Source organism: Diachasmimorpha longicaudata, chromosome 14 (genome assembly GCF_034640455.1).
Source record: "Diachasmimorpha longicaudata isolate KC_UGA_2023 chromosome 14, iyDiaLong2, whole genome shotgun sequence".
NCBI lineage: Eukaryota > Metazoa > Arthropoda > Insecta > Hymenoptera > Braconidae > Diachasmimorpha > Diachasmimorpha longicaudata.
In genome coordinates this window covers 1,966,255-2,110,433 of record NC_087238.1, presented here as the reverse complement: position 1 = coordinate 2,110,433, position 144,179 = coordinate 1,966,255, and the positions used below count along the sequence as shown (strand labels likewise).

At 44.0% G+C, this 144,179-nt stretch overlaps 5 protein-coding genes across 5 annotated transcripts; 3 read left to right on the top strand and 2 right to left on the bottom strand.

Annotated features, from left to right (window-relative positions):
- Positions 1-50,532: 50,532 nt before the first annotated feature.
- Positions 50,533-51,585, bottom strand: LOC135169160 (uncharacterized). The gene is made up of 3 exons (XM_064133897.1): positions 51,410-51,585; positions 50,975-51,345; positions 50,533-50,588 (listed from the first exon to the last, which is right to left on the bottom strand). The coding sequence occupies exons 1-3, from the start codon at positions 51,583-51,585 to the stop codon at positions 50,533-50,535; spliced, it is 603 nt and encodes a 200-aa protein (XP_063989967.1).
- Positions 51,586-64,160: 12,575 nt separating this feature from the next.
- LOC135169159 (uncharacterized) lies at positions 64,161-65,102 on the bottom strand. The gene has a single exon (XM_064133896.1). The coding sequence runs from the start codon at positions 65,100-65,102 to the stop codon at positions 64,161-64,163; it is 942 nt and encodes a 313-aa protein (XP_063989966.1).
- On the top strand, positions 64,891-93,081 carry LOC135169157 (uncharacterized). The gene is made up of 2 exons (XM_064133893.1): positions 64,891-64,907; positions 92,124-93,081. The coding sequence occupies exon 2, from the start codon at positions 92,140-92,142 to the stop codon at positions 93,079-93,081; it is 942 nt and encodes a 313-aa protein (XP_063989963.1). The 5' UTR covers positions 64,891-64,907; positions 92,124-92,139.
- On the top strand, positions 82,020-83,825 carry LOC135169158 (uncharacterized). Its single transcript, XM_064133894.1, has 4 exons — positions 82,020-82,057; positions 82,474-82,522; positions 82,702-82,745; positions 82,808-83,825. The coding sequence occupies exons 1-4, from the start codon at positions 82,020-82,022 to the stop codon at positions 83,823-83,825; spliced, it is 1,149 nt and encodes a 382-aa protein (XP_063989964.1).
- A 7,167-nt stretch (positions 93,082-100,248) lies between the features above and the next one.
- LOC135169156 (uncharacterized) lies at positions 100,249-118,095 on the top strand. Its single transcript, XM_064133891.1, has 2 exons — positions 100,249-100,504; positions 117,835-118,095. Exons 1-2 carry the CDS (start codon positions 100,249-100,251, stop codon positions 118,083-118,085), a joined length of 507 nt encoding a protein of 168 aa, XP_063989961.1. The 3' UTR covers positions 118,086-118,095.
- The last annotated feature ends 26,084 nt before the right edge of the window (positions 118,096-144,179 follow it).

The following is a 144,179-nucleotide window of genomic DNA, read 5'->3' as shown; positions in this document are numbered from 1 at the left end:
TCCTAAAGTAGATTTTTTCATTTTTCGCGATTTTCTCGGCTCCTGGGCCTCCTAGAGCAAAACGGGCCCGGATTTGGAACACACCGTTTTTCGCCCATATCTTGGGAAATATCATAACTAGGACAATTTGGCTGGCGCCATTGGATTCGTGAGACGATTTTCGATTTTTCTAGGGGTCAGGGAATTTTCTAAAGTCGATTTTCTCGTTTTTCGCGATTTTCTCGGCTCCTGGGCCTCCTAGAGCAAAACGGGCCCGCATTTGGGATCACACCGTTTTTCGCCCATATCTTGGGAAATATCATAGCTAGGACAATTTGGCTGGCGCCATTGGATTCGTGAGACGATTTCCGATTTTTCTAGGGGGCCGGGAATTTTCTAAAGTCGATTTTTTCGTTTTTCGCGTTTTTCTCGGCTCCTGGGCCTCCTAGGGCATAACGGGCCCGGATTTGGGATCACACCGTTTTTCGCCCATATCTTTGGAAATATCATAGCTAGGACAATTTGGCTGGCGCCATTGGATTCGTGAGACGATTTCCGATTTTTCTAGGGGGCCGGGAATTTTCTAAAGTCGATTTTTTCGATTTTCGCGTTTTTCTCGGCTCCTGGGCCTCCTAGAGCAAAACGTGCCCTGATTTGGGATCACACCGTTTTTCGCCCATATCTTGGGAAATATCCTAGCTCGGACAATTTGGCTGGCGCCATTGGATTCGTGAGACGATTTCCGATTTTTCTATTGGTCCGGGAATTTTCTAAAGTAGATTTTTTCGTTTTTCGCGATTTTCTCGGCTCCTGGGCCTCCTAGAGCAAAACGGGCCCGGATTTGGAACACACCGTTTTTCGCCCATATCTTGGGAAATATCATAGCTAGGACAATTTGGCTGGCGCCATTGGATTCGTGAGACGATTTTCGATTTTTCTAGGGGTCAGGGAATTTTCTAAAGTCGATTTTCTCGTTTTTCGCGTCTTTCTCGGCTCCTGGGCCTCCTAGAGCAAACCGGGCCCTCATTTGGGATCACACCATTTTTCGCCCATATCTTTGGAAATATCATACTTGAAACACTTTGGCTAGCGCCATTGGATTCGTGAGACGATTTCCGATTTTTCTAGGGGTCCGGGAATTTTCTAAATTCAATTTTTTCGTTTTTCGCGTTTTTCTCGGCTCCTGGGCCTCCTAGAGCAAAACGGGCCCTCATTTGGGATCACACCGTTTTTCGCCCATATCTTTGGAAATATCATACTTAGAACACTTTGGCTAGCGCCATTGGATTCGTGAGATGATTGCCGATTTTTCTAGGGGTCCGGGAATTTTCTAAAGTAGATTTTTTCGTTTTTCGCGATTTTCTCGGCTCCTGGGCCTCCTAGAGCAAAACGGGCCCGGATTTGGAAAACACCGTTTTTCGCCCATATCTTGGGAAATATCATAGCTAGGACAATTTGGCTGGCGCCCTTGGATTCGTGAGATGATTTCCAATTTTTCTAGGGGTCCAGGAATTTCCTAAAGTAGATTTTTTCATTTTTCGCGATTTTCTCGGCTCCTGGGCCTCCTAGAGCAAAACGGGCCCGGATTTGGAACACACCGTTTTTCGCCCATATCTTGGGAAATATCATAGCTAGGACAATTTGGCTGGCGCCATTGGATTCGTGAGACGATTTCCGATTTCTCTAGGGGTCCGGGAATTTCCTAAAGTAGATTTTTTCATTTTTCGCGATTTTCTCGGCTCCTGGGCCTCCTAGAGCAAAACGGGCCCGGATTTGGACCACACCGTTTTTCGCCCATATCTTGGGAAATATCATAACTAGGACAATTTGTCTGGCGCCATTGGATTCGTGAGACGATTTCCGATTTTTCTAGGGGGCCGGGAATTTTCTAAAGTAGATTTTTTCGTTTTTCGCGATTTTCTCGGCTCCTGGGCCTCCTAGAGCAAAACGGGCCCGGATTTGGGATCACACCATTTTTCGCCCATATCTTTGGAAATATCATTGCTACGACAATCTGGCTGGCGCCATTGGATTCGTGAGACGATTTCCGATTTTTCTAGGGGTCCGGGAATTTTCTAAAGTAGATTTTTTCGTTTTTCGCGATTTTCTCGGCTCCTGGGCCTCCTAGAGCAAAACGGGCCCTCATTTGGGATCACACCGTTTTTCGCCCATATCTTTGGAAATATCAAAGTTAGAACACTTTGGCTAGCGCCATTGGATTCGTGAGACGATTTCCGTTTTTTCTAGGGGTCCGGGAATTTTCTAAATTCGATTTTTTCGTTTTTCGCGTTTTTCTCGGCTCCTGGGCCTCCTAGAGCAAAACGGGCCCTCATTTGGGATCACACCATTTTTCGTTCATATCTTTGGAAATATCATAGTTAGAACACTTGGGCTAGCGCCATTGGATTCGTGAGATGATTTCCGATTTGTCTAGGGGTCCGGGAATTTTCTAAAGTAGATTTTTTCATGTTTCGCGATTTTCTCGGCTCCCGGGCCTCCTAGAGCAAAACGGGCCCGGATTTGGAACACACCGTTTTTCGCCCATATCTTGGGAAATATCATAGCTAGGACAATTTGGCAGGCGCCATTGGATTCGTGAGACGATTTTCGATTTTTCTAGGGGTCAGGGAATTTTCTAAAGTCGATTTTCTCGTGTTTCGCGTTTTTCTCGGCTCCTGGGCCTCCTAGAGCAAAACGGGCCCTCATTTGGGATCACACCATTTTTCGCCCATATCTTTGGAAATATCATACTTGGAACATTTTGGCTAGCGCCATTGGATTCGTGAGATGATTGCCGATTTTTCCAGGGGTCCGGGAATTTTCTAAAGTAGATTTTTTCATTTTTCGCGATTTTCTCGGCTCCCGGGCCTCCTAGAGCAAAACGGGCACGGATTTGGAACACACCGTTTTTCGCCCATATCTTGGGAAATATCATAGCTAGGACAATTTGGCTGGCGCCATTGGATTCGTGAGACGATTTTCGATTTTTCTAGGGGTCAGGGAATTTTCTAAAGTCGATTTTCTCGTGTTTCGCGTTTATCTCGGCTCCTGGGCCTCCTAGAGCAAAACGGGCCCTCATTTGGGATCACACCATTTTTCGCCCATATCTTTGGAAATATCATACTTAGAACACTTTGGCTAGCGCCATTGGATTCGTGAGACGATTTCCGATTTTTCTAGGGGGCCGGGAATTTTCTAAATTCAATTTTTTCGTTTTTCGCGTTTATCTCGGCTCCTGGGCCTCCTAGAGCAAAACGGGCCCGGATTTGGAAAACACCGTTTTTCGCCCATATCTTGGGAAATATCATAGCTAGGACAATTTGGCTGGCGCCATTGGATTCGTGAGATGATTTCCAATTTTTCTAGGGGTCCAGGAATTTCCTAAAGTAGATTTTTTCATTTTTCGCGATTTTCTCGGCTCCTGGGCCTCCTAGAGCAAAACGGGCCCGGATTTGGAACACACCGTTTTTCGCCCATATCTTGGGAAATATCATAGCTAGGACAATTTGGCTGGCGCCATTGGATTCGTGAGACGATTTCCGATTTCTCTAGGGGTCCGGGAATTTCCTAAAGTAGATTTTTTCATTTTTCGCGATTTTCTCGGCTCCTGGGCCTCCTAGAGCAAAACGGGCCCGGATTTGGACCACACCGTTTTTCGCCCATATCTTGGGAAATATCATAACTAGGACAATTTGTCTGGCGCCATTGGATTCGTGAGACGATTTCCGATTTTTCTAGGGGGCCGGGAATTTTCTAAAGTAGATTTTTTCGTTTTTCGCGATTTTCTCGGCTCCTGGGCCTCCTAGAGCAAAACGGGCCCGGATTTGGGATCACACCATTTTTCGCCCATATCTTTGGAAATATCATTGCTACGACAATCTGGCTGGCGCCATTGGATTCGTGAGACGATTTCCGATTTTTCTAGGGGTCCGGGAATTTTCTAAAGTAGATTTTTTCGTTTTTCGCGATTTTCTCGGCTCCTGGGCCTCCTAGAGCAAAACGGGCCCTCATTTGGGATCACACCGTTTTTCGCCCATATCTTTGGAAATATCAAAGTTAGAACACTTTGGCTAGCGCCATTGGATTCGTGAGACGATTTCCGTTTTTTCTAGGGGTCCGGGAATTTTCTAAATTCGATTTTTTCGTTTTTCGCGTTTTTCTCGGCTCCTGGGCCTCCTAGAGCAAAACGGGCCCTCATTTGGGATCACACCATTTTTCGTTCATATCTTTGGAAATATCATAGTTAGAACACTTGGGCTAGCGCCATTGGATTCGTGAGAGGATTTCCGATTTGTCTAGGGGTCCGGGAATTTTCTAAAGTAGATTTTGTCATGTTTCGCGATTTTCTCGGCTCCCGGGCCTCCTAGAGCAAAACGGGCCCGGATTTGGAACACACCGTTTTTCGCCCATATCTTGGGAAATATCATAGCTAGGACAATTTGGCAGGCGCCATTGGATTCGTGAGACGATTTTCGATTTTTCTAGGGGTCAGGGAATTTTCTAAAGTCGATTTTCTCGTGTTTCGCGTTTTTCTCGGCTCCTGGGCCTCCTAGAGCAAAACGGGCCCTCATTTGGGATCACACCATTTTTCGCCCATATCTTTGGAAATATCATACTTGGAACATTTTGGCTAGCGCCATTGGATTCGTGAGATGATTGCCGATTTTTCTAGGGGTCCGGGAATTTTCTAAAGTAGATTTTTTCGTTTTTCGCGATTTTCTCGGCTCCTGGGCCTCCTAGAGCAAAACGGGCCCGCATTTGGGATCACACCGTTTTTCGCCCATATCTTGGGAAATATCATAGCTAGGACAATTTGGCTGGCGCCATTGGATTCGTGAGACGATTTCCGATTTTTCTAGGGGGCCGGGAATTTTCTAAAGTCGATTTTTTCGTTTTTCGCGTTTTTCTCGGCTTCTGGGCCTCCTAGGGCATAACGGGCCCGGATTTGGGATCACATCGTTTTTCGCCCATATCTTTGGAAATATCATAGCTAGGACAATTTGGCTGGCGCCATTGGATTCGTGAGACGATTTCCGATTTTTCTAGGGGGCCGGGAATTTTCTAAAGTAGATTTTTTCGTTTTTCGCGATTTTCTCGGCTCCTGGGCCCCCTAGAGCAAAACGGGCCCGGATTTGGGATCACACCATTTTTCGCCCATATCTTTGGAAATATCATTGCTACGACAATCTGGCTGGCGCCATTGGATTCGTGAGACGATTTCCGATTTTTCTAGGGGTCCGGGAATTTTCTAAAGTAGTTTTTTTCGTTTTTCGCGATTTTCTCGGCTCCTGGGCCTCCTAGAGCAAAACGGGCCCTCATTTGGGATCACACCGTTTTTCGCCCATATCTTTGGAAATATCAAAGTTAGAACACTTTGGCTAGCGCCATTGGATTCGTGAGACGATTTCCGTTTTTTCTAGGGGTCCGGGAATTTTCTAAATTCGATTTTTTCGTTTTTCGCGTTTTTCTCGGCTCCTGGGCCTCCTAGAGCAAAACGGGCCCTCATTTGGGATCACACCATTTTTCGCCCATATCTTTGGAAATATCATACTTGGAACATTTTGGCTAGCGCCATTGGATTCGTGAGATGATTGCCGATTTTTCTAGGGGTCCGGGAATTTTCTAAAGTAGATTTTTTCATTTTTCGCGATTTTCTCGCCTCCCGGGCCTCCTAGAGCAAAACGGGCACGGATTTGGAACACACCGTTTTTCGCCCATATCTTGGGAAATATCATAGCTAGGACAATTTGGCTGGCGCCATTGGATTCGTGAGACGATTTTCGATTTTTCTAGGGGTCAGGGAATTTTCTAAAGTCGATTTTCTCGTGTTTCGCGTTTTTCTCGGCTCCTGGGCCTCCTAGAGCAAAACGGGCCCTCATTTGGGATCACACAATTTTTCGCCCATATCTTTGGAAATATCATACTTAGAACACTTTGGCTAGCGCCATTGGATTCGTGAGATGATTGCCGATTTTTCTAGGGGTCCGGGAATTTTCTAAAGTAGATTTTTTCGTTGTTCGCGATTTTCTCGGCTCCTGGGCCTCCTAGAGCAAAACGGGCCCGCATTTGGGATCACACCGTTTTTCGCCCATATCTTGGGAAATATCATAGCTAGGACAATTTGGCTGGCGCCATTGGATTCGTGAGACGATTTCCGATTTTTCTAGGGGGCCGGGAATTTTCTAAAGTAGATTTTTTCATTTTTCGCGATTTTCTCGGCTCCTGGGCCTCCTAGAGCAAAACGGGCCCGGATTTGGGATCACACCGTTTTTCGCCCATATCTTGGGAAATATCATAGCTAGGACAATTTGGCTGGCGCCATTGGATTCGTGAGACGATTTGCGATTTTTCTAGGGGGCCGGGAATTTTCTAAAGTCGATTTTTTCGTTTTTCGCGTTTTTCTCGGCTCCTGGGCCTCCTAGAGCAAAACGGGCCCTCATTTGGGATCACACCATTTTTCGCCCATATCTTTGGAAATATCATAGTTAGAACACTTGGGCTAGCGCCATTGGATTCGTGAGATGATTTCCGATTTTTCTAAGGGTCCGGGAATTTCCTAAAGTAGATTTTTTCATTTTTCGCGATTTTCTCGGCTCCTGGGCCTCCTAGAGCAAAACGGGCCCGGATTTGGACCACACCGTTTTTCGCCCATATCTTGGGAAATATCATAACTAGGACAATTTGGCTGGCGCCATTGGATTCGTGAGACGATTTTCGATTTTTCTAGGGGTCAGGGAATTTTCTAAAGTCGATTTTTTCGTTTTTCGCGTTTTTCTCGGCTTCTGGACCTCCTAGGGCATAACGGGCCCGGATTTGGGATCACATCGTTTTTCGCCCATATCTTTGGAAATATCATAGCTAGGACAATTTGGCTGGCGCCATTGGATTCGTGAGACGATTTCCGATTTTTCTAGGGGGCCGGGAATTTTCTAAAGTAGATTTTTTCGTTTTTCGCGATTTTCTCGGCTCCTGGGCCTCCTAGAGCAAAACGGGCCCGGATTTGGGATCACACCATTTTTCGCCCATATCTTTGGAAATATCATTGCTACGACAATCTGGCTGGCGCCATTGGATTCGTGAGACGATTTCCGATTTTTCTAGGGGTCCGGGAATTTTCTAAAGTAGATTTTTTCGTTTTTCGCGATTTTCTCGGCTCCTGGGCCTCCTAGAGCAAAACGGGCCCTCATTTGGGATCACACCGTTTTTCGCCCATATCTTTGGAAATATCAAAGTTAGAACACTTTGGCTAGCGCCATTGGATTCGTGAGACGATTTCCGTTTTTTCTAGGGGTCCGGGAATTTTCTAAATTCGATTTTTTCGTTTTTCGCGTTTTTCTCGGCTCCTGGGCCTCCTAGAGCAAAACGGGCCCTCATTTGGGATCACACCATTTTTCGTTCATATCTTTGGAAATATCATAGTTAGAACACTTGGGCTAGCGCCATTGGATTCGTGAGAGGATTTCCGATTTGTCTAGGGGTCCGGGAATTTTCTAAAGTAGATTTTGTCATGTTTCGCGATTTTCTCGGCTCCCGGGCCTCCTAGAGCAAAACGGGCCCGGATTTGGAACACACCGTTTTTCGCCCATATCTTGGGAAATATCATAGCTAGGACAATTTGGCTGGCGCCATTGGATTCGTGAGACGATTTTCGATTTTTCTAGGGGTCAGGGAATTTTCTAAAGTCGATTTTCTCGTGTTTCGCGTTTTTCTCGGCTCCTGGGCCTCCTAGAGCAAAACGGGCCCGCATATGGGATCACACCGTTTTTCGCCCATATCTTTGGAAATATCATACTTGGAACATTTTGGCTAGCGCCATTGGATTCGTGAGATGATTGCCGATTTTTCTAGGGGTCCGGGAATTTTCTAAAGTAGATTTTTTCATTTTTCGCGATTTTCTCGGCTCCCGGGCCTCCTAGAGCAAAACGGGCACGGATTTGGAACACACCGTTTTTCGCCCATATCTTGGGAAATATCATAGCTAGGACAATTTGGCTGGCGCCATTGGATTCGTGAGACGATTTTCGATTTTTCTAGGGGTCAGGGAATTTTCTAAAGTCGATTTTCTCGTGTTTCGCGTTTTTCTCGGCTCCTGGGCCTCCTAGAGCAAAACGGGCCCTCATTTGGGATCACACAATTTTTCGCCCATATCTTTGGAAATATCATACTTAGAACACTTTGGCTAGCGCCATTGGATTCGTGAGATGATTGCCGATTTTTCTAGGGGTCCGGGAATTTTCTAAAGTAGATTTTTTCGTTTTTCGCGATTTTCTCGGCTCCTGGGCCTCCTAGAGCAAAACGGGCCCGCATTTGGGATCACACCGTTTTTCGCCCATATCTTGGGAAATATCATAGCTAGGACAATTTGGCTGGCGCCATTGGATTCGTGAGACGATTTTCGATTTTTCTAGGGGTCAGGGAATTTTCTAAAGTCGATTTTCTCGTGTTTCGCGTTTTTCTCGGCTCCTGGGCCTCCTAGAGCAAAACGGGCCCTCATTTGGGATCACACCATTTTTCGCCCATATCTTTGGAAATATCATACTTAGAACACTTTGGCTAGCGCCATTGGATTCGTGAGATGATTGCCGATTTTTCTAGGGGTCCGGGAATTTTCTAAAGTAGATTTTTTCGTTTTTCGCGATTTTCTCGGCTCCTGGGCCTCCTAGAGCAAAACGGGCCCGCATTTGGGATCACACCGTTTTTCGCCCATATCTTGGGAAATATCATAGCTAGGACAATTTGGCTGGCGCCATTGGATTCGTGAGACGATTTCCGATTTTTCTAGGGGGCCGGGAATTTTCTAAAGTAGATTTTTTCATTTTTCGCGATTTTCTCGGCTCCTGGGCCTCCTAGAGCAAAACGGGCCCGGATTTGGGATCACACCGTTTTTCGCCCATATCTTGGGAAATATCATAGCTAGGACAATTTGGCTGGCGCCATTGGATTCGTGAGACGATTTCCGATTTTTCTAGGGGGCCGGGAATTTTCTAAAGTAGATTTTTTCGTTTTTCGCGATTTTCTCGGCTCCTGGGCCTCCTAGAGCAAAACGGGCCCGGATTTGGGATCACACCGTTTTTCGCCTATATCTTGGGAAATATCATAGCTAGGACAATTTGGCTGGCGCCATTGGATTCGCGAGACGATTATCGATTTTTCTAGGGGTCAGGGAATTTTCCAAAGTCGATTTTCTCGTTTTTCGCGTTTTTCTCGGCTCCTGGGCCTCCTAGAGCAAAACGGGCCCTCATTTGGGATCACACCATTTTTCGCCCATATCTTTGGAAATATCATACTTGGAACATTTTGGCTAGCGCCATTGGATTCGTGAGATGATTGCCGATTTTTCTAGGGGTCCGGGAATTTTCTAAAGTAGATTTTTTCATTTTTCGCGATTTTCTCGGCTCCCGGGCCTCCTAGAGCAAAACGGGCACGGATTTGGAACACACCGTTTTTCGCCCATATCTTGGGAAATATCATAGCTAGGAAAATTTGGCCGGCGCCATTGGATTCGTGAGACGATTTTCGATTTTTCTAGGGGTCAGGGAATTTTCTAAAGTCGATTTTCTCGTGTTTCGCGTTTTTCTCGGCTCCTGGGCCTCCTAGAGCAAAACGGGCCCTCATTTGGGATCACACAATTTTTCGCCCATATCTTTGGAAATATCATACTTAGAACACTTTGGCTAGCGCCATTGGATTCGTGAGATGATTGCCGATTTTTCTAGGGGTTCGGGAATTTTCTAAAGTAGATTTTTTCGTTTTTCGCGATTTTCTCGGCTCCTGGGCCTCCTAGAGCAAAACGGGCCCGCATTTGGGATCACACCGTTTTTCGCCCATATCTTGGGAAATATCATAGCTAGGACAATTTGGCTGGCGCCATTGGATTCGTGAGACGATTTCCGATTTTTCTAGGGGGCCGGGAATTTTCTAAAGTAGATTTTTTCATTTTTCGCGATTTTCTCGGCTCCTGGGCCTCCTAGATCAAAACGGGCCCGGATTTGGGATCACACCGTTTTTCGCCCATATCTTGGGAAATATCGTAGCTAGGACAATTTGGCTGGCGCCATTGGATTCGTGAGACGATTTGCGATTTTTCTAGGGGGCCGGGAATTTTCTAAAGTCGATTTTTTCGTTTTTCGCGTTTTTCTCGGCTCCTGGGCCTCCTAGAGCAAAACGGGCCCTCATTTGGGATCACACCATTTTTCGCCCATATCTTTGGAAATATCATAGTTAGAACACTTGGGCTAGCGCCATTGGATTCGTGAGATGATTTCCGATTTTTCTAGGGGTCCGGGAATTTCCTAAAGTAGATTTTTTCATTTTTCGCGATTTTCTCGGCTCCTGGGCCTCCTAGAGCAAAACGGGCCCGGATTTGGACCACACCGTTTTTCGCCCATATCTTGGCAAATATCATAACTAGGACAATTTGGCTGGCGCCATTGGATTCGTGAGACGATTTTCGATTTTTCTAGGGGTCAGGGAATTTTCTAAAGTCGATTTTTTCGTTTTTCGCGTTTTTCTCGGCTTCTGGACCTCCTAGGGCATAACGGGCCCGGATTTGGGATCACATCGTTTTTCGCCCATATCTTTGGAAATATCATAGCTAGGACAATTTGGCTGGCGCCATTGGATTCGTGAGACGATTTCCGATTTTTCTAGGGGTCCGGGAATTTTCTAAAGTAGATTTTTTCGTTTTTCGCGATTTTCTCGGCTCCTGGGCCTCCTAGAGCAAAACGGGCACGGATTTGGAACACACCGTTTTTCGCCCATATCTTGGGAAATATCATAGCTAGGACAATTTGGCTGGCGCCATTGGATTCGTGAGACGATTTTCGATTTTTCTAGGGGTCAGGGAATTTTCTAAAGTCGATTTTCTCGTGTTTCGCGTTTTTCTCGGCTCCTGGGCCTCCTAGAGCAAAACGGGCCCTCATTTGGGATCACACAATTTTTCGCCCATATCTTTGGAAATATCATACTTAGAACACTTTGGCTAGCGCCATTGGATTCGTGAGATGATTGCCGATTTTTCTAGGGGTCCGGGAATTTTCTAAAGTAGATTTTTTCGTTGTTCGCGATTTTCTCGGCTCCTGGGCCTCCTAGAGCAAAACGGGCCCGCATTTGGGATCACACCGTTTTTCGCCCATATCTTGGGAAATATCATAGCTAGGACAATTTGGCTGGCGCCATTGGATTCGTGAGACGATTTCCGATTTTTCTAGGGGGCCGGGAATTTTCTAAAGTAGATTTTTTCATTTTTCGCGATTTTCTCGGCTCCTGGGCCTCCTAGAGCAAAACGGGCCCGGATTTGGGATCACACCGTTTTTCGCCCATATCTTGGGAAATATCATAGCTAGGACAATTTGGCTGGCGCCATTGGATTCGTGAGACGATTTGCGATTTTTCTAGGGGGCCGGGAATTTTCTAAAGTCGATTTTTTCGTTTTTCGCGTTTTTCTCGGCTCCTGGGCCTCCTAGAGCAAAACGGGCCCTCATTTGGGATCACACCATTTTTCGCCCATATCTTTGGAAATATCATAGTTAGAACACTTGGGCTAGCGCCATTGGATTCGTGAGATGATTTCCGATTTTTCTAAGGGTCCGGGAATTTCCTAAAGTAGATTTTTTCATTTTTCGCGATTTTCTCGGCTCCTGGGCCTCCTAGAGCAAAACGGGCCCGGATTTGGACCACACCGTTTTTCGCCCATATCTTGGGAAATATCATAACTAGGACAATTTGGCTGGCGCCATTGGATTCGTGAGACGATTTTCGATTTTTCTAGGGGTCAGGGAATTTTCTAAAGTCGATTTTTTCGTTTTTCGCGTTTTTCTCGGCTTCTGGACCTCCTAGGGCATAACGGGCCCGGATTTGGGATCACATCGTTTTTCGCCCATATCTTTGGAAATATCATAGCTAGGACAATTTGGCTGGCGCCATTGGATTCGTGAGACGATTTCCGATTTTTCTAGGGGGCCGGGAATTTTCTAAAGTAGATTTTTTCGTTTTTCGCGATTTTCTCGGCTCCTGGGCCTCCTAGAGCAAAACGGGCCCGGATTTGGGATCACACCATTTTTCGCCCATATCTTTGGAAATATCATTGCTACGACAATCTGGCTGGCGCCATTGGATTCGTGAGACGATTTCCGATTTTTCTAGGGGTCCGGGAATTTTCTAAAGTAGATTTTTTCGTTTTTCGCGATTTTCTCGGCTCCTGGGCCTCCTAGAGCAAAACGGGCCCTCATTTGGGATCACACCGTTTTTCGCCCATATCTTTGGAAATATCAAAGTTAGAACACTTTGGCTAGCGCCATTGGATTCGTGAGACGATTTCCGTTTTTTCTAGGGGTCCGGGAATTTTCTAAATTCGATTTTTTCGTTTTTCGCGTTTTTCTCGGCTCCTGGGCCTCCTAGAGCAAAACGGGCCCTCATTTGGGATCACACCATTTTTCGTTCATATCTTTGGAAATATCATAGTTAGAACACTTGGGCTAGCGCCATTGGATTCGTGAGAGGATTTCCGATTTGTCTAGGGGTCCGGGAATTTTCTAAAGTAGATTTTGTCATGTTTCGCGATTTTCTCGGCTCCCGGGCCTCCTAGAGCAAAACGGGCCCGGATTTGGAACACACCGTTTTTCGCCCATATCTTGGGAAATATCATAGCTAGGACAATTTGGCAGGCGCCATTGGATTCGTGAGACGATTTCCGATTTTTCTAGGGGTCAGGGAATTTTCTAAAGTCGATTTTCTCGTGTTTCGCGTTTTTCTCGGCTCCTGGGCCTCCTAGAGCAAAACGGGCCCTCATTTGGGATCACACCATTTTTCGCCCATATCTTTGGAAATATCATACTTGGAACATTTTGGCTAGCGCCATTGGATTCGTGAGATGATTGCCGATTTTTCTAGGGGTCCGGGAATTTTCTAAAGTAGATTTTTTCATTTTTCGCGATTTTCTCGGCTCCCGGGCCTCCTAGAGCAAAACGGGCACGGATTTGGAACACACCGTTTTTCGCCCATATCTTGGGAAATATCATAGCTAGGACAATTTGGCTGGCGCCATTGGATTCGTGAGACGATTTTCGATTTTTCTAGGGGTCAGGGAATTTTCTAAAGTCGATTTTCTCGTGTTTCGCGTTTTTCTCGGCTCCTGGGCCTCCTAGAGCAAAACGGGCCCGCATATGGGATCACACCGTTTTTCGCCCATATCTTTGGAAATATCATACTTGGAACATTTTGGCTAGCGCCATTGGATTCGTGAGATGATTGCCGATTTTTCTAGGGGTCCGGGAATTTTCTAAAGTAGATTTTTTCATTTTTCGCGATTTTCTCGGCTCCCGGGCCTCCTAGAGCAAAACGGGCACGGATTTGGAACACACCGTTTTTCGCCCATATCTTGGGAAATATCATAGCTAGGACAATTTGGCTGGCGCCATTGGATTCGTGAGACGATTTTCGATTTTTCTAGGGGTCAGGGAATTTTCTAAAGTCGATTTTCTCGTGTTTCGCGTTTTTCTCGGCTCCTGGGCCTCCTAGAGCAAAACGGGCCCTCATTTGGGATCACACAATTTTTCGCCCATATCTTTGGAAATATCATACTTAGAACACTTTGGCTAGCGCCATTGGATTCGTGAGATGATTGCCGATTTTTCTAGGGGTCCGGGAATTTTCTAAAGTAGATTTTTTCGTTTTTCGCGATTTTCTCGGCTCCTGGGCCTCCTAGAGCAAAACGGGCCCGCATTTGGGATCACACCGTTTTTCGCCCATATCTTGGGAAATATCATAGCTAGGACAATTTGGCTGGCGCCATTGGATTCGTGAGACGATTTTCGATTTTTCTAGGGGTCAGGGAATTTTCTAAAGTCGATTTTCTCGTGTTTCGCGTTTTTCTCGGCTCCTGGGCCTCCTAGAGCAAAACGGGCCCTCATTTGGGATCACACCATTTTTCGCCCATATCTTTGGAAATATCATACTTAGAACACTTTGGCTAGCGCCATTGGATTCGTGAGATGATTGCCGATTTTTCTAGGGGTCCGGGAATTTTCTAAAGTAGATTTTTTCGTTTTTCGCGATTTTCTCGGCTCCTGGGCCTCCTAGAGCAAAACGGGCCCGCATTTGGGATCACACCGTTTTTCGCCCATATCTTGGGAAATATCATAGCTAGGACAATTTGGCTGGCGCCATTGGATTCGTGAGACGATTTCCGATTTTTCTAGGGGGCCGGGAATTTTCTAAAGTAGATTTTTTCATTTTTCGCGATTTTCTCGGCTCCTGGGCCTCCTAGAGCAAAACGGGCCCGGATTTGGGATCACACCGTTTTTCGCCCATATCTTGGGAAATATCATAGCTAGGACAATTTGGCTGGCGCCATTGGATTCGTGAGACGATTTCCGATTTTTCTAGGGGGCCGGGAATTTTCTAAAGTAGATTTTTTCGTTTTTCGCGATTTTCTCGGCTCCTGGGCCTCCTAGAGCAAAACGGGCCCGGATTTGGGATCACACCGTTTTTCGCCTATATCTTGGGAAATATCATAGCTAGGACAATTTGGCTGGCGCCATTGGATTCGCGAGACGATTATCGATTTTTCTAGGGGTCAGGGAATTTTCCAAAGTCGATTTTCTCGTTTTTCGCGTTTTTCTCGGCTCCTGGGCCTCCTAGAGCAAAACGGGCCCTCATTTGGGATCACACCATTTTTCGCCCATATCTTTGGAAATATCATACTTGGAACATTTTGGCTAGCGCCATTGGATTCGTGAGATGATTGCCGATTTTTCTAGGGGTCCGGGAATTTTCTAAAGTAGATTTTTTCATTTTTCGCGATTTTCTCGGCTCCCGGGCCTCCTAGAGCAAAACGGGCACGGATTTGGAACACACCGTTTTTCGCCCATATCTTGGGAAATATCATAGCTAGGAAAATTTGGCCGGCGCCATTGGATTCGTGAGACGATTTTCGATTTTTCTAGGGGTCAGGGAATTTTCTAAAGTCGATTTTCTCGTGTTTCGCGTTTTTCTCGGCTCCTGGGCCTCCTAGAGCAAAACGGGCCCTCATTTGGGATCACACAATTTTTCGCCCATATCTTTGGAAATATCATACTTAGAACACTTTGGCTAGCGCCATTGGATTCGTGAGATGATTGCCGATTTTTCTAGGGGTTCGGGAATTTTCTAAAGTAGATTTTTTCGTTTTTCGCGATTTTCTCGGCTCCTGGGCCTCCTAGAGCAAAACGGGCCCGCATTTGGGATCACACCGTTTTTCGCCCATATCTTGGGAAATATCATAGCTAGGACAATTTGGCTGGCGCCATTGGATTCGTGAGACGATTTCCGATTTTTCTAGGGGGCCGGGAATTTTCTAAAGTAGATTTTTTCATTTTTCGCGATTTTCTCGGCTCCTGGGCCTCCTAGATCAAAACGGGCCCGGATTTGGGATCACACCGTTTTTCGCCCATATCTTGGGAAATATCGTAGCTAGGACAATTTGGCTGGCGCCATTGGATTCGTGAGACGATTTGCGATTTTTCTAGGGGGCCGGGAATTTTCTAAAGTCGATTTTTTCGTTTTTCGCGTTTTTCTCGGCTCCTGGGCCTCCTAGAGCAAAACGGGCCCTCATTTGGGATCACACCATTTTTCGCCCATATCTTTGGAAATATCATAGTTAGAACACTTGGGCTAGCGCCATTGGATTCGTGAGATGATTTCCGATTTTTCTAGGGGTCCGGGAATTTCCTAAAGTAGATTTTTTCATTTTTCGCGATTTTCTCGGCTCCTGGGCCTCCTAGAGCAAAACGGGCCCGGATTTGGACCACACCGTTTTTCGCCCATATCTTGGCAAATATCATAACTAGGACAATTTGGCTGGCGCCATTGGATTCGTGAGACGATTTTCGATTTTTCTAGGGGTCAGGGAATTTTCTAAAGTCGATTTTTTCGTTTTTCGCGTTTTTCTCGGCTTCTGGACCTCCTAGGGCATAACGGGCCCGGATTTGGGATCACATCGTTTTTCGCCCATATCTTTGGAAATATCATAGCTAGGACAATTTGGCTGGCGCCATTGGATTCGTGAGACGATTTCCGATTTTTCTAGGGGGCCAGGAATTTTCTAAAGTAGATTTTTTCGTTTTTCGCGATTTTCTCGGCTCCTGGGATTCCTAGAGCAAAACGGGCCCGGATTTGGGATCACACCATTTTTCGCCCATATCTTTGGAAATATCATTGCTACGACAATCTGGCTGGCGCCATTGGATTCGTGAGACGATTTCCGATTTTTCTAGGGGTCCGGGAATTTTCTAAAGTAGATTTTTTCGTTTTTCGCGATTTTCTCGGCTCCTGGGCCTCCTAGAGCAAAACGGGCCCTCATTTGGGATCACACCGTTTTTCGCCCATATCTTTGGAAATATCAAAGTTAGAACACTTTGGCTAGCGCCATTGGATTCGTGAGACGATTTCCGTTTTTTCTAGGGGTCCGGGAATTTTCTAAATTCGATTTTTTCGTTTTTCGCGTTTTTCTCGGCTCCTGGGCCTCCTAGAGCAAAACGGGCCCTCATTTGGGATCACACCATTTTTCGCCCATATCGTTGGAAATATCATACTTGGAACATTTTGGCTAGCGCCATTGGATTCGTGAGATGATTGCCGATTTTTCTAGGGGTCCGGGAATTTTCTAAAGTAGATTTTTTCATTTTTCGCGATTTTCTCGGCTCCCGGGCCTCCTAGAGCAAAACGGGCCCGGATTTGGAACACACCGTTTTTCGCCCATATCTTGGGAAATATCATAGCTAGGACAATTTGGCAGGCGCCATTGGATTCGTGAGACGATTTTCGATTTTTCTAGGGGTCAGGGAATTTTCTAAAGTAGATTTTTTCATTTTTCGCGATTTTCTCGGCTCCTGGGCCTCCTAGAGCAAAACGGGCCCGGATTTGGGATCACACCGTTTTTCGCCCATATCTTGGGAAATATCATAGCTAGGACAATTTGGCTGGCGCCATTGGATTCGTGAGACGATTTCCGATTTTTCTAGGGGGCCGGGAATTTTCTAAAGTAGATTTTTTCGTTTTTCGCGATTTTCTCGGCTCCTGGGCCTCCTAGAGCAAAACGGGCCCGGATTTGGGATCACACCGTTTTTCGCCTATATCTTGGGAAATATCATAGCTAGGACAATTTGGCTGGCGCCATTGGATTCGCGAGACGATTATCGATTTTTCTAGGGGTCAGGGAATTTTCCAAAGTCGATTTTCTCGTTTTTCGCGTTTTTCTCGGCTCCTGGGCCTCCTAGAGCAAAACGGGCCCTCATTTGGGATCACACCATTTTTCGCCCATATCTTTGGAAATATCATACTTGGAACATTTTGGCTAGCGCCATTGGATTCGTGAGATGATTGCCGATTTTTCTAGGGGTCCGGGAATTTTCTAAAGTAGATTTTTTCATTTTTCGCGATTTTCTCGGCTCCCGGGCCTCCTAGAGCAAAACGGGCACGGATTTGGAACACACCGTTTTTCGCCCATATCTTGGGAAATATCATAGCTAGGAAAATTTGGCCGGCGCCATTGGATTCGTGAGACGATTTTCGATTTTTCTAGGGGTCAGGGAATTTTCTAAAGTCGATTTTCTCGTGTTTCGCGTTTTTCTCGGCTCCTGGGCCTCCTAGAGCAAAACGGGCCCTCATTTGGGATCACACAATTTTTCGCCCATATCTTTGGAAATATCATACTTAGAACACTTTGGCTAGCGCCATTGGATTCGTGAGATGATTGCCGATTTTTCTAGGGGTTCGGGAATTTTCTAAAGTAGATTTTTTCGTTTTTCGCGATTTTCTCGGCTCCTGGGCCTCCTAGAGCAAAACGGGCCCGCATTTGGGATCACACCGTTTTTCGCCCATATCTTGGGAAATATCATAGCTAGGACAATTTGGCTGGCGCCATTGGATTCGTGAGACGATTTCCGATTTTTCTAGGGGGCCGGGAATTTTCTAAAGTAGATTTTTTCATTTTTCGCGATTTTCTCGGCTCCTGGGCCTCCTAGATCAAAACGGGCCCGGATTTGGGATCACACCGTTTTTCGCCCATATCTTGGGAAATATCGTAGCTAGGACAATTTGGCTGGCGCCATTGGATTCGTGAGACGATTTGCGATTTTTCTAGGGGGCCGGGAATTTTCTAAAGTCGATTTTTTCGTTTTTCGCGTTTTTCTCGGCTCCTGGGCCTCCTAGAGCAAAACGGGCCCTCATTTGGGATCACACCATTTTTCGCCCATATCTTTGGAAATATCATAGTTAGAACACTTGGGCTAGCGCCATTGGATTCGTGAGATGATTTCCGATTTTTCTAGGGGTCCGGGAATTTCCTAAAGTAGATTTTTTCATTTTTCGCGATTTTCTCGGCTCCTGGGCCTCCTAGAGCAAAACGGGCCCGGATTTGGACCACACCGTTTTTCGCCCATATCTTGGCAAATATCATAACTAGGACAATTTGGCTGGCGCCATTGGATTCGTGAGACGATTTTCGATTTTTCTAGGGGTCAGGGAATTTTCTAAAGTCGATTTTTTCGTTTTTCGCGTTTTTCTCGGCTTCTGGACCTCCTAGGGCATAACGGGCCCGGATTTGGGATCACATCGTTTTTCGCCCATATCTTTGGAAATATCATAGCTAGGACAATTTGGCTGGCGCCATTGGATTCGTGAGACGATTTCCGATTTTTCTAGGGGGCCAGGAATTTTCTAAAGTAGATTTTTTCGTTTTTCGCGATTTTCTCGGCTCCTGGGATTCCTAGAGCAAAACGGGCCCGGATTTGGGATCACACCATTTTTCGCCCATATCTTTGGAAATATCATTGCTACGACAATCTGGCTGGCGCCATTGGATTCGTGAGACGATTTCCGATTTTTCTAGGGGTCCGGGAATTTTCTAAAGTAGATTTTTTCGTTTTTCGCGATTTTCTCGGCTCCTGGGCCTCCTAGAGCAAAACGGGCCCTCATTTGGGATCACACCGTTTTTCGCCCATATCTTTGGAAATATCAAAGTTAGAACACTTTGGCTAGCGCCATTGGATTCGTGAGACGATTTCCGTTTTTTCTAGGGGTCCGGGAATTTTCTAAATTCGATTTTTTCGTTTTTCGCGTTTTTCTCGGCTCCTGGGCCTCCTAGAGCAAAACGGGCCCTCATTTGGGATCACACCATTTTTCGCCCATATCGTTGGAAATATCATACTTGGAACATTTTGGCTAGCGCCATTGGATTCGTGAGATGATTGCCGATTTTTCTAGGGGTCCGGGAATTTTCTAAAGTAGATTTTTTCATTTTTCGCGATTTTCTCGGCTCCCGGGCCTCCTAGAGCAAAACGGGCCCGGATTTGGAACACACCGTTTTTCGCCCATATCTTGGGAAATATCATAGCTAGGACAATTTGGCAGGCGCCATTGGATTCGTGAGACGATTTTCGATTTTTCTAGGGGTCAGGGAATTTTCTAAAGTCGATTTTCTCGTGTTTCGCGTTTTTCTCGGCTCCTGGGCCTCCTAGAGCAAAACGGGCCCTCATTTGGGATCACACCATTTTTCGCCCATATCTTTGGAAATATCATACTTGGAACATTTTGGCTAGCGCCATTGGATTCGTGAGATGATTGCCGATTTTTCTAGGGGTCCGGGAATTTTCTAAAGTAGATTTTTTCATTTTTCGCGATTTTCTCGGCTCCCGGGCCTCCTAGAGCAAAACGGGCACGGATTTGGAACACACCGTTTTTCGCCCATATCTTGGGAAATATCATAGCTAGGACAATTTGGCTGGCGCCATTGGATTCGTGAGACGATTTTCGATTTTTCTAGGGGTCAGGGAATTTTCTAAAGTCGATTTTCTCGTGTTTCGCGTTTTTCTCGGCTCCTGGGCCTCCTAGAGCAAAACGGGCCCTCATTTGGGATCACACCATTTTTCGCCCATATCTTTGGAAATATCATACTTAGAACACTTTGGCTGGCGCCATTGGATTCGTGAGACGATTTCCGATTTTTCTAGGGGGCCGGGAATTTTCTAAAGTCGATTTTTTCGTTTTTCGCGTTTTTCTCGGCTCCTGGGCCTCCTAGGGCATAACGGGCCCGGATTTGGGATCACATCGTTTTTCGCCCATATCTTTGGAAATATCATAGCTAGGACAATTTGGCTGGCGCCATTGGATTCGTGAGACGATTTCCGATTTTTCTAGGGGGCCGGGAATTTTCTAAAGTAGATTTTTTCGTTTTTCGCGATTTTCTCGGCTCCTGGGCCTCCTAGAGCAAAACGGGCCCGGATTTGGGATCACACCGTTTTTCGCCTATATCTTGGGAAATATCATAGCTAGGACAATTTGGCTGGCGCCATTGGATTCGTAAGACGATTTCCGATTTTTCAAGGTGTCCAGGAATTTTCTAAAGTTGATTTTTTCGTTTTTCGCGTTTTTCTCGGCTCCTGGGCCTCCTAGGGCAAAACGGGCCCTCATTTGGGATCACACCATTTTTCGCGCATATCTTTGGAAATATCATAGCTAGGACAATTTGGCTGGCGCCATTGGATTCGTGAGACGATTTGCGATATTTCTAGGGGGCCGGGAATTTTCTAAAGCCGATTTTTTCGTTTTTCGCGTTTTTCTCGGCTCCTGGGCCTCCTAGAGCAAAACGGGCCCTCATTTGGGATCACACCATTTTTCGCCCATATCTTTGGAAATATCATAGTTAGAACACTTGGGCTAGCGCCATTGGATTCGTGAGAGGATTTCCGATTTGTCTAGGGGTCCGGGAATTTTCTAAAGTAGATTTTTTCATGTTTCGCGATTTTCTCGGCTCCCGGGCCTCCTAGAGCAAAACGGGCCCGGATTTGGAACACACCGTTTTTCGCCCATATCTTGGGAAATATCATAGCTAGGACAATTTGGCAGGCGCCATTGGATTCGTGAGACGATTTTCGATTTTTCTAGGGGTCAGGGAATTTTCTAAAGTCGATTTTCTCGTGTTTCGCGTTTTTCTCGGCTCCTGGGCCTCCTAGAGCAAAACGGGCCCTCATTTGGGATCACACCATTTTTCGCCCATATCTTTGGAAATATCATACTTGGAACATTTTGGCTGGCGCCATTGGATTCGTGAGACGATTTCCGATTTTTCTAGGGGGCCGGGAATTTTCTAAAGTAGATTTTTTCGTTTTTCGCGATTTTCTCGGCTCCTGGGCCTCCTAGAGCAAAACGGGCCCGGATTTGGGATCACACCGTTTTTCGCCTATATCTTGGGAAATATCATAGCTAGGACAATTTGGCTGGTGCCATTGGATTCGCGAGACGATTATCGATTTTTCTAGGGGTCAGGGAATTTTCCAAAGTCGATTTTCTCGTTTTTCGCGTTTTTCTCGGCTCCTGGGCCTCCTAGAGCAAAACGGGCCCTCATTTGGGATCACACCATTTTTCGCCCATATCTTTGGAAATATCATACTTGGAACATTTTGGCTAGCGCCATTGGATTCGTGAGATGATTGCCGATTTTTCTAGGGGTCCGGGAATTTTCTAAAGTAGATTTTTTCATTTTTCGCGATTTTCTCGGCTCCCGGGCCTCCTAGAGCAAAACGGGCACGGATTTGGAACACACCGTTTTTCGCCCATATCTTGGGAAATATCATAGCTAGGACAATTTGGCTGGCGCCATTGGATTCGTGAGACGATTTTCGATTTTTCTAGGGGTCAGGGAATTTTCTAAAGTCGATTTTCTCGTGTTTCGCGTTTTTCTCGGCTCCTGGGCCTCCTAGAGCAAAACGGGCCCTCATTTGGGATCACACCATTTTTCGCCCATATCTTTGGAAATATCATACTTAGAACACTTTGCCTAGCGCCATTGGATTCGTGAGATGATTGCCGATTTTTCTAGGGGTCCGGGAATTTTCTAAAGTAGATTTTTTCGTTTTTCGCGATTTTCTCGGCTCCTGGGCCTCCTAGAGCAAAACGGGCCCGCATTTGGGATCACACCGTTTTTCGCCCATATCTTGGGAAATATCATAGCTAGGACAATTTGGCTGGCGCCATTGGATTCGTGAGACGATTTCCGATTTTTCTAGGGGGCCGGGAATTTTCTAAAGTAGATTTTTTCGTTTTTCGCGATTTTCTCGGCTCCTGGGCCTCCTAGAGCAAAACGGGCCCGGATTTGGGATCACACCGTTTTTCGCCTATATCTTGGGAAATATCATAGCTAGGACAATTTGGCTGGCGCCATTGGATTCGCGAGACGATTATCGATTTTTCTAGGGGTCAGGGAATTTTCCAAAGTCGAGTTTCTCGTTTTTCGCGTTTTTCTCGGCTCCTGGGCCTCCTAGGGCATAACGGGCCCGGATTTGGGATCACACCGTTTTTCGCCCATATCTTTGGAAATATCATAGCTAGGACAATTTGGCTGGCGCCATTGGATTCGTAAGACGATTTCCGATTTTTCAAGGTGTCCAGGAATTTTCTAAAGTTGATTTTTTCGTTTTTCGCGTTTTTCTCGGCTCCTGGGCCTCCTAGGGCAAAACGGGCCCGGATTTGGGATCACACCGTTTTTCGCCCATATCTTTGGAAATATCATAGCTAGGACAATTTGGCTGGCGCCATTGGATTCGTGAGACGATTTCCGATTTTTCTTGGGGTCCGGGAATTTTCTAAAGTAGATTTTTTTGTTTTTCGCGATTTTCTCGGCTCCTGGGCCTCCTAGAGCAAAACGGGCCCGGATTTGGGATCACACCGTTTTTCGCCCATATCTTTGGAAATATCATAGCTAGGACAATTTGGCTGGCGCCATTGGATTCGTAAGACGATTTCCGATTTTTCAAGGTGTCCAGGAATTTTCTAAAGTTGATTTTTTCGTTTTTCGCGTTTTTCTCGGCTCCTGGGCCTCCTAGGGCAAAACGGGCCCTCATTTGGGATCACACCATTTTTCGCCCATATCTTTGGAAATATCATAGTTAGAACACTTGGGCTAGCGCCATTGGATTCGTGAGATGATTTCCGATTTGTCTAGGGGTCCGGGAATTTTCTAAAGTAGATTTTTTCATTTTTCGCGATTTTCTCGGCTCCCGGGCCTCCTAGAGCAAAACGGGCCCGGATTTGGAACACACCGTTTTTCGCCCATATCTTGGGAAATATCATAGCTAGGACAATTTGGCTGGCGCCATTGGATTCGTGAGACGATTTTCGATTTTTCTAGGGGTCAGGGAATTTTCTAAAGTCGATTTTCTCGTGTTTCGCGTTTTTCTCGGCTCCTGGGCCTCCTAGAGCAAAACGGGCCCTCATTTGGGATCACACCATTTTTCGCCCATATCTTTGGAAATATCATACTTAGAACATTTTGGCTAGCGCTATTGGATTCGTGAGAAGATTGCCGATTTTTCTAGGGGTCCGGGAATTTTCTAAAGTAGATTTTTTCATTTTTCGCGATTTTCTCGCCTCCCGGGCCTCCTAGAGCAAAACGGGCCCGGATTTGGAACACACCGTTGTTCGCCCATATCTTGGGAAATATCATAGCTAGGACAATTTGGCTGGCGCCATTGGATTCGTGAGACGATTTCCGATTTTTCTAGGGGGCCGGGAATTTTCTAAAGTAGATTTTTTCGTTTTTCGCGATTTTCTCGGCTCCTGGGCCTCCTAGAGCAAAACGGGCCCGGATTTGGGATCACACCGTTTTTCGCCTATATCTTGGGAAATATCATAGCTAGGACAATTTGGCTGGCGCCATTGGATTCGCGAGACGATTATCGATTTTTCTAGGGGTCAGGGAATTTTCCAAAGTCGATTTTCTCGTTTTTCGCGTTTTTCTCGGCTCCTGGGCCTCCTAGGGCATAACGGGCCCGGATTTGGGATCACACCGTTTTTCGCCCATATCTTTGGAAATATCATAGCTAGGACAATTTGGCTGGCGCCATTGGATTCGTAAGACGATTTCCGATTTTTCAAGGTGTCCAGGAATTTTCTAAAGTTGATTTTTTCGTTTTTCGCGTTTTTCTCGGCTCCTGGGCCTCCTAGGGCAAAACGGGCCCTCATTTGGGATCACACCATTTTTCGCCCATATCTTTGGAAATATCATAGTTAGAACACTTGGGCTAGCGCCATTGGATTCGTGAGATGATTTCCGATTTGTCTAGGGGTCCGGGAATTTTCTAAAGTAGATTTTTTCATTTTTCGCGATTTTCTCGGCTCCCGGGCCTCCTAGAGCAAAACGGGCCCGGATTTGGAACACACCGTTGTTCGCCCATATCTTGGGAAATATCATAGCTAGGACAATTTGGCTGGCACCATTGGATTCGTGAGACGATTTTCGATTTTTCTAGGGGTCAGGGAATTTTCTAAAGTCGATTTGCTCGTGTTTCGCGTTTTTCTCGGCTCCTGGGCCTCCTAGAGCAAAACGGGCCCTCATTTGGGATCACACCATTTTTCGCCCATATCTTTGGAAATATCATACTTAGAACATTTTGGCTAGCGCCATTGGATTCGTGAGAAGATTGCCGATTTTTCTAGGGGTCCGGGAATTTTCTAAAGTAGATTTTTTCATTTTTCGCGATTTTCTCGCCTCCCGGGCCTCCTAGAGCAAAACGGGCACGGATTTGGAACACACCGTTTTTCGCCCATATCTTGGGAAATATCATAGCTAGGACAATTTGGCTGGCGCCATTGGATTCGTGAGACGATTTTCGATTTTTCTAGGGGTCAGGGAATTTTCTAAAGTCGATTTTTTCGTTTTTCGCGTTTTTCTCGGCTCCTGGGCCTCCTAGGGCAAAACGGGCCCTCATTTGGGATCACACCATTTTTCTCCCATATCTTTGGAAATATCATACTTAGAACACTTTGGCTAGCGCCATTGGATTCGTGAGATGATTGCCGATTTTTCTAGGGGTCCGGGAATTTTCTAAAGTAGATTTTTTCATTTTTCGCGATTTTCTCGGCTCCCGGGCCTCCTAGAGCAAAACGGGCCCGGATTTGGAACACACCGTTGTTCGCCCATATCTTGGGAAATATCATAGCTAGGACAATTTGGCTGGCGCCATTGGATTCGTGAGACGATTTTCGATTTTTCTAGGGGTCAGGGAATTTTCTAAAGTCGATATTCTCGTGTTTCGCGTTTTTCTCGGCTCTTGGGCCTCCTAGAGCAAAACGGGCCCTCATTTGGGATCACACCATTTTTCGCCCATATCTTTGGAAATATCATACTTAGAACATTTTGGCTAGCGCCATTGGATTCGTGAGATGATTGCCGATTTTTCTAGGGGTCCGGGAATTTTCTAAAGTAGATTTTTTCATTTTTCGCGATTTTCTCGGCTCCCGGGCCTCCTAGAGCAAAACGGGCACGGATTTGGAACACACCGTTTTTCGCCCATATCTTGGGAAATATCATAGCTAGGACAATTTGGCTGGCGCCATTGGATTCGTGAGACGATTTTCGATTTTTCTAGGGGTCAGGGAATTTTCTAAAATCGATTTTCTCGTGTTTCGCGTTTTTCTCGGCTCCTGGGCCTCCTAGAGCAAAACAGGCCCTCATTTGGGATCACACCATTTTTCTCCCATATCTTTGGAAATATCATACTTAGAACACTTTGGCTAGCGCCATTGGATTCGTGAGATGATTGCCGATTTTTCTAGGGGTCCGGGAATTTTCTAAAGTAGATTTTTTCATTTTTCGCGATTTTCTCGGCTCCCGGGCCTCCTAGAGCAAAACGGGCACGGATTTGGAACACACCGTTTTTCGCCCATATCTTGGGAAATATCATAGCTAGGACAATTTGGCTGGCGCCATTGGATTCGTGAGACGATTTTCGATTTTTCTAGGGGTCAGGGAATTTTCTAAAATCGATTTTCTCGTGTTTCGCGTTTTTCTCGGCTCCTGGGCCTCCTAGAGCAAAACGGGCCCTCATTTGGGATCACACCATTTTTCTCCCATATCTTTGGAAATATCATACTTAGAACACTTTGGCTAGCGCCATTGGATTCGTGAGATGATTGCCGATTTTTCTAGGGGTCCGGGAACTTTCTAAAGTAGATTTTTTCGTTTTTCGCGATTTTCTCGGCTCCTGGGCCTCCTAGGGCATAACGGGCCCGGATTTGGGATCACACCGTTTTTCGCCCATATCTTTGGAAATATCATAGCTAGGACAATTTGGCTGGCGCCATTGGATTCGTAAGACGATTTCCGATTTTTCAAGGTGTCCAGGAATTTTCTAAAGTTGATTTTTTCGTTTTTCGCGTTTTTCTCGGCTCCTGGGCCTCCTAGGGCAAAACGGGCCCGGATTTGGGATCACACCGTTTTTCGCCCATATCTTTGGAAATATCATAGCTAGGACAATTTGGCTGGCGCCATTGGATTCGTGAGACGATTTCCGATTTTTCTAGGGGGCCGGGAATTTTCCAAAGTCGATTTTTTCGTTTTTCGCGTTTTTGTCGGCTCCTGGGCCTCCTAGGGCATAACGGGCCCGGATTTGGGATCACACCGTTTTTCGCCCATATCTTTGGAAATATCATAGCTAGGACAATTTGGCTGGCGCCATTGGATTCGTAAGACGATTTCCGATTTTTCAAGGTGTCCAGGAATTTTCTAAAGTTGATTTTTTCGTTTTTCGCGTTTTTCTCGGCTCCTGGGCCTCCTAGGGCAAAACGGGCCCTCATTTGGGATCACACCATTTTTCGCCCATATCTTTGGAAATATCATAGTTAGAACACTTGGGCTAGCGCCATTGGATTCGTGAGATGATTTCCGATTTGTCTAGGGGTCCGGGAATTTTCTAAAGTAGATTTTTTCATTTTTCGCGATTTTCTCGGCTCCCGGGCCTCCTAGAGCAAAACGGGCACGGATTTGGAACACACCGTTTTTCGCCCATATCTTGGGAAATATCATAGCTAGGACAATTTGGCTGGCGCCATTGGATTCGTGAGACGATTTTCGATTTTTCTAGGGGTCAGGGAATTTTCTAAAGTCGATTTTTTCGTTTTTCGCGTTTTTCTCGGCTCCTGGGCCTCCTAGGGCAAAACGGGCCCTCATTTGGGATCACACCATTTTTCTCCCATATCTTTGGAAATATCATACTTAGAACACTTTGGCTAGCGCCATTGGATTCGTGAGATGATTGCCGATTTTTCTAGGGGTCCGGGAATTTTCTAAAGTAGATTTTTTCATTTTTCGCGATTTTCTCGGCTCCCGGGCCTCCTAGAGCAAAACGGGCCCGGATTTGGAACACACCGTTGTTCGCCCATATCTTGGGAAATATCATAGCTAGGACAATTTGGCTGGCGCCATTGGATTCGTGAGACGATTTTCGATTTTTCTAGGGGTCAGGGAATTTTCTAAAGTCGATTTTCTCGTGTTTCGCGTTTTTCTCGGCTCTTGGGCCTCCTAGAGCAAAACGGGCCCTCATTTGGGATCACACCATTTTTCGCCCATATCTTTGGAAATATCATACTTAGAACATTTTGGCTAGCGCCATTGGATTCGTGAGATGATTGCCGACTTTTCTAGGGGTCCGGGAATTTTCTAAAGTAGATTTTTTCATTTTTCGCGATTTTCTCGGCTCCCGGGCCTCCTAGAGCAAAACGGGCACGGATTTGGAACACACCGTTTTTCGCCCATATCTTGGGAAATATCATAGCTAGGACAATTTGGCTGGCGCCATTGGATTCGTGAGACGATTTTCGATTTTTCTAGGGGTCAGGGAATTTTCTAAAATCGATTTTCTCGTGTTTCGCGTTTTTCTCGGCTCCTGGGCCTCCTAGAGCAAAACGGGCCCTCATTTGGGATCACACCATTTTTCTCCCATATCTTTGGAAATATCATACTTAGAACACTTTGGCTAGCGCCATTGGATTCGTGAGATGATTGCCGATTTTTCTAGGGGTCCGGGAATTTTCTAAAGTAGATTTTTTCATTTTTCGCGATTTTCTCGGCTCCCGGGCCTCCTAGAGCAAAACGGGCACGGATTTGGAACACACCGTTTTTCGCCCATATCTTGGGAAATATCATAGCTAGGACAATTTGGCTGGCGCCATTGGATTCGTGAGACGATTTTCGATTTTTCTAGGGGTCAGGGAATTTTCTAAAATCGATTTTCTCGTGTTTCGCGTTTTTCTCGGCTCCTGGGCCTCCTAGAGCAAAACGGGCCCTCATTTGGGATCACACCATTTTTCTCCCATATCTTTGGAAATATCATACTTAGAACACTTTGGCTAGCGCCATTGGATTCGTGAGATGATTGCCGATTTTTCTAGGGGTCCGGGAACTTTCTAAAGTAGATTTTTTCGTTTTTCGCGATTTTCTCGGCTCCTGGGCCTCCTAGAGCAAAACGGGCCCGCATTTGGGATCACACCGTTTTTCGCCCATATCTTGGGAAATATCATAGCTAGGACAATTTGGCTGGCGCCATTGGATTCGTGAGACGATTTCCGATTTTTCTAGGGGGCCGGGAATTTTCTAAAGTAGATTTTTTCATTTTTCGCAATTTTCTCGGCTCCTGGGCCTCCTAGAGCAAAACGGGCCCGGATTTGGAACACACCGTTTTTCGCCCATATCTTGGGAAATATCATAGCTAGGACAATTTGGCTGGCGCCATTGGATTCGTGAGACGATTTTCGATTTTTCTAGGGGTCAGGGAATTTTCTAAAGTCGATTTTCTCGTTTTTCGCGTTTTTCTCGGCTCCTGGGCCTCCTAGAGCAAAACGGGCCCGGATTTGGGATCACACCGTCTTTTGCCCATATCTTTGGAAATATCATAGCTAGGACAATTTGGCTGGCGCCATTGGATTCGTGTGACGATTTCCGATTTTTCTAGGGGTCCGGGAATTTTCTAAATTCGATTTTTTCGTTTTTCGCGGTTTTTCTCGGCTCCTGGGCCTCCTAGAGCAAAACGGGCCCGGATTTGGGATCACAACGTCTTTTGGCCATATCTTTGGAAATATCATAGCTAGGACAATTTGGCTGGAGCCATTGGATTCGTGAGACGATTTGCGATTTTTCTAGGGGTCCGGGAATTTTCTAAAGAGGATTTTTTCGTTTTTCGCGTTTTTCTCGGCTCCTGGGCCTCCTAGGGCATAACGGGCCCGGATTTGGGATGACACCGTTTTTCGCCCATATCTTTGGAAATATCATAGCTAGGACAATTTGGCTGGCGCCATTGGATTCGTGAGACGATTTCCGATTTTTCTAGGGGTCCGGGAAATTTCTAAAGTAGATTTTTTCGTTTTTCGCGTTTTTCTCGGCTCCTGGGCCTCCTAGAGCAAAACGGGCCCGGATTTGGGATCACACCGTTTTTCGCCCATATCTTGGGAAATATCATAGCTAGGACAATTTGGCTGGCGCCATTGGATTCGTGAGACGATTTTCGATTTTTCTAGGGGTCAGGGAATTTTCTAAAGTCGATTTTCTCGTTTGTCGCGTTTTTCTCGGCTCCGGGGCCTCCTAGAGCAAAACGGGCCCGGATTTGGGATCACACCGTCTTTTGGCCATATCTTTGGAAATATCATAGCCAGGACAATTTGGCTGGCGCCATTGGATTCGTGAGACGATTTTCGATTTTTCTAGGGGTCAGGGAATTTTCTAAAGTCGATCTTCTCGTGTTTCGCGTTTTTCTCGGCTCCTGGGCCTCCTAGAGCAAAACGGGCCCGCATTTGGGATCACACCGTTTTTCGCCCATATCTTGGGAAATATCATAGCTAGGACAATTTGGCTGGCGCCATTGGATTCGTGAGACGATTTTCGATTTTTCTAGGGGTCAGGGAATTTTCTAAAGTCGATTTTTTCGTTTTTCGCGTTTTTCTCGGCTCCTGGGCCTCCTAGGGCAAAACGGGCCCTCATTTGGGATCACACCATTTTTCTCCCATATCTTTGGAAATATCATACTTAGAACACTTTGGCTAGCGCCATTGGATTCGTGAGATGATTGCCGATTTTTCTAGGGGTCCGGGAATTTTCTAAAGTAGATTTTTTCATTTTTCGCGATTTTCTCGGCTCCCGGGCCTCCTAGAGCAAAACGGGCCCGGATTTGGAACACACCGTTGTTCGCCCATATCTTGGGAAATATCATAGCTAGGACAATTTGGCTGGCGCCATTGGATTCGTGAGACGATTTTCGATTTTTCTAGGGGTCAGGGAATTTTCTAAAGTCGATATTCTCGTGTTTCGCGTTTTTCTCGGCTCTTGGGCCTCCTAGAGCAAAACGGGCCCTCATTTGGGATCACACCATTTTTCGCCCATATCTTTGGAAATATCATACTTAGAACATTTTGGCTAGCGCCATTGGATTCGTGAGATGATTGCCGATTTTTCTAGGGGTCCGGGAATTTTCTAAAGTAGATTTTTTCATTTTTCGCGATTTTCTCGGCTCCCGGGCCTCCTAGAGCAAAACGGGCACGGATTTGGAACACACCGTTTTTCGCCCATATCTTGGGAAATATCATAGCTAGGACAATTTGGCTGGCGCCATTGGATTCGTGAGACGATTTTCGATTTTTCTAGGGGTCAGGGAATTTTCTAAAATCGATTTTCTCGTGTTTCGCGTTTTTCTCGGCTCCTGGGCCTCCTAGAGCAAAACAGGCCCTCATTTGGGATCACACCATTTTTCTCCCATATCTTTGGAAATATCATACTTAGAACACTTTGGCTAGCGCCATTGGATTCGTGAGATGATTGCCGATTTTTCTAGGGGTCCGGGAATTTTCTAAAGTAGATTTTTTCATTTTTCGCGATTTTCTCGGCTCCCGGGCCTCCTAGAGCAAAACGGGCACGGATTTGGAACACACCGTTTTTCGCCCATATCTTGGGAAATATCATAGCTAGGACAATTTGGCTGGCGCCATTGGATTCGTGAGACGATTTTCGATTTTTCTAGGGGTCAGGGAATTTTCTAAAATCGATTTTCTCGTGTTTCGCGTTTTTCTCGGCTCCTGGGCCTCCTAGAGCAAAACGGGCCCTCATTTGGGATCACACCATTTTTCTCCCATATCTTTGGAAATATCATACTTAGAACACTTTGGCTAGCGCCATTGGATTCGTGAGATGATTGCCGATTTTTCTAGGGGTCCGGGAACTTTCTAAAGTAGATTTTTTCGTTTTTCGCGATTTTCTCGGCTCCTGGGCCTCCTAGGGCATAACGGGCCCGGATTTGGGATCACACCGTTTTTCGCCCATATCTTTGGAAATATCATAGCTAGGACAATTTGGCTGGCGCCATTGGATTCGTAAGACGATTTCCGATTTTTCAAGGTGTCCAGGAATTTTCTAAAGTTGATTTTTTCGTTTTTCGCGTTTTTCTCGGCTCCTGGGCCTCCTAGGGCAAAACGGGCCCGGATTTGGGATCACACCGTTTTTCGCCCATATCTTTGGAAATATCATAGCTAGGACAATTTGGCTGGCGCCATTGGATTCGTGAGACGATTTCCGATTTTTCTAGGGGGCCGGGAATTTTCCAAAGTCGATTTTTTCGTTTTTCGCGTTTTTGTCGGCTCCTGGGCCTCCTAGGGCATAACGGGCCCGGATTTGGGATCACACCGTTTTTCGCCCATATCTTTGGAAATATCATAGCTAGGACAATTTGGCTGGCGCCATTGGATTCGTAAGACGATTTCCGATTTTTCAAGGTGTCCAGGAATTTTCTAAAGTTGATTTTTTCGTTTTTCGCGTTTTTCTCGGCTCCTGGGCCTCCTAGGGCAAAACGGGCCCTCATTTGGGATCACACCATTTTTCGCCCATATCTTTGGAAATATCATAGTTAGAACACTTGGGCTAGCGCCATTGGATTCGTGAGATGATTTCCGATTTGTCTAGGGGTCCGGGAATTTTCTAAAGTAGATTTTTTCATTTTTCGCGATTTTCTCGGCTCCCGGGCCTCCTAGAGCAAAACGGGCACGGATTTGGAACACACCGTTTTTCGCCCATATCTTGGGAAATATCATAGCTAGGACAATTTGGCTGGCGCCATTGGATTCGTGAGACGATTTTCGATTTTTCTAGGGGTCAGGGAATTTTCTAAAGTCGATTTTTTCGTTTTTCGCGTTTTTCTCGGCTCCTGGGCCTCCTAGGGCAAAACGGGCCCTCATTTGGGATCACACCATTTTTCTCCCATATCTTTGGAAATATCATACTTAGAACACTTTGGCTAGCGCCATTGGATTCGTGAGATGATTGCCGATTTTTCTAGGGGTCCGGGAATTTTCTAAAGTAGATTTTTTCATTTTTCGCGATTTTCTCGGCTCCCGGGCCTCCTAGAGCAAAACGGGCCCGGATTTGGAACACACCGTTGTTCGCCCATATCTTGGGAAATATCATAGCTAGGACAATTTGGCTGGCGCCATTGGATTCGTGAGACGATTTTCGATTTTTCTAGGGGTCAGGGAATTTTCTAAAGTCGATTTTCTCGTGTTTCGCGTTTTTCTCGGCTCTTGGGCCTCCTAGAGCAAAACGGGCCCTCATTTGGGATCACACCATTTTTCGCCCATATCTTTGGAAATATCATACTTAGAACATTTTGGCTAGCGCCATTGGATTCGTGAGATGATTGCCGACTTTTCTAGGGGTCCGGGAATTTTCTAAAGTAGATTTTTTCATTTTTCGCGATTTTCTCGGCTCCCGGGCCTCCTAGAGCAAAACGGGCACGGATTTGGAACACACCGTTTTTCGCCCATATCTTGGGAAATATCATAGCTAGGACAATTTGGCTGGCGCCATTGGATTCGTGAGACGATTTTCGATTTTTCTAGGGGTCAGGGAATTTTCTAAAATCGATTTTCTCGTGTTTCGCGTTTTTCTCGGCTCCTGGGCCTCCTAGAGCAAAACGGGCCCTCATTTGGGATCACACCATTTTTCTCCCATATCTTTGGAAATATCATACTTAGAACACTTTGGCTAGCGCCATTGGATTCGTGAGATGATTGCCGATTTTTCTAGGGGTCCGGGAATTTTCTAAAGTAGATTTTTTCATTTTTCGCGATTTTCTCGGCTCCCGGGCCTCCTAGAGCAAAACGGGCACGGATTTGGAACACACCGTTTTTCGCCCATATCTTGGGAAATATCATAGCTAGGACAATTTGGCTGGCGCCATTGGATTCGTGAGACGATTTTCGATTTTTCTAGGGGTCAGGGAATTTTCTAAAATCGATTTTCTCGTGTTTCGCGTTTTTCTCGGCTCCTGGGCCTCCTAGAGCAAAACGGGCCCTCATTTGGGATCACACCATTTTTCTCCCATATCTTTGGAAATATCATACTTAGAACACTTTGGCTAGCGCCATTGGATTCGTGAGATGATTGCCGATTTTTCTAGGGGTCCGGGAACTTTCTAAAGTAGATTTTTTCGTTTTTCGCGATTTTCTCGGCTCCTGGGCCTCCTAGAGCAAAACGGGCCCGCATTTGGGATCACACCGTTTTTCGCCCATATCTTGGGAAATATCATAGCTAGGACAATTTGGCTGGCGCCATTGGATTCGTGAGACGATTTCCGATTTTTCTAGGGGGCCGGGAATTTTCTAAAGTAGATTTTTTCATTTTTCGCAATTTTCTCGGCTCCTGGGCCTCCTAGAGCAAAACGGGCCCGGATTTGGAACACACCGTTTTTCGCCCATATCTTGGGAAATATCATAGCTAGGACAATTTGGCTGGCGCCATTGGATTCGTGAGACGATTTTCGATTTTTCTAGGGGTCAGGGAATTTTCTAAAGTCGATTTTCTCGTTTTTCGCGTTTTTCTCGGCTCCTGGGCCTCCTAGAGCAAAACGGGCCCGGATTTGGGATCACACCGTCTTTTGCCCATATCTTTGGAAATATCATAGCTAGGACAATTTGGCTGGCGCCATTGGATTCGTGTGACGATTTCCGATTTTTCTAGGGGTCCGGGAATTTTCTAAATTCGATTTTTTCGTTTTTCGCGGTTTTTCTCGGCTCCTGGGCCTCCTAGAGCAAAACGGGCCCGGATTTGGGATCACAACGTCTTTTGGCCATATCTTTGGAAATATCATAGCTAGGACAATTTGGCTGGAGCCATTGGATTCGTGAGACGATTTGCGATTTTTCTAGGGGTCCGGGAATTTTCTAAAGAGGATTTTTTCGTTTTTCGCGTTTTTCTCGGCTCCTGGGCCTCCTAGGGCATAACGGGCCCGGATTTGGGATGACACCGTTTTTCGCCCATATCTTTGGAAATATCATAGCTAGGACAATTTGGCTGGCGCCATTGGATTCGTGAGACGATTTCCGATTTTTCTAGGGGTCCGGGAAATTTCTAAAGTAGATTTTTTCGTTTTTCGCGTTTTTCTCGGCTCCTGGGCCTCCTAGAGCAAAACGGGCCCGGATTTGGGATCACACCGTTTTTCGCCCATATCTTGGGAAATATCATAGCTAGGACAATTTGGCTGGCGCCATTGGATTCGTGAGACGATTTTCGATTTTTCTAGGGGTCAGGGAATTTTCTAAAGTCGATTTTCTCGTTTGTCGCGTTTTTCTCGGCTCCGGGGCCTCCTAGAGCAAAACGGGCCCGGATTTGGGATCACACCGTCTTTTGGCCATATCTTTGGAAATATCATAGCCAGGACAATTTGGCTGGCGCCATTGGATTCGTGAGACGATTTTCGATTTTTCTAGGGGTCAGGGAATTTTCTAAAGTCGATCTTCTCGTGTTTCGCGTTTTTCTCGGCTCCTGGGCCTCCTAGAGCAAAACGGGCCCGCATTTGGGATCACACCGTTTTTCGCCCATATCTTGGGAAATATCATAGCTAGGACAATTTGGCTGGCGCCATTGGATTCGTGAGACGATTTCCGATTTCTCTAGAGGGCCGGGAGTTTTCTAAAGTAGATTTTTTCATTTTTCGCGATTTTCTCGGCTCCTGGGCCTCCTAGAGCAAAACGGGCCCTCATTTGGGATCACACCATTTTTCGCCCATATCTTTGGAAATATCATACTTAGAACATTTTGGCTAGCGCCATTGGATTCGTGAGATGATTGCCGATTTTTCTAGGGGTCCGGGAATTTTCTAAAGTAGATTTTTTCATTTTTCGCGATTTTCTCGGCTCCCGGGCCTCCTAGAGCAAAACGGGCACGGATTTGGAACACACCGTTTTTCGCCCATATCTTAGGAAATATCATAGCTAGGACAATTTGGCTGGCGCCATTGGATTCGTGAGACGATTTTCGATTTTTCTAGGGGTCAGGGAATTTTCTAAAGTCGATTTTCTCGTGTTTCGCGTTTTTCTCGGCTCCTGGGCCTCCTAGAGCAAAACGGGCCCTCATTTGGGATCACACCATTTTTCGCCCATATCTTTGGAAATATCATACTTAGAACACTTTGGCTAGCGCCATTGGATTCGTGAGATGATTGCCGATTTTTCTAGGGGTCCGGGAATTCTCTAAAGTAGATTTTTTCGTTTTTCGCGATTTTCTCGGCTCCTGGGCCTCCTAGAGCAAAACGGGCCCGCATTTGGGATCACACCGTTTTTCGCCCATATCTTGGGAAATATCATAGCTAGGACAATTTGGCTGGCGCCATTGGATTCGTGAGACGATTTCCGATTTTTCTAGGGGTCCGGGAATTTTCTAAATTCGATTTTTTCGTTTTTCGCGGTTTTTCTCGGCTCCTGGGCCTCCTAGAGCAAAACGGGCCCGGATTTGGGATCACAACGTCTTTTGGCCATATCTTTGGAAATATCATAGCTAGGACAATTTGGCTGGCGCCATTGGATTCGTGAGACGATTTCCGATTTTTCTAGGGGTCCGGGAATTTTCTAAAGTAGATTTTTTCGTTTTTCGCGTTTTTCTCGGCTCCTGGGCCTCCTAGAGCAAAACGGGCCCGGATTTGGGATCACACCGTTTTTCGCCCATATCTTGGGAAATATCATAGCTAGGACAATTTGGCTGGCGCCATTGGATTCGTGAGACGATTTTCGATTTTTCTAGGGGTCAGGGAATTTTCTAAAGTCGATTTTCTCGTTTGTCGCGTTTTTCTCGGCTCCTGGGCCTCCTAGAGCAAAACGGGCCCGGATTTGGGATCACACCGTCTTTTGGCCATATCTTTGGAAATATCATAGCCAGGACAATTTGGCTGGCGCCATTGGATTCGTGAGACGATTTTCGATTTTTCTAGGGGTCAGGGAATTTTCTAAAGTCGATTTTCTCGTTTTTCGCGTTTTTCGCGGCTCCACGGCCTCCTAGAGCAAAACGGGCCCGGATTTGGTATCACACCGTCTTTTGGCCATATCTTTGAAAATATCATAGCTAGGACAATTTGGCTGGCGCCATTGGATTCGTGAGACGATATCCGATTTTTCTAGGGGTCCGGGAATTTTCTAAAGTAGATTTTTTCGTTTTTCGCGATTTTCTCGGCTCCTGGGCCTCCTAGAGCAAAACGGGCCCTCATTTGGGATCACACCATTTTTCGCCCATATCTTTGGAAATATCATACTTAGAACACTTTGGCTAGCGCCATTGGATTCGTGAGACGATTTTCGATTTTTCTAGGGGTCAGGGAATTTTCTAAAGTCGATTTTCTCGTTTTTCGCGTTTTTCGCGGCTCCACGGCCTCCTAGAGCAAAACGGGCCCGGATTTGGGATCACACCGTCTTTTGGCCATATCTTTGGAAATATCATAGCTAGGACAATTTGGCTGGCGCCATTGGATTCGTGAGACGATATCCGATTTTTCTAGGGGTCCGGGAATTTTCTAAAGTAGATTTTTTCGTTTTTCGCGATTTTCTCGGCTCCTGGGCCTCCTAGAGCAAAACGGGCCCTCATTTGGGATCACACCATTTTTCGCCCATATCTTTGGAAATATCATACTTAGAACACTTTGGCTAGCGCCATTGGATTCGTGAGACGATTTTCGATTTTTCTAGGGCTCAGGGAATTTTCTAAAGTCGATTTTCTCGTTTTTCGCGTTTTTCTCGGCTCCTGGGCCTCCTAGAGCAAAACGGGCCCGGATTTGGGATCACACCGTCTTTTGGCCATATCTTTGGAAATATCATAGCTAGGACAATTTGGCTGGCGCCATTGGATGCGTGAGACGATATCCGATTTTTCTAGGGGTCCGGGAATTTTCTAAAGTAGATTTTTTCGTTTTTCGCGATTTTCTCGGCTCCTGGGCCTCCTAGAGCAAAACGGGCCCGGATTTGGGATCACACCGTCTTTTGGCCATATCTTTGGAAATATCATAGCTAGGACAATTTGGCTGGCGCCATTGGATTCGTGAGACGATTTTCGATTTTTCTAGGGGTCAGGGAATTGTCTAAAGTCGATTTTCTCGTTTTTCGCGTTTTTCGCGGCTCCACGGCCTCCTAGAGCAAAACGGGCCCGGATTTGGGATCACACCGTCTTTTGGCCATATCTTTGAAAATATCATAGCTAGGACAATTTGGCTGGCGCCATTGGATTCGTGAGACGATATCCGATTTTTCTAGGGGTCCGGGAATTTTCTAAAGTAGATTTTTTCGTTTTTCGCGATTTTCTCGGCTCCTGGGCCTCCTAGAGCAAAACGGGCCCTCATTTGGGATCACACCATTTTTCGCCCATATCTTTGGAAATATCATACTTAGAACACTTTGGCTAGCGCCATTGGATTCGTGAGACGATTTTCGATTTTTCTAGGGGTCAGGGAATTTTCTAAAGTCGATTTTCTCGTTTTTCGCGTTTTTCGCGGCTCCACGGCCTCCTAGAGCAAAACGGGCCCGGATTTGGGATCACACCGTCTTTTGGCCATATCTTTGGAAATATCATAGCTAGGACAATTTGGCTGGCGCCATTGGATTCGTGAGACGATATCCGATTTTTCTAGGGGTCCGGGAATTTTCTAAAGTAGATTTTTTCGTTTTTCGCGATTTTCTCGGCTCCTGGGCCTCCTAGAGCAAAACGGGCCCTCATTTGGGATCACACCATTTTTCGCCCATATCTTTGGAAATATCATACTTAGAACACTTTGGCTAGCGCCATTGGATTCGTGAGACGATTTTCGATTTTTCTAGGGCTCAGGGAATTTTCTAAAGTCGATTTTCTCGTTTTTCGCGTTTTTCTCGGCTCCTGGGCCTCCTAGAGCAAAACGGGCCCGGATTTGGGATCACACCGTCTTTTGGCCATATCTTTGGAAATATCATAGCTAGGACAATTTGGCTGGCGCCATTGGATTCGTGAGACGATTTTCGATTTTTCTAGGGGTCAGGGAATTGTCTAAAGTCGATTTTCTCGTTTTTCGCGTTTTTCGCGGCTCCACGGCCTCCTAGAGCAAAACGGGCCCGGATTTGGGATCACACCGTCTTTTGGCCATATCTTGGGAAATATCATAGCTAGGACAATTTGGCTGGCGCCATTGGATTCGTGAGACGATTTTCGATTTTTCTAGGGGTCAGGGAATTTTCTAAAGTCGATTTTCTCGTTTTTCGCGTTTTTCTCGGCTCCTGGGCCTCCTAGAGCAAAACGGGCCCGGATTTGGGATCACACCGTCTTTTGGCCATATCTTTGGAAATATCATAGCTAGGACAATTTGGCTGGCGCCATTGGATGCGTGAGACGATATCCGATTTTTCTAGGGGTCCGGGAATTTTCTAAAGTAGATTTTTTCGTTTTTCGCGATTTTCTCGGCTCCTGGGCCTCCTAGAGCAAAACGGGCCCGGATTTGGGATCACACCGTCTTTTGGCCATATCTTTGGAAATATCATAGCTAGGACAATTTGGCTGGCGCCATTGGATTCGTGAGACGATTTTCGATTTTTCTAGGGGTCAGGGAATTGTCTAAAGTCGATTTTCTCGTTTTTCGCGTTTTTCGCGGCTCCACGGCCTCCTAGAGCAAAACGGGCCCGGATTTGGGATCACACCGTCTTTTGGCCATATCTTTGGAAATATCATAGCTAGGACAATTTGGCTGGCGCCATTGGATTCGTGAGACGATATCCGATTTTTCTAGGGGTCCGGGAATTTTCTAAAGTAGATTTTTTCGTTTTTCGCGATTTTCTCGGCTCCTGGGCCTCCTAGAGCAAAACGGGCCCTCATTTGGGATCACACCATTTTTCGCCCATATCTTTGGAAATATCATACTTAGAACACTTTGGCTAGCGCCATTGGATTCGTGAGACGATTTTCGATTTTTCTAGGGCTCAGGGAATTTTCTAAAGTCGATTTTCTCGTTTTTCGCGTTTTTCTCGGCTCCTGGGCCTCCTAGAGCAAAACCGGCCCGGATTTGGGATCACACCGTCTTTTGGCCATATCTTTGGAAATATCATAGCTAGGACAATTTGGCTGGCGCCATTGGATTCGTGAGACGATTTTCGATTTTTCTAGGGGTCAGGGAATTTTCTAAAGTCGATTTTCTCGTGTTTCGCGTTTTTCTCGGCTCTTGGGCCTCCTAGAGCAAAACGGGCCCTCATTTGGGATCACACCATTTTTCGCCCATATCTTTGGAAATATCATACTTAGAACATTTTGGCTAGCGCCATTGGATTCGTGAGATGATTGCCGATTTTTCTAGGGGTCCGGGAATTTTCTAAAGTAGATTTTTTCATTTTTCGCGATTTTCTCGGCTCCCGGGCCTCCTAGAGCAAAACGGGCACGGATTTGGAACACACCGTTTTTCGCCCATATCTTGGGAAATATCATAGCTAGGACAATTTGGCTGGCGCCATTGGATTCGTGAGACGATTTTCGATTGTTCTAGGGGTCAGGGAATTTTCTAAAATCGATTTTCTCGTGTTTCGCGTTTTTCTCGGCTCCTGGGCCTCCTAGAGCAAAACAGGCCCTCATTTGGGATCACACCATTTTTCTCCCATATCTTTGGAAATATCATACTTAGAACACTTTGGCTAGCGCCATTGGATTCGTGAGATGATTGCCGATTTTTCTAGGGGTCCGGGAATTTTCTAAAGTAGATTTTTTCATTTTTCGCGATTTTCTCGGCTCCCGGGCCTCCTAGAGCAAAACGGGCACGGATTTGGAACACACCGTTTTTCGCCCATATCTTGGGAAATATCATAGCTAGGACAATTTGGCTGGCGCCATTGGATTCGTGAGACGATTTTCGATTTTTCTAGGGGTCAGGGAATTTTCTAAAATCGATTTTCTCGTGTTTCGCGTTTTTCTCGGCTCCTGGGCCTCCTAGAGCAAAACGGGCCCTCATTTGGGATCACACCATTTTTCTCCCATATCTTTGGAAATATCATACTTAGAACACTTTGGCTAGCGCCATTGGATTCGTGAGATGATTGCCGATTTTTCTAGGGGTCCGGGAACTTTCTAAAGTAGATTTTTTCGTTTTTCGCGATTTTCTCGGCTCCTGGGCCTCCTAGGGCATAACGGGCCCGGATTTGGGATCACACCGTTTTTCGCCCATATCTTTGGAAATATCATAGCTAGGACAATTTGGCTGGCGCCATTGGATTCGTAAGACGATTTCCGATTTTTCAAGGTGTCCAGGAATTTTCTAAAGTTGATTTTTTCGTTTTTCGCGTTTTTCTCGGCTCCTGGGCCTCCTAGGGCAAAACGGGCCCGGATTTGGGATCACACCGTTTTTCGCCCATATCTTTGGAAATATCATAGCTAGGACAATTTGGCTGGCGCCATTGGATTCGTGAGACGATTTCCGATTTTTCTAGGGGGCCGGGAATTTTCCAAAGTCGATTTTTTCGTTTTTCGCGTTTTTGTCGGCTCCTGGGCCTCCTAGGGCATAACGGGCCCGGATTTGGGATCACACCGTTTTTCGCCCATATCTTTGGAAATATCATAGCTAGGACAATTTGGCTGGCGCCATTGGATTCGTAAGACGATTTCCGATTTTTCAAGGTGTCCAGGAATTTTCTAAAGTTGATTTTTTCGTTTTTCGCGTTTTTCTCGGCTCCTGGGCCTCCTAGGGCAAAACGGGCCCTCATTTGGGATCACACCATTTTTCGCCCATATCTTTGGAAATATCATAGTTAGAACACTTGGGCTAGCGCCATTGGATTCGTGAGATGATTTCCGATTTGTCTAGGGGTCCGGGAATTTTCTAAAGTAGATTTTTTCATTTTTCGCGATTTTCTCGGCTCCCGGGCCTCCTAGAGCAAAACGGGCACGGATTTGGAACACACCGTTTTTCGCCCATATCTTGGGAAATATCATAGCTAGGACAATTTGGCTGGCGCCATTGGATTCGTGAGACGATTTTCGATTTTTCTAGGGGTCAGGGAATTTTCTAAAGTCGATTTTTTCGTTTTTCGCGTTTTTCTCGGCTCCTGGGCCTCCTAGGGCAAAACGGGCCCTCATTTGGGATCACACCATTTTTCTCCCATATCTTTGGAAATATCATACTTAGAACACTTTGGCTAGCGCCATTGGATTCGTGAGATGATTGCCGATTTTTCTAGGGGTCCGGGAATTTTCTAAAGTAGATTTTTTCATTTTTCGCGATTTTCTCGGCTCCCGGGCCTCCTAGAGCAAAACGGGCCCGGATTTGGAACACACCGTTGTTCGCCCATATCTTGGGAAATATCATAGCTAGGACAATTTGGCTGGCGCCATTGGATTCGTGAGACGATTTTCGATTTTTCTAGGGGTCAGGGAATTTTCTAAAGTCGATTTTCTCGTGTTTCGCGTTTTTCTCGGCTCTTGGGCCTCCTAGAGCAAAACGGGCCCTCATTTGGGATCACACCATTTTTCGCCCATATCTTTGGAAATATCATACTTAGAACATTTTGGCTAGCGCCATTGGATTCGTGAGATGATTGCCGACTTTTCTAGGGGTCCGGGAATTTTCTAAAGTAGATTTTTTCATTTTTCGCGATTTTCTCGGCTCCCGGGCCTCCTAGAGCAAAACGGGCACGGATTTGGAACACACCGTTTTTCGCCCATATCTTGGGAAATATCATAGCTAGGACAATTTGGCTGGCGCCATTGGATTCGTGAGACGATTTTCGATTTTTCTAGGGGTCAGGGAATTTTCTAAAATCGATTTTCTCGTGTTTCGCGTTTTTCTCGGCTCCTGGGCCTCCTAGAGCAAAACGGGCCCTCATTTGGGATCACACCATTTTTCTCCCATATCTTTGGAAATATCATACTTAGAACACTTTGGCTAGCGCCATTGGATTCGTGAGATGATTGCCGATTTTTCTAGGGGTCCGGGAATTTTCTAAAGTAGATTTTTTCATTTTTCGCGATTTTCTCGGCTCCCGGGCCTCCTAGAGCAAAACGGGCACGGATTTGGAACACACCGTTTTTCGCCCATATCTTGGGAAATATCATAGCTAGGACAATTTGGCTGGCGCCATTGGATTCGTGAGACGATTTTCGATTTTTCTAGGGGTCAGGGAATTTTCTAAAATCGATTTTCTCGTGTTTCGCGTTTTTCTCGGCTCCTGGGCCTCCTAGAGCAAAACGGGCCCTCATTTGGGATCACACCATTTTTCTCCCATATCTTTGGAAATATCATACTTAGAACACTTTGGCTAGCGCCATTGGATTCGTGAGATGATTGCCGATTTTTCTAGGGGTCCGGGAACTTTCTAAAGTAGATTTTTTCGTTTTTCGCGATTTTCTCGGCTCCTGGGCCTCCTAGAGCAAAACGGGCCCGCATTTGGGATCACACCGTTTTTCGCCCATATCTTGGGAAATATCATAGCTAGGACAATTTGGCTGGCGCCATTGGATTCGTGAGACGATTTCCGATTTTTCTAGGGGGCCGGGAATTTTCTAAAGTAGATTTTTTCATTTTTCGCAATTTTCTCGGCTCCTGGGCCTCCTAGAGCAAAACGGGCCCGGATTTGGAACACACCGTTTTTCGCCCATATCTTGGGAAATATCATAGCTAGGACAATTTGGCTGGCGCCATTGGATTCGTGAGACGATTTTCGATTTTTCTAGGGGTCAGGGAATTTTCTAAAGTCGATTTTCTCGTTTTTCGCGTTTTTCTCGGCTCCTGGGCCTCCTAGAGCAAAACGGGCCCGGATTTGGGATCACACCGTCTTTTGCCCATATCTTTGGAAATATCATAGCTAGGACAATTTGGCTGGCGCCATTGGATTCGTGTGACGATTTCCGATTTTTCTAGGGGTCCGGGAATTTTCTAAATTCGATTTTTTCGTTTTTCGCGGTTTTTCTCGGCTCCTGGGCCTCCTAGAGCAAAACGGGCCCGGATTTGGGATCACAACGTCTTTTGGCCATATCTTTGGAAATATCATAGCTAGGACAATTTGGCTGGAGCCATTGGATTCGTGAGACGATTTGCGATTTTTCTAGGGGTCCGGGAATTTTCTAAAGTAGATTTTTTCGTTTTTCGCGTTTTTCTCGGCTCCTGGGCCTCCTAGGGCATAACGGGCCCGGATTTGGGATGACACCGTTTTTCGCCCATATCTTTGGAAATATCATAGCTAGGACAATTTGGCTGGCGCCATTGGATTCGTGAGACGATTTCCGATTTTTCTAGGGGTCCGGGAAATTTCTAAAGTAGATTTTTTCGTTTTTCGCGTTTTTCTCGGCTCCTGGGCCTCCTAGAGCAAAACGGGCCCGGATTTGGGATCACACCGTTTTTCGCCCATATCTTTGGAAATATCATAGCCAGGACAATTTGGCTGGCGCCATTGGATTCGTGAGACGATTTTCGATTTTTCTAGGGGTCAGGGAATTTTCTAAAGTCGATCTTCTCGTGTTTCGCGTTTTTCTCGGCTCCTGGGCCTCCTAGAGCAAAACGGGCCCGCATTTGGGATCACACCGTTTTTCGCCCATATCTTGGGAAATATCATAGCTAGGACAATTTGGCTGGCGCCATTGGATTCGTGAGACGATTTCCGATTTCTCTAGAGGGCCGGGAGTTTTCTAAAGTAGATTTTTTCATTTTTCGCGATTTTCTCGGCTCCTGGGCCTCCTAGAGCAAAACGGGCCCTCATTTGGGATCACACCATTTTTCGCCCATATCTTTGGAAATATCATACTTAGAACATTTTGGCTAGCGCCATTGGATTCGTGAGATGATTGCCGATTTTTCTAGGGGTCCGGGAATTTTCTAAAGTAGATTTTTTCATTTTTCGCGATTTTCTCGGCTCCCGGGCCTCCTAGAGCAAAACGGGCACGGATTTGGAACACACCGTTTTTCGCCCATATCTTAGGAAATATCATAGCTAGGACAATTTGGCTGGCGCCATTGGATTCGTGAGACGATTTTCGATTTTTCTAGGGGTCAGGGAATTTTCTAAAGTCGATTTTCTCGTGTTTCGCGTTTTTCTCGGCTCCTGGGCCTCCTAGAGCAAAACGGGCCCTCATTTGGGATCACACCATTTTTCGCCCATATCTTTGGAAATATCATACTTAGAACACTTTGGCTAGCGCCATTGGATTCGTGAGATGATTGCCGATTTTTCTAGGGGTCCGGGAATTCTCTAAAGTAGATTTTTTCGTTTTTCGCGTTTTTCTCGGCTCCTGGGCCTCCTAGAGCAAAACGGGCCCGGATTTGGGATCACACCGTTTTTCGCCCATATCTTGGGAAATATCATAGCTAGGACAATTTGGCTGGCGCCATTGGATTCGTGAGACGATTTTCGATTTTTCTAGGGGTCAGGGAATTTTCTAAAGTCGATTTTCTCGTTTGTCGCGTTTTTCTCGGCTCCTGGGCCTCCTAGAGCAAAACGGGCCCGGATTTGGGATCACACCGTCTTTTGGCCATATCTTTGGAAATATCATAGCCAGGACAATTTGGCTGGCGCCATTGGATTCGTGAGACGATTTTCGATTTTTCTAGGGGTCAGGGAATTTTCTAAAGTCGATTTTCTCGTTTTTCGCGTTTTTCGCGGCTCCACGGCCTCCTAGAGCAAAACGGGCCCGGATTTGGTATCACACCGTCTTTTGGCCATATCTTTGAAAATATCATAGCTAGGACAATTTGGCTGGCGCCATTGGATTCGTGAGACGATATCCGATTTTTCTAGGGGTCCGGGAATTTTCTAAAGTAGATTTTTTCGTTTTTCGCGATTTTCTCGGCTCCTGGGCCTCCTAGAGCAAAACGGGCCCTCATTTGGGATCACACCATTTTTCGCCCATATCTTTGGAAATATCATACTTAGAACACTTTGGCTAGCGCCATTGGATTCGTGAGACGATTTTCGATTTTTCTAGGGGTCAGGGAATTTTCTAAAGTCGATTTTCTCGTTTTTCGCGTTTTTCGCGGCTCCACGGCCTCCTAGAGCAAAACGGGCCCGGATTTGGGATCACACCGTCTTTTGGCCATATCTTTGGAAATATCATAGCTAGGACAATTTGGCTGGCGCCATTGGATTCGTGAGACGATATCCGATTTTTCTAGGGGTCCGGGAATTTTCTAAAGTAGATTTTTTCGTTTTTCGCGATTTTCTCGGCTCCTGGGCCTCCTAGAGCAAAACGGGCCCTCATTTGGGATCACACCATTTTTCGCCCATATCTTTGGAAATATCATACTTAGAACACTTTGGCTAGCGCCATTGGATTCGTGAGACGATTTTCGATTTTTCTAGGGCTCAGGGAATTTTCTAAAGTCGATTTTCTCGTTTTTCGCGTTTTTCTCGGCTCCTGGGCCTCCTAGAGCAAAACGGGCCCGGATTTGGGATCACACCGTCTTTTGGCCATATCTTTGGAAATATCATAGCTAGGACAATTTGGCTGGCGCCATTGGATGCGTGAGACGATATCCGATTTTTCTAGGGGTCCGGGAATTTTCTAAAGTAGATTTTTTCGTTTTTCGCGATTTTCTCGGCTCCTGGGCCTCCTAGAGCAAAACGGGCCCGGATTTGGGATCACACCGTCTTTTGGCCATATCTTTGGAAATATCATAGCTAGGACAATTTGGCTGGCGCCATTGGATTCGTGAGACGATTTTCGATTTTTCTAGGGGTCAGGGAATTGTCTAAAGTCGATTTTCTCGTTTTTCGCGTTTTTCGCGGCTCCACGGCCTCCTAGAGCAAAACGGGCCCGGATTTGGGATCACACCGTCTTTTGGCCATATCTTTGAAAATATCATAGCTAGGACAATTTGGCTGGCGCCATTGGATTCGTGAGACGATATCCGATTTTTCTAGGGGTCCGGGAATTTTCTAAAGTAGATTTTTTCGTTTTTCGCGATTTTCTCGGCTCCTGGGCCTCCTAGAGCAAAACGGGCCCTCATTTGGGATCACACCATTTTTCGCCCATATCTTTGGAAATATCATACTTAGAACACTTTGGCTAGCGCCATTGGATTCGTGAGACGATTTTCGATTTTTCTAGGGGTCAGGGAATTTTCTAAAGTCGATTTTCTCGTTTTTCGCGTTTTTCGCGGCTCCACGGCCTCCTAGAGCAAAACGGGCCCGGATTTGGGATCACACCGTCTTTTGGCCATATCTTTGGAAATATCATAGCTAGGACAATTTGGCTGGCGCCATTGGATTCGTGAGACGATATCCGATTTTTCTAGGGGTCCGGGAATTTTCTAAAGTAGATTTTTTCGTTTTTCGCGATTTTCTCGGCTCCTGGGCCTCCTAGAGCAAAACGGGCCCTCATTTGGGATCACACCATTTTTCGCCCATATCTTTGGAAATATCATACTTAGAACACTTTGGCTAGCGCCATTGGATTCGTGAGACGATTTTCGATTTTTCTAGGGCTCAGGGAATTTTCTAAAGTCGATTTTCTCGTTTTTCGCGTTTTTCTCGGCTCCTGGGCCTCCTAGAGCAAAACGGGCCCGGATTTGGGATCACACCGTCTTTTGGCCATATCTTTGGAAATATCATAGCTAGGACAATTTGGCTGGCGCCATTGGATTCGTGAGACGATTTTCGATTTTTCTAGGGGTCAGGGAATTGTCTAAAGTCGATTTTCTCGTTTTTCGCGTTTTTCGCGGCTCCACGGCCTCCTAGAGCAAAACGGGCCCGGATTTGGGATCACACCGTCTTTTGGCCATATCTTGGGAAATATCATAGCTAGGACAATTTGGCTGGCGCCATTGGATTCGTGAGACGATTTTCGATTTTTCTAGGGGTCAGGGAATTTTCTAAAGTCGATTTTCTCGTTTTTCGCGTTTTTCTCGGCTCCTGGGCCTCCTAGAGCAAAACGGGCCCGGATTTGGGATCACACCGTCTTTTGGCCATATCTTTGGAAATATCATAGCTAGGACAATTTGGCTGGCGCCATTGGATGCGTGAGACGATATCCGATTTTTCTAGGGGTCCGGGAATTTTCTAAAGTAGATTTTTTCGTTTTTCGCGATTTTCTCGGCTCCTGGGCCTCCTAGAGCAAAACGGGCCCGGATTTGGGATCACACCGTCTTTTGGCCATATCTTTGGAAATATCATAGCTAGGACAATTTGGCTGGCGCCATTGGATTCGTGAGACGATTTTCGATTTTTCTAGGGGTCAGGGAATTGTCTAAAGTCGATTTTCTCGTTTTTCGCGTTTTTCGCGGCTCCACGGCCTCCTAGAGCAAAACGGGCCCGGATTTGGGATCACACCGTCTTTTGGCCATATCTTTGGAAATATCATAGCTAGGACAATTTGGCTGGCGCCATTGGATTCGTGAGACGATATCCGATTTTTCTAGGGGTCCGGGAATTTTCTAAAGTAGATTTTTTCGTTTTTCGCGATTTTCTCGGCTCCTGGGCCTCCTAGAGCAAAACGGGCCCTCATTTGGGATCACACCATTTTTCGCCCATATCTTTGGAAATATCATACTTAGAACACTTTGGCTAGCGCCATTGGATTCGTGAGACGATTTTCGATTTTTCTAGGGCTCAGGGAATTTTCTAAAGTCGATTTTCTCGTTTTTCGCGTTTTTCTCGGCTCCTGGGCCTCCTAGAGCAAAACCGGCCCGGATTTGGGATCACACCGTCTTTTGGCCATATCTTTGGAAATATCATAGCTAGGACAATTTGGCTGGCGCCATTGGATTCGTGAGACGATTTCCGATTTTTCTGGGGGTCAGGGAATTTTCTAAAGTCGATTTTCTCGTTTTTCGCGATTTTCTCGGCTCCTGGGCCTCCTAGAGCAAAACGGGCCCGGATTTGGGATCACACCGTCTTTTGGCCATATCTTTGGAAATATCATAGCTAGGACAATTTGGCTGGCGCCATTGGATTCGTGAGACGATTTCCGATTTATCTAGGGATCCGGGAATTTTCTAAAGTCGGTTTTCTCGTTTTTCGCGATTTTCTCGGCTCCTGGGCCTCCTAGAGCAAAACGGGCCCGGATTTGGGATCACACCGTCTTTTGGCTATATCTTTAGAAATATCATATCTAGGACAATTTGGCTGGCGCCATTGGATTCGTGAGACGATTTCCGATTTTTCTAGAGGTCCGGGAATTTTCTAAATTCGATTTTTTCGTTTTTCACGTTTATCTCGGCTCCTGGGCCTCCTATAGAGCAAAACGGGCCCTCATTGGGGATCACACCATTTTTCGCCCATATCTTTGGAAATATCATACTTAGAACACTTTGGCTAGCGCCATTGTATTCCGGATCGGTTGTCTCGGAATGTAAACACTTGCGCACTAATCCGATGAGGAATGCTGGTTGAATTACTGTCCGGAATTTTCGCCCTTAAAACTAAGAAAGTCCGTTACAACAGGCAACTGAATTTTCAAAAACGCACCGTTTTCACTGCACTAATCCCCCGAATCCGGCTCGAAGGACCATTTATGTTTGGAGAGGATACTGAATTTTGGGTGGATTGGGAGGGGTGCGATGATCGGTAATTTTTGAACTGAATTAAATAAAACACTGGGGTAATTATTCTGTCGATTTATTGCTGCTGTGGACAACCACTTGGGTCAATGTAGGTAAAAACACCACGTTGGGTTGAACTTCTTAATCGCGAATAAATTCCCGTGATTTATTGTTAGATTTAATTATACAAGGTGATGGTGATTCAACTAGTTATTTGAAATAGGCGTCCACACTGACGGTGGTGTAGCTGGAGACACTCAGTAGTGGATCGGTGACTGTACCACGAACACTTAATTTAAACAAAACGAAGCGTTAAGGTCCGAATACGACGCTGAACTGAACTGGCCGTTGGGTTTCCGGGTTTGCGATAGGGCCTGACCGTTGACCCGACGATGCCCGAAGTCTGACGGGTTTGATCGATTTGATCGACCGTCCTCCTGGAGGTTAGGCTTAGTTTCAAACAAGGTCTTTTGACAAAATCTTGTAAAAGAGCCTCTTATCAGGATAATTAATAATAAACAATGCATCTCTACATTCCCAGGGGATGGGTCGCGATTTTCGCGGAATCCGGCGCAATAAACGCGTTTTCTTGATTATCAACTAAACAAATGAATTTACGGCCTTTTGTCATAAGAGATTTGTTGCAGAGAATCAAATTGTCTACAACAAATGTCTTATGGCGGGTCCCGTAAATCCATTTTTTTATTTAATTAATCGATTTGAAATTTAAACAAAAAACCGCGATTAATTAATAAAAGAAGATGATTTCGCGATTTTTATCTGAGATAATAAATATTTATAATTGAATTCCTGGCAAAAAAACCGTCTTGACAAAATGTTGTAAACCCATTTGTTTACAAGATAATTGTCAAACCGTTTTTTTTTATGGAAAAATCCCGAAAACCACGGGCATCCCCCTTTGCATTCCGCAGCCAATTGCTTAAATGTTAATTATCTCATGATGCAGGAGGCCTACAGTATTTTGTTAAGAGACCTTTCTTGTTGTAAATTTAATTTGCAATAAAAAAGATCTCGCGCAACTACTGCTGCGGAGTGGGGCATTGGGAGACGTGTGGGTCCCGCATCTGGCATCACTGTAAAATCTCATCTGTTGCGAGTTCACGAGAAAATGCTCACCCACAAAAGTGTGATGTCCTGGAGGTAAATAAAATAGATGGCGCTATTGATCGGCCATTTTAATCCGCGAGTATTTGAGTTATTGTTTCAAGATAAAATTTCAATGCCGTTGGAAAGTTTTAAAATAAAATCCAAAATAAAACCATAAGGACAAACAATGAACAGGGGATGAATACATTGACTGTCGTGAGAAAAACCGTTGGACGAAAACATAAATCTCAAGTTGTTGAGTTTTAATCTAATTTATTACCCTCAAAACTCTGGATAAAGGGCGTTCTTTGTAAAACTGAAACTTGAAGACAAAAAGTCAAGTCAACGGTCACGGTCCCAAGTCATGAAATTTGAGCACTGCTTATTTTAAAGGTTTTCTGGGTTACATCTTCGACACATGTGGGATCCATTGTTCATTGTTTGTTGTACAAGGAGAAATCTAAAACCTTCCAAGAGGAGGATTTGCGTGCGCCACTTTTGGGGACTGGTGGGGGTTACTGGACCCAACCCTTAGAAGTTTAAGTTGAGATAAGTTAGTATTAATACAAATTTCCTGCTAGCAGCTTCTCTCCATTAGCCTGTTCAATTAGTTTTCAAGAGCTTAATTAGGATCAGTTATGAGAATAACTTTTGTATAAGGATCCAATTTACGGTTAGTTTTTACCAAATAAAAGTGTTAGTGTGCTCTTCTAAGCAGTTGTGTTATAGATTTATTATTGAATTACCCAACAATTCAATTGCCCTCAACCTGGAGAAACAGACTTCGATGGAGTCCTCATTATTGGTTTAGCGGCTAACGAACCCACATTCGAAGATTGGCGCTAAAAACTCCTCACCTGGCGCCACCGTTCTCCTAGTTACCTAGGGAGGACATAACAAAAGTGCCCAACGCGCCATAAGAAGTTTTCACTTCAAAAATATGAAAATATTTTCGAAAATGAACAATTCTGGTAGGGACGATAACTATAAATGAGTAGAAGAACATATGTAAATGTTAAAGCAATCGGTTGAATACATTTTCTTGTAGGACCATGACCGTTTCAGAAAATGATGATTCGAGAAAAACGCTTTTAAAGTTTAAAGCCTGGTAAACAGTCGCTTACGACACGTCGGCGACTATGAGCTGTAACTTATCAAATACTATGAATTTCGGTCTGAATTTTTCACAGCATATTTTCAATAGGTTTTACTGTCAAAATATAAAAAAAAACGATTTTTCGAAGTGATCACATGAGAGTAACCCCTTAAGCTAACGAGGCACACGCAAATTCTACCTAATAAATGAGTGGACTTACCGGTTGATGGTTTCGAAGATCCAGGCAATGGCTGGCTTGGCTGCTCAGTCAATTCCTCGTCCTCTGCGTCTTCTTGGACAGCGCGAAGGCTGGAACCTTTCCCTCGTCGGGAGGGCAGTATCCCGGCCCACGGCGGGCTGCTACGAACCCTTGAGGGCACCACCCTCCTTGGGTCCCTCGTTGTAGTCGCTGGAGATGGTTCTTTGGCACGCTGGGAGGCGATGCGTAGACTTCGCCGCATGACGGACGCATTATTGTGCCCCCCGGAGATCCGATTGGGAGCAGCTTGGACTCCGGAATATCTTTGCAATAATGCCCTGCCATGGTTGGAAGAAGACGGTACGGTCGCTGGGCGTGCGAAAAGGCAAGAGCTGAAAAGTAAAAACTAAAAACTAAAAAGGATTAAGGATTAGATGGGGCGGGTCCCCACGGCACCGAGCTGGGTAGCTCGGGACGCTGGGTGCCGTCCCCGGGCGGGGGCCTTCCGGTTCCCGTCGAGCTGGGTAGCTCGGATCGGGGCCCGGTGGAGGCGCTGAGGAAGTGCTCCCCTTGACTCCCCTCGAAAGAGGAGCTGAGAGGGAGCTGACCCACAGGAAGGCTGACCCACCCATTTCACCCCACGACCCACCCCGCGAACCGTCCCTTTCCCGAGGGATACCCACCCACTCCCCCTGAGACCCAGCCCCACGTGTGGCGTCGCGTTTTCGCCGGCCTCCATCGTTGCGGGAGGTTCCGACTACTAACGCGTGGCTGGAACTAGTTGCGAGAACCGCAACGTCCATGCCCTTCGCACTGTGGATCCACCTACCCAACCGCCGATTTCGCCCTCCCTCGCCTCCCCCGAAAGACCACGACCCCTTCCCAAAACTTCCCGAACCCCTTTAGAAGATTCCCAAACGATTCCGCGGGCAGCCCCTCCGAATATTTCCCAAACGGCGCGACCCCTTTCCCAAAACTTCCAAAATATTTGGGAGTCCGGCCCACCCCAGCGCGACCTAATTCACGACCCTCCCTTCCGAAACCCCCTCTGGGCACTGTGCAGGGGTTCACCCTGCACCCGTACCCCCCTTTGGTATAATTATTGAGGCCCCCCCAAAAGGGGGATCTCAATTCTTACACCAAGTTCGACTCAGGGTCCGCGGGGTCGTCACACCCCGTGTGTAAGGGCGCTTTTACCCGCCATTACACCCCCTGCGGGGTGAATCCCTGCACAGTGGTGCTCTGACCGTCTGAAAATTCTGTGTACAGTTGACCATTTGTACAGTTGAACAAGTACAAATGGAGCCCCCCCCGTCTGTCGCTATGCGCCAAACCGTCACCTAGCGACAGGCTCTGCCCAGGCATCGACAGGACAAACACGCGTTGCTTCTGTGTGAATTAAGTTAAGTGTTAAATTAATGAATAGTCGTAAGTTAATCGAGAAGTTGCAATCGACCCGTCACCAAAGGAACATCCGATCATCAGGACACTCCGTTGAGGACCCATCGGGGCCGAATCCACACCTTTCTCGAAATACAGTTAATACTGTCTCAGAGTGCATGTACGCCACAATCGTGAGTTTTTTTTTCATTGTTAATAATGGTTATTAAAAATTAGAATGATTCATCCTGGATTCTCATCTCAGGGTAATATTTATCGTTTCGTTTAAGTTATTGAGATTTTTGCTCTGTGCGGTAGAGCCTAAATAACGCCAAAATCATGCGTTTATGCCGTTTGCGTTTTTTTCGCATGTTTTTTGTTCGGAGAATTATTAACCTTTCCCATGTCCTGCCAGGGTGACGTAATACCCGTGACCTTGGAGATATTTGGTGAATTTGGGTTAATAATTCACTCTTTAAAAATATGTTTTGCGCTAGTCGCCTAACTATTTGGTTTTGCGTTTATCGCCTTCTCAAATTTTCGAATCTTTGTGCCTTTGGCCTTTCGGTTTATTTATATTCCAAAAATAAGTTTTATTACGGATTATCCGTGTATTCCAAATTAACTTAGAATTGTCTGCAAATTTTTGCCTTTTTACCGATATTCCTATGGAATAGTGTGTGCGTGTATCGCCTTTGGATTTATTCCATTTTTGTGCCTTAGGCCATTGCGACTACACTTCGCTATCCAAAAGTGTCGAACGATTCATCGTTTTGCGTACGAACTTAAGTTTTGTCTCCGTTACGCGCCTCCGCGAGAATCTCCCGCGTATTTTCTCTTACCAAGGTTGCGCCTCCGGATATTGTATGTCCCGCGTCTGTCGTTCTAGCTACTAGATGTTATTATGCTCACGGAGCCCGTGTATTTCATAAATTACGTTGCGCTAGGATTTTTTGTTATTAATTGCGTTCAGGACGCCTTGAAATTTGTAGTTCTAATTTATATAATGTACCGATCGTGAATGAGTTGGAATCATAGATCGTTAGGTTATTTTCGAAGAGACACGGCCTTTATTAGTTAAATAAATGTCGCTAAATATTAATTAATAAGTGCTCAAGAATTATTATAACTTGGCTGAAGGCCTACACCTGGCGCGGCCTGGGTCAGGGGCCGCCAGGGCTCAAGGATTCGACAATCAAATCGTCGAATTAATAATCGAATCAATTAAACAGTTTATTTGGGCGTCAGTTGGTTTAACGAGAACCAACAACGATTGACAATACTCAGAGCGTGGAAGTTGGAAGACCCTTAGGATCACAGAAAATAGACAGAGAGAGAGAAAGGAAAACTCAAGGCAAAAATATTAATAATCACTTTACTTACAAAATATGTCGACAGTACCCTGATCGTTTAATTAAGAAAGTCCTCGGAGATCAACTCTTTCCATACAAATACAGAATATGACGAATGACACAAATTAGAATATAATAACAAAATTATGATGCGAATATTGTCGCTGTCGGGCGAAGAGCGCTCGGTGGGCCTCAAGCAACTTGTTGCCCCTCCTCGCATTCGCTGGGCTAGCCAAAATGTGTCCCTTGACGCATGCGCATTAAATGTCGACCACATTGTCGTTATAATTTAATAAATTATGATATTTTACGTTTTATAATATCGATGAGATCCCCAAGAACAGGGAAAAGTTAACAGACGCGAAGGGAAAATAATATCTCCTGTCTCATCGAGTAAAGTAATATTATTTAGCCCGACATTAGGATCATTATATTTTTTGTTTATTCTACGTGGTTTTTTTTTTATGAATAATGAATTAGATTAGACGGATAAAAGTAGTTTGGGTCTCTCTCTGCGTACGATACGCCGCGTTCTTTAAAATAAAAGGAATGACGAATGTTTGTAAGATCTATCTCTCTCATGGAAATTATTGGGATTATATTTGTGTTTTCTCATTAAAATTTGGAATATTGTAGATTGTATTCAGGGTTATTATTATCGGTAGCTAAAGAATATAGTTCCGTAAAGAAATATTAAATATGTGTTGGATTTGAATTTATTGAATTAATAGCCCTGTGACCAACATACCCAGAACCACCCCTCTCTCCTCAACCTACATCCTGAGCAATTACCACCTTTCCCTTGACCCTTTAGTTTAAGTTTATTACGTTTACGTTTTAGATAGAATTTTTAGTCCGTCGTCGTGAGTTATCCGCTTCGGTTAGGTTTTTCGGTTTGATGTTCCCGTCGAGACAAAAAACAACTAGCGCACTTCAGAGCATTCGTTCCGTTTTCGGAACGTCAAGGGAAAAGGGCGGGTTAACTGGTGCATTTTTAGATGAGATACATCTACCACGTTACACTCTTTACTCATTTCATCCATTCCACAGTAATAAGTCAAATTTATCACTCAATGTTTGTAATCTGTCACTCAGACTAGATGTAGTATGGTTCATGCTAGACGGTGTTTGACCACATCCGAAACTTGTTTAAAATCCTCGGGCTCCAGTATAGTATAGAAATAACCTAAAAATGTTTACTGTTGTCCGCTATTATCCTTCTAATGCTTAACTGAGCCTCTACATGTGCGAACCAGAAATGTGAATTTGTTTTCGAGAATGATGGTAATCTAATAATGTCTACCAAAGCCACAACTCCATTGGAATTTGTGCTACCCGGTGAGTTTGATAGATGTGTGCCGGTCTGGGCCAATGTACCTGAAGTCTGTGCGGCCTGTTCTAGCTCGTGCTGTAATTCCTGAAGATATTTTTGGAGTTCTTCAATCTGCTCTCGTTGCTGTTGTTGCAACTCCAAGCTAGCATGCTCGTGCACTCGCTCATGAGTTCGCGTAGGAGAACGGTCAATCGCCATATTGATAGATTACTGAACGATAGCAGATGCAAAATTCCAGGAGTCGATTTGATCAACGCGGTGACGTATAGGTTTTCTACCAAAATCCAATTAGATCACGTCAAGGCCACCGATGTGGGAGCTTGGATTATCCCATTTGACAACTTCACTAATATTTATTGTTATGAACTAGATAAACAATAATTTGATAATATAAAAGAGATCACGATAAAGATATGCTACTGCTGCAACTAGTCCACGAGGTAACGAGGAAAAAGCTTCTGATTTCTCTTCCTAGGTTTTGAGTAAAGTCGCTGAGTGGGTTCAACAGTTGCCTGACTGAATGTAACTCAGTTAATGTCAGTCTCCTTATTTGGCGCCTGACTGGAAAATAAATTTAGGGAAATTCGCGGAAAATCGTTGGACGAAAATATAAATATTAAGTTCTCGAATTTGAATCAAAATTTATTGGCCTCGGAAATTCGTTACACAAAGCCTCTTCTTTGTAAAATCAAAATACAAAGATAAAAGTTAATTCAAACGGTCACGGTCCCAAATCAAAATCTGAGCACTGTTTATTTTAAAGGTGTTCTGTTTTACGTCTTCAACATATGTAGGCTCCCCTTTGTTCATTGTCTTACTGAACAGAGCAATCTAAACCCCTCCAAGAGGAAAAGTTGCGATGCCACATGCTCCTTTTGGTTTCCCAGTTTTTTCTCCATATTTCCTTTTTCTCTTTCGCAGGGCCAGGGTTGCGTGCGCAATGTTTTCATTAGCGGAGGTTATTAGACCTAATCATTGAAAATTGACGTTTAAGATAAGTTCAGTTCTAATACAAGCCTTCTGCTAGCAGTTTCTTCCTTTTGGTCTAAACAGTTAGTCAATTTATCGTAAACTTGTTGATTATACTTTGTAGTGAGGGCTAAACTTTTCAAATCGAATCCAGTTAAAATAAATATGTTAATGCGCTCTCCTAAGCACTTGTGTTATTATGATAGTTTCGTGTTGGATTGTCTAACAATACAATTGACCTCATGCTGAATTAACTAATTTCGACACAGTTTTCATCAGAGGTTCAGCGGCTGACGGAACTAATTCAAAGTTTGGCGCTGAATGTGTGGGATATTTTGTTGTCTCCACTAAATGAGCCACCAATGGTTATTAGTAAATGTTTCGTCTCCAACAACGAAATAATTTCTTCTCTGAATTTAATAATATTAAGTAACTATAATAATAATTGCAGAATATTTATATCATAAGGAGAGGTCGCCGGCTGGAGGCTCAAATTTCCCCATAATCTCAAATTAGAAAAGGGCACCGGCAAGTCACAAGAAGAAAGGACATGGGTTCGGGTTTTCCCTTTTTTTTGGAACGATTTGATATTCTTGGTGTGGTCGGGATGCTGGGACTTTCCCATTAAATTTCTACTTTTCAAGGGTCTGCCATGAATCATACGCGTTCCTGGTTCCTTTTTTTTCTTCTTCTTGTCTCTCATTTTTTCTTCATATGTTAGAAGACAGGGTTTGCTAGTCCTTTCATACATAGAGTTCAGTTTATGACATAATCCTTTGCCAGCCGTGTACTTGCTTCTTTTCCAAGGGTTCATTTTTCCCCATCGGCTAATTCCTAACACATGCAAACGAATTTTCCCTTACATTCCAAATTTCAAATACTCAGCTCGAAGGGTGGGGTTCTATGTTTTGACCAATCAGAATCTTTGAGAGTCGTGACGAAGAAAAGATTTCCTCCTCCAGCCCTCGAACCTCTTAGACAGAAAGGTTTTAGTTTTATGAGCGACATTGTGCGAATAAGAGTAGCCTAAAAACCCTCAATTTTGCAAGCGCGTATGTAGTCAGTGATCTCAGAGTAAAATCAAGACTGTAACCCAAGTTTCGAAATATAAAAACATTGTAACCTCTCGCTTGCTCGTGTAAACTTACCACTTATAAAATAAATGACAATTTAAAAACGGTGTCGGTGTTTATCAGAAGTGATTCATCATTCAAAGAGAAACTAAGAATTAAAGCCCTTATACATCTCGAGTGATATTAAATTGTTAGCTCGAGTGTAACAACCGTGTGTTGTTACAGTAAATACTGTAACGAGATTTTCTCGTTACGGGTTGAAATCCCCTTAAAGAGATATCTCAATGAATAATCATATGAGAAGAGACATCTAACAATGGTTGAATAAACCCGAGACGAAAGAATAGAGAACCACGAACCAATGAAAGACATAGAGGCGTACGGTTGGGTGAAACCGTGCACTCGATAGTCTGGAGGACGTTAATAGACTTTCGCCGTAGTAGAGCTCGCCCAGCTGTGTTTAGGGGAAAATGTAGTACCAGTGTTTAAAGTCTGGTCCCTCCGTGATCCCGTCGAGTTGATTGGTGGGATAGGGTAACGGAATGACCTATCGCCGCTGAGATATTCAGACTAGGAGGCAACCGCCTCGAAGTGAGAGGTTCGGAAAGACTTCTCCCGAGTATGATGTGGCACAATGGCTTGTAAAGGCCTCGGAAAGGGGGCGAGAGTCCCACGTCGTCAGGTGAAGAACCGCTGATGGCGAGCGAAGGGGAATGCCCTGCATTCCCCCCATAAGAAATAAGAGTTTCTCGGAACTCTAAGTGACGGCTTTGTTGTTTCCGGGGTTATCCGGCTCGGCGAAACAAATGCCGAGCATGTGGACCCGTAGGTCTGGAGTCGAAGTAATCCTCCTGTCGACCCGGCCATATGCCGATGTTCGAGTACCCGGAGACGGTGACTCGCGATGACTGAAGCGGTAACTGGTGGTTGAAAGTGTGGGTGATCAGGAGTAGGTAACAGTGTTCTGCTCTGGTTTAGATCAGCCTTTCGACGTCCCAGGCTCTGAGGAGTCCCGGCTGATTCGCAGTGAATTCTTGAATCCTCCAGGACTGAAAAGTCCTGGGGAAGAAGGCTGGAGGAGCTGAGAGGCTTCTCCAGGAAAAGAGGAATTTTCATTCCTAACGGACTGCCGCTGTAAAGTGTGTGACGCCGCCTGAAATACCGGCGGTTGTTAAGTGAAGAGAATACTCCAGGTGGACCTCGCCCACTCTACCGTATCACGCTGACGTTAGCTGGGCAATTCATTGTCCGGCCACAAAAGTCCTCTGGGTAGACGATATTTCCTCAGAGGCCGGTTTTCGTTGAACCTCCCGTGAAGGTTTGGCTGGCGCCCAATAAAAGAGCGATAGAGACGGCTCTAGAACGTTTGGAATTTTCGCTGGGCGAAAGCCCCAGCAAAATCTCCTTACAATACGAATATTTATTCTTGCGACTAAAGGCAAATTACACTAGTCAGATAACTGTTCCTGAGTCTATATACAAATTATCACAGGTTACAGCTATCGCTACTCGAGACAGTTGCGAGGGAGTAGTTTGCTTCCGCTTGTTCGAAGAGATTGGCGCTCGCTGAGACAATAAGTAGGGGGATGTGGCTCCGTCGGTACGGCCGAAATCTGGTATTCTCTGGATAGGTAGACGGGGTGGCCACATGTACCCCCCTGAGCGTCTTGCTGCGAAGAAAGTCTGAAAAAGACGACTCTTTTATTATATGTTTTATATGTTTATACCGCGGTTTTGCAGTATGGAAACTGGTTGAAGGACACTCTCCATTCCTGGAGATGCTGAGATGGTCCTCTTTGACGACATATGCTGGTTTCAATCTTTCTATACATATTGTGTATTTTTTACACCCCTCATCTAGTTTGAACGTCCTCTCATCAATACGCTGGATGATCTGACACGGTCCAACGTATGGTGGCGCTAGGTGTGTCTTCACGTGATCACAACATATGAAAACGTGCGAACATGTGTAAATGTCTTTGAGTAGAAACATCCTGGTTTGCGAGTGGTGTACTGCGGGTCTGGATCGTATGCCACGCATGTACTCCCTGTTTTTTCCAAACATGCTCATAGATTGACCAGAGGATCTTCATGGATGAAAAAGTCTTCTGGGACTCGTAGGGTGGTTCCGAGAAGCAGACCAGCTGGGGTGGCTTGCAGGTCCTGATTGAAACTAATTTTGAATCCACGACGCACTGTCGAAAGGATGTCAGAGCAAGATTTCGGTGAGCACATTAGAGCCGCTTTAAGGGTGCGATGCCAACGCTTGATCATACCGTTGGATGCAGGATGATATGGTGTTGTCCTGACTCTTTTGGCTACAATGAAGTTGGTGATTGCTCGAAAAAGTTCCGATTGAAACTGGGCGCCTTGGTTTGTCATTATGGTAAGAGGTGTACTCAATGTGGAATCTCGTCATGAGAAGTGATTTTCTACTTGGATGTGCCAGACCATGGACACTGTCCAAAGCTTGCCTCGGAAGAGAGTTCGGAATTTATGGTTGAACAGTTCCTGCAGAAATGTCACAATAAATATGTATACCGATTTCAATAGAGAGTTTTTCAAGTTTGAATGATGAATTCTTCATTAGATCAAGCAATTCATCATGAAATCCTTGTTCGCGCTGTATGGTTTCAGAGGTAAGTGGGGTAGGCATGTTGATGGACTTGATGACGTTGATCTTTAAAAGACTATCAGCCACTGCATTATCCTCGCCTATCAAATAAATTATGTCAGTTGAAAATTGAGAAATGTAGTCCAGTTGTCGTAGTTATCGGTCTCATGCTTTTTCTAGTTTTTGTTTAAAAGCATATGTTACTCAGGTGGGGATTCACCATTGGTCCAAGCTTGGACCGATCGACTAGGTTGCTAGGAGGCTAGGTTGGTTCGATTTTAGTTTCCAATCTTGGAACAATCTTGGCTAGCCCTTGGTTTGTAACGCCCGTCCGAGCTTGAATTCCACGGTTGATCCAAGCTTGAATCAGGTTCGGCGTCCAGACTTGGACCAACCTTGATCCAAGGGTCACCCAATTTGAGATCAAGCTTCAGCCTAATCTGGTCATCAGCCCTCACCCGAGCTCGACTTCCAAGTTTGATTCAGGATTCCACACCAAAAGCCAATTCGATCTTGGTTTCCAATCATAGACCAAACTTGATTAGGCTTTGGTTTATAACGGTGATCCGAGCTATAAGTTTCGACATATCCCAGTTAGTCCTTTGTTGATCCTATATTAGCCATCGGTTCGTTACTAATTCGGTGTTTCTTTGAATCAATTTCGCGTTAGCACAATCGTAGTGTAAAAAAAATATGTTCACCGCGCTGGGCAAAAAAACTTACTTTTGGCAGTCGTATTGAAATACATTCTTTCTTTTAATTATAGAGATATGAGGTTCAAATACAACATATTTTTGATCGAAACATTTTATATAAAAACGATAAATTTGAAACAATATAAATGTGGACATTGTCACCAAGGTGTCCAGAACGAAACAAACGAGTTGAAAAATGAATAAGCCAGTTATTCATTGGCTGCCTCTGCGCGAACTCGTTTTCGTTCTGCAGCACCACCTTCATGATCCGTCGAAAGTGCCAAGTACGAGCTTGCTGCTGATGAAAATTTTAATTTTCCAAGCTCACCATCATATTTTTCCTCAATAACTTCTGTAATGGAAAATTCATTAGTAAAAGTGACTTCTTGTGGGGTTGAGCAGGTGGTTGAATAACATGCACGCCAGTGTGATGGTCGAATATTTTATTTCCTCTTCCAAGATACAGCGAGTGGTATGTCCAAGGTAGATCGGGGAGCAGTGTCTCCGAGGTAGGTTAAGGAACGACTGTGGAGTGAGGAAAAGTGTGCGGAAAAGTGTGGGCGTGCGCATGTTGGGAAACAGGAGAGGGGATGCCAGGGTGTAGTGGCGACAGGGTCACCACAGTACCCCCCTGCCAGTGATTTGGATCACGATGAGGATGTGTGTTGATGAGGGTTTACTTGAATCCGGCCTGGTAGCGTTCCGTGAATTTGACGCGTCTTCCTGAGCGCGTTGTCGGTGGTGTCGCTGGTGGTGGTGGTGGCTCAACCCGCTGTGGTTGCTCAGGCTCGGGTGCTGGTGTGCTCGTTTTGGAGTGCTGAACACCTGGCTCGTCATCAGCGATGATGTAAGCCGGTTTCAGCCTGTCTATGGAGACGTACACGTCCTTGCCCCTGATGTGGATGATGAACGTCTTGGCGCTGCGGCGGATGACCCTGTATGGACCTTGATACGGCATCCGGAGAGGTCCTTTGGGGCGTCATGGCGGACGAAGACTTGCTCTGCCGTGGCTAGGTCTTTGAATACAAAGGTTTTATGAGCTCCGTGTCTTTTGACCTTGGCAGGGCGCAAGTCGGCGAAGTGTTGACGAAGTTCCTTGACGTAGTCCGCTGGGTCGTCTTGGTGACTGACGGCTCGGGAGGCGAGGAACTCTCCAGGTAGTCGTAATGGCTCGCCGTACGCCAGTTCGGCTGCTGATGCTTGGAGGTCTTCCTTCCAGGCCGCTCTGATCCCCAAGAGCACCGTAGGGAGTACCTCCGTCCACGTGGTGTTCTCATGGCACTTGATGGCTGCCTTGAGTTGGCGGTGGAACCGCTCGACCATGCCGTTGGCTGCTGGGTGATAGGCAGTTGTCCTCAGGTGAGTCGTGCCTGCCAAGTAATTGAGGTGTTTGAACAGGTACGACTCGAATTGCCGACCTTGGTCTGTGGTAATGCGGAGGGGAACTCCGAAGCGACAAATCCACCCCTCGTAGAAGGCTCTGGCTACCGTCGTTGCCTCCTGGTCCTCCAGGGGAAATGCCTCCGGCCACCTGGAGAATCTGTCGACGCACGTGAGGCAGTATCGGTAGCCCTCGGAGATGGACAGGATGATCAGGTCCATGTGCACGTGCTCGAACCTCGAAGATGGTGGGGCGAATTCTCCCACTGGCGCCGAGACATGCCTGGTGATTTTGGCCTGCTGGCACTGGATGCAGGCGCGAGCCCACTCGCGGCAGTCTGCTTTCACGGACGGCCAAACGTAACGTTGAGTCACGAGTTTGACCGAGGCGTTGATTCCAGGGTGAGCCAGGTTGTGGATGATGTTGAAGGCTGCTCGGCGGTATGGAGGTGTCAGGTATGGTCTTGGTGATGGTGATGACGTGTCGCAGAAGACAGCTACGCCTGCTCCTGGGATCTGCATTTGCTTGAGTTGCAAGCCTGATCCTGAGCGTAGGTATGTTGTCATTGTGTCATCGGCCTGCTGTGATGACGCCAGGGCGGTGTAGTCCAGTGGTGATGAAACTGCGTCGATGCGGGATAGTCCGTCCGCAACGACGTTGTCCTTGCCGGACACGTGTTGGATGTCGGTGGAGAACTGCCCGATGAAATCCAGGTGCCGTGCCTGTCTGGGTGAAGCCTTTTCCAACTTCTGCCGGAATGCGAACGTGATCGGTTTGTGGTCCGTGAAGATCGTGAAGGTCCTGGCCTCTACCATGTGTCTGAAGTGTTTGATGGCAAGGTAGATTGCCAGGAGCTCACGCTCGAATGCGCTCCACCTTGCTTGTGCTGGACTGAGCGTCTTCGAGAAGAAAGCCAATGGTTCCCAGTCCCCGTTGACTCGTTGCTGCAATGCTGCACCGACGGTGTGGTTGGAGGCGTCACAGATGAGCGCGAGGTTGGCGTCGGCCTTGGGGTGAGCCAAGAGCGCTGCGTCTGCTAGTCTGGCCTTGCAGGTGGTGAAAGCCGTGTGGCCTTCTGGGGTCCAGCTGATGGGAGTCCTGCCCTTAGTGTTGCCCACCAGGAGCCCGTTGAGCGGTGCCTGGTCCTGTGCAGTCCTAGGTATAAACCCACGGTAAAAGTTTAACATACCCAAGAACTGTCGGAGCTGCTTCGCCGTTGTTGGAGCTGGATAGTCCAGGATGGCTTGGACTTTTTTCGGCAACGGACGTGTGCCCTCCTTGGACACCAGGTAGCCCAGGAACTCCACCTCCGGCTGGCCGAACACGCACTTCTGTGGGTTGATGAGGAGGCCGTAGGATTGGAGGCGTTCAAATAAGGTTCCCAGGTGCTGTTGGTGTTGTTCTGGTGTTTCGGAGGCTATCAGAATGTCGTCGATGTACGCGTAGCAGAAGTCCAAGTCCCGTAGCACCTCGTCGATGAAGCGTTGAAAGGTCTGGACGGCATTGCGAAGACCGAACGACATGTAGGGAAATTCGTACATACCGAATGGTGTGGTGATTGCCGTCTTCGGGATGTCCGCCTCGGCGACCGGTATTTGGTGGTACGCCCGAACCAGGTCGATCGTCGAGAAGATCTCCTTGCCTCGGAGTGCCTGCGCGAAGTCCTGAATGTGCCGCACTGGGTAGCGGTCTGGAACGGTGCGAGCGTTGAGCGCACGGTAGTCTCCGCATGGTCTCCAGTCATCCGTCTTCTTCTTGGCCATGTGGAGAGGTGAAGACCATGGGCTGTTCGAAGGTCGGGCTGTACCTCGTTGGACCATGGCGCTGAATTCTTTTTTGGCATCGGCCAGGCGGTCTGGGGCCAAACGTCGTGGTTTGCTGGCGACTGGAGGTCCTGGTGTGGTCTGGATGTGATGCTTCGTGTCATGCCGCGGAGATGTCCCGGTTCCATCGGGTCTGGTGAGGTCGGGGAACTGTTGAAGGAGCTCGTGGTACTGCGAACTACCTGTAACTATCTTAATACTTGATAAATTAACTATTTCGACTTGCCCGGGTGAGGTGAGCGAGGTGATGAAGTCCACGAGTCTGCCGTTGCGGAGGTCCACCAAGAGTCCGTAGTGGAACAGGAAGTCTGCTCCGATGATGGGTTTGGAGACGTCGGCGATGACGAAGCTCCACGGGAATGCTCGCCGCAGCTTCAGGTTGAGGTCCAAGGAGACCGTCCCGTACGTCGCAATGGTGCTGCCGTTCGCCGCCGAGAGCTGATAAGTCGACTTGCGTTGCGGCCCACGCACTAACCGTCGTGGGAAAACGCACAAGTCGGCTCCTGTGTCGATCAAAAAACGTACTTTGGGTTCCTGATCGGTGATGAATAGGCGGCGCGTCGTCGAGGCAGAGTCACTAGCCGCCATTAGTGACTGCTCGGTCCGTTTCCCTGAGCGGTGAAATTGCACGGTTGTGTGCACATTTTAGCCTCAGGTCCGAAGCGCCGATGATACCAACAGATGCGGTCGGTTCCGTGCTGCCGGTGTGTGGAGCGCGACCTGGACCTCTCTCGCCTGAAGTTGTGGCCGCGGGGGGATCCTCCGTCTCCTCTGCTCGACCGCTTCAGGCTCTCAATTTCGGAGCGTAAGGCGCCGAATTGTTCCTCGAGGTTGAGGGCCATCTGAGACAGCTTGAGGCTCAGGAGCGCCTCAATGCTGTGCGCCGCTGCCTCAGCGACCTGTGGAGCAGCAGGTGGGATCCTTGGTCTCAGGATCTGGATGGTCTTGTCGGCCAGATCTGCAGCGTCGTCGAGGGAGGCCTTGCGCTGGGTGGCCAATAACACCTGGACGTCGGCCGGAAGGCGCGTGACCCACAGTGTCCGGAGAGCGTCGTCCGGGAAGTTGGGTCCCGCCAGGTTTTTTAGGTGGCGCAGAAACTGAGACGGTTTCATGTCTCCCATTTCTGCGCCTTCTAGGAGCTTCCTCGTCTTCTCCTCCTGGGAGGAGCTCAGGCGCTTTATGAGCTCCGTCTTTAAATATGTGTAGGGGTTGTCCGCCGGAAGGTTCAGGATGATATCCCGCACGTCGGTGGCGTACCTTGACCTGGAGAGCTTCCCGCAGATATGGCCGAATTTTGTTGATTCGGAAGTGATCCCGGCTGCGTGAAAACTGCGGTCGGCGATGCCGAAGAACAGTTCAGGGTCCTCCGGCGTGAACTCTCCTAGCTGCACGGCTACTCGGTTGATTTGGGCCGTACTCTCCATCAGGTACTGCTGCTGCTGTGGAGACCACATGTCCTGCGGTGGTGGTGAGGTGCACTCGTCGGATAGTGCTCGTTGCTGTAGTGGCCGCTCTCGTTCCACGACCATGTGGCGTCTGCTGGTGCTCAGTGTCCACGAACTTCCGCTGAATCACGTCGGGGTCACCAATTTGTGGGGTTGAGCAGGTGGTTGAATAACATGCACGCCAGTGTGATGGTCGAATATTTTATTTTCTCTTCCAAGATACAGCGAGTGGTATGTCCAAGGTAGATCGGGGAGTAGTGTCTCCGAGGTAGGTTAAGGAACGACTGTGGAGTGAGGAAAAGTGTGCGGAAAAGTGTGGGCGTGCGCATGTTGGGAAACAGGAGAGGGATGCCAGGCATCTCGGCTGTGATTGGCTCGGCATCGTATTCTCGACACGTGACGTCGTGATGCCGGCCAAGTGCACAGGAAGGTTGGGTTTTTCCTGGGACAGTTCTGGGGTGTTCCCCGGATTTATATGGTAGGGATGGCGTCGGTCGGGTAGGTAATTTAGGCTAAGTGTTTTTAGGAGTCCTGTCTAGGAAGTCTAGACAGGATTGGGGAATGCCAGGGTGTAGTGGCGACAGGGTCACCACATTCTAATACGCCATACTGATAAAATCGTCTGTTTGTGATTGAGAAATAGATTTGTTTGGATTTTTTCCAAGCTTTCATTTGGTACAACGAGCAATTTTTTAACAGTTAATATTCATCATCCTTCATATAACCGACAGATTTTTTTAGAACGCTACTTCTTCCAAAGATATTATTCTTTCTGAGTAATCAAATATTCATGCCTGCGAATTTTCATACCAAAAACCACAATAAAATGAATTAATATAAAAAATTGAACAGCAATAAGTTTTGCACCCTGGAGAAACATTTACTGCGAGACACAGGGCCAATTCGCATGATTTTCAAACGATCCTGCACACAAAGTGAGTGAAATTTTATAGTACAATTGTAAGAGGATTTCAATTACATTTCTTACAGAAATGAAATGATACGAAATCGAATCTTTTTCGTTAAATTCCTCAGAATTGTTATCAATATCCTATGATAGGCACTAGATAAGAAATCAATTGATCAAAAAATGACCCTCACCTTTCATACACGCAAATGAGACCGTGGCACTGAAGTGTTTTTTAGCGATTCCATTTACTCTACGATCACACCCAGAGTGGTGCTGTTGCACAACTTTCTTGAAGAGTTCTCGCATGATTGCATTGACACTTTTGTCATATTATTTGGTTCCCTGTGCAAACATCTTCATCACTCTTTCCTGGACAAATACCATGGAAAACAATTATCAAATATATTCCGCAAACTAATTCTAACCGTTGAAAGTAATTTACTGCTTGAATGAAATTTTGTACTTAAATTTTCCACGGCTAAACCTATATTCAGCTAATTTAACAGCAAGTTATTGGAGAAATATCATTTAGGAACAGTTCACGTGAGCAAGTTTATCAAATTTAAACGGATTTCATCAGTCAGCTATATTACGATGGTTTTGTTGAGTAAAGAAATTTGTTACTTTTGGGAGACCTTAAAAATTTGAAGAAAGAATTACAGCTCTACATTTTAAGTAAAATTCATCAATAGAACAATATACCTACATACATATACCATATAGTAAAAATTGCAATGGTTGACAAAAATTCTGCATAAAAAGGACTTAATATTTTTCTGATAAAACAAATACTCTAGAAATCAATCGATAAAATAAATCAATCCCAACCCCGTTTGACTCGTCTCCGAAGAGTCTCTGAAGAGACGAGTCAAACGGGGTTGGGATTGATTGATTGATTTATTCGTCTCTTCAGAGACGAGTCATTAAGCATCTGATCTCGATGACGAATTAATTTACCAGAAGTTCCTGTACGGTAATAGACTCGTCTTTACCGACATATAGGGGCATTTTAACTGCTGCCACTTACGGTGGCAGCACTTACGGTGGGCCCGTCGTCGCACCGGTGGACATGTCGCTGTCGCCGATTGCGGGGCGGGACCCAAAAGACGCTTGCGACGGAAAAGCTTTTTTTTTGAATGCTCAACCGTCAGTTAGAAAATCCGTGTGAAAGTGTACACAGTGTATCATATCGATCAGGATCCATATCCACCTTTTAACTAACGATCTGTCCCGCAAAGACAATAAACTTGATTGAATTAGTGATCCCGAATGCCATTTCGGATAAATCACGAATAATTTCAACTATTTAACATCCACAAATTAAACAACGCGATCTCGAGATCAGTGGTCCGTAGCCTCTTGGTTAGCCACATAAACACTTCACGAACGGTGAAAGTTAATTGTGCATCACAAACTATCAACATGAACAATTGATCAAGTCAAATATCAAAATCATTCTAAATAACCGCGAATTAATTCCAAAATAAAAACTAGTGTGCGTATGTGTGTGTGTGTGTGTTGACGCATAAACTGTCGGATTTGTTGCGTCATTCGCAGTTATCTTTATAAACTAGTTAATAAACTTGGGTTTTTTATGCCGATAGGCTTTTTCCCAATCAAAATATTGTGTTCTTATTTTATTCATTAATATTCCCTAGAATTTATTACAACCACCATACCACCAAGGGTATGATGGTATTCAACGATTATTCAGTTCCTGTTTCTCAAGTACCGCAGCAGGATTCGCAAGATTTTCATCAGGATCCAACATTTTCTCAAATTTTACGAATTCCTCCAGTGACTTCGTGGTTTGATCTTGTAATTGAAATTGAGCCTTTCAATTCATCCATCTTCTTTCCCAAGTCATACTGCTGAGCTGTTCTAGTATTCTAAACTTCATCTTGTATTGTGAACGTCATTATTTCAAATTTAGTATCCAAATAGTTCATTAAACATGCTAGAATGGAGAAAAGTCCATTATATTCATCCTAAAAATTTTCAGTTTTGTGTAATTAAAATAGGGCATACCTATTGAAAAATCTTGATTTCCCTCCTTTCGTAGAGTTGCGAGTCGTTTCTGCAGTTCAGTCTTTTTCTTTCTTCTGGGTTGAGCGTTGTTCATAACTATTGAACAGTCGAAAGCGTAAAAAAAAGCATGTAATGTTTTTTGCCAGAAATTTTCGAGACATAGCTGAGCATGTCTTGTGAGAACATATTTGAATAATAGATGAACATAAGGATATGAACGATGGAGAAAAAATTAATAACCACATTTATTAATTCTTTTCTATATTTTATATTTTCATTGTCATCTATTACCGTATATCTTATGATATACTATGTTACAGAATCTTAAAAAATACAATTATACTTCGTGTCTCGCCCTTCGAGATTACGAAGGTAGTACCGCTTCTTTGAGCTGGGATCTGGATCGGAGAATATTTTTAAGAGATGGGCAAGATGAGAGTGGATACGGGACGATTCTTGAGAGGGTCAAGAAAAATCATTGCACGTGTCGATCACTAAACACAATCACTTTTTATTTGTAGAAATAATTTCAAATACACACGTCACCGAAAGCGCCCAAAGAAAAACTAATTGAGCGCGGTACAATTGTTTATTAACGACGGTCCAAAATCTATATGTTGAGCGTAACAAAGAGAAGAACAAGTGAACGTGCACACGAGATAACTGAGATGCTATGGCACAAGGATCCGGAAGGAGAATGAGCACGATTCCTGTGTCCGAAGGGGGCAATTGTGTTAAATTCGAGGTCACATCATCCGAATAAAAACAATCCCTCAGGTGTCGGGGTCAGGAACCTTGATCATATTATATAGGTCACTGGGTAACCAACAAGGACAACCCAGAGCAAGTAGGGCTAATACAAGTGCGTGTGTGTGTGTGTGTGTGTATGTGTGTGTGCGTGCGTGTGTTGTAACATGGTAGATTTTTACTTGAGTAAAAACTCACCAGTTAACCCGCCATTTTCCCTTGATGCTCAAAAGGGCGCCCGTTATTTTTTTGTCTCGACGGAAAATAACAAACTCTATCAAAAACTCTATCTAAAACGTAAACTTAATAACTTAAAACTAAAGGGTCAAGGGAAAGGTGGTATTTGCTCACGCTGCTCAGGATGTAGGTTGTGGAGAGAGGGGTGGTTCGGGCTATGCTGGTCACTGGGCTATTAATCCAATAATTTAAAACTCAATACATTCTTAATATTTCGTTACGGGACTATATTGTTCTTAATATTTCCGATCATACTAACGAACAGTACAATTTTCGATAATATTACAAATCTTAATCATAATGCAAATATAATCCCTATAATTTATGTGTGAGAGAGAGACCGAAACTTTAATCCATCTAATCGGATACAATAAATTTATCAAAACCAAATATAACAAAAGAAGTATAACAATCCTAATGTCGGGCTAAATATTATTAATTTACCCGAAAATAAACTAACAGTCTATAATTTCGAACTCATGACTGATCGATACATAAAATCAATTCGAATTACAAATTCTAAGGCGTCACAAGCGCAATTAATAACGGAAATCCCAACGCAACATAATCTATAAATCATAAGGGCTCCGAGAGCATAATACAGAACAGCTAGAACGACGGACGCGAGATATACTCTACAAGGAGGCGCGACCTTGGCGAGAGAAAATACGCGGGAGATTCTCGCGGAGGCGCGCAATCATAGACGAACTTAAATTCGTACACCAACGAAGGATCGTTGGACACCTTTTATTAGCGAGATGTAATCGCAATGGCCTAAGGCACAAAATTAGAATAAACCCATAGGCGATAAACGCAACCTAATACCCTATGAGAATACATGTAAAGGCAACGATTCGCAAATAATTCCAAAATATTTGGAATATACGGATAATCCCTAATAAGACGTAATTTTTAGAATATAAATAGACCAAAGGCACAAATGTACAAAAAAGGCTCGAAACTTCGCAAAATCAGATATATAGGCGACTAGCGCAAAATATTTTTTTGATACGTGAATATTCTCAAACATACGTGACATCCTCAAGGTCACGGGTATTGTGTCACCCTGGCCCGGCCTGTGGGTTAATAATTGCTAAATAATAGGAAAGCGTAAAACGTAAAAAGGCATAACTGCATGATTTTGGCGTTATTTAGGCTCTACCGCACAGAGCATATTCTTAATAAACTAAACGAACCGATAAATAAGACCCTGAGATGAGAATCCACGATGAATTATTCTAAATCTTAATAACCATTATTAACAATGAACAAAAAACTAACGGTTACGACGTATACGCACTTGGGGACAATATCGGCTATCTCTCGAATAGAGGGTCGATTCGGCTTCGATTGGTCCTCAATGGGTTGTCCTAGTGATCCGATGTCCTCTGGGTGATGGTCCGATAGCAACTAACTATTAATTACCACTATGTACTAATTTAGCAAGTAATCCCCCCCTCATCCTACAAGCGTCTGAGTAATAAGAGCTGAAACTCACGCGGGGGGGAGATACCTATAGGGTACTAGAACGGTACCACTGGATTGCTAATTGTAGAACACACAAATGTAGGGAGTGGTGCCCCTACCCGCATGTTTGCCGTGTGTGGAAACCCGTAACCTTGGTGGAGGTGCCTGGTACGCTGAGGGGAAATCATCTCTGCGGATTTGATGGACCAACACGCTACTTCGGTCTCTTTCCTGGGCTAAACGGGCGAACGAGGGATTAGCTACCCCTCGACCAATCGGCTTCGGCGAGTTCGGAGGCTGCAGCGGCAAGACACTCTTTTCCCAGAAAGCGGACCCACTTTTGCGGAGTGGAATTCTGCATGAGGAGAGGGTGCCGAGTTTATCTTGCAGTTAGCCGTGCTATATCTGACTCGTAGCTCTCACCATGTGTCCGCTGCCCAATGGGAGCCACCACATTTGTGCCACTTTTGAGGGTCCACGGAGGCCGGAGCGCGAGAAAGATGAATGAAATAAAAATGAACTGTATGGATACTAAAAAGAAAACCGCACTCAAAACGACAAACACAAACAACAAAGAAACCACGGCACCAACAAAGACGGGTGCAAGATCCAAGCTTGAGCACGCTAAGGCTCAAGTAAACAAGGACAAGTCCAGACGAGCAAATATCACGAACAAAATCGCTAAAATAGGAACTAAGCTGGACAGCCATGCGACAGCAATGGACTGTGAAGAGCAAAGCCTTAAAAGAGCAAGTAGCGATAGCTCCAGCTCTTGCGATAGTACTAAGGCAAAAGCTAAAAAGACGCAAAAAAAGAAGACCATCACTCATTTTGAGAGCGATAGCTCGAGTGAGGAGGAGCCAGAGGTGCCATGCGCTGACCTCGGCACTGATAAAGTGCCTATCAGTGCCGAGGACGGCATACAAGCATCTTCAAATTATTAAAAACGCCCTGGACACCTCAAGTGACCAGGGCAAAAAAGCTGACAGCAGTCTAGACTCCCTGATGGAGATCATTGCTACCCTGACAGCGCGATGCGGTAAGCTGCAGGGAAGCGTGGACTCGCTGAGGGAAGTCGGGTTAACAATCCACAAAAAAGAGCCGGGCGTTACATACGCCGGTATACTGCGAAAGCTGACAGCCCCACGGCTGCCGGCTAAAGCACAACCATTGAGGAAGGAACCGGTCAAAACCATCCTCCTCAAACCAAAAAACTCGAAAGAGTTTGAGAACATGGGGCAGGCGAAAAGCCAACTCATGAAGGTGTTCAACCCGAACACCGAAAAGGTACGGATTAAGAACATCCGTACCACCAAATGGGGAATCGTAATCACAACCCCAACAGAAAACGAAGCGCAGAGGCTTGGTCAGAGTAAAAATCTGACGACGACCTTCTCGATTGAGGAGCCAAAAAAGAGACTCCCAAGGATCATCATATATGATGTTCCTAAAGAAATGACTGAGGCTGAGTTGGGCAGCGCAGTCTTCGCACAGAATAATGGGCTGGCAGAAAAGAAAGAGCTTTTTGAAAAGCAATTTACTCTGAAATTCAGAACGGGTAAAAATGGTGGCAAAACCACGAACTGGGTTGCGGAGGTAACTCCGCAAATGAGGATGTTTTGTAACATATAAACATATGCCACGAAGATCTCACTCACGCGGTGAATTCGCGTATATGTCGCGCACGCGAAATTAATCGGATGCGCCTTTAATAAATGAAAGAATACTGTACTTGTGTAAAATCTTAAGTTTATTTTTACCAAGTTTTCGAAACGACAATAGGTAGAAGCGACGACTTCTTCCTTACAATGTTCGAGAGTAACTAACTCTACAGCTAATTCTACAAATCGTTTAGGGTCTCTCCAACTCTCTTCTGGCAAGAGGGACCCATAATAATACTTAAATGTTCATGCAAATTTGGTTGTATGAACCAACCCAAACTAAACTAGTTGAGGGTCAGGTTATGGTATTACCTGACCCTTAATCTTAAACAAACTTTATGGCATGGCCTGAGTGAAGGACGCATGCCGCCAACATTTATTTTACAATATGTCCTAAGTGCTAAGAGCTTTAGGATTTTTACAATTAGATGGTTTATTGCCTCAAATGCCAAAATACTGAGCACATAAAACAATCACACGCACACATACAGGGTCCCAACAGAGGAATAAAATATTGGCTAAACAGCGCCTCTATATTCAGTGGAGCGCCTGTAGAATCCGGGACTTCCTTCTCGTCACGCGATGCTGTAAATGCCAAGGCTTCGGCCACCTGGGCAAGCATTGCGAGAGAGATTCTTGTTGCTCGATTTGTGCAACCGTGGGACACAAGGGGCCTGAGTACCCAAACAAACAAAATGTGCAGGAACACAAATGTGTAAACTGCCACAAATCGAAGAAGCCACATAACCATGTAGCCACGTTCAAGGACTGCCCATCATATAAGCAGGCCTTGGAGAGACTAGTCGAACGAATAGATTATGGACAATAGACATTCTAAAAGTCCACAGGTGGATGTAGGTCTGAAAGTAGTGCAACTGAACTGCAGAAGAGCAAGAAAAGTCATGCCTGAAATCCGGCAAATAGCCGTGACAAAAGGGTATGATGTACTTGTGACAGGAGGTACTATTTTCCCCTCGCGTCGGGGCGATTTCCCCACTCTCGGGAATCGTCTCAGACTACCGTAGGCTAGGTCCTAGGGATAAAAACCCACCACCCGTCTTTACGACGACTGCCAGGGACCCTAGCCGCCCTCAAAGGGCGCATGCGTCGAAAATATCTATCGAACTACCCCGCAACAGGTCGTTCGATCGAAAAAACGATTACTCTTGCCCCGGTGCTATTGTCGATCACATTGTACACGTCCCGGTGCCTCTTTCGCCCGGTGTTACGTCCGAATACTTTCGTGTCATTATTGTACGTGTGCTTTTGTTATACATTTGTAATTCCTTAATTAATAATTCTATCATATTGTAAAATAATTTAATTTACTGTGTCACGTGGAGTCGATTCCCGAGGTGTGTTAGACAAACAGGTCTTATTATCGTCAATAAAGTAAGTTCTAAATTTATTACGCTTCTGCCTTAATTCTCCTTTCTCTCTCTCTCTAATCTATGTTGGGTCTTCCAACTCTCTCACACCCCGAGATTTCCGGGAAACGTTGTTGGCTCTCGATAAACCAACTGGCGCCCAATTAATTATTATTAAATTATTTATTAGGCATAGCTCATAAAAGAAGTTCTAGAGCCCTGACAGCCCTTGACCCAGGCCGCGTCAGGTGAGGGTCTTTATAAACACTATTCGGAATAACGAATAAATCATAAATTATTTATAAAAAAGAAGCCCTTGTCTCAATGGCGCCCAATGTGGGTCACGTTGGATAATTTTTGTAAATTGTAAAGAGAATTTTCTCGATTAAAAATTTGGACAAAATTTTTGTAATGAGTAAGAGAGAGACATAAGAAGTTGGAATTTAGACACTCGACGGTTGACCGAGCGTCAATGTTTACATTGGGACAATAGAGCCTTTGATGAGGGGATTACCCTGCTCTATTGCGAGTCCTTTCCCTTTCATTCTTTCTTGCTATATTTTGCTCTCTAATTCTGTCGCTCTCGCAATATTAGATAATAATTGTATTGAATGTATATATATAATGAAATGTAGTACCATGGTTATCGACTCTTATACGTTGTAATTTAAATTAATACGTCAACTTCGCCAGTCTATGGTCGGAGTTGTCATTTCTGGGAAATCGACTGGGGAATGTTTGTGATCTCGTCCGTCTGTAGTCGAGGCATAACACGGAACTCAGTCGAGGGAATTAAAACTGATTTGAAATCGAACCCCTTGGGTTTCGTCATATTTTTTGATAGAATTCGGGGCAGTAGTTTTCCGATTCTCGATTGAAATTGTTACCTGATAAAATAATATTTTTTGGAGACTCGACTCTGCGATGTTTAAAACTCCGCCTCAAGGGAAAAATAAAACCAGCTCTACTGGTACGGGCCGCGATTCGGAATCTCAATTAATTGGAATTATATCGTTAGATCCGAAACCAATGGACGAAACGAGGATTCAAAGAGATCCTGTCGCGAGCGTGTCAGGTAGCACGGAGGGGGTTACGCGCGGTATAGCGCCAAACCCTGCGGCAGGGCCGTATGATAGGGCGCCTGCACCACTTACCACCGCGAGGGGAAGGGGTCAGCGGGAAGTCTCACCGATCCCAAACGCAGCTTCGGGCGAATCAGAGTTGCTGCATACAATGTTAGCAAGATTAGAAAAAGTCGAACGATTTAACGACGAAATCGACGGTTTACATTTCAAATTTGATCAAATTATGAATTTTATCATCGGGCAGAGTCAAGATAGTCTAGGGTCGACGGATGGAAATTCCCGTCGACTAAATAAAAACTTAAATAATACCAATGTTAATTCTGGTAATAACAATAATTTAATGGGAAATGAATGTAGTCAGGACCTCTCAGGGAATGATCAACCAGGAGGGGAATATATGGGAAATTCTGAATTTATAGAAAACCCGGAAAATTCGGGAAGTATAAATAGGAGGTTACTACCACATGGCCCCGCCCCGTCTGTAGGAAGGGCACATGAGCTAGCTGCCGAGAGTTTAATGAGAACTAGTGAACCCCCGAGAGGTAGGGGGGCGTTTGTGTCGATAAATCAGGATAACCGGGGGGAACGTCTGGACTCCCGCCCGGCCGTTCGTTTGAAGAGCGGGATCGGAACGTTGACGACGAATCGCGACGCGTCCGTCTCGCGCATAATAATAATTCTAATCTGGAAGGTCAGGAAGGATTAGAAAAAATTCTGATATCATACAAGCTACCAGAGGGTAGAACCATTACTGATGAGCGTCTAATGGACGTGCGGGAATTGCGATGGAATTTAGTCGATTCTCAGGGAATTAATTTAGATTCCCAAAATTTACAGTTAGGATCAAATTCGCAACTCCGGTCGGGAAATCAAATGCAGAATACCGAGCGGGGACGAATTTACTTGTCTCGTTCCCCGTTTCACGCAACGGAGATCGAAAATAGGACGGGAGGGGGGAGACTATCGTTCGACGAGTATATGTCGAATCATTCAGGGGCACGGAACCCCTGCGACGGACAGCCTACCGGGGTGTTGACAACCGAAACAAGTCAACGGTGGGACATGAATACGGGGATTAGAGTCACTCGTTTAGTGAGCGATTGAAAAATAAATTTCCCCAAAACGGAAAAAGACCCGGATCAATTTTTGCTAATTCTCACGGAACGTCTTGACACCACCGGAATAAATAAGGATTTATTCGTGCCTTGTTTATCGTCAATTTTTGAGGGCTCCCATAGGAATTGGTATTTAATAAACAAATCCAATTGGAATTCATGGAATGATTTCGCTACCGCTTTTAGGCAGAATTGGGCAGTATATAGAGACGATATGGATCTATATACTGAAGTAGGGGAATTAACAGTCGACAGGGGGGAGACCCTGGCTGAATTTACTTACCGTGCTCGCTTTATTTTTGAAAGGATGTTACACCCTCCCACATTCCAAAAGCAAATCGATCAGATTATCAAGAAATATAATCCTCGGATTGCTCTTGAAATATTGTCATTAGGAATAAAAAATTATGTTGAATTCCTGCAATTCGCTAACATACGCGGCGACGTCTTTAAACAAGTCGTCGATCAGAAGAGGGAGAGGTATGGAAGAAGAAAAATTGATTTAAATTGCATCCAAGACAAAATATTCGAAAAAGAGGACGAAGATATTACTCTACCGGGTGAATTATCCGGAGAAGACGAGACAACCGGGTTAAACGCGATAGAAACAAAACACCGATCATTTCGCAGTCAATTAAAAAACCGGGGGGTCGGAAACTCTAAAACCATGGTAAGAAAACGATTGGAACAGAATCTCGCGAATTTTGAGAAGTCGAAAGGGGATAATGGGTCGTCCACCCAACATGATCCGAAGGGGGAACAAAAATCTGGTCCTCCTAGAAATTGGTCGAAAATATTCTGTTATAATTGTGGACAGATGGGACACTCCTCTCGCGTTTGTACTGCCGATAGGCAGGAGGTGTGTCACATTTGCAGACAGATCGGCCACATTAACAGGGATTGCCCCACGGTTTCGGGAAACGCGAAAAGCTCTCAGTGAAATCGTCTCCGATCACTGAATCAAAGAGCAAAACGGAGGAACCAGAAATCGTTAGTGCCACACAAATAAATCCGACAAGCAGCGGGACGGAAATAAAAATCAATCAGGATAAAAAACTTGAAGGTCCGCCCGTAAAAGTCAAAACATCGTCGTTACTGTGCGCAACAGACGGTGAACCTGAGGAAGAATCAGGTATTTTGCTAGATATTGGTGAAGAAATCTCGGATGAATGCGAACTCTCCGAGATTGAGGAAGACAATTTTCAGGCTAGCGAAGAGCTCGACAGTCCAATTACGAGTCTGTCAATAATCTCAAGTGAAAGTTCATCGAATAGAATCGCGACACAATCGATTAATAATATCAGTAACCATTTGAGGGATTGGAGACCTGAAAATCTCCCTCCTCAGGTAATTCATGGCTTATCCCAACGACGTATTTATCGGAACGGGAATGGGAGTAAAGAGCCCATAAACCTCGTTAAAGCCGAGGTGACAATTTCAATTTTCGGTCAGACGTTAAAAGGAATTATCGTTGGGGGTAGCGAACGAACTTATATGAGCCCAGGAGCCTTCGAGTGGGTAAAGGCTTTGAAGATCGGCGAATTATCACCGGACTCGACCTCAACGTCGGGAATTTGTTTAGGAGATAGCTCAATCGTTAGAAGTGACGGGGGCACTTGTTTTATTATCGACATAGGGGATGTCTACGGACCACAATGGTTTAGTATTCTCCCGGGAGCGTCCAGTGAAATTATTCTTGGAATGGATTTCATACTAGCCTTTAAAGTGTACCTCGATCCAATCAAAAGGGTATGGACTTTAGCCGATAGCAATTATTCTTATCCTCTATCTCATCGATTCATTTTTCCGACCCAAATGAAGTCGCTGTCACTCAGTCAGACGCAAACATTGAAGGAATTCCTAGACCGAGAATTTGTAAAATTTCAACAGGAGTGCACGGGTGTTACAGACCTGATAGAACATAAAATTGAACTCGAAGATTCGGAACCGCACCGGCAAAAACCCTATAGACGAAGTGAGATTATTCGCGCCTTCCTGTACCAAGAAGTCGATAGATTATTAGGAAAGGGGTACGTTACTTGGAGTAATAGCAATTGGGCGAGTTCATCGGTTGTAGCTCCTAAAGCAAATGGAAGTTTACGCTTCTGTATTGACTATCGTATCCTAAATAAAAAGACGAAAAAGCTAGCTTACCCCTTACCACAAATGGGTTCGATCTTATCGCAATTATACCAGGCAAAAATTATTTCTACCTTAGATATGAGTGAGGCGTTTCACCAAATACCGATGGCAAAAGAGAGTCGAGAATACACGGCTTTTGTTGTTGAAGGTAAAGGCTTGCTGGAGTGGGTCCGGATGCCCTATGGCTTGACGGGAGCGCCATCAACATTTCAATGTCTCATGGATAAATTAAAGAGACGAATGGGGGAAATTATTCTAGAAAGAAACTTACCGAATTATTGGAAGGAGAAAGTTTTCGTTTATTTAGACGACTGGATCGTAGTCAGTGAAAATCTAGACGAACATCTTAAAATATTATCAATTCTGTTTGAGGTCCTACGCGAAGCAAAATTAAAAATCAATAGAGAAAAGAGCAGTTTCGCGTGTCGGAGTGTCAAGTATCTCGGGTACATTATTGACGAGCACGGGATGCGGCCGAATCCTGAGAAAATTCAACCCATAATTAATTATCCTGTACCGCGCGATCGCACTCAGCTTAGGCAATTCAACGGAATGGTAAATTGGTATCACCGACACTTGAAAAGCATTGCTAAGGTCCAAGGACCATTGAATAAATTAACGAGTCCTAAACATCCATGGCGGTGGACCGATGTCGAGCAGAAAGCTTTTGATGAAGTGAAACAATCTCTGATCGACATCCCGCGTTTATGCGTGCCGGTCCCGGGTCAACCGTTTATCCTGTATACCGATGCTAGTGATTTTGGATTAGGGGCAATACTGGTACAAAAGGACCCGGAGACAGATAAAGAATTACTCATCGAGGTATTGAGTCGTCCATTGCGGGGGGCCGAACTTCATTATACGACTACCGAGAAAGAATGCCTTGCAGTCGTGTGGGCAGTCGAAAAACTTCGTTGTTACCTTGAGGGTATGAAATTTAAAGTCGTTACTGACCACTAGGCTCTCTTGTGGCTATACAGCTTAAAAAATCCAGTAGGCCGACTAGCTCGATGGGCGATTTATTTATTACAACATGATCTAACTATCGAACATAAACGGGGTACAATAAACGAAGCGCCGGATACTCTTTCGCGCATGTTCGATATCGAAGTCGATCCATTGGGATGGGAAAAAGTTGTCGAAGAGACAATTAAAAGCCGGATTAAATTAAATTCGATCTGCGACCAAAATTGGTACGAGACCAAACGTAGTTTGGTTGAGAAGAGTCCAGGTAGATTCCCCGAATGGAAAATAGAAAATAATGAGATGTATTACTATCGACCCGATTACGCGAAAGCTATTCTAGACGATGAAAACCCCTGGAAGCTCGTGGTAAAACTAGACCAAGTATTGCAAATCCTTAGAGAGAATCATGACGAGCCCCAGGCAGGACATTTGGGTAGGGATAAAACTCTAGATCGGGTACGACAAAATTATTATTGGCCAGGGATGACTGAGGACGTAAAACAATACGTGAATGATTGCGAAATATGCATGCGGGTCAAAAACAATCAACACCCTGTCCAGGGACCAATGCCCTCGCGACCGATTCAAACCCCTTGGACAGAGTTGGCAATCGACACAGCGGACATGACGACTAGGTCGAAAAAGGGAAATTCCCATATCGTGGTTGTTCAGGATCTGAGCACGAAATATATCGAGTTGTTTCCCACGCGTGATAAAAAGGCGAATACAATAGTAAAAATCCTAGAATCAGTATTCGACCGCTGGGGCACTCCTAGAACTTTAATCTCCGATAATGGCAAGGAATTGCAATAAAGATGTCTCAACTCTTTTGATCGCTAGAGGAGTTAAACATCATACGACCCCCATAAGCCATCCACAATCGAATCCAGTGGAACGCGTGAATAGGACAATTAAGCCAATGATAAGCGCATTCATTAAAAATCACCAGAGCGAATAAGATATAAATATACCAAAATTTCAGTTAGCTTATAATACGGTACCTCATGCAGGAACACGAGTTTCCCCGTTCTATCTAAACCACGGTCGAGAAGCCATAATAAAGTGGAAAACCCGTAACGATGACGATCCATTACCACTAGATGAGTCTCAAAACCCTTGGGCGGAGAGAATGTCCAGGATCGATGAGTTCCGACATAAAATCGAGTCATTTCTAAAGGCTACAAATGATAAATGTCTAGCCCAAGAGAATCGGAAGACTGCTGCCCAGGTCAAGATCCAGGTCGGTTCTGAGGTCTACTATCCTAATAAAAAATTGAGTAGTAAAATAGAGAATTATAACGCCAAACTGGCTCACCGCTATCTGGGTCCCGCGAAAATCGATAAAATATTGGGTCCAATGACAGTAGAATTGGTCGATAAGCATGGTAAAAAAGTAGGGAAATACTATGTAACTGACCTAAAGTTTCCTCGACGTAGCCTTAGACGTAATTGATTGTGCTCACAGGGAGATCAAACAACAATCCCGACCTCGTCACGACATGGAAGACTACGAGGACAACGCATCGGACTCGACCGACCAAAACGACGTGTCCTCTACTGCCGACTCAACATCACCAGTTGAGGAGAAAGACCAGCAGGGAGATTCTCCAACCCCTTCCTTGCAAAAAGAAGGTGTTAACCCTGCAAAGATCAAGAAGCTGGGAACCCATCTGCTGATGGGACTGAATTTCGACTCGCTCGACCTGTCGGAGGAGGACAATGTGATGTTGCCGCCAAAGTCGACATCCCCAGACCAGGAAAATGTGCCGTGGGGGCAGCCAAACCCTCACGATATGAAGCTGACACCACTACAACAGGGTGCTATCGCCAAAAAGTCGAAAATGCCGATATCGGATGAGGCCACCGCACTACTCTGCGAGATTCGCGGTAGGCAACCACTCAGGCTGGATTCAAATTGGATCACCCTTACGCAGGCAGACATCGACCGAGAAAACAGGGAACGCCTCCGTCTCAGAAGCGTAAACAAGCCCAAAGAAAAGTCTCCAATCTATGCCAGGGAGCTCAAGAGCACGGACAACCCTTCTGCTCTCCTAGCCCCTTCCGTAGCGGTATACCCCGCTACAGTTCCAAAGGCTCCTACCCTACCTACCCTACCTTTACATCGTTCCTCCAGGAATATAACCTGGCCAAGGTACAGCCTGATCCAGAGGGCAAGCCCCTATACTTACTCGGCGAGGCTCAATTGAAGAACCTCGTCACAGAGAGGGTCAAGCTCCTGATCGCCAGAGTGGACGGAGGAAAAGCCACCAAGAGCACCCAAACCTATGTCACCCAGGTGGGCAAAGTACGTTCTGTCGGCTGCGTCAATTGCGGTTCACGAGTCCGCCATTACAGTAAGTGTTCGCTCCCTTACGACCTGGGTTCTGTCATGCCTGTGGAGCCCAGGGATTCGACACCGAGGACTGTATCTACCCCCATGGGGTAGAACATGAGAGAATGCTAGGACGTTGTGCTGGTTGTTCCAACGACCTCAGCTTATACTGCCCAGAATGCCCAGACCGCACCATATGCTGGAAGGGCTTTGCTGACTGGCAGAGGCTGAATTACTCCACTTGGCCTGCCTGGCTTATACCAGAAGACCACCAGGTAATGGTTGGGAAGGTGAGGCGACACTGAGGAGTTCGATCAAGGCAAAATTCGACGACCCCACTGATGTTCCAAACAAGATCAGGAAATTCCTGATCAGGGAGAATGCGCTGATGAAGGCGCCAAGGATTGCAATCCTAACGTCCCATCACCCATCAAGTTATCGGAGGAGAAACGGCGAGCGGCCGTCAATGCACTCCAAAGTCCTATCGTCATGAAGTATTTGGACGACATTGCCAAGGAACGACCCGAGCTACGGGACAACGAGGAGGATAAGGTCCTTATCCCGACCAAATACAAAAAGTCACAAAAGTGAGAGTCGACTATTGAGTCTACGTGAAGATCTCGCTGACAACCCTCTACCTCGTTTATATATTATTATAAAATATTTTTTTTTTGCGAGTTACCTCATTTTTTCTCTAAAACAAGTATATTATTATTTTCACATTATTTTTCCCTTCAAGAGGGCATTCCTAAAACATTAAACCAAGACCTTATATTGTGTCGATATCTTCTATGTTAAAAATATAAGAAACTTTGTATCCCCCAGTCGTTTGTTTACCAATTTCATTCGAACCTGTCAACCATATAAATTGAGAGAGAGAAACGAGAAACTAAAATTCCTGGTTTGCGGCCAGTATTCACCATGAGTGGGCCAACAATTTCAGGATGAGGGCAGAGGCGTATGAGGAGAATTGTCCACCGACGTGAGGGTCAAATGGGGGAGATTGTGACAGGAGGTACTATTTTCCCCTCGCGTCGGGGCGATTTCCACACTCTCGGGAATCGTCTCAGACTACCGTAGGCGAGGTCCTAGGGATAAAAACCCACCACCCGTCTTTACGACGACTGCCAGGGACCCTAGCCGCCCTCAAAGGGCGCATGCGTCGAAAATATCGATCGAACTACCCCGCAACAGGTCGTTCGATCGGAAAAACGATTACTCTTGTCCCGGTGCTATTGTCGATCACATTGTACACGTCCCGGTGCCTCTTTCGCCCGGTGTTACGTCCGAATACTTTCGTGTCATTATTGTACGTGTGCTTTTGTTATACATTTGTAATTCCTTAATTAATAATTCTATCATATTGTGAAATAATTTCATTTACTGTGTCACGTGGAGTCGATTCCCGAGGTGTGTTAGACGAACAGGTCTTATTATCGTCAATAAAGTAAGTTCTAAATTTATTACGCTTCTGCCTTAATTCTCCTTTCTCTCTCTCTCTAATCTATGTTGGGTCTTCCAACTCTCTCACACCCCGAGATTTCCGGGAAACGTTGTTGGCTCTCGATAAACCAACTGGCGCCCAATTAATTATTATTAAATTATTTATTAAGCATATCTCATAAGAGAAGTTCTAGAGCCCTGACAGCCCTTGACCCAGGCCGCGTCAGGTGAGGGTCTTTATAAACACTATTCGGAATAACGAATAAATCATAAATTATTTATAAAAAAGAAGCCCTTGTCTCATACTCTTGCTCCAAGAACCATATAACAACAAAAATGGTATAGAGGGCCTTGGAATGGGTACAAGGATCGTTAAACACGGGAATACACCACCATTGGCGGTTATAGCTGTTATAAACCCAGAAATCACGGTGACAAAGCTCGGACACTTGTGTAACACACACTTTGTGATCGCGGAGCTCATACAAAGCAACAAAAGCACTTATGTGGCAAGTGGATATTTCCAACTCTGCCACGACATCGATGAACACATAGATCACGTGCAAAAAGTGATGGAACAGCTCAGAGGTAAAGAACTACTAATTGCCATAGATGCTAATGCACGCTCCACCCTATGGGGAGCACAGAAAACAAACACCAAAGGTGAAAAACTTGAAGCATTGTTCGCCCAGTGGGGATTACAGGTCGTAAATGAAGGGGACATGGCTACCATCTCGTCGGAAATCGGAGAAGGTCACCCAGATGTGACGCTGGCAACACCTAAAATGTATGAAAACATCTCCGGATGGAAAGTACGCGATGGCTGGACATCCAGTGATCACAGAGCAATCACGTTCACAATCAAAACCAGTAAAAACGTGAAAATAGTCAATACCCAAAGCAGCGACAGCTGCAAGGGGTATGTGACGAGTAAAGCCGAGTGGAATTTCGTTACGGAGCGATTAATGCAAGAGTGGCATAGCAAACCGTATAACGATCTAACTAACCGAACCCAGGTCATTGACCAGGTAAAACACGTCAGTAAAGCACTACGGAAAGCCTGCAACACATCCATACCTATTCGGAATAGTCGAGCCAGGAAGGTTCCATGGTGGAATCCTGAGCTCACACGACTGAAAAAAGTGGCATACAGGGCTAGAAGGAAACTTCAAAGGAATAAAGATCCTACAAAGAGAGCACAAAAACTCGAAGAATATAGAAGGGAGAAATGGATCTACCATCAATGCGGTATTATGAAAACAACCTTGCCAGGTTATGGTTTCCGGAAACCTCGCATGGCCTATTAATCTACTCTACTTACATGATAACAAACACTTAGGCCATTACCCACTGCAAAGGGGGGGTTTGGAAAAATCCATACTGTCGGCCGGTTCAGATGGCCGAAGGACACTTTACAACCATGACGGCGCCGGGTCACAAGTGACTGACGCAGGCATGGCTCCCACGGGGAACCTGGAGGCGGTGGTCCTTGGTGTCAGCCTGACACCCAGAATGTGAAAGGTCGATAAGGGTATTTGGGATTAAAAGAAATAGAATAGAAGAAGAGGAAGAAAAGAGAAGAGGTGACTCTAATACTCATTCAGATCTCCAACCGCGACAGGGTTACCCGCAGAAGGTTACCGGGTTCCTGTCCCACGACTCTCGTCTCCGACAACGAGAGCTGGTTGGTCCCATTCATTCGTTCACTCATCGTCGCCGCGATATCTAATTTCCGCGTAAGCTTCCACGCATTTTAACCACATGCATTCTCTACAAAATTCCGCGAACACGGCGAATGACTCCCTCGACGACACTAGCGCTTGTGCCGCCTGGGGCCATGGGCGATTCCCGATTATACTCGCGATGCACTCCCGCTGTGGTGCATATATCGGACAGTCCATGATAAGATGCTGGACTGTGTCTTCAGCCTGGTCGCACTCGCAGTTGCGTGATTGGGCAAGGCACCGGTCATGAAGATAGGACCGGAATTGTCCATGCCCTGTCAGAACCTGCGAGACCCAGAGGTCGCACTCGACCCACTTAGCATCCAGGCGCGCCGAAGTATCGGGAAAGAACGCAAAGGCGTTCCTCCCGGTTGAAGCCCGCTCGAACCTACTCCGCCAGAGATTTCGGATCTCTGCTTTTATATCGTCGACGGCCTCGATCGGGCGGCCGTTGTTACCAACGCGCGGATTCGCGGGGTCTATGTCTACATCTCCTATTATGACCGGAATGCCTTTCTTGGTTTGGTAGCGCGCTGCTCTTTCCCTCAATAATAGGTCCACAGGAAGAACTCCCGCCGCTGCGCAGAGTGCTTCGTGTGAGGCCGTCCTATACGCGCCAGTCACCGTCAGCAGCGCGCTCCTCTGTGCGGCACGAAGTTTTTTCCAGTCGTAGGGTGTGCACCGGTCCACCCACCCGTGGGCTGCATATGACGCGACAGCCTGAACAACGCCCTGAAATACTACCTTACCCGATCGGTATCGGAGTCCCCAATGCTTGTGCATTAGGGCCGATAGCCGAGTGAAAAGGACCTGAGCCTTTTCTTGTATATATTCGGTGTGGGTCCGGACCCGCATGTTCCTATTAAAATGTACCCCGAGGTACCTCACGCTCTCCTTAAACCGGATCTTCTCACCGGCGAGCCTAATCTCGGGTGGGCGGATATCCAACGCCGGTTTCACGCGTCGGCGTGTCTTTCGCGCCCGATCCCACCTGTACTGCGTCCGCGGCGCTCTCTTCTGCGAATTGCATGACAGGACTATTGCCTCTGTCTTGCTCTTCGAGAGTTCGAGCTTCGCCGATGCGCACCACGAGGCGATGTGATTAACGACGGCTTGACCTATTCTTTCTATCTCCTTACGCGAGTCGGCCGATACGACCGCGATAAGGTCGTCCGCGTACGCGACTTCGATTTCGCCGAAGTTTTGCTCGATGCTCTTGAGGAGGGCATCGAACATGAGATTCCAGCAAGTGGGGCCCAGGACTGATCCTTGTGGACAGCCCCGGGTAGCCGGCTTGGAAACCTCTTGGTCGCTCCAGGCGATCTTGACGGTCCGATTGTCAAAGTAGCTGCGGAGCACTTCGAAGACATTCTTCGGACAGTCTCGATCCGCCAGAGACTGGAGGACTAAGGGCCACCACACGTTGTCAAAGGCTCCCGAAATATCGAAAAGGAGTCCAATGACGTACCTCTTGTCGTTACCGCGTTCGACTAATTCACGCAACTCTTCTATCGCGTCTTCCGTGGAGCGTCCAGGCAGAAAGCCATATTGACGTCCTGATAATTTGTCCCCGGTAAGGACTTTCGCCGTAAGGATCCCGTGCAGGACCTTTTCGAAAAATTTCCCGACAACCGACAGAGGCAAATGGGACGGTAGGATTTGGGGTCGGACACATAATTGTGAACTCCTTTGAGGAGAGCACGAAGTGTGCCGACTTTTCAAACTGTGGGGAAAACGCCGTGCTTAAGGCAGGCGTTGAATAGTCTTGTAAAGATGTGAGGCATCCTCATGACGGCGACTTTTAAGACCGTAACGTCTACTACATCGCATCATGGGGCTTTGTCATTTTTAAGGGTCTTTACGAGACCCTTAAGTTGGTCGTCCGTCAAGTCTCGTGCGTCCTCTGTCTGAACCGTGAGGTTCCTCGCGCGTTCGCGGATGTCTGTCTGTTCTGGTGTGTCTGCGTTGGGGTCGTCGTCGGGTAGGTGTGTGTCCAACAGTACCTCAGCAGTCTCACGCATCGTAAGTGTCGTGCCATTCGCGGTTCTAAGTGTGCTGAGTACTGTGCCTACACGCAATTTATCAGCGGCGTATTTGTAATGGAAGCCCCAGGGATTCGCGTTGCTTTCCGTCGTTATGTAACCGCGCAAGCTATTTTCTTTACATGTCCTAAGTAGTCTGGTGTAGGACCGTAAGACTACACGATACCTGCTCTGTTTAATTTTTCGCGCGTCAGGGTTAGTCTCCCTTCGGTAGCCGTTACGGAGACGACTGAGCTTGCGTTTGCTGGTCAGCTCTTCGGTCCACCACGGATTCGCGTGACGGTAATGTCTGCGGCGCGGCATCGAATCTTGGCAGGCTTTGGTGAGTACGTCACCCAGCACCTCTGCCATTCTCTCAACATCCGCTGGGGAGTCCAGCGAATGGTCCGCGAGTTTCTCACGGGCCTCCTCATCGAGGATCGCCTCGAACTTTTCCCAGTCGGCCTGACGAACGTTGAAGCGCATGGTAGAGCCCTCGCCGACTCCCGAGTTGTTCACGCGCTGTGAGGAACTCCGGATCGCTAAACGAAAGAAAACCGACGTGTGTTCACCGGTGGACCACTCGTCCTCCAACCTCCATGCACGTATGAATTTATACATGCTAGGAGTAGCCAGTGTGACGTCGATGAACGACGTACCTGCGGCACTCTTGAAGGTTGGGCCCTGCCTAGCATCATTCGCGACGCGGAGACCGAAAGACTCGATGAGCTCACCCAGGAGGACACCACTGTCAGTGGTCCTGGGGCTCCAAAGGGAGTGTTGGGCGTTGGAATCTGCCGCCACCAGAACGCGGCGACCCCTGAGACAGCTGAGAACCTTTTCAAGCTGCCTCAGGTGGATTTCTATGTCGTCCGAGTATTGAAAATAACTGGAGACGACGAAGAAGGATCCACCGGGGACGCGGGCTTCAGCACAGATGCAATGTGCTGTACTAAGTTGGGACACGTAAGCAATCTCCACGATGGAGTTGCACGCAACGACGGCCGCCCACGGTCGCTCCGTTGAGCTCGCGGCAATACGCATTCCGAGTCCTAGGCCGCCGATGGCCCAGGTGTTCGCCTCACGAATGGCATACGGCTCTTGGAGCAACAGTATGTCCAGACGTTCTTTGCGAACGAGCTGAAAGACCTCCCCGGTTACTGCAATTGAGCGGGACATGTTCAGTTGCAGTATTCTAACGTCGCGTCGCGCGCCCGGTCCCTTGATCGCGGGGGTCCGGGGAGGATGACCTATTGGGACGGGGGGTACCGGTGAGCCTCCGGTCGCGACGCGATGACTATCGATCCTACTTAAGCTAACGTGGCACTCGTGAATCCTACCTAATAAATGAGTAGACTCACTGGTTGATGTTCTTGAAGATCCAGGCGTTGGCTGGCTCGGCTGCGCAGTCAATCCCTCGTCCTCTGCAACGTCATCGTGGACAGCACGAAGGCTGGAACCTTTCCCTCGTCGGGAGGGCAGTACCCCGGCGCACGGCGGGCGACTACGAACCCTTGAGGGCACCACCCTCCTTGGGTCCCTCGTTGTAGTCGCTGGAGATGTTCTTCTGGCATGCTGGGAGGCGATGCCCAGACTTCGTCGCACGACGGACGCATTATTGTGCCCCCCCGGAGATCCGATTGGGGACAGCTTAAGTTTTATTTTTATAGTTCCATCATAAACACATCCATAATTTCAATATTTTGTACAACCATAAAACATTAATAATCACAATAAAGTAAAATCAAATATTGGCTACATGCCCATAACCATCTATAAAAAATATTATAACATAAATATCATACCATGCGCCTAATTGCAACTCAATGAAAATACTATTGTTATGAGAAACTTATATTTGTTACGAGAGAAAGATTTAGCATCGCAAATTCATGCTTTTGCAATAAAAATTCCTCCCGTATTTCCAATTAAAATGGAGGAATTCATTACTTGCCTGTAGAGATTCATCTACAAAAATTCTATTCTTTGGAAAACTTCTTTGGAAAATCTTACTTGTTGTCAGCCGGAGGTATTGAAAATTTTGTAGTTTTTATCAAATAATTTGATACCAAGTCATTTCTCTCGAAAACAATTAAAAGAAATGATTTTGAGAGTCTTGATGGAGCAATTCCTATAAAAAAATAAAATAGCATGGAAATTGAATGAGAAAAATGAAATGAAAACTACCAAGTGTTTCAATAGAAGTGAATTCACGACGTCCTATAAATTTTATCCTCTAAGAAAACTGAACTGAAAAAAAAGACGATTAGAAAACTGAAATTTCTTCATATACATCGTTGTTATAATATCATATTCTCAGCAAAACGTTCGGGGAATATAATTGTTAATTTTCAAAAAAATATCGAAAATTGGGGAAACTTCTTTGTAGTTGAAATGATTGTAGGGAAGTTTCTCAGTCAGCCGGTTCAGAGATATTCAAAAAAAAATATAAAAAAATATATATTCCACCATCAGGACATATTTGTTTTTCTTTCTCGGACGGATGTGTTTTGTACTCTAGGTCATTATAATTTTCCCATCGGCCTGACGTTCGCCTGCAATAGACTGTGTAGTGATTTCCTTACATGTCAATAACACCAGATAATCTAGAAAATATTCCGATTAATTGAGTTTTTCTATGTAGTAAGACGATGTAGAATTATGGCATACCTGTATTTCTGTTTCGTTATGATAAGGGTCCCATCCAATGCAGTATCCTTAATATCTAAAGTGATGTCTAGGGCAAAGTCCATCAATTTACATGTTTTTGTAGTTGTATTATTTTTACCAATCCGAATGTCCAGCTCGAGGAACAAATGTGAATTTGGGACTCGTTTACAATCAGCCCCAACCCCACATTTCGAACATGAGACTTCAAATAAAAGTGAATGGAATGCAAGTGCTTTTTCCAGTACTTCGAAACCACGTCGTCCGATTGTCCAATGGTTCGGTACTAATGTACTGTGAGAGCGATGTGTGTGTGTGTGTGTGGTAACTGGTCACCACAGTTTCGACACTCAAGGACCTCTAGTATACTCGGTTCTGATGTCACCGATTTCTTCCACACACATGTCAAATTATCCCAAGCATCAAATTGGTACAGAATTGTTCGATTATTTACTCTAGTCTCAAAGTTTTCATAGTGAGGTGCTAAGATACGGATACGTTCCTGTAGAATGGTTGTAGAGGACGAATTTGTCAAAAATAAATATACAAATTTTATCATTTCATCTGTAGAATTCTGAACGAATAGGCGATAGCTGCTATCGTCCACTGAACTCATTACCAATATTCTAGTTATGGAGTCAAAAGCATAGGTGTTCCTTACTTTGAATGGTTTTCCATCAACTTTAACTGAAGGAGAGAGGTGGCCATTTCGAAGAAAGAAGATGTTCTTTATTTTTGATTCGATTCTATTTATCAATTGAACTTCAGGGAATGCTTTAAAGAACTTTGCTTGCGACTGTTGGCCGTATACTAGATCATAATTACTGATTTTTCGTGCTTTTCCTTTCAAATTCTGCTCGATCAAACTCGAATTAGTGGATTCCTGAGAATTCACTTTGAATGGGACTTCGGATGAATCATGAGAAGGATAAGGAAATGAAGGAACACATCCTGTAGGCGACTGCGAGGCAGCGTTCCAGTGTTCTGAGGTATCTGAATTGGATATATCAATCGGCTTTTTTATTTTTTCAATACCTGGGGGATAGATCTGAGTTTCCTTAATGACTGAAGTTTGCACAGAAAGTTGAGACTCATTAGAATCCCCGAACTTCCTCGAATTTGCATCTTTATGCCAAGTTAAAGTACTTTTTCCATCAAATTTCCTATTATCATCTGACGCAACTAGGGGTGAAATACTTGAGATATTCTTTAACAAATCATGGAGATGATGTTTCAGCAGGCTACTGACGTCTATCAGCTGTTCATCAAATGCTTGGAATTTTTCCATATAATATCGCACATAAGCTTGCCCGTGATTTTCCGAATGAGACGAAAGTGAGGGTGGTATTACCACAGAACTCCACAGAGGAAATTCTGTTCCCGAAATAGTTCAATCATAATCGTTGGTAAGAAGTAGGGATTGAGTTCTGCACCTCTGTGCGCTGTCTGCAGACATGAAGTGATGAGATTCCGGATGTATATTTCGATGACTGAGTAGTCGGAGTCCTGAAAGGTCAGATCTTTTTCTTGTATATTGTTTCCCACTCGTAACTTGCTGATCAGTGGATCACAAAAGCCTGCTGCATTAGAAAGAGAACGAGATCTATCCACCACCGAAGAACACTCCTTCACAATCTTATCATCCTCAACAGTGATCCAATAGTCATTCATATGATTGTTTCGCTTGGAAAAACACTCCTGAAGTTCCAGCCTAGCTTCGCGAGTTGTTGTAACTGTCAGTTGCGGGACAGAATCTTCATCATTTTGGAATGCAACAAGGCAAATCCATGTGAAGCGTTTTTCAAAGTCTTTGAGATCTCTAGAAGTTGCTAGAAACCCAATAGATTGTATATAGAATCGCCTTACATCATAGGAGTCAACGGATTGAAAACAGGACCATCCAAGTACAATCTGCGCCAATTCCGTGGGATCGACTCGAATGATTGGTAGATCATAAGGCAATCTATCATCTTCTTTGGGAGGCAAATAGATATTCTCAATATATCGTTCTATAGTGATATTATTGAACGCACTAGAACATGCAGCCAATGTATGCCTACACTGTGGAGAAATTACTTCCTTAGGCTTTGAGTTTATTCGACGTATCCAACGCCTCATCCAAAACTGCAGACTCACAATCCTCAGTTAGCAGCTGATACAGCGGGAATACTGTATCGTCAAATTTAACGACAATGGCATAGATTGACAATCGACCAGATGGTAATCCGTATGGACGAATGATTTCTTTGCAAGAAGTGCTCATTTTACCAACGGATATCGTTGAGTTTCGCCTTGACTTACTGTATGTTTTGTAAATTATCTCTTGTTCAAGGAGTCCATAATGAACATAAAATGGGCTATAGGAAATGACATGGATAGACCCTAGGAAGTGTTGATCGAATTGCATCTTAGAGATGCTGCTGATGGGATCTTGTTCAGTGACTCGTTCTTTGTGATGTAGTGAGTCATTCTCAGTTGGCTGTGAGCTTTTCTTCTCTCTTCTCGTTCTTTTTACAGCATGATTTATTTTAACAACTTCTGCAAGTCGACGTTTTCGGTCCTGATCGAGTTTAATCCTCATATTTTCGTGCTCAATTTTGCGTGTATCTCGAGTCCTGACACGAATATGCAATTCATCATTATTTGCACTTGCCTTCCGATCAGAATATGCATAAAATTCATTTTTACACATGTTGCTCTTACAATAACCTGTCAATTTAAGGAACTTGTGGTGACAGTGTCGCCAGGACACCCCATCAACTCGATGGGAAATTCCCCAACCGAGTCTAGCCCCGGACCTGACCCTCGGAGGCTAATTACCCTCTCGACCATCATCAGTTTGGGGAACACCCCAAACCCTGGTCATTTACAAGCAATAAACCATTATTTAGAGACTGGGGAACTCCCCAGAACCGGCGCCTTCCGAACCCTAGATCAGAGATCCCAAGGCATTCCCTTTCCTACACTTTTCCTTTATAAGCCCACACTCTTCCCGATTCCTAGACAGTCGTTCCTCTACCTTCCTCGGACACACTACTCCCGATCTACCCTGGACATACCGCTCGCGGTATCCTGTAGAACTTAAGAATAAATATTTTGACCATCACACTGGCGTGAATCTTATTCAATCACCTGCTCAACCCCACAAATTGGTGACCCCGACGTGATCCAGCGGAAGTTCGTGGACACTGAGCACCAGCAGACGCCACATGGTCATGGAACGAGAGCGGCCACTACAGCAACGAGCACCATCCGACGAGTGCACCTCACCACCATCGCAGGACACGTGGCCTCCACAGCAGCAGCAGAACCTGATGGAGAGTACGGCCCAAATCAACCGAGTAGCCGTGCAGCTAGGAGAGTTCACGCCGGAGGACCCTGAACTCTTCTTCGGCATCGCCGATCGCAGTTTTCACGCAGCCGGGATCACTTCCGAATCAACAAAATTCGGCCACATCTGCGGGAAGCTCTCCAGGTCAAGGTACGCCACCGACGTGAGGGATATCATCCTGAACCCTCCGGCGGACAACCCCTACACATATTTAAAAACGGAGCTCATAAAGCGCCTGAGCTCCTCCCAGGAGGAGAAGACGAGGAAGCTCCTAGAAGGCGCAGAAATGGGAGACATGAAACCGTCTCAGTTTCTGCGCCACCGAAAAAACCTGGCGGGACCCAACTTCCCGGACGATGCTCTCCGGACACTGTGGGTCACGCGCCTTCCGGCCGACGTCCAGGTGTTATTGGCCACCCAGCGCAAGGCCTCCCTCGACGACGCTGCAGATCTGGCCGACAAGACCATCCAGATCCTGAGACCAAGGATCCCACCTGCTGCTCCACAGGTCGCTGAGGCAGCGGCGCACAGCATTGAGGCGCTCCTGAGCCTCAAGCTGTCCCAGTTGGCCCTCAACCTCAAGGAACAATTCGGCGACTTACGCTCTGAAATCGAGAGCCTGAAGCGGTCGAGCAGAGGAGACGGAGGATCCCCCCGCGGCCGCAACTTCAGGCGAGAGAGGTCCAGGTCGCGCTCCACGCACCGGCAGCACGGAACCGACCGCATCTGTTGGTACCATCGGCGCTTCGGACCTGAGGCTAAAATGTGCACACGACCGTGCAATTTCACCGCTCAGGGAAACGGACCGAGCAGTCACTAATGGCGGGTAGTGACTCTGCCTCGACAACGCGCCGCCTATTCATCACCGATCAGGAAACCAAGGTACGTTTTTTGATCGACACAGGAGCCGACTTGTGCGTTTTCCCACGACGGTTAGTGCGTGGGCCGCAACGCAAGTCGACTTATCAGCTCTCGGCGGCGAAAGGCAGCACCATTGCGACGTACGGGACGGTCTCCTTGGACCTCAACTTGAAGCTGCGGCGAGCATTCCCGTGGAGCTTCGTCATCGCCGACGTCTCCAAACCCATCATCGGAGCAGACTTCCTGTTCCACTACGGACTCCTGGTGGACCTCCGCAACGGCAGACTCGTGGACTCCATCACCTCGCTCACCTCACCCGGGCAAGTCGAAAATGTTAATCTATCAAGTATTAAAATAGTTTCAGGTAGTTCGCAGTACCACGAGCTCCTTCAACAGTTCCCCGACCTCACCAGACCCGATGGAACCGGGGCATCTCCGCGGCATGACACCAAGCATCACATCCAGACCACTCCAGGACCTCCAGTCGCCAGCAAACCACGACGTTTGGCCCCAGACCGCCTGGCCGATGCCAAAAAAGAGTTCAGCGCCATGTTCCAACGAGGTACAGCCCGACCTTCGAATAGCCCATGGTCTTCACCTCTCCACATGGCCAAGAAGAAGACGGATGACTGGAGACCATGCGGAGACTACCTTGCGCTCAACGCTCGCACCGTTCCGGACCGCTACCCAGTGCTGCACATCCAGGACTTCGCGCAGGCACTCCGAGGCAAGGAGATCTTCTCAACGATCGACCTGGTTCGGGCGTACCACCAAATTCCGGTCGCCGAGGCGGACATCCCGAAGACGGCGATCACCACACCATTCGGTATGTACGAATTCCCCTACATGTCGTTCGGTCTTCGCAACGCCGCCCAGACCTTCCAACGCTTCATCGACGAGGTGCTACGGGACGTGGACTTCTGCTACGCGTACATCGACGACATCCTGATAGCGTCCGAAACCCCAGAGCAACACCGGCAGCATCTGAGGACCTTATTCGAACGCCTCCAATCCTACGGCCTCCTCATCAACCCACAGAAGTGCGTGTTCGGCCAGCCTGAGGTGGAGTTCCTGGGCTACCTGGTGTCCAAGGAGGGCACACGTCCATTGCCGAAAAAAGTCCAAGCCATCCTGGACTATCCAGCACCAACAACGGCGAAGCAGCTCCGACAGTTCCTGGGTATGCTGAATTTCTACCGGAGATTCATACCCCGGACTGCACAGGACCAGGCACCACTCAACGAGCTCTTGGTGGGGAATATCAAGGGCAGAACTCCCCTCAACTGGACTCCGGAAGCCCAGACGGCTTTCACCACCTGCAAGGCCAGACTAGCAGACGCAGCGCTCTTGGCTCACCCCAAGGCCGACGCCAACCTCGCGCTCATCTGTGACGCCTCCAACCACACCGTCGGTGCAGCATTGCAGCAACGCGTCAACAGGGACTGGGAACCATTGGCTTTCTTTTCAAAGAAGCTCAGTCCAGCTCAAGTAAAGTGGAGCGCATTCGACCGTGAGCTCCTGGCAATCTACCTCGCCATCAAACACTTCAGACACATGGTAGAGGCCAGGACCTTCACGATCTTCACGGACCACAAACCAATCACGTTCGCATTCCGGCAGAAGTTGGAAAAGGCTTCACCCAGACAGGCACGGCACCTGGATTTCATCGGGCAGTTCTCCACCGACATCCAACACGTGTCCGGCAAGGACAACGTCGTCGCGGACGCACTATCCCGCATCGACGCAGTTTCGTCACCACTGGACTATACCGCCCTGGCGTCATCACAGCAGGCCGATGACACCATTGAAACATACCTACGCTCAGGATCAGGCTTGCAACTCAAGCAAATCCAGATCCCAGGAGCAGGCGTAGCTGTCTTCTGCGACACGTCATCACCATCACCAAGACCATACCTGACACCTCCATACCGCCGAGCAGCCTTCAACATCATCCACAACCTGGCTTACCCTGGAATCAACGCCTCGGTCAAACTCGTGACTCAACGTTACGTTTGGCCGTCCGTGAAAGCAGACTGCCGCGAGTGGGCTCGCGCCTGCATCCAGTGCCAGCAGGCCAAAATCACCAGGCATGTCTCAGCGCCAGTGGGAGAATTCGCCCCACCATCTTCGAGGTTCGAGCACGTGCACATGGACCTGATCATCCTGTCCATCTCCGAGGGCTACCGATACTGCCTCACGTGCGTCGACAGATTCTCCAGGTGGCCGGAGGCATTTCCCCTGGAGGACCAGGAGGCACCCACAGTCGCTAGAGCCTTCTACGAGGGATGGATATGCCGCTTCGGTGTTCCCCTCCGCATCACCACAGACCAAGGTCGGCAATTCGAGTCGTACCTGTTCAAGCACCTCAATTACTTGGCAGGCACGACTCACCTGAGGACAACTGCCTATCACCCAGCAGCTAACGGCATGGTTGAGCGGTTTCATCGCCAACTCAAGGCAGCTATCAAGTGCCACGAGAACACCACGTGGACGGAGGTACTCCCTACGGTGCTCTTGGGGATCAGAGCGGCCTGGAAGGAAGACCTCCAGGCATCAGCAGCCGACCTGGCATACGGCGAGCCATTACGCCTCCCTGGAGAGTTCCTGGCCCCCCGAGCTGTCAGTCACCAAGACGACCCAGCGGACTACGTCAAGGAACTTCGCCAGCACTTTGCCAACCTGCGCCCGGCTAAGGTCAACAGACACGGAGCTCACAAAACCTTTGTGTTCAAAGACCTAGCCACGGCAGAACAAGTCTTCGTCCGCCATGACGCACCAAAAGGACGTCTCCAGATGCCGTATCAAGGTCCATACAGGGTCATCCGCCGCAGCGCCAAGACGTTCACCATCCACATCAGGGGCAAGGACGTGAACGTCTCCATCGACAGGTTGAAACCAGCTTATGTCATCGTTGACGATGAACCAGGTCTCCAACAAGCCACCCAGAATTTAGCAACACCCGAGCCGGAAATACCAGAGCCACCACCACCACCACCAGCAACACCGCCAACAACGCGCTCAGGAAGACGCGTCAGGTTCACCAACCACTACCAGGCAGGACAGTAGCATCATCATCGTGATCCAAATCACTGGCAGGGGGGTACTGTGGTGACAGTGTCGCCAGGACACCCCATCAACTCGATGGGAAATTCCCCAACCGAGTCTAGCCCCGGACCTGACCCTCGGAGGCTAATTACCCTCTCGACCATCATCAGTTTGGGGAACACCCCAAACCCTGGTCATTTACAAGCAATAAACCATTATTTAGAGACTGGGGAACTCCCCAGAACCGGCGCCTTCCGAACCCTAGATCAGAGATCCCAAGGCATTCCCTTTCCTACACTTTTCCTTTATAAGCCCACACTCTTCCCGATTCCTAGACAGTCGTTCCTCTACCTTCCTCGGACACACTACTCCCGATCTACCCTGGACATACCGCTCGCGGTATCCTGTAGAACTTAAGAATAAATATTTTGACCATCACACTGGCGTGAATCTTATTCAATCACCTGCTCAACCCCACAAACTTGTCTGACGAAGTATCAACCTCATCTCCAAGAAATTCATAAACGCAGGGTAATCGATTTTGTTTCCAAAATGCCGGGTTAATCAATTCCTCCAGAAGTTCACCAGGTATTACACTTCGAAAGACCTTTGCAATATTTTCCATTGTTATCACCTTGAATCGAGACCATTCTTCTCTTTGTAAATAACAATCGAACCACGATTCATCCTCTCCATCAAGACGATCTCTGATTTCCAATGTATTATTATTCTCCTCCTGTGATAAATCCAATATACTGTACAGCGTTTCGTATTGGACTGACTCAACTGACAATTTCTTCATGAGCAACGACCATAAACCCGCTTTATTTTAACGCTTTTTATTTTGGTTCAGTTCGTTGTACCAATTATGATGGGACCAAACATTGTCTTTCTCTTTTTCAAGATCTTTCCACACCTTATGTGAGTAGATTGGTATCTCTCCTGATCGGAAATAAATTTCGTACTTCATCAGAATCGTGAGTGCTTCTTCATCGGAAATTTTACACTTTGATGGCATTTTTATTGTTTTAATGTTAAATTGTTGAACAGTATTTTTGTAAAATTGGAATTATAAGAAAAACCATTTACTTTCGAATGATATAATAACTGGGACATACATTTAGGCTTCTACGTACTACTGTGATGAGGATGGGGTAATAAGTATCGATAAATACACGTGTAACGAAATTAAATCATTGATTAGTGTACAATGTTATCAGTTAACCCCTACATATCGATTGTTTTTGCGATTTGGGCGGGCGATCGAGAACCACCTTCATGCTACTGGTTCCCGCCAAAAAAACAAGTACGGGGGAGCGAGTAAGCTCTTGGAGCAAAAAACTGAATAATTGAAGTATGTTAAAAAAATTTGAAGAAACAGATTTATATATTTTGATTTGTTTCAAGTAGGAGATATCAAGACGAGTATTGTCAAAAGAAAAATAATTGCTTGAAAGGTTTTTTTGAAATGAGGAGAAAATTTGCTCTTAAACCATAAAAAACTGATATGTACTGTAACGTGGTATTTTACCCGTTACGTTTCCTCGACCGTTTCGCGCATTGTTGGAGACTTCCACCAGAGGGGAAGTCACCTCAAGTGGCGAGAGTCCGGGGAGAGAGAAGAGCGCGAGTATAGGGGGAGATGTTTTTTTTGTTTTGGGTGACTGGCGAGCGACGGATGTCCGCGCCACTACGCTCCGGCGAGGGATCCTTTCTGACCCCAAGAGCATCGGCAACAAATACAAGGGCTAGCCGAGAGATGTCCTCAGGCTCTCCGGGTTAAATGACCAGGATCAATGGTGGGGAGCGTCCAGTCAGCCGAGATGGGAACTTCAGGGGCGAAGGGGAAGGTCTCTCCGAGGGGAGGACACCGGATATGGGCAGAATGTTCGGGAAAGACCACCTGGAACTGGCCCACTGAATTATTGCCAGGAGCCAAGGCGCCTGCGCTACCAGTGCAGGGCGCATGCGGTCAGAGCTAAGGGCGCATGCGTTCAGAGCTAAGGGCGCATGCGTTACGCGCCAAGGGCGCATCGAGGCAACGCAGGGCTCCTGTGGCGCATCCCTGGAAATTCCCCATTCCATCATCATCCTCCCTCCCCCCTTCCCTCCCATCATCACCGGCGTGAAGGACCTGTTGCGTACAGCACGTGTGCTGTACGATCCCTTCCCGTTTGGTGGGCCTGTGAGTGGGCACGTGCGTTAATCCTAGCGTGTGATGTCGAATTTTGTTGGAATCTCCGGGATATCGGGTGAGCGTGGTGGCGTCTACTCATACCAGGCATTTATTCGTTCTAAAGATTTTGTTCTTATTTATTATATCTCTCGTGGGTAGATATTCTCAAGGGATTAGTTTATTTTGGAGACGTCCCATACGTCCGAGTCCTGAAGGACTTTCAGTCAGTATTCACTCTCAGGTAATAAACATAGCCGGAAGACTGACTCATTTTTACAACTACTGGGAGGAAATCACGTCCAATGAATTCGTTTCACAGTGCGTAAAAGGATATGAAATAGGCTTTACATCGACACCTACACAGAACCATATCCCTGAACGTTCTTGGTCTATCAAGGAACAAACTATATTACCGTCAGAGATATCACGATTGTTGGAGATAGGAGCCATCGAGTCATACAACTCAATAGACTAATTCATATCCGGTTATTGTCTGCGCCCTTAACAGGATGGCAGTCCCAGATTTATCTTGAACCTGAAACAGTTCAATGAGTTTATTCAGACCGACCACTTCAAATTAGAAGACCTAAAATCAGCCTGTAAACTACTAGATAATGACATGCATACGGGCACCATTGACCTCAAGGATGCATATTTTTTGGTGCCAATTCAGGAAAAAAGTAGGAAATATCTTCGATTCATTTTCCAGAAGCAATTATACCAATTTACTTGTTTACCGTTTGGTTTGTCAACAAGTCCTTTGGTTTTCACGAAACTGATGAAACCAGTGGTCAATTACTTGAGATTGAGAAGCTATTTATCAGTGATTTTTCTTGATGACTTACTATGTCTGGGTGAATCTCCAGAGGAGTGTCAAACCCATTTACAACTCGCCTGTCAGTTCTTTTAATATTTGGGCCTAATCATTAACAAGGAAAAATGTAGCCTAATTTCAAATACTTATTGTAAACACCTGGGATTTATGATAGACTTTACGCGAATGACCTGTGACGGAATTTCAAGCCATCCCGTCACCTCCGACTCCGAATAACAAAAGGGTATTTATTAGACTAAGAGAGAGAGAGAGGAACTAATAGAGACCGCGGAGCTACCTTTAAAATCCGAGAAAAATCTTAATCCAAGCTACTTTAGTATTTCGCAATAAGAATAAATGAAAGCTACCTTTTCGCAATAGAAATGGATTAGAGTTATCTGCTACCTAAATCCGGCGGAATAAACCTCGCGGAAAACCGGAATTAGATCTAACGGTTGCTACCTAATGAGTATTATGTTTTAGGGACTTTGGGCAGCAAGAAAGGCCGCTTGACGGCAAATAAAATGCTGAAATATAAAAGGATAAAAATTAAGATCACGAATTGGTTTAACGTTTGAGATAATAAGTATAGAGTTTTGAGTTTGAGTCAGTATTATTAAGCTAGTACCTGGAGGTCTCTTCACGAAAAATCCGGTTGAGGGCCAGGATAATACCGTGGAATACTCATGGCCAAGATAATGTGCTGCCCGGTGTTACCTGCAACCCTTCTTTGGGTTTATCGGTCATGTGAGTACAGAGGTCGAGTTGAAATACTTGCGCTCCCTTGCGCGAGAATGTTAGGGCTTTCGGTTGGAAGGCCGTGGAGACAATCACCCAATTGTTGAAGCGGATCGCCATTTGGGTAAAAATTTACGGTTTTAGTTTAGTTACGGTTTGCGTTGCGAAAGTCCTAAGTCCTCTCCGAAGAGTACCTTTGGCAGAAAACTCCCCGATTCGAGTCACGAATAGAGCCAAAAACCACTCGAAAACCCCAGGTGACTAGCGAATTACCGTAAAATATGGATTAGAGTTAATAAAGTAAGAACAATGATAATAAAGAAGGGAACATATAGTATTTAAGAGTTTTAAATATGTCGCGCCCTAGTCCCGCGAAAGACAGTACACGTTGCCACCACCGCGCCAGCGCCGCATGGGCGAATCCGCAAAATTCCCCACCGCGACGCAACAGGTACGAGCGGGGACACGAGGTTCCGCCATTAGAGTCCTGGTTGCACCGTGACACACTCAACATCGTCTCCGGAGAAACTCCCGGTGAGAATCGTCCGGAAGAATCCAGCATCACCCCAATCAATGGAGAAATCGGCTCAACGCGACTCTCCAGAGATGGTAAGTACCAGTGTATATATTACAGTGGTGTTACCGCGGGAAATGAGTGCTGAATCCTCGAGTTAACCTGCGTGGCTCGAAATTGCGTCGCTACCTTACACCAAGGACGCCAACGACAGAACCAACGATTTGGAGGATCGAGAACCTTCCAAACGCCTGGAAACGCTACCTTATTTTCTAAGTACCAAAAATGAGTCTCGAACCCACGAAGCGGTACCATTATGCGCTCATTCACGTAGTTTATTGTAATTCATCAAATTAATCGACAGCTATCTTAATTCGTTAATAATTTTCGTTACTGACCGGTCGACTGTTCTCGAAATTCAGTCAATACTGTCTCAGGGTGCGTGTAGGCCACAACCGTGAGTTTCCCATTGTTTAATAATAGTCATTAAAGATTAGAATAATTAGTCTTGAATTGTCATCTCAGGGTAATAGTTATTGTTTGCTTTCATTTATTGAGATTATTTAGGCTCTACCGCTCTGTGCGGTAGACCCTAAATAACGCCAAAACTATGCATTTTTGCCTTCTTGCGGTTTTTACGCCTTTTTTTTTAAGTGAAAACTTCTTATGGCGCGTTGGGCACTTTTGTGGGTGAGCATTTTCTCGTGAACTCGCGACAGATGAGATTTTACAGTGATGCCAGATGCGGGACCCACACGTCTCCCACTGCCCCACTCCGCAGCAGTAGTTGCGCGAGGGAGTTGCGCATGAAACCCCCACGCGTGGGATTTTTTCCCCCGTCTGGTATCACTGCTATTAGTATACGCATAGGTATATATGAGCTGTTTCTTTCTTCCGCTAGGGAAACAACTTCCTGTTTTACAACAACAGTTACATTAAAAGAATACAAGTTTGGCGCTAGCGTTTAAAAAGGCGCTGCGTTTAAGGGGTTACATGGGTTTCCTCGGGCAAAAAACGGCCTTTTTTCAATAATTTTTTTTGCATATAAAAAATGAAATATTTAGATGAAACTTTTTATTATTTAAAAGATACATATTTAATAAACATTTTGTGAAATTTTCAAAAAAAAATATCAAGATGGTGGCCATTACGACGCCATTTCCGGCAGTCCCTCGGAAAAAGGTGCCTCCGCGTTGTCAGCAGAATTTCTTTCGGAATTATCTGAAATGAAAGGAAAAAATTCGTGTTTTAGTAAAGACAACAAACTAGGTATTGGACGAAGGAAAAAAAAAATGGAAATTCGATTTTTGGCAGACATTTTTATAAAAAAATGCAAATTTTGATGAAAATTTCTCGAAATGTTTTTATTTTTAAATAGTTGTAATTAAAAAAAAAAAATCCTTCGTTCAAGACCTTATAAATGATATCTCGAAGACTTGTGTAAAATTTCATTAAGATCGGTTGAGTAGTTCGCGAGAAATCTTGACAACCGACTTTGAAAATATAGTTTTGAGAAAAACGCGTTTAAAGTTTTGGAGACAATAAAAGTGGGAAAAAAAATCTTTTTTTCAACTTACATTGAATCGTCGATTCCTGGGCCATAAAGTAGAGAACCTGCTGCAGCTGCAATGTCCAGGGCATCCTTTTGCTCCTGTCGATGACGAACCCTGGCTTATCTGGGCTCTAGACACTTTAAACGGCTCTAGACACTTTGAATTACCTGACCTCGAGCGTCCGTCTTTTCAGGGCTGTATCTCCGAAACTATTACTCGGATCAATTTGAAAATTTAGGACAATATTCTAGAGATGTTATAGAATTTAATAAGGCAAAAAAAAACGATTTTTTGAAACCTTGAAACCCATGTAACCCCTTAAACTTTGAGGCTGATAAATTTCTACAAAATTACAGAAAATCTCGAAATTTTGGGGAATTAGGAAAATTATCAGTATGCTCATTTCCGCTAAGAATTAAAAATTATCGGAAAGCCGGAAAAGTAAGAAAACCTGAAAAATCGAAAATATACTCGTTTTATTAGAGAATTTTACCAGGGACGTGATTCAATGGTCGGAAAATCGCTAAAAATTATGGGAAAACCGGAAAAGTAGGAAAACCCGAAAAATCGAAAATATCCTCAATTTAGTCGAGAATTTCACTAGGGACTTGAATCGACGATCGGAAATTCGAATGGTCGGAAAAAATATATATGTTACGATTAAAGCTTTAAAAAAATCTACATTCTTATTTTTGATTATAGATTTGTCTTGAAAATGGATGCGGTTTTATATGAAGAATTTGATTTAACGATGTCCAATGATCGCAATCTTAGCACAAAAAAATACAAAACTACTAGTGATGCAGTATTCACAAAAAATATAAATAGATTTAAATGAAAATTGTTCATTTCACACTTTAGTTGCCATAGACCTATTGTTTCAGTTTTAGAATTTGATGAAAATGCTGATAATGATGATGTAAGAGTTGTTGAATTTATGGATGAGAATTGATAAATTTTGTATTTACTATTTACTAATATTTACTCATTTAAATAAAACCACTTCCTTCGAATATAGTTTCTATATTATTATACTTCATGTCTATTCAAAAAGTGCCCACATTGCTTTGATAAACTTGATTTTTTATGTACAATTTCTCATGTCGCGAGCGCACCTAAAAATACTCACATATAATACCACAAGTGGTTCAAAATTATCGAATATTTCCCGATAGATTCGTTGCAAACAAATGAAGGAGTCAAGTTTTTCAGGAAAAATCACTCGTGCTTCGCACTCGTGATTTTTTAGCCTGAAAAACTTGACGACTTCATTTGTATGCAGGGAACCTAGAGGGAAATATTCTATAATTTTGAAGCTCGAGTGGTATTCAGGGGATTATTTTTCCTATCCAAATTTCGGCCAAGAGAATTGTGCCATGACATGAAAAGAGGTTTATTTGGTTAAGTGTCGTTTGTTTACCAAAATATTCAAAAAATTATCGCTGATATTCGAGGTAGGCTATACAAAATATCAACAAATGGTGCAATTCTATTGGCTGAAATTTGGGTGGGAAAAATAATCACCCAAAAAGTGCCCAACGCGCTATAAGTTCAAGTTTTCACTTCTGCCAGCACTCCCGGAGTGCAACGAGTTTTTTTGTGCCATTGGCCTTTTGGTTTATTTTATAGTTCAAAAATAAGTTTCATGACGGATTATCCGTGCATTCCAAATTGATTTGCAATTGTCTGCAAATTTTTGCCTTTTTACCTGTATTCCTATGGAATCCGCCAAAAAACAAAAACAAAACATGTTTTTGTAAAAAAATGCGCCAAGCATATATTTCGATGTTGTTCATTTGAAAAACAAAATTGAAAAAAAACTTAAAACAACAATTACTTAAAAAATGAAGCCACAATTATGGACATTTGAAAAAACTACAGAAATAACAAAAGACGCCAAGCTCATTGATTGAATTTACCAGTGGAGAAAGCTGGTGATAATAGGAGTCCTTAAACCCTTTTTGAGTTCTCTATGAATATTTTGACTAAGACGAGTACCATAATATCCTACAAAGGACATCGCAGTCAATTCAAATACTCGACTCAAATCGACAGGGGTAAAAAGTCCTTTGTGAATCAAAAAATTATTCAGCTATATGGTCAGGATCAACGTACTTGGCGCGGTTTTTCCTGATGACCTAGCCTATTTGGATATGCGATCTTTCCTTTTTTCGTTAAAAACCGCCCGTGAGTCTTGACCTGAGCAGTGCTGACCCGTATAGCACTGCTGACTGAGAAGTTCGTCGTAAGAATCTTTCATCCCTATGCATCAACTGAGGAACTACGATAGTTTGTGTCTCGAACATAGTTGAATGGTAGAAAATTCACTAGTCCGATGGTCTGCTCGTCAAGATTCTCATCGCTATGCATCAACCGTCGACCTACGCTAGTTAGTGTCTCGAACATAGTTGAATTGTAAAAAATTCCCTAGTCCGATGGTCTGCTCGTCAAGATTATCAAACTCATAGACCTTTTCACGATAACCAGATGGAACTTTCGGTTCAATTTTTCGCTTTGTTGATTCCCCTAGAATTCCCAGACTAAACGACAGTTCGTGTAATAGAGGAAAGTACTCTGTTGTCGCTAGTTCTAAAGAGAAAGTGGTGAGTTTCGAAAAAACCGCGCCAAGTACGTTGATCCTGACCATATGGCTGAATAATTTTTTGATTCACAAAGGACTTTTTACCCCTGTCGATTTGAGTCGAGTATTTGAATTGACTGCGATGTCCTTTGTAGGATATTATGGTACTCGTCTTAGTCAAAATATTCATAGAGAACTCAAAAAGGGTTAAAGGACTCCTATTATCACCAGCTTTCTCCACTGGTAAATTCAATCAATGAGCTTGGCGTCTTTTGTTATTTCTGTAGTTTTTTCAAATTTCCATAATTGTGGCTTCACTTTTTAAGTAATTGTTGTTTTAAGTTTTTTTTCAATTTTGTTTTTCAACTGAACAACATCGAAATATATGCTTGGCGCATTTTTTTACAAAAACATGTTTTGTTTTTGTTTTTTGGCGGATTTCAAGCATTTTTTCAAAATGGGCAAGAGATTTCATACCTCCACTACCCAAGCTACTATCGAATGAGAGTCTTACTATTACTTAGATTTGCTCCGTTCTAAAAATAAAAGATAGACATCCTTAGAATTTCTCGACCATCGCATTTTGGCAATGTTTGTATCGTCTGTTTTTATCCATTCGGTTTTCTTATCCCTAAGCAGACTAATATAGTGGTGGTTTTTTCCGATTTTGCCATGTAACACGGCACTATGGACGGAATATGAATCACCACAGATTTTAACTATAGTTGTTGGAACTGCTTTAAGTTTCCAACTGCTGATTTTTTGTTTAACATCCTTTTTATTGAACGAAAAAATGTTCAATTTTACAATAAGTACCCCGCAGCTACTACTGAAGCATGTTTTTCGTGAAGCATCAGTGACATGTTCACAATTATCACAATGTTGTGAAACGTCGTACCAACATGACAGTGATCTTTTGATCAAATCATCTAAGGACACTGGTTCTTTGATGTTATTAAATGATAATCTCAAAACAATATTATTCTCTTTTGAAGGTTTCATATAATTACATACTTAACATCGATCAAGATGAGTAAATTCATGTTTTAAATTTTGTTGTAAATCACGCACTTGGTCACATAAACGCTCCAGAAAGATTACGGGATCCTGCTCGTTATCAAGAGAAAATTTATCATCGACGAATTGTATGAGTGCACTTGCATTCAAAACTTCAGAGCCTTCTATGTATTTTTTCAATAATTCATTTATTACTGAGTGCGCATCTTCGGGGGTGAGCAACAGTACTTGGCGTATTACGAGGGACCGAAATATGCCTTGAATTACTGCATTAGCATAACTGGCACCACCGGCAGAATTGCATAGCCCACAGATAGACGAACTTATATCGACTTGTTTATTTTCTACATTCGTCTCATCATTTGAACCAATTTCAAAAGCCCACTGGGTGTCCCATACCTTCGGTCAATATTTATCGGGCAGAGGTATTTGTTTCATATCAGGTCTGTATTTTGCCCCAAGTCTATTGTATTCTTCAATGGTCGTAATGGAAGCTTTTGCCGAAGATGGATCGAAATTGATCAAATGGCCGCCTCCCAATGTAGTTACTCGTGTAAGAGCGACGTACGTTTGGCCAGAAGAAAATATGGTTTGTCCCACATCCATAACAGCAAGGTGTAAACTCAAGCCTTGACTCTTATGAATTGTAAATCCATAGCTCAAAAAGATGAGAAACTGTCGTCTCGATATGTAAGCTCCACTCATGATTTCGAATTTTACGTCGATACGTTCAATTTCGTATTCTTTCCCCGATTCTAGGCGAACGGTTATAGAATTTATATATTCTGCTGCCTTATTAACGGATTTAGTAACTGTTGTTACAACTCCAATAGTTCCATTAACCAAACCAGATCTGATTCTCTCTAATCTAAAATTAAACAGTTGTCTCAACTGGTCGCGTTTCAGGATTCATCCGGTGTGATAGCTCCTGCTGATCACTGGATGATTCTGAGAAATGTCTATATGTTACCAGACCTAATTCTTTCTAATCTAAAATTAAACAGTTGTCTCAACTGGTCGCGTTTCAGGATTCAGCCAGTGTGATAGCTCCTGCTGATCACTGGATGATTCTGATAAATGTCTATATGTTACCAGACCTAATTCTTTCTAATCTAAAATTAAACAGTTGTCTCAACTGGTCGCGTTTCAGGATTCATGCAGTGTGATAGCTTCTGCTGATCACTGGATGATTCTGATAAATGTCTATATGTTACCAGATCTGATTCTCTCTAATCTAGAATTAAACAGTTGTCTCAACTGGTCGTGTTGCAGAATTCATCCAGTGTGATAGCTCCTGCTGATCACTGGATGATTCTGATAAATGTCTATATGTTACCAGACTTAATTCTTTCTAATCTAAAATTAAACAGTTGTCTCAACTGGTCGCGTTTCAGGATTCATCCAGTGTGATAGCTTCTGCTGATCACTGGATGATTATGATAAATGTCTATATGTTACCAGACCTAATTCTTTCTAATCTAAAATTAAACAGTTGTCTCAACTGGTCGCGTTTCAGGATTCATCCAGTGTGATAGCTCCTGCTGATCACTGGATGATTCTGATAAATGTCTATATGTTACCAGACCTAATTCTTTCTATTCTAAAATTAAACAGTTGTCTCAACTGGTCGCGTTTCAGGATTCAGCCAGTGTTATAGCTCCTGCTGATCACTGGATGATTCTGATAAATGTCCATATGTTACCAGATCTGATTCTCTCTAATCTAAAATTAAACAGTTGTCTCAACTGGTCGCGTTTCAGGATTCATCCAGTGTGATAGCTTCTGCTGATCACTGGGTGATCTTAGTAAATGTCTATATGTTGCCAGACTTAATTCTTTCTAATCTAAAATTAAACAGTTGTCTCAACTGGTCGCGTTGCAGGATTCATCCAGTATGATAGCTCCTGCTGATCACTGGATGATTCTGATAAATGTCTATATGTTACCAGATCTGATTCTCTCTAATCTAAAATTAAACGGTTGTCTCAACTGGTCGCGTTTCAGGATTCATCCAGTGTGATAGCTTCTGCTGATCACTGGGTGATCTTAGTAAATGTCTATATGTTGCCAGACTTAATTCTTTCTAATCTAAAATTAAATAGTTGTCTCAACTGGTCGCGTTTCAGGATTCATCCAGTGTGATAGCTTCTGCTGATCACTGGATGATTTTGGTAAATGTCTATATGTTACCACACCTAATTCTCTCTAATCTAAAATTAAACAGTTGTCTCAACTGGTCGCGTTTCAGGATTCATCCAGTGTGATAGCTTCTGCTGATCACTGGATGAATTTAGTAAATGCCTATATGTTATGTTCGCCAATTAATTTAAAATTAGAAAAATCAAGTTGAAAAATTGTGGAAGAATAATAATAAAGTCGTGTCCTAGCTCGTCTTAACGTGAAAAAAATTGATTATATCATCAAGCTAAAGAAATTGCTCAAGCACATTTAAATACAAATATAAGCAAGTCTTATTTAATCCTAATAACTGTTATCGTACAAAAATAAACCTGGACAGAATTCGATTGGTCGCATCTCTCACTCTCTCTTCCTTTCGTTCTTGTTTTCATGCTCACGTTATATGGAAACTAAAATCGTTACTTCTTGTACTGAATTACCAGAAGAAAAAAATACAAGTTATTGATAATTTGCATAATTTGAGGGTAACAATTAAGTCGTCGACTGATAAATTTGAATTATTGTGAAGAGTTCATTTTCGACGATCTCTAGGTCTACGACACTTTTGCCAACCTTTCATTTCTCGCGCGCGTCGCTGATTGCGAACCGACCACACAGCGCCCGTAGGAAACAAATGCTGTCAACTGTTGAACAAAAATCTGACCGTTTCATTCTGAGATAATCGGACCGTGGAAAATATGTAAAAAAATCCGTTGCTATACGCGGATCTTTTTAATCAGGCGTTTAATTCGGAAAAACTTGACATAAATGAATATAGCATAGGCGGTTTAGGTAATGTAACTAAGTGTATTTTTGCTGCAAATTGCCGCGTTTTCACTCAGTTACGGAAATTAGTTTTGGAGGTAGTGGAAGGGGTAGTTGTGTCGTGTATAGATACTTGGGAGCACTCGGCCTATTTATTCGAGGTTTCGAAATATATACTTGGCCGATACGCTCCCGCGTATCTCGATATTGTGTCTGCGTTTATCGCCTGTGGATTTATTCCATTTTTGTGCCTTTGGCCATTTCGACTACACATCGCTACCCAAAAGTGTTGAACGATTTGTTGTTTTGCGTGCGAATTTGATTTTGCTTACGTTCCGCGCCTCCACTGAGAATTTACCGCGTATTTTCTCGTCAAGGTCGCGCCTCCCTATATTGTATATCCCGCGTCGTGATTAAGGCAGTGTATCTATGCAAGCTTGGCTTTTTTTTTATTTTTAGCATTTTTTGAAACCAGTGAAGTTAACGAAACCTTACAAAATACAATACATTGAAACGTGAACTTGGCCATTTTTTTCAAAAATTGTTTTTGATTTTTATGAGATTTTTAATATTTTCCCAAATATATTTCAAGTTTTTTCACCTAAATGAATTTTAATATTGATATTAAGAAGTTTCTAGCCAATTCTATTTTTTTTGGAGGCCATACGAGAGCTGGAGTGATGATGAGTGAGCGGGTGCTGGGAGTAGGATTGAAGGATGCCGGGTTGTCCAAACCGGATTTCAATCTCGAAACCCAAGCACCTTTCCTTGTCAAGCTATTCTTACGGGAAGTATTTTTTCATTTTTTAAATGTTTTTATTGGTTGTGGGATATATACATAAGTACTCAACGCAATGGATTAAACTTGAAATCTTTTATTCTTTAAAATGGCACGAGGAAGATACGTCTGTACACTATGGATCTCTCCAAGAGACTGAAAAACTAGTCACTAAGGCCAAAAGCAAATTCGTCACCTAATGAAAGAACCCTCTGTTCTTTCTTACTCAGAAAATATTGTTTATGTTTATACAGACTCTTCGGCGACGCTCTGTCGCCGTCCACGTCGATTCGTTTTTGTAACCGTCATTTAATATAAAGAATTAAACGTAATAATCCAATAGTTCTCATAGGCTAATTGTTGGTGTCGGTACATGCCTCTGCTGGTTAGGCGTATTGATGTGTTCATGGACAGTTGGCATCTATCGGCTATGTTTAATATTTTACCAAATATATTTCGAGTTTGTTCACCTAAATGAATCTTTATACTAATGTAAGAAGTCTCGAGCAAACTGTATTTTTATTTATGAGACATATTGTAACGTGGTAGATATTTCCCATCTAAATGCACCAGTTAACCCGCCTTTTTCCCTTGATAGTGCGAAAACGGAACAAAAGCTCTGAAGGGCGCCAGTTGTTTTTTGTCCCGACGGGAACAACAAACCGAAAAAGGTACTCGAAGCGGATAAATCACGAGAACGAACCAAAAATTCCACCTAAAACGTAATAAACTTAAACTAAAGGGTCAAGGGAAAGGTGGTATTTGCTCACGCTGCTCAGGATGTAGGTTGTCGATTGAGGGGCGGTTCGGGGTATGCTGGTCACTGGGCTATTAATTCATTAAATTCAAATCCAACACATCTTTAAGTTCTTTGCAGAACTATATTCTTTAGCTTCCGATAATATCAACCCTACAGACAATCTTCTAGAATACTCCAAATTTTAATAGGAAAACGCACATACGATCCCAATAAGTTTCCTGAGAGAAAGAGAGAGACATAAATCTTACAAAATTTTTCCTCATTCCTTTTATTTTAAAGAATGCGGCGTATCGTACGCAGAGAGAGTCCCAAACTGATTTTCTCCGTCTAATTTATTCCATTAAATTCATCAAAAAAGACACATAGAATAAACGAAAATATGATCCTACTGTCGGGCTAAATACTATTAATTTACCCAAAAATAACCTAACGATCTATGATTTCAACACATTCCTGATCGGTACATTAAAGGAATCTGACGAACAGATTCCGAGGCGTCATAAACGCAATTTAATCTAATATATAAAATTCTCCTGTCACAGTTTTTGTTGCCATACTCCTCGGAAACGGCTTGACCGATTTTGATGAAATTTTTTGTGCTTATCCGGTGTCTATGAGAATCGGCCAACATCTATTTTTCATCCCCCTAAATGTTAGGGGTAGTCCAATCCTAAATTTTTTTTTTATTTTTTGGACAAAATTTTTAATTCCTATTTTTTTATGATACAACATACAAAAATACATACAATCCTCAATTTTCACTCTTCTACGATCAACCCTTATTTTTTAATAGCCATTTTAGTAATTTAATCATTTTTCCTCTCCGGTCGAAAACTGATCAATCGTCATTAAATTAGTTATCCCCGCCAGATGTCTACAGGTGTCACTTCTGACCCAGTAAACAGCACGGAGTAAGGATGAGAACGAAGCCGGTCTCCTTTCTTTCTCACTCCCTACACAGTTGTCGGCCATCATTATTGTTTATGCATCAAGTGTAGTAGTAACGTTGACAATTATTATTTCGTTATCTCAGTGTAACTCTCATATTAACTTTTAATCATTCCTATTTTATCAGGAATAATTAAATTATCAATTTTGAGTGTATTTTGCGCGAATAAGTAAGCTATTTTTTGTCTACACTAGAAATTACTAGGAAATTATTTATATAGCAAAACAACGTTTGCCGGGTCAGCTAATGAATAACAGAAAATCCTAGCGCAACATAGTTCATGAAACGTATGGGCTCCGAGAGCGTAATCGAATACATAGCAGCTAGAACGACGGACGCGGGACATACAATATACGGAGGCGCGACCTTGGCAAGAGAAAATACGCAGGAGATTCTCGCGGAGGCGCGTAATGTAGACAAAACTTAAATTCGTACGCGAAACGACGAATCGTTGACATTTTTGGATAGCAAAGTGTACTCGGAATGGCCTAAGGCACAAAAGGGGAATAAATCCATAGGCGATAAACGCAACATAATATTCCGAAGAAATACCGGTAAAAAGGCAAAGATTTGCAGATGATTCCAATTTATTTGGAATACACGGATAATCCGTATCAAAACTCATTTTTTGGATTATAAAATAAACCAAAAGGCCAAAGGCATAAAAACTTGAAAATTCGAGAAGGCGATAAACGCAAAACCAAATAGGTAGGCGACTAGCGCAAAACATATTTTTAATCTGTGAATTCTTAACCCAAAGTCACCAAATATCTCCGAGGTCACGAGTATTACGTAACCCTGGCAGGACATGGGAAAGGTTAATAATTCCCAAACAAAGGGAGGCGTAAAAACGCAAAACATACATGCATGATTTTGGCGTTATTTAGGCTCTACCGCACAGAGCAAGATCTCAATAAATTAAACGAAACGATAAATATTACCCTGAGATGAGAATCCAGGATGAATCATTCTAAATTTTAATAACCATTATTAACAATGGGACAACTCACGATTACGGGGTACACGCACCCTGAGACAGTAGTAACTGTATTCCGAGAAGGTGTGGATTCGGCCTCGATGGGTCCTCAACGGAATGTCCTGATGATCTGTTGTTTCTTCGATGACTTCTCGATTCCGACATCTCGATTAAATACGAATATTTATTAATTTAACAATTGATCCAATTCACACTGAAGCAACACGTGTTTGTCCTGTCGATGCCTGCGCAGGAGCCTGTTGCTAAGGGACGGTTTGGCGCATGGCGACAGACGGGAGCGTAGCGCCCCATGCGCTATGATAAGGCAGATTTGGCCTACGGCCGGTAATAACAGATTTCGGCGCGACCATTTGAATTTCCGCATGACTCGACTTTTATCTTCGCGATCATATTCTCGGGTTCTCCGGGGTCAGGAGAAACGTAAATAAATATTCGAAAACAAAATAATATTTTCGCGATTCTATTAATATTTCTATCGCCTTAATATTAACTATAACTTAAACGTAAATCGACCTTTGGTAGTTCAGGCGAGAGCAACGGTCGTAATTGTTCGCATGACCGTCCACCCAAAACCTAAAACAAACCCATCCTACCCCGTAAATCCTCTATTTGAGCGGGAGTATTTCAACTGCACCTACACATATCCGCGAAGACGAAAGAAACTGAATTAACATAAACTTCTAATTCCATTGAATTCCTAACTCTCAAAAAAAAAACGCGAAACATAGATAACTAACTATTTAAGCAAAAGACAAACAATTATATCCGTTTTCTAATTTTCCCTAAACTTTGACTAGGTTATTCTCTCTCTGCCTACTCACGATAACAGGAGTATTTCATCAAATTCCGCGGTGAGCGACGGGATTCACTCGGAATTCCTTACAATATACAGGGTGTCCCAGAATTGAACGTCCAGACTTTAAACTTAAGTTGGGGGTGAAATTCTGGATCGAAAAGTCCTGAGCGACTTTTTGATCAGACGCATCCTCTTCAACTTATTCAGGGTTGAAGTTCGACGAATCAGGGGCGTGAGATAATCGCTCGCACGACGGTAAGGAAAACGTTCGAGTGTGGTGGTGTCCCCACCATACGGTACTACTCCCCTGCGGCGGCAGAAAGAGATGACTGGCGGCGGTGGGTAAGAGGAAGGGGAGGGTCAGGAAAAAAATGAACACCCGCCCGCTACATAAAAATTAGTACGCTGAGAGAGAGAAAGAGAGCGGGAGAGGCTTAAGTATGAGCTAGGATAAAAGAAATAGGGAAACTAGGGCAAGCGGGAGGAAGAACTCCCCAGGTCATGCGGGTAGAAGAAATCCGAGAATTAGATAGAAGGGGGTAATAGGAGTTAGTAGGATCGGGAACGTTAGTGATGCGGGGACCAAGGGGAATTCCCGGTTATGAGCCAAATTTACCGAGCTACGTGGAATTCCCTGAGGATCACTCCCCCCGTTTAGATGTTTTGGGAGATGCATAGGAGTACGTAAAACTACCGCTCGATATAGGGATCAAGACGGAGTGGGGGATACGTTTTTGTTTTAGGGTGACAGACCTAGGGGCCTAGAACAGCCCTAGCAACCCCCAGGATAGTCAAAAGGCTGAATTTTAAATAAACGATAGGAGATGGGAATTTAGGGTAGAAATTAGGGTTCCCACTTTACCTTCGATCGTCGAGAAAGCAGCCTAGAAGGATCTAATCGCGTTCCGCGGACAATACGTTTAGCGATAAAAAGAAAACAACAATTGGAAAATCATCTCCCGATCCAGAGATGATAGGAGGGCGGGGAACCTCCAATTTGAATTTTGAATGCGGTTGGCGCGCGTGCCTCTGCTTGACAGGGAGACGACAGCGCCCTTAATGCCGAGTACGACCGCGATCCGCTTATTGTGATTATTCCATTGTGGGAAAACCAGTGTGACGGACGCCGGAAATCTTAGTAAGCATAACAAAAGTATTTAAGTGATTATTTTTTTCATCCCAATTTCAACCAATCAAATGGTGGCATTTCCCGTCACGTGGTACAAGTAAGAGAGTTTTACTTCGGATATTTTTCGGATATTTCCCTGTTTGTTGCTAAGCAATGAAAATATGCGATAAACAATTTGTACGCGTTTCAAACCCCAAAACTGTCATTACAAAAAATCAAGTTCAAAGACTTTACCTCGACATGAGCAGATTTGGAGGAGAATCCTTGGAGATTATTGATCAAAAAATTAAAAATAATGTTCCTAATAATACAGTGAAGACAAAAGCCACAATTTGGAAACAATTCTCTGCATTTTGTGCAGACAGAAAATATACGCTGGAGAAGCGACAACTACGAGTGAAAAACCATACTATATGACGTGAAATGCCACACATTTAATTGTTTGAAATTGGAATGAAAAAAATAATCCAGCCAAATACCCCTCGACCTTCAAAATTAATCGGATATTTCCCTCCAGTTTCCCTGCGTAGCACCGATCGGGATAAGATTCCCAGAAAAACCCTCGCGCTCGGGTTTTTTAACCTGCGAACCTTATCCCTCTCGTTGCTACGCAACGAAACTCTCGAGAAATATCCGATAATTTTGAAGGTCTTGGGGTATTACTACTGAATATAAATTGGTGGAACTTCTCAACGATGCGATATCAATTTAAGGGGTTACATGGGTTTCCTCAGGCAAAAAACGGCCTTTTTTCAATAATTTTTTTTGCATATAAAAAATGAAATATTTAGATGAAACTTTTTATTATTTAAAAGATACATATTTAATAAACATTTTGTGAAATTTTCAAAAAAAAATATCAAGATGGCGGCCATTACGACGCCATTTCCGGCAGTCCCTCGGAAAAAAGGTGCCTCCGCGTTGTCAGCAGAACTTCTTTCAGGATTATCTGAAATGAAAGGAAAAAATTCGTGTTTTAGTAAAGACAATAAACTAGGTATTGGACGAAGGAAAAAAAAAAAATGAAAATTCGATTTTTGGCAGACATTTTTATAAAAAAATGCAAATTTTGATGAAAATTTCTCGAAAATTTTTTATTTTTAAATAGTTGTAATTAAAAAAAAAAAAATCCTTCGTTCAAGACCTTGTAAATGATATCTCGAAGACTTGTGTAAAATTTCATTAAGATCGGTTGAGTAGTTCGCGAGAAATCTTGACAACCGACTTTGAAAACATAGTTTTGAGAAAAACGCGTTTAAAGTTTTGGAGACAATAAAAGTGGGGAAAAAAATTTTGTTTTTTCAACTTACATTGAATCGTCGATTCCTGGGCCATAAAGTAGAGAACCTGCTGCAGCTGCAATGTCCAGGGCATCCTTTTGCTCCTGTCGATGACGAACCCTGGCTTATCTGGGCTCTAGACACTTTAAACGGCTCTAGACACTTTGAATTACCTGACCTCGAGCGTCCGTCTTTTCAGGGCTGTATCTCCGAAACTATTACTCGGATCAACTTGAAAATTTAGGACAATATTCTAGAGATGTTATAGAATTTAATAAGACAAAAAAAATCGATTTTTTGAAACCCTGAAACCCATGTAACCCCTTAAGGAGGCACCCGGGAGACCAAAAGCAGCGAGTTGGGTTCGAGGAATAGGGTGAGGGAAGCGATCCGGTGGATTTTCGACGGTCATCGCCGGTCGACATCAGAACACGTAGGTAACTAGCCACAGGTGAGATTACGTCATTTAATAACAAAAAGGAATAACTATTATTTTAGTTTACTGGTTCCTCATTTCGATGCTGTCGAGTAATATTTTATTTTTGTGAGGGTAATTTAGTGCATACCGAAGACATGCCGCCTTCCTGGGCAAGGGGAAGCGGAGAGAGATCATGCCGTCTCCCGGGCGAGGGGCGACGGAGAGGGGATCGCCGAAAAATAATGGTGCCGGACGGCACAGATTTTTTGAATAATTTGAGTTTTTTTAAATCAGAAGATCGCGGTAGGAATTTTGAGAGGAAAAATAAAGAGTCGGGTTTAGACCACCGAAGGGTACGTATCGTAGTGAGAGTGATCGGTGCTGCTCGAGTGCGGGGCGATCAGCCAGGGAGGCGATCGCGATGCGTGAGTGATACCCATAAGGAACCACCACGAGAATTTTGATCCTCTGCGATAATTTAGAGGAATTAGGGAATTACGATGCCTTCCCGTTGTGGGAGGAGATTCTCACGAGATCCGTTTCGCTTGTAGGAATTTGATAATGATTCAATTCGGTAAATAGACAGTGCGCGAGCGTAGCTCGAGAACCGCGGGATAAATCGGTAAGAAAAGTAGGGATTTGCTCTAAGTGACTCAGAGAGAATATAATTTAAAGGGTTAATTCGACCAGAAATTGGGAATTTCGAGCCTCGTCTTTCGCGTTATCTCTCTCGGCGGACTCGTACGTATTTAAAAGGGTTTATAATGTTATCACTTATGGTTATTTAAAATTCTTTAAAATGATAATATTTTTTTGTTTCTGTTCATGATTATTTATTAAGATAGTGTATTAGACTTAATTGAAATAATACCAAAAGCCAATAATTAAATATATTTCATCCAAGTTTTTAGGGTTGCGTTATTTTCTTTTATGGATAAAAGCCCGACGAACCACCTCCATCCGGACTACGCCCTCTCTCCACAACCTACCCCCTGAGCAGCGCGGGTATCCAAGGTCTTCCCATGGATTCGTAAGCAAAACTACGCGTTTTTTTTGGTTTTTTTGAGAATTTCTTATTAAGACCCCGGTTTGCCGTTCCCCGGTAAAAAGGACAGCTGGTGCCCAACTAATGTTGCTCGCCAATCCAGGGGAAAGGGCAGTTAACGGATTTATCTCAACCCCGAGGAAAAATTTCGTTACAATTTTCAAGGGTCTTCTGCCAGAGCTGGAATGTTGAGATCGTTGTCGGCCATGTTGATAAACTGAAAAAACGAGGGAGGATGCGTTCACCAACACTTCACTGCACTGTACACTGTTGTCTAGGGTCTCTAGATCGCCACCGTCTTACTAGCGAATGGCCAATCACGATTATGTATTACACTACAGTACAATACACTGCGCGCTGCCAACTGAGCGGCTCAAGTGTAACCCGGTAGTTGATGGACATAATAAAAACTCGAGAAATGTGCATGATACCTCGTTGCTATGCGCATATCTTCGTTAATATTCAATAAATAAAACCGATACTCGGACCAGCGGAAAGCTGATACGCGATTTATATTATGTAACTAAGGCCAGTTTTCATCTAAATTGTCGCGTAAGTTTATTAACTAAGAAAATGGGACTGGAGGTAGTGGAAGGGGAAGTTGTGTGGTGTATAGATACTTGGTAGCTTTCGGCGATCTTTCGTGTATGAAACGTGTACTTGGCCGATACGCTACCGCGTATCTCGATCAACCTTCGGCGGGCGAAGGTTGGTCGTTCAATTGAAATGCCACACATTCATTCAAAACATTAGAATTTCAATTGTTTTAGTTATTTAATATAGAAAAATATGAGAATATGAGAGAAAACCATTACTTCTAGAGGAGACTGAGGCAAAATGAACCAGTTGAAAATCGACTGTTTTTGCAATTTAAGTAATGGATTTTCTCCATAAAAAATAAATAATTTTTAAATAGATATTTTTTTTCAAAATATATCTATCCAAAAATTATCGGAGAAATGCGGGAAAAACTTGGTGTTGCCTCCAATAAAAATCTCATCTCGACCACTGAAATTTTTCCTAGATTGTCATTTTACATCATTTTTCCCGGGCTAACACTAGAATTTTTTTAAAGAATTAATCTTGTACAAAATTTGTCATGAAATTGGAATCTATTGAACCTTGTACGACACATTCATACCTTAGGAAGACTCTGAAATGATTTCTCTGTGTTTGCAGTTTGTACACTTGTAGAGAGTGATGAGTGTGCTGCATCACAAGTATTCGACGCAGATATTGGCCTAATATTTTTGATGCCAGTTTCAACCATAGAGTCATTACTCTCCTCATTAACCTCAGGTACTGACTGTAAAGGGATTGATATATTCAGCATTAATGCAGCACCCTTCTTGGAGGGATGGGGCTCGTGGATGCCAGCAGAGTCCGAGGTGTGGGATTCAGTATCTGATCGTTTTTTGTATAATCGCTGAAGCCTTCTACGAGCACATTCTAAATCAACTGTAGAAAAAGAATTTCAATAGATTACAAAATGAAATATAATAAATTAATTCAAATGGAGAACTCTCTTTAAAATTAGCATCAGTAATGAAATCCCAAAATCTCCGAAATTATGAGAAATTTCCTGGAAGCCTCGTTGCAAAAAAGTTTGAAGGAATGATTGTTTTTTTTCCAGTTCAATAAAAGTGTGTCAGACATGTTCATTTTACCGCACCTTCATTCCAAAATATTTCAGAATTGTAAATTACAATCATTCGCACAGTAATGATCACCTGCAGAACACAAAATTTCCACATGGGATGGCTCCCAGGACGATTTCCGCGTTGTTTGATTCTTCAACCATTTCTCCACTTTTCCATAATCGTGTGCTGGAGGAAAATAACAAACTTCCTTCTTCGTGTCATTTTTGTCCCCGTAAATCCACTGTCTGTGGACAATCTCCACGATTTTTTGCACCTTCGCATTTTCATCACCACAAAATTCCACCACGCAATATGATGTAATCTCCGTCACTTCGTAACTCATGCTGAAAGATTAGTAGACCGTGGTCGATCAGCACATTTTGAGGTTGTTTGTGATAAATTCGTAACGTTCGATAAAAACTGCCAACGATTTCAATAGAAAAAATGACTATTTGCATGATTTTTTATCGATATATTTCAATGTACTTACTTGGATGATATAACTAATTGTTTTCGTGGTATGGGTCACTTTCCAAACGGCTGGTTCCACAAATTAAAATGAATCGACATGAATTGACACACATGTACACTACACTACACTATATTGTTCTTGGGCAGTATAATCGAGCGATGGTGTCGGTCACTGGCCTATCAGTTTTTTGGTTCTAATGTGGCTGGAAAATAACTACCATGGACTTTCATTTATCTCCTAAATAAACTATGTTAATAAAATCCCTCTTATTGAACAATCACGTGGCGACATACTGGAGAGGTCATACGGTTACGTAATTTGGGTGTGCTCACGAGACTGGTGACATGGGTCTCCCCCCTCCAACATTATACGCCCTTGGATCCGCTCTCCAAACTCGTCACACGTATCCAGCTATGTATCAGAGAATGTTTTCCGGCATCCCCCCCCCCCAACCCAAGCATTAGTATCGCCAAACATAACTGAAAATTATGCTAGGCAGATCTACACCTCCAAATACCTAGAATTCGTACCAAATAGATGTAGTATCGCGAATAATTATGGGGAAATCCCCATTGTAGAAATAATAGTATAGACAGATGTTTTTCTTAAGATAGTCTAGAGCCATAGTTTATATGATAGTTTTAGCGTAAGTGCTATTTGTGGGGAAACCCACAAATAGGCATAGATTGGTACAGGAATGAAAGCCTGTACCATAAATGCACTTAGAGGGTCTGTGGGTTTATGAGGCCCACAGATGTGCCAGATGGAGATCGGTGCTGCCAGCGTGGTCCAGGGACGTTAGGACCACGTGACGTGATTAGGGCCCAGTCCAGGGTTGCAAAGAGGGACAGGGCCAGAGTCGTGTTTTAGCAACCGTAGACGATAGACGCTTTGTAGACGTTAGCCGCATTTTAGATAGACGAATAGTTAGAGGTTTTTGTGTAGTACATTAAGGAGTGAATATTGTGTGAAGAATAGCCGATAGTGAATTTAGTATTAGAATCGTTTGTACACTTTTTCATTATAAATAAACTGTTTTATCTTTTAAAAAGTAACCCTACATAGAATCTAAGAAAAATATGGGGGACACATGGAGTGGTGGATATTTGGCGACGTGTTACTTTTTCTGCTCTTTTCCGTTCCAGAAAAGGTGCCAAAAGGTGATAATTCTTCCCATTTAAATTCTGACTTCATTTTCTTCTTTGACCATCACGATCACCTTTTTCCCTAAGGATTTTCATTTTTTCAAAAAATGGTAATTGCAGCTGAAGATATTATTCAACTCTGCTGAGCCAATTTATGCAATTGTACAATTTCACTTCTATATTAATCATAAAACATCTTTTTTTAAATTATTTCTATGTATTGAACTACATATGACCGTGGCTTCCAGCTATAAATGTCAATAATTCTGATACTTATTCTAAAAACCATTTAGTCATGCAGCAACGAGATGACATAATTTCGGGTTTTAACACTAACCCCCATGCACTTGCATTGACTCTTTCGTAGTGGTACAAATTCTGACCAACTAGACATGATTTTTATCTTGCAAATTCTTACGTCTCGAGCAGGACATAGTGTTTTGAATACACCAGGGACCCTTTCATATCTATAACATTCCAGATAAAAGCCATCAATCTCTCTACACTTCGTTCAGCACTGGTGTTGTACATATAAATTATTAATTGTGAAAATGTCATTATCCGAAAGTTGCACAATATTATCTGGAAAATTAGAACACAGGATCTTATCTTTTGTAACCTTGGCCTTGAGAAATTGGTTACCATTTGATTCCTCTCGGCCGAGTCACTAATAATATTGTATCGGAGATTTTTGGACAATTATATTGCTATGGGGAAATCCCTTCTAACGTCGCGACATGCGGTCCAGATGTTGAGGAATATGCCCTTTACAATAGAACAATTTAAGTGTAGGAAGAGTAGTAGGATTCCTCCAGTGAGGAATCAAGTTTATGGCTTAACGGCAGTGGGGCCTGTCCCACCGTAGTGAGGGCCAAACGGTGTGTGTGTGTGTGTGTGAGAGAGCAGGAGACAGAGAGAGAGAGAGAGAGAGAGAGGGCGAGACTGAAATGGGTCCTGGTCGGCCCATGCCGCTGACGTCAGAGGGAAAAACCTTTTCCGGTCTTGACCGCGTTGACCTCGGAGTGGAGGGCGACGTAGGGCACCCTGAGTGACTCTTACGGGGAGGAGAGTAGTGAGTGAGTAGAGAGAGTGTGTCGAGAGACCTTGCGAAGAAGGTCAGCGCGAAGAGCAGAGAGTAGAATATAGAGAAAATCCGCCAAAAAACAAAAACAAAACATGTTTTTGTAAAAAAATGCGCCAAGCATATATTTCGATGTTGTTCATTTGAAAAACAAAATTGAAAAAAATCTTAAAACAACAATTACTTAAAAATTGACGCCACAATTATGGAAATTTGAAAAAACTACAGAAATAACAAAAGACGCCAAGCTCATTGATTGAATTTACCAGTGGAGAAAGCTGGTGATAATAGGAGTCCATAACCCGTTTTGAGTTCTCTATGAATATTTTGACTAAGACGAGTCCCATAATATCCTACAAAGGACATCACAGTCAAATCAAATACTCGACTCAAATCGAAAGGGGTAAAAAGTGCTTTGTGAATCAAAAAATTATTCAGCCATATGGCCAAGATCAACGTACTTGGCGCGGTTTTTCCTGATGACCTAGCCTATTTGGATATGCGATCTTTCCTTTTTTCGTGCAAACCGCCCGTGAGACTTGACCTGAGCAGTGCTGACCCGTATAGCACTGCTGACTGAGAAGTTTGTCGTAGGAATCTTTCATCCCTATGCATCAACTGAGGAATTAGGATAGTTTGTGTCTCGAACATAGTTGAATGGTAGAAAATTCCCTAGTCCGATGGTCTGCTCGTCAAGATTATCAAACCCATTGACCTTTTCACGATAACCAGATGGAACTTTCGGTTCAATTTTTCGCTTTGTTGATTCCCCTAGAATCCCCAGACTAAACCACGGTTCGTATAATAGAGGAAAGTACTCTGTTGTCGCTAGTTCTAAAGAGAAAGTGGTGAGTTTCGAAAAAACCGCGCCAAGTACGTTGATCCTGACCATATGGCTGAATAATTTTTTGATTCACAAAGGACTTTTTACCCCTTTCGATTTGAGTCGAGGATTTGATTCGACTGCGATGTCCTTTGTAGGATATTACGGGACTCGTCTTAGTCAAAATATTCAAAGAGAACTCAAAACGGTTTATGGACTCCTATTATCACCAGCTTTCTCCGCTGGTAAATTCAATCAATGAGCTTGGCGTCTTTTGTTATTTCTGTAGTTTTTTCAAATTTCCATAATTGTGGCTTCACTTTTTAAGTAATTGTTGTTTTAAGTTTTTTTTCAATTTTGTTTTTCAAATAAACAATATCGAAATATATGCTTGGCGCATTTTTTTACAAAAACATGTTTTGTTTTTGTTTTTTGGCGGATTTCAAGCATTTTTTCAAAATGGGCAAGAGATTTTATACCTCCACTACCCAAGCTACAATCGAATGAGAGTCTTACTATTACTTAGGTTTGCTCCGTTCTAAAAATAAAAGATATACATCCTTAGAATTTCTCGGCCATCGCATTTTGGCAATGTTTGTATCGTCTGTTTTTATCCATTCGGTTTTCTTATCCCTAAGCAGACTAATATAGTGGTGGTTTTTTCCGATTTTGCTATGTAACACGGCACTATGGACGGAATATGAATCACCACAGATATTAACTATAGTTGTTGGAACTGCTTTAAGTTTCCAACTGCTGATTTTTTGTTTAACATCCTTTTTATTGAACGAAAAAATGTTCAATTTTACAATAAGTACCCCGCAGCTACTACTTAAGCATATTTTTCGTGAAGCATCAGTGACATGTCCACAATTATCACAATGTTGTGAAACGTCGTACCGACATGACAGTGATCTTTTGATCAAATCATCTAAGGACACTGGTTCTTTGATGTTATTAAATGATAAACTCAAAACAATATTATTCTCTTTTGAAGTTTTCATATAATTACATACTTTACATCGATCAAGATGAGTAAATTCATGTTTTAAATTTTGTTGTAAATCACGCACTTTGTCACATAAACGCTCCAGAAAGATTACGGGATCCTGCTCGTTATCAAGAGGAAATTTATCATCGACGAATTGTATGAGTGCACTTGCATTCAAAACTTCAGAGCCTTCTATGTATTTTTTCAATAATTCATTTATTACTGTGTGCTCATCTTCGGGGGTGAGCAACAGTATTTGGCGTATTACGAGGGACCGAAATATGCATTGAATTACTGCATTAGCATAACTGGCACCACCTGCAGGATTGCATAGCCCACAGATAGACGAACTTATATCGACTTGTTTATTTTCTACATTCGTCTCATCATTTGAACCAATTTCAAAAGCCCACTGAGTGTCCCATACCTTCGGCCAATATTTATCGGGCAGAGGTATTTGTTTCATATCAGGTCTGTATTTTGCCCTGAGTCTATTGTATTCTTCAATGGCCGTAATAGAAGCTTTTGCCGGAGATGGATCGAAATTGATCAAATGGACGCCTCTCAATGTAGTTACTCTTGAAAGAGCGACGTACGTTTGGCCAAAAGAAAATATGGTTTGTCCCACATCCATAACAGCAAGGTGTAAACTCATGCCTTGACTCTTATGAATTGTAATTCCATAGCGCAAACAGATGGGAAACTGTCGTCTCGGTATGTAAGCTCCACTTATGATTTCGAATTTCATGTCGATACGTTCAATTTCGAATTCTCTCCCCGATTCTAGGCGAACGGTTATAGAATTTATATATTCTGCTGCCTTATTAACGGATTTAGTAACTGCTGTTGCAACTCCAATAGTTCCATTAACCAAACCAGATCTCATTCTCTCTCATCTAAAATTAAACGGTTGTTTCAACTGGTCGCGTTTCAGGATTCATCCAGTGTGATAGCTTCTGCTGATCACTGGATGATTTTAGTAAATGTCCATATGTTGCCAGACCTAATTCTTTCTAATCTAAAATTAAACAGTTGTCTCAACTGGTCGCGTTTCAGGATGCAGTGTGATAGCTTCTGCTGATCACTGGATGAATTTAGTAAATGTCTATATGTTACCAGACCTAAATTCTTAAGCTATCTGAGATCAAGTCGTCTTGTTTGTACTCTCTAGGAAAATTTCATTGAAATTATCATTCTTTATGTTCAATACTAATAACTGTTCTCGTACAACAATAAACCTGGAAAGAATTCGATTGGTCGCATCTCTCACTCTCTCTTCCTTTCGTTCTTGTTTTCATGCTCACGTTGTATGGAAACTAAAATCGTTGCTTCTTGTACTGAATTACCAGAAGAAACAAATAAAAGTTATTGATAATTTGCATAATTTGAGGGTAACAATTAAGTCGTGGAGTGATAAATTTGATTTGAATTATTGAAGAGTTCATTTTCGACGATCTCTAGGTCCACGACACTTTTGCCAACCTCTCATTTCTCGCGCGCGTCGCTGATTGCGAACCGATCACACAGCGCCCGTAGGAAACAAATGCTGTCAACTGTTGAACAAAAATCTGACCGTTTCATTCTGAGATAATCGCACCGTGGAAAATATGTAAAAAAATCCGTTGCTATGCGCGGATCTTTTTACTTAGGCGTTTAATTCGGAAAAACTTGACATAAATGAATATAGCATAGGCGGTTTAGGTAATGTAACTAAGTGCATTTTTGCTGAAAATTGCCGCGTTTTCACTCAGTTTCGGAAATTACTTTTGGAGGTAGTGGAAGGGGTAGTTGTGTCGGGTATAGATACTTGGGAGCACTCGGCCTATTTATTCGAGGTTTCGAAATATATACTTGGCCGATACGCTCCCGCGTATTTCGATAGAGTATATAGAGTTAGGGTAGAGATAGATTTCTCGAGTTGAGTGTGACCTTTGATAAGACAAGGTCAGAGTTTGATTGTGAAATCTTCTAGAGTTAACGATCGGTCAAACGAAAGTTGTAAAGTCTATAGTTTCATATATAACATTAAATACATTTTAAAGAGTTAAGTGTTTCCTGAGTTTTTCACTAACCAATCCTTTTCACCCTTAAAGTAATCCTACAATAATTTAAGAATTTTTCCTCTTCAATTTATTAATATTGAAAGATGAGTGCTGTGAATATGGTTATTTTAATTGGGGATGTAATGTCCAGATTATTTTTAACAATGCCGCGACATAATTAATTTAAATATCAAATGATCAAAATTAAGTCAATGAACCACCGCCACAGCAAGTTCACAGAAACCCGCCACTGAACTCGGGCAATGTGCAACGCTGCATTTCGCAAAGGCCATCGCCACCCAAAACTCGCCAACTGGCAATTTTTTTTAGCAAACCGAGCCAAGTCAATGAACTTAAATCAAAGAAGTGGCAATCACGCCACCTCTCCCACTCCAATCAAAATTCCCAATTTCCAAAGAAGAAATAGCAGAGCCATCCCAAAAAATAACCAGTCTGGAAAAACCCGCTTACGGAACAGCTACGATTTCCTGGCCGAAATACTATTAAAATCGGTCCGATTTTAGCTAAAGTTTCGGAGTTAATCTTTAATTAAATATTCGGAGTGTTCCTGAATAAAAGTAGGGAACATTAGTTAGCAATTATTCGGGGATACTGCATCCTTAAGCCGAGAATAAATATTTTCCTGCATATTAAGGGGACTGGTGGTAACCTTTGGTGAATGGTGGGTGGACTCAACCATAATTATACTTGTCAATTAAAAACTATAGAGCCTGGACTCAAGTCGATAAATAAAAACTCTACCAACAACTAAGTGAAAGACAGGTACTCCACCTAAGTATCTGTGATAGTGTACTTTTAGTCATCTGGCAGAGAAAAAAGGTGGAATCACCCCAAGAATTCGCAACCCAGAATTAGCAATCGGTCGCAGTGAGTAACTGTCAAATTGTAAAATTCATAAAGATCCAGCAATGATTGTAAGGGTCCTTTAGCTGTAACGGTTTCCATCTCAAGCAATGTATAATCATTCAAATGTCAATAAATACGTAAAGTTGGACAATACTACATTTCTCATTTCGCTTAATTAACGCAATTGGAAAATGACAAATTATAAAATCCTCCGCAGGTAGGAACAACAAGAAAAACCAGCGTCGTCCAATAATTTAATCATCAGATTCTAGCTTGGGAACAAGGGCAAATGTCCTTCGACGCTAAATATCTCCGGACATAACAGGGAATAAAAAATACGGCAGATTAGTTAAAATTTTTAATTATCACGATCAGTTGAATGCAATTTAATTTGTCTTTTACAATGTCTCTTTAAACAAAGTAGTTTCAGGCCTTGTTTTAATAATCTCGAGGGAGGGGGGTAAGGCCAACCAGCCTGCGACACACATATGAATGTATGTAAAATAAACTGGGGACGACTTTAATTTTATGTGACAAAAATATTTGGAAAAAATTTGCGGGAACAATGAATTAAAATTTATCAAGAAAAAAAAAATAAATGGAGGGTGGCATACAAATAATGAGGGAGGGGGTTGATTATAGGAAAAGGCTTACAGTTGGGGGGAGGTTATATTCTGGGTTATTCGGGGGTAATATTGTTTTGATTACGTTCTTTGGGGCGGGAAGAAAATAAAAGAGGGGCACTCAGTGTCAGGGGAATCTTCAGATTTCTGGATAGTCCTCACGGGGTAACACGTGATGACGATTGTGAAATGGCAGACGTCCACAGATATCTCCACCAATTTTCTCCTCTCGGGTTGGTCTGCTCTCTTTCCGAATTCGTCTTGTCTCCGCTCGACTTCTTCTTTCCTCTCAAACTCTTCTTCTTAATTCTTCACTCTCTTCACTTTCTATTACTACTCTTTTCTTGGCTTAATCTTTTACGTAAAACGATCTACTTCCCGGTTGAATATACAATGTTCCTCAATGACTGTTCCAATGCTTTGTTTCGTCAGACACATTCGTCACGGGTGCCCATTGAGATTCAACACCAATGCGGAGTGCGTGCCCCTACCTTCGTTTTTCCTGCCACAGTAGTTGCTTCCTCCCGTGTCCTACTTTACTTTCCAGACGAAGTCTTGCGGATCACATCAAGCTGCCGAATCTACATACCGATTAGTGCCTATTCTCATTAAAACTCGTACGTAGACCGTGGCTTGGCCACGTGTCGCTCTAACCTCAACGGCGTCCCCCCCGAGGTGACGCTACCACTGCAAGATGGAGGACGAATCAGCCTCCAATGTCAACTTACTCAACAACAAGTCAACCAACGTTGTCAACGAACACAACTACGACATCAACCATCTACTCAAAAACCGCGATATAATGCTCAGCGACCCATTCCTTTCCCATAATTCTCCGTCCCCCCCTCAACCTAACCTAGTTTCTCCCTCTCCAGCACATGATTCTGGCGACTCACTTCTCATTGAAACTGCTCAACGCTCTTCCTACCTTGACTATGCTCTTCAGAACAACCTATCCCCCTGTAGCGCCAGCTACATCATCAACACTGTCAGAGTGAGACGACACCACTATCTCACTCCTGGTGTTATTATTCTTCCGATGGTCCGATGAAATTCCTCACCTGATTACCCCCACACCCAGCAAATCACCTGCCGAAATCCGGCATTCGATCGCTCTAGATCAGACAGTAATATTTCGCCTCTGACACGCGACACTCCGAATCTTTAATATTATAATTAATCATCGTGTTAATAAACTATGTATTATATTTTCATAATCGAATGAGTTATTTATGTAGTGCATAAACAGTAAATCCGCTACACCCCCACACTCTTAACGCTATTTCCCAAAAAAAATTTGATAACTTCCCTGCACTCTCACCACAAAATTCGATCACCTCCCCCCTTGTTCATCCCTCATCCCCCCCGTTAACGACCGTAAAATGAGCACTCCGGTAAAAAATGCTCTTGGTGAACGTACAGCTAGATCCTCTGACAAAGAACCAGATTTCGAGCTCCCCAAATCCATGAAGAGAAAGCTTCACAAAGCCTCCTCCCCTCATCCTGAAGTCTCAACCTCGACTTCTGCCCCTCCTTCCATTCTCTCAACGCGGACACCTCGACACCCCATCATATCCCATGAACTACAGAAAAATCGGTTCCTTCTCAAGTCCCTTAACCAATCCTCTGAGGTCTTCTTCCAGGCTGACTACTCCATCCCAAACACCATCGACATTCATGGAGTCACCTTGCCAAAATCCTCATGAACATTGTAAACGACCTAGGCCATAGCCGCGCCTTCTCCAGCACCAGAAACATTGGTTTCTCCATCTTAGTCTCCGTTCAGTCCGTCAAAATTGTTAACGATGTCATGGACCATCATTCCCTGAAATCACATAACATAATCGCTTACATTCCTGAATTCAATCTATCCAGACCTGGCATCATTGAAGATGTTCTTCTCAATATCTCCATCCCTGATCTTCAATCAGACCTTATCAGCGATGTCCCAATTAAAGAAATCTCTCACTGCAACTGATTCACATCCCTCTCCGATGAAACCAGGCACATGTCTCCTACCTCCATTCTTATTAAGTTCGAAGGTTAGACTCTCCCAACCCACGTATCTTTATACAACACTCGTCTCCATGTCTCCCCCTACACATTCCAAGTTAAAAGATGCTCGAATTGCGTTCGTTTTGGCCACTCCAAAGCCCACTGCAGAAGTTAAATAACCTACAACCACTATGGCAAAGGGGACCATAACAATCTCCCCGCAGGCTCCCCTTGTCCAAAAGTCGACCTGGACCCTTCCTGCATTAACTGCAAAGGGAGACATCGATCAACCGACAACAACTGTTCCAAGTTAGCCAGGCAAAGACTCATACACAAATATGCCGCCCAATAGGGTATTTCTTATATTGAAGCTAGACACATTATCTCCTCCAATCACCAGAATGCCCCCCTCTCGTGAACTTACCTGACCCCCCACCTTCTAGCTTTGCTAACTCCCCTCATCATTTCCCCGAATCTCACATACCCCCTCGCTCGCACAAACAATCACACCCACTCTCCAACCCATCCCTCATCATCTCCCTAACTCCGACCCTTTGCCTCATCGCTCTCCCGTCATCCCTCCAACTCCATCGTCCAAAGACTCAAACCCCGTCCATCAACCCTTCTCAAACTCGTCTCGCAAAAAGCATCTCCAATACTCCCACAAGCTCATACATAAAGCCACCCGCAGATCTTCAAGAACCTCACATATCTCCAACTCTTACTCCCCTAATCTTGCCCATCTCTTTATATCTCCAAGTGGAGCAAACTACTCCAACCTTCCTCCTCCTACACAAATTAGACACTCTCCCCACCAACCCCCTCTCTTACCCTCTTCAGACCTTTCTCAGGTCCTTGACAAAAGTAGAAACTTGCTCGATCTCTCCCTCCATCAACTTGCTGCTTTAGTTGAAAGCGTTGGCCTCACCAACAAAGTCGTCCACATCTCTAACCTAATCAACAACCTATACCAACTCTCCTCCCAGACCACCCCCCCTCCAGACCTTCTTTTATCTTCCCCGTCCACTCCTGCGTTACCCTTTAACATCTCTCGCCCCCCATTAAACACCCCACTATGAACTTTACAACCTCATCTAATTCTGCCTGCACTGGACTCAAAATGTTGCAATGGAATGTGCGCAGTCTTAGACCGAAACTAGGTGACCTTGCCTACAACTATGATATCATAATCCTTTCTGAAACCTGGCTGAAACCCTCTCACCCTCACACCGCCCTCCGCGGCTTTTATCTCTATAGAGATGATCTTCTAAACTAACAGGGTGGTGGCATTGCCATCGCGATCAAAGACTCCTCACACGTCACCCGAATTCCTAACCTTAACCGCATCTCCCCAAATTTCCACGTCATTGGCATTAATATTCCTTCCAGTAATGGACCCCTAACTATCTTCTCTCTATACAAAAACCCCCACGCTATAGTTTACTCCTCGGAATGGTCGCAATTTTTTTCCAAATCCGCCAATGCCCACGTTTCCATCATAGCTGGGGACTTCAACTCCCACTCAGAGACACGGGGTAGCTCCGATTCCTGTCCCTTTGGCTCTCAACTCCTAGATGCTCTTGCGAACTCAAATCTCTTACCCCTGAACGATGGCTCGTCCACCCGAGTCACTCCCCCCAACTCGCCCCCCCCCCCTCATACGTTGACCTCACTCTTGCGTCCACCAATATAGCTCTTCAATCTTCCTGGAATGTACTTAAAGACCACATGGGTAGCGACCACTTCCCCATTGCTACTCTTCTCAATGTCCCCTGCGAAAAATTCAAACGTTTTTCCTACAAAATCAACTGTTCCAAGGTAGATTGTGATGCCTTCCAACAATACCGCGAAGCTAACGAAAACTTCATTAACAATCTCCCAAATTCCACGTCCCCTCAACTCAAATACGAATCCTTAATTGATGTCATTATGTCAGCAGTTCAAGCCTCGTCTCCAAAACCCAAAGACTCGTCTAACAACTTCAAAAAAATTAATCGCAGATCCTCTCTCCCAGCTCCCTGGTGGAATGAAAACTGCTCACATGCCGTCGCCCTCAGAAGGAAAGCCACATCACTTTTCAGAAAATCCATTTGTCTAGACCACTACATTGCGATGCAAAACCAATCTGCCCTTACCAAACTTCCCCTCCGAAAAGAAAAATTAAGAGGCTGGTCCACATTTTGTGAATCCCTAAGTAGAGACACCCGGAATAGCCTAGTCTGGCAAAAAATCAAGTAGTTCAAAAACCGCAAGACATACAGCCCCACAAATATCCCCAATCAAGACCATTGTGCACAGATTAATGAATCTGTACAAATCTGAACAAATGCGGAGTTTCATCTCCGACTTCTATCCCAAACTCCCGCTCAACTATATCCCCTCCTCTTCCTGCAGCCGTCACCTTCCAAAGCAACCCTTTTCTTCAAAAAGAGTTCAGCCCACATGAACTCAAACACGCCCTCACCGCCAATAAAAACACCTCTTCTCCAGGCCTGGATAAAATCGGTAATTTCGTTTAAAAAAAATCCCTAACTCCTACACATAGAGTCTTCTAGACATCTTTAACTCCCTCTTTAACTTCGGCCAATTTCCAGACTCATGGAGAAAATACCTTATATTCCTTCTCTCAAAAAATACCCCGGGCAAATTTCGTTCCATAGCCCTTGCCTCCTGCACGCTCAAACTTCTCGAAAAATTAATAGCCAACCGCCCCATGTGGGGGCTAGAAACTGAGCAAGTCCTATCCAATAATCAATTCGGTTTTAGAAAACTCCGGTTTTGGGCTGACAACCTCTCTACCTTAAGCACTGAAATCCTCACAAGTTTCGCATCCAATCAATTCACTGCATGTGTCTTCATCGACAGAAAGGGAGCATAGCGATTCCTTGATTCTCAGACAACAATCCAATTTAGGATAAATTCTCTTCCTGTTGACTGTTTTCCCCTTGATGGTACATCTCTCACATCCAAAAAATGCTGTTGGGGCTTTGGTACACATGAAAAAAACTCGTGCTAGACTGTCGTCAATGATTGCCTGCAATTCGAATTTATATTCTCACCCCTTGATAGTTATACCGTCCTCAATTAAAGTCTCTATTTCTTCTACAAAATCTTTGAGATATTTTGTGCAACATATTTAGGTTTTGACGTGCCATAGTATAAAGCCACGACAAATGGGGTCACTATGTATTTTGGATTGAAATTTATCATAGCGATTGGCCACAACTGCGCTTTGCTATTGTTGAAGACTTTAATTCCATCAATAACTACGAGTACCTTAATTACTTCCTCCGCACAAACTTGAGGATCGGTTCGGCTCTCCAAGCCATTTGTAATACCATGATAAATGTAGTCGCCGATGGTTCCGTTGGAAGAAATTAATGGTTTTACGTTAATCTTGTTTTGAAATCTTAAAAGCTCAGAAGCTTTGGCAGGCACTTCATTGTATCCTTGACTTTTTAAAATTTTGAGAAGTTTACTAACAGTCTTCAATTTTGTCCCTGCCAAATTATCGATAGTCCATTTCGGATTTTTTTCTCTGAAACTTTTCGGTTCCCGAATGATGAAATCACTTGATGATTGTTCCGTATTAAAAGTCGGGGTGTCTGATATATCGGATATTTTATAAACGAACGTTTAGGTATATGTAGTGAACAATACCTAGTTCCGCTACATAATTGGTGACCCCGACGTGATCCATTTGCCGGGAGCAAATAAGCAGATAATCCGGTCAGGAATTTAATTGGACCACAATAATGCTGTAGGAGTGAGACAGAAGTATCGTCTCGTCTTACTCCGACAGTGTTGGGATGTAGCTAGCGCTACATGTTCTGCATGTCACATTGAGGTTAAACTCGTTTGTATGTACGGTAAAACTCGATGAGTTGATCTCCCAGTACAACTTTTTAAAGAGTAAATTACAATCTGAATTCCCTCCTCCAGTAGCAAGAACATTGCATTATTCAGATTCGACGAAGAATGATTCGTCAAACGAAGTGAGGGACTCAGTGGTCACATCAGATTCTGATGAGGTCTCCGCCGCTGACGTTACAGCCCTAACTTCACTTTTCACCTTCCCGTATTTGGATCCTATATGGATTTTAATGGAACACTACTTGCCAATATCAATGAAAAATTTAAGAAATGGACAAATAGATATGAACCTACTCGAGTTCGTTTGTAGTGAGATCGATTGGAAATCGGTTTTGCATCCCAATGGAAGCAGCATTCCATGGTTGACCAGTACATTGATGTGTTTGACAACTTCCCTGATGCTAAACGCCACTCTAAAGTCGCGCGTTGATCACAAACGGCCTACGACACTAATCGCACGTGTGCTACGAAATCTCCTTTACAAGGAGAGCATAAGACACCGCCTCAACGCGGTATCTGGATCTTTATTCATGATCGATGAGCTGAGGAGATCCTCCGGAGCAGAAATTATGGACCAGATATTCAAATTAAGAAGTGACGCCATGGATATTGTAGGTTTCATGGATAAAGTGTTGGAACTAATTATCACGGAGTATCCAGCGCTCGGTCCACATTTCTAGACCTCGATTGTATCAGCCAATGGCAATGAATACAAATCCCGGGAGAAGATTCTAAGGTGCTCCTTCGATTCGACAACATCTGTTCGCCAGGCTGCAATAACAGCGGTTAAAAATGTTATAATCAGCAGCAACATGAATATGCAGGAGAACGTCGAGAATTTAATGATTCGTCTCAGCAGTCAAATAATTATGCCACCGCTGGCCGAATCCAACTTCGGCGTCCACTCGAAGAGATGGTCTCATGGAGCCGCTGCAATGACACTCTCATCAATTGTCTGCTTTTTGCCAAATGACAATACATATTTGGTAATTGTTTGCGATGGGAATAATACCAATTATTCAAAAATGATAATGATTCAGTAGCTATCGTGGAAGAAACTGTTGACATGATTCTGCAAAACGGAGAGATCAACGCAGCAGGAATCAGGGGTAACGTAAATGGAAAGCTCTTACATTATGAAGCCATCCAAGCAGCTGCTCATGAATCAGACGATGAGGAGCCAGTAGTAAACGAGCAACTTCCTTCCGCTGAGGAGTCAGCAGTAGACGAGCAGATTACATTGGATGAGCATGGAGCCTGTAATAAAAAAAATATGCCTACTGCGATTCCGATCCCACTTGTAGAAACCGTTGCAAAAAAACCCTGATTGGAAATCTCGAGATCATCGCTGTCGTATTACAAATGCAACAGATGCGGTAAGTTGTTTAGCAAAAATGATCGTCCCGCATACATGCGGCATCAGAAAATGCACAAGCGTAAAGCATATAGAAAACAGTAAAAAAGTATCCAAAAATAAGGATGAATCTTCAATACTGCCGATTGCAATCGCTATTTTTTTTATTTATTATTCGAACTCCATCCAACTGAACTGCGAAATGCAACGAGAAAAGGGTTTCAACTGAATTCAACTAAATTGAACAGATGCGAAATGATCAATGAAGCTAATCAAAATGCAATGCTGGAGCATTAAAGAAGAACCATTCTCGTTAGTTTATTGATAAGATTTCGAAGTTTCATTGTGAAAGATGCTGAAACACTCGATTTTGCAAAAAAAAAAAACATATAGTTTTGTAATTGTTGAGATAGCCATGATGGCTATCTTGTTCGTCTTGGGCGGCTGAAAGGTACGTATTTGCCGGTCCTACCGAGTGATTCGGCCAGGTTGGTTGCCGTGCTGGTGGACGGCTGAGGGTCGCCTCGAGCTTGCTGCTGCTGTGGCTCTGGAGGCTGACCAAGCACCCTGTCTAAATCCTCTGGAAGGACGTACGCTGGCTTTAGTCGGTCAATTGAGATGGGGACGCTTTGGTATTTTCCGAATCCTCGGGTACGGAAGTGAATCCTGTAGAACTTGTCATGTCGACTGATCACCCGGAATGGGCCAGAGTTGGGCGATCCAAAAGCCCTACGGACTTGGTCGTTCCGGACAAAAACATGAGAGCAAGTCGCCAGATCGTTGAAGACGAAGATCGGTCTGCTTCCGTATCGAGACGTTTGTTGCTATGCCATGGTGCGGAGACGCTTCTTCAGGTTTCCGACAAAGTCTGAGACTAGAGAACTGTCGGCTGAAGGAGCTAGAAATTCGCGTGGAAGACGTAGTGGTTCGCCGTAGACCATCTCGGCTGGCGTGGTGGAGATGTCTTCGTTCCAGGCGTTTCGTAGGCCAAGCAAGACGATTGGGACGCCGTCGTACCACTCGTTTCCGTGGCAGTGTATGGCGGGTTTTAGTTACCGATGGAGTCGTTCGACTAAGCCGTTTGCTTGCGGGTGATATGGCGTTGTCATCAGTCGGCGGTTGCCCAAACGTTTCGACAGTTTCTGGAAAGTTCCCGAGAAAAACTAACCACCTCGATCAGACGTGATCCTCAGTGGTACTCTATGTCGAGATATCCAGTGGTACAGAAGAGCATGAGCGACTGTGTTGAGGCTCGAGTCGATTAGCGGTACTGCTTCTGGATATCTGATGAACCGATCGACGATCGTTTGACACCATCTATGGCCATTCGATCGAGGCAGCGAAATAAAGTCGATGTGAATGTGCTTGAACCGTTGCAATGAAAGCTGAATATTTCCCAGCGGGGTTTCACAATGATGAGTTACCTTATTTCTTTGGCACTCAAGGCAGTGTTCCACCCATTCAGCGCAGTCCTTTTGAATCGGAGGCCAGACGTACCTATCCGATACAAGTTTTCGCGAACCCCTCTTTCCTGGATGAGCCAACGAATGCAGGGAGGTGAACAGTTGCTTTCGTAGAGGCTGAGGTACAAATGGCCGCACTGACTTAGACGAAACGTCGCAATATAGTGCGGTGTCCAACTCAGGAAAATGGATTCTTTGGAGTCGAAGGTGGCCTTCCTCTCGTTGGATGAGTTGATGAAGCTCCTCGTCTTGACCTTGAGTTTGCGCCAGTTACTCGGTAGAAACAACTGGTGACACGGCTTCAATCCAAGAGAGAGAGTGTTGGCGATGATATTCTCGGCTCCAGCTACATGACGTATGTCTGTTGAGAATTGAGCGATGAGGTCCAGCCGCGTGAACTACTATGGAGTTGTACGTTCCGTCATTTGGGCGAAGACATGCATCAAGGGCTTGTGATCTGTAAAGATGATTACATGACGACCTTCGAAGATGTGCCTGAAGCGCCTGGTAGCTTCATACACTTCGTGCAATTTTTGGTCGTACGTTGAATGTTTGAGCGCTGATCCGGTTAGCTTCTTGCTGAAAAAGGCTATCGGCTGCCAAGACCCCTGATGACGCTGCTGGAGAACCGCTCCGATGGCGTGATCCGATGCGTCTCTGAAAATTTCCCACTCTGCCTCTACTGCTGTTTTTCCAGGAATGGAACCTGAACTAACGCGGTTTCTCAGATAGAACTATAGAACTCATTAAATAGAATAAAGTACTATAATTTGTAGCATGTGGGCTGGGAAGTGTTGTGTCAACTCCACGGTCGTTGCATCGCTGACATACTCATCATGTCTGCAACACCGGAGGAGTATCTCACACACCTCAGGGTATCGCGATCGCTGTCTTCTCGATGTCATCACTGTGCGAGGGTCTGGTGATACGCGCGCACTAGATCCAGAGAGGAAAAAATAGACTTTCCATGTAAAAGTAGACATAAATGTTGGATAAGTGGCGGTGCATACTTATCGGGTATGGCCATCGCTTCAGGTTCCGGTAATCTCCACGGAGAGGCCAGGCATTGGTTTTGTTTCTTGTCAAGTGTATTAGCCTGGCCCAGGGACTGCTTGGAGGGCGACCGATTTCGGATTGCACTTAGATATTAATCTCATTTTTTGCTGACAAAACTTTCTTTCGTGCAAGTTTACGTGGACACCCGAATACTGAAGATCCAATTATGAGGATCTTGTGTGAGGAGGAAGAGGCTCTCTATATTGTTAATATAGGTGCCGGCTTCGTGATTCTGATGAGTTCATGTTAAAGTTCAGAGTACGATTGACTGGAGCTAAAAGTCGAAGAACGTGACCTCTTGACGTGCAAGAGGTGATGGAGTCTATAAGTTGTTAATTATGTAAATCAACAAGCAGCGCGTAATGTGTGAGGAAGTCCACTTCAAGAATTGCTGACTGGACGCCAGTAAGTAGGAATGACCAGGTGAATTTTCTCTGCAAATTCAAATTCAGTGTTAATACTTTAGTGCCATATGTATGTATGATTGACGCATTGGCAGTATAATGTGATATCCAAAACCCTCTATCAATAGTTTCTCACGCATTCCCCATAGATACCAACCGCCAAGAAATACATTCCTCAAACAATAAACACAACGTAACCAAAAATCAGTTTCGCCATTTCACCAAGTGCATTCACCCCAACAAAAAGTATGACACATACCAGAGCATTGAACTCCACCGCGGAAATCATGCACTGTCAAAACTGCTGACTGCCAAAACCGCTGACTTGACAGGTCGATCCCCTATAAGAATTGGTAGTGGGAAAACCACGCCATAATTTCCACCAATTAGAAATCAATTCGTGTAACCACCACGAACCGATCCGCTCCCCAAAATCAAAAATCGAAACCAGTCTAGAAGCAACCGTCGGAGCGATAGTTTGACTTGGTGGAAATTACTTTCCGGAATCGATCTGTCATTTTCGGGCCTCCCATACTATAATTCGCAACAGAGTCGATATAGTGCGCGGTAACCTATTGGATCATAGTAAATAGCTAAACGGTCGGAAGTATACAGGGATACTGCATCCTTCAATCGAAAGTAGGAGTGTTTCTTACATTTTAAGAGGACTAATTAATCAGTTTCCGTGGTTGTGGACATTCTCAAAAACTTATCCAAAAACATTGTGCATTAATTATAAGCGAGTGGGTGAACGTGGCATGAATAAGAAGTATTCATGATAGGATCAGAGGCCATTCTGATTCTGGTGAAGAAAGACGATTGTGTCACCGAAGGATCCACACATCCCCAATACATAAGGGATAGTATACATTTACACACTTGAACTGTGAGTCTAATAAAAATAATTATATTCTTCTCCAATTCCAAATTAATTGGCTAATCAACTCTCTAAGAACCTATTCGGGGATAAATATTTTACCGTTATTACTTTCTTGTCAAATAAAATTTACATAAAATTCTAGATAAGAATTAATTATTGTTAATTGTAATTCAAAAAGGTTCGTAATAGAGAATATCATTCTTGAGAATAAAATTTACTCGGAATCATTTGATTATTCCTGATTCCTTTATTCCCCTTCCCCTTTTCATTTAGATTAACAACATAATTAAGGTAAGAGCGAAAAAACTAAACCTAGCGTCGTCCAAACAAAATCTCAAATATAAAAATACTTAGCTTCATTCCATATTTTCAATTTAGCTATTTCATATTTTTATATCAAAATTTCTAGTTCTTGTTTTCCGCAAATAACTCAATTACATAACAGTTGTCCTCCGACGCTGACAACGTCTCCGGACATAACAATAACATTTGAAAACATCGCGTTTCGGAGCTCTAGCGAAATAATTCACTGGTAAAATTGATACTATCGAACCAGAATCTTTGAGGAATTTCTGTCGTGAAGTTTTGTCTATCAGATGAAATCTCTTCTCTGTCATGATGGTGGTTTGATGGCTGTGGCCAAGTGTTTTAATTGACGACAGCATCGTCAGTTTCTCAAATTAGAAGTGGTCAAGGTAGCCGTGCAGGGTGGGACGCATCGCTTGGCCTTGCCGCCGTACCTCTAGTGGTAATAGCATACCTGAATTGACCTGGCATTTGCTGTTGGTATGGTTCTCGGATGTCTCTGTGATGATTTTGAGCTGTTGGATTTCGGGGATTTCCCCGCGCTCATAATTTACTCTTCCAGAGATTTTATTTCACTGGATGTAGGAAATATTTATTGCTTCTGTTGAGAATGAGACTTGAGTGAAGTTACAAGTGTACTCTTCTATATGGGTGCGCATGAGAGAGGACGGAGTCTGGAGAGGAATAGTTGAAAGGGTCTGTCTCGCAGTGAGAGTAGTAAGAGGGAGAGCATTATATAAAGAGTAGAAATAGTGGTTATAATAATCATTTATAAACAAATCGTTCCGGGATTAGCTTACTATATCTAACATGGTAGCAGAACGTGGTTGAACATTTAAGTAGAGTATAAAAAGAAGAAGAAAGAAAACAAAAACGTTGAGACGCTGTGTGAACACGAGGTAAAAAGCGACGCCACAAGCAGAGTATCGTACGTGAGAAATGACGACATAGTAATACCCATTTTTGATGGAAGGGAATATGAAAATCGGAAGGCTCGAATTTTGAAATCTATGGAGATGAAGAAATGTCTGGAAGTGGTTAAACGTGAAGCAGCGGCAAACAGATACAGCAGACACATGGTTGGAAAATCAGTTGAACGGAACCAACTACATTTACAGCGCCGTGGCAAACAAACAATTGCAGCGCATCAAAGGGTTGGAGATACCATTCCAGATGATGAAGAAATTCGATGAAGAGTACCTTAAAAAATCTACAGCACTGCAGATCGTTTCAAGGAACCATCCAGAGAGGATTAAACTTTAAAATTACACACAGCCGGGAACATTTTTCGATGAATTTGAGACAGCAGTCAACGAAGTAAAAGCAGCGGGAGGCACGGTTAGTGAAGCAGAGATGCTACGTTATATGATCAAGGCTCTTCCCACATCATTAAGTTATTTTGGAGACTTAATAAATGTTTTACCAGAGGAACAATAGCCAGTAGGATTTCTGAAAAGTCAAATAAGGACAAAAATGATGGAACGAGAGAAAGAAAAAATCTGTCTGAGTTGTTGGTCGCTCGCTACGCTCGCTCCCAATGTTGTTGCGTTGTGTTGGAGTCGGTGTAACCCATTACGGGTCGAACTACTAACTTCCCGACCAATTCTCAACACGATTCGTAACACGATTTTTTATTTTATTCGGCCCTTGACGAGCCTCGTAACCAACTTCCCAATAGGCTGAAATATTAACTTAGACATTTGGACACCCTCGTTTATAAGTTTTATGAAGGGTGAGAGGATTTCACTTTAAAAAAAACGGAAAAGGGGTGGGGGGAATTTACTCCCGTCCTAATGGGATCTAGACAAAGTCAATGCCTATCGATCGCGATCAAAATCAATTCAATCGGGGGACGCGTCTGCGCGGGAGCGTGAACGAAAGAAATCCAAAATTAACCCTTCTTTTCTAAAAAAACTCAAAATGAGGTGGAGGGAATTCGCTCCCAACCTAATCAGATCCGAACCAAATCAAAACCTATCGATCGTGATCAAAACCATTCCGATCACATTATGCGTTTTCGCGGGAGCATGAATGACAGCTCAATATAGGCTTCATATATCGAATAATATCAGTTGTCAATCTTTCCATTGTTTTCAACAAAAATTCCGAAAAGGGGTGGAGGGATTTCACTCCCGTGCTAATGGGATCTTGACCAAGTCAATGGCCATCGACTGCGACCATAACCGCCTCGATCGCATCACGCGCTTGGACGGGAGCGTGAACGAAAGAAATTGAAAGATCAAAATAATCCTTATTTTTGAAAAAACTCAAAAACGGGTGGGCGGATTTCGCTTCCAAACTAATCCGATCTTGTACTCGATGACATCTATCGATCGCGACCACCCCCATTCCGATCGCGCTTACCGTTCGCCTGGGAGCGTGAACGAAAAAAAGTGAGCACACACACACACACACAAACAGACGTCACGCTAAAAATCATCGGGGGGTGTTCTCCTGGTCATGAAACGTCGACATTTCATAAAATTACGATTTTTTATTTTCGGGGTGAAACCAATAACTTCCTATCGGGAAGTTAATAAAACAATCAGAAACAAATTCTCAGAATTCCAATGCATTCAACACAGAGGCAAGTACGGATACGCGAACGTGCTTTAAATGTGGCAAGCCAGGTCACATGCAGCGTGATTGCAGACAACAAACAGACACCGGGAGATGGCAGAACAGAGGCAGATCACGAGGTAGAGGCAGAACACACTATTCACGAGGTAGAAGTAACTACAGAGGAAATAAGAGAGGCTACCAGAGGGGAAACTACAGAGGCAATATCAACTCAACATCGAGGTATCGTGGAGAATCTGATCAGTATGAATACCATAGCTGTTCTAATACATTTATTACTGAGGTAAATAAGATGCAGGTTAGTAATAAATATGAAAACAAAATAATGAAATAAATTGGATATTGGATAATGGGTGTACGGATCATATTATAAATGACGATAGACCATTTGAAACAAGTGTACCGATGGTAAAGCCAGTTGATGTAAAATTGGAAGACGGTAGATGCATGAAGGCGACAAAAGTTGGTAAAATTAAAACATTTTTCAAAGTTAAAGATAAAGAAATTCCAGTTAAACTGATTAATGTACTTTATGTAAAAGAAATGAACCAAAATTTGATGAGTTTTGCTAAAGTGACAAACGCAAACACAAGAATATCTTATGGAAATGTATCAGAGATCTATAATCCATTAGAACAGTTAAGTTTACAGGAAAGACGCCTCTCTTACTCTAAAATCCAAGCTTGACCGTTTCCGAAAGCGATTTTTGCGAGGTCTTAGACCTGGATAATGTGGAGTATGTATGAATACATGGACATCAAGATACGCGAGAGCCTATCGGCCAAGTTGACGTTTTAGACCCGTGTGACGTCATAGGCCGATGCTGTCGCGTATAATATACACGACACAACTACTCCCCGAATGGTTTTTATTTTTTTTCTCGTTATATGAAAATTTCTCGCGAAATCCGCCCTTAGTTACATTATATAAGTTGACTATGAGCTTTCTAATGATATTTTTATTTCTTGATAAACAATAATAAATAAAAATATCCGCCCATAGCAACCATCATAATGTAATATTTTCGCGATTTTATTTTCTCAGCGTTAGACTTGTACGTCAAAGTTGGCAACAATTATAATGTATGCAATTTCCTCTTCCTCCCCAAGGTTACTAGATAACCAGGTTGGCACAGTACATGTTCCGATGATAAATTCTGTCGCTGGGCTCATTCTAGGGGAAAAATGACGGGACCAATCACAATCGACGTTAAATCGGGAAAAAGGCCGATTCACATCGCGCGCCCAGCGACCGACTACTGTCCCAACCTCGGTTATCTAGTACCTGCGGTCTTTCCCTTTTACCGCTGTTACCGGTAGCGCGGGAAGCTAGTAATGCTGCCAGCGCTACCGGTAACAGCGGGGAAATTGAAAAAATCATTAAGGGGTTATTCTCATGTGAACGCCTATATTTTACCACTTTTTCGGAATTTTTTGTTTATGCGACAACAAACTTCAATCATGTTGATTTTTCAATATATTTTTATTTGTATTTTGAAATATACGAAAAAATTTTTTATTTTCATTTTTTACATTTTTAACATATATTTTTTTTAAGTCAAAGTAGTCCCCAACAAAAAAAGGTAGTTCACTGGTGAAGGTGATAACGGCTGTTCATGTTGTCTGACATAAAAAAATCGAATGGATTATTATTCAGTAGATCTGTAGCTATTGTCCCTACCAAATATAATCAATTTCATTAAAAACAAAAGAAAATATCGAACTTCAAAAAAAAAATCACGAAAATCTCCTTCTTTTTCGTTACAAATCGTTTAAAAAAAATATGAAGATATTGTCGAAAATAAACAATTGTGGTAGGGACGATAACTATAAATGAGTAGAAGAACATATGTAAATTTTAAAGCAATCGGTTGAATACTTTTTCTTGTAGGACCTTGACCGTTTCAGAAAATGATGATTCGAGAAAAACGCGTTTAAAGTTGAAAGCCTGGTAGACAATCGCTTACGACACGTCGGAGACTATGAGCTGTAACTTATCAAATACTATGAATTTCGGTCTGAATTTTTCACAGCATGTTTTCAATAGGTTTTACTGTCAAAATATCAAAAAAAAAAAATCGATTTTTTGAAGTCCTCACATGAGAATAACCCCTTAAAACCGTATATTGGCCGTTTATTTTCTTTCACTGATTTTTTTTACATTTGTTTTAGTAATTTAGATGCTTTTCAGCATAAAGATAAGTGACAAAAATCGATTGAAAGAAATGATACAAACAGAAATAACAAATAACAAAATTATTAATTAGTAAGAAAATCAGTGAATCGAAATGAAATGGAAAAACATCAAACTTCAATGGTTTTATCTAATTATTTTCAATTATTTCAATGATTAGATAAATTATGAAGCCGGCTGACAGAAAATCTAACCTATACAGATGAGGTTTCTTTGTGAGCCGTTTGCATAATGTTGCTATTGTGTAAATGATAAGTTAAAATCATTAAAAAAATTAATATTGGCCTTTCATTTTTTGTCACTGATGTTTTTAACTTTTTTAAAAATAATTTACATGCTCTTCTGTATAAAAATAAGTGAAACAAATGATGCAAACAAAAATAGCAAATAAAAAAATTATTAATTGGTAAACAAATCAGTGAAAAGGAATGAAAGGGAAGAACATTGAATTTCAGCGACTTTGTCTAATCATTTTTATTATTTGAATGATTCGATAAAATCAGTGAAAATAAATAGTAGGGAAAAATATCACATTTTACTGATTTTGTCTAATCATTTTTAATTATTTAAATGATTAGATAAAATTATTTCTGAATGATGATTTTCCCTTCCATGTTTCACTGATTTTGTTGCTTATATTATTTTGCAAGTGATTGTTATGCTTTGCAAAAATGAGTGAAATCCTATAAAAAAAATCACAAAAAAACTTTTGTGAAAAAATTTCGCCAAGTTGACGTTTTATTGGCTGACCCTATTTTCCAAAAAAAATATGGTTACTTTTGTTTACAAAAAAAACGTGAAATAAAAAATACGCCAAGCACATCGTTCACAATTCATATTGGTTAGAGGAACCTGATATCTCAAGTGAATGAATCCAGGAACATTTATGAATAGCAAATCGCCATTCTAAACGCTAAATAACAAAACGCTCTCTGCAAATTGTCGGCTAAAGTCTGATCAATGAGTCTGAAACACATAAATGATACATACGCTCATATGTCCATGTGTGAGCAGACTTTAATATATCTGTGATTGCTAAACTGGCCATCTTGAAAAAACTAGCGCCACCAACGGTAACTAGCGTCGCCAATTGCCAATTCGATTTTCTGAAAAAAGTCCACTTGGCGCGCCCGGCATTTTATGTATACTTCAGAAAATAAAAATTGTATGTAAGTGAGTAGTTAATAGATAGATGGGTGTCGAACTTCATTTCTAGAAAGCAATAAACAAATTTCGGAGAAAATATTGTACAATCTCCGAAATTAAGTCAATCGTTGGTGATATAGTTACTCGAAAAACATTCGATTGTAGATTATCCCAATTCAACGGTCGATCGAGGAATCAAGTGGAAATGATCTTAATCGTGAATACCATATTCAGTTGAATCAATTGAGAAGGTTAAATACTCCGGTTGAGTAATGTTGCAATCCACTGATGAAGTACTGAGGCGTTCTATCGTAATGAATGGACCGGTAACAATCGGTACTTTCCATCAAGGGACATAGAGTGACACAGTGTTAGCTAACATATGTCTTGTTGTGTTGTTTTGATCAATCGTAGTTCTCCTTTTTAATACTGTGTTAGGCAGTACCCTACGATGGAAAGCGCCCAGTGTTATTGACTTACAAATAACGCGGCGCGCCAAGTGGACTTTTTTCTGAAAATCGAATTGGCAATTGGCGACGCTAGTTACCGTTGGTGGCGCTAGTTTTTTCAAGATGGCCAGTTTAGCAATC

Bases quoted from the DNA above. Each gene is read 5' to 3' on its own strand.
- LOC135169160 (XM_064133897.1), bottom strand. From the start codon at position 51,585: ATGGGTGGGTCAGCCTTCCTGTGGGTCAGCTCCCTCTCAGCTCCTCTT. The intron at 51,346-51,409 runs GTGCCGTGGGGA...TTTACTTTTCAG, and splicing joins GTCCCGAGCTACCCAGCTCG to CTCTTGCCTTTTCGCACGCC. The intron at 50,589-50,974 runs GTAAGTCCACTC...ATATTTTTGAAG, and splicing joins ATCTTCGAAACCATCAACCG to TGAAAACTTCTTATGGCGCG.
- LOC135169159 (XM_064133896.1), bottom strand. From the start codon at position 65,102: ATGGTCGTGGAACGAGAGCGGCCACTACAGCAACGAGCACTATCCGAC.
- LOC135169158 (XM_064133894.1), top strand. From the start codon at position 82,020: ATGAGGGCAGAGGCGTATGAGGAGAATTGTCCACCGAC. The intron at 82,058-82,473 runs GTGAGGGTCAAA...TGTCACGTGGAG, and splicing joins GAGGAGAATTGTCCACCGAC to TCGATTCCCGAGGTGTGTTA. The intron at 82,746-82,807 runs GTGAGGGTCTTT...TTTATAAAAAAG, and splicing joins CTTGACCCAGGCCGCGTCAG to AAGCCCTTGTCTCATACTCT.
- LOC135169157 (XM_064133893.1), top strand. From the start codon at position 92,140: ATGGTCATGGAACGAGAGCGGCCACTACAGCAACGAGCACCATCCGAC.
- LOC135169156 (XM_064133891.1), top strand. From the start codon at position 100,249: ATGTCGCGCCCTAGTCCCGCGAAAGACAGTACACGTTGCCACCACCGC. The intron at 100,505-117,834 runs GTAAGTACCAGT...CTGTGTTTGCAG, and splicing joins AACGCGACTCTCCAGAGATG to TTTGTACACTTGTAGAGAGT.